Source organism: Salvelinus alpinus, chromosome 7, assembly GCF_045679555.1.
Source record: "Salvelinus alpinus chromosome 7, SLU_Salpinus.1, whole genome shotgun sequence".
Lineage (NCBI taxonomy): Eukaryota > Metazoa > Chordata > Actinopteri > Salmoniformes > Salmonidae > Salvelinus > Salvelinus alpinus.
In genome coordinates, this window is record NC_092092.1 from 27993518 (window position 1) to 28105982 (window position 112465).

Sequence of the window (112465 nt, forward strand, 5' to 3'; positions counted from 1 at the left end):
ATGGTGTCTGTGACAGCACAGGCAGCGCCATCGAGGCTATCTTCATTTTAAAGTTGCAAGCGCCTTGAACTACCAACTGATCTACAAGAGGACCACCATGTCAAATCAAATCCAATTGTATTGGTCACATACACGTGTTTAGAAGATGTTATTGCGAGTGTAGCGAAAGGCTTGTGCTTCTAGCTCTGACAGTGCAGTAATATCTAACAAGTAATATCTAACAAATTAAACAACATATAGCCAATACACACAAATCTAAGTATGAATGAATTAAGACTATATACATATATCGACAAGTGATGTCAGAGCAGAATGGACTAAGATACAGTAGAATAGTATAGAATACACTATATACAGTTGAAGTCGGAAGTTTACATACACCTTAGACAAATACATTAAAACTCAGTTTTTCACAATTCCTGACATTCAATCCTAGTAAAAATTCCCTGTCTTAGGTCAGTTAGGATCACCACTTTATTTTAAGAATGTGAAATGTCAGAATAATAGTATAGAGAATGATTTATTTCAGCTTTTATTTCTTTCATCACATTCCCAGTGGGTCAGAAGTTTACATACACTCAATTAGTATTTGGCAGCATTGCCTTTAAATTGTTTAACTTGGGTCAAATGTGTTGGGTAGCCTTCCACAAGCTTCCCACAATAAGTTGGGTGAATTTTGGCCCACTCCTCCTGACAGAGCTGGTGTAACTGAGTCAGGTTTGTAGGCCTCCTTGCTCGCACATGCTTTTTCAGTTCTGCCCATGTAACAGGGTTATATTGGTGATTCCCCTTGCCACTTTATTGTTAAGCAAATGGGTTTTTGGTTTTAGTTTTGTCTTGCCTTCACCTACTCAACATGGCATCTTATTGGCTGGTTTGCGTAGCTTGCTTACGAGGGGGGATGTTTCAGTTAGAATCGTCCCAGTGAACAAGCACCAAACCAGTGGTAAGTTGTTGGTTGCAAAGCACAGTATGTCAAAAGTGATTTTTATACTCCCAAGTGATGATTTAAATGTACAATTTATATCAATCGGTTTGTAAATGTTATTCGAACATCACACATAAGATGCAGTGTTTTTTGGAGAATATTGGTTGTGCATTTTGTTGTAAAGAATTCCCGCCAGTACTAGCTAGTAACTTACTGTGTCTGGTGGGGGGCATCATATATTTTGTACAGTGCGTGAGTGCAGAGTTTGGATGGTGAGCCGTGCATTGCATGACGTGCAATTTTGTGCTGTTCCTATCAGGTACATTGTTAAAGATATTATATTGTATATTGTAATTGTATTATTTTGGTAACTACATGCCCAGTGAACAAGCACCAAACCACCGTGCGTGAGTGCAGAGTTTGGATGGTGAGCCGTGCATTGCATGACGTGCAATTTTGTGCTGTTCCTATCAGGTACATTGTTAAAGATATTATATTGTATATTGTAATTGTATTATTTTGGTAACTACATGCCCAGTGAACAAGCACCAAACCACCGTGCGTGAGTGCAGAGTTTGGATGGTGAGCCGTGCATTGCATGACGTGCAATTTTGTGCTGTTCCTATCAGAATAAATCTCCATGACTGGTGCTACACGTTGGAGTTCGTGTCGACGATTGATTGTACACAACGCAAGCAGAGTACTGTTACACCCACAAATTTTCTATAGGATTGAGGTCAGGGCTTTGTGATGGCCACTCCAATACCTTGACTTTGTTGTCCTTAAGCCATTTTGCCACAACTTTGGAAGTATGCTTGGGGTCATTGTCCATTTGGAAGACCCATTTGCAACCAAGCTTTAACTTCCTGACTGATGTCTTGAGATGTTGCTTCAATATATCCACATAATTTTACTGCCTCATGATGCCATCTATTTTGTGAAGCGAACCAGTCCCTCCTGCAGCAAAGCACCCCAACAACATGATGCTGCCACCCCCGTGCTTCACGGTTGGGATGGTGTTCTTCGGCTTGCAAGCCTCCCCCTTTTTCCTCCAAACATAACGATGGTCATTATGGCCAAACAGTTCTATTTTTGTTTCATCAGACCAGAGGACATTTCTCCAAAAAGTACGACCTTTGTCCCCATGTGCAGTTGCAAACCGTAGTCTGGCTTTTATATTGCGGATTTGGAGCAGTGGCTTCTTCCTTGCTGAGTGGCCTTTCAGGTTATGTCTATAATAGTACTCGTTTTACTGTGGCTATAGATAATTTTGTACCTGTTTCCTCCAGCATCTTCACAAGGTCCTTTGCTGTTATTCTGGGATTGATTTGCACTTTTCGCACCAAAGTACGTTCATCTCTAGGAGATAGAAAGCGTCTCCTTCCTGAGCGGTATGACGGCTGCGTGGTCCCATGGTGTTTATACTTGCGTTCTATTGTTTGTACAGATGAACGTGGTACCTTCAGGCGTTTGGAAATTGCTCCCAAGGATGAACCAGACTTATGGAGGTCAACTATTTTTTTTCTGAGGTCTTGGCTGATTTCTTTTGATTTTCCCATGATGTCAAGCAAAGAGGCACTGCGTTTGAAGGTAGGCCTTGAAATACATCCACAGGTACACCTCCAATTGACCCAAAATGATGTCAATTAGCCTATCAGAAGCTTCTAAAGCCATGACATAATTTTCTGGAATTTTCCAAGCTGTTTAAAGGCACAGTCAATTTAGTGTATGTAAACTTCTGACCCACTGGAATTGTCATACAGTGAATTAAAGTGAAATAATCTGTCTGTAAACAATTTTTGGAAAATGACTTGTGTCATACACGAAGTAGATGTCCTAACCGACTTGCCAAAACTATAGTTTGTTAACAATATAATTTTGGAGCTGTTGAAAAACGAGTTTTAAGGACTCCAACCTAAGTGTATGTAAACTTCCGACTTCAACTGTACATATGAGATGAATAATGCAAGACATGTAAAAAAATGTAAGTGACTAAAATACCGTAGAAGTATAGAAAACAGTATATACATATGAGATGAGTAACGCCAGATATGTAAACATTATTAAGTGACTAAGATACCATAGAATAGTATAGAGTACAGTATATCCATATGAGATGAGTAATGCCAGACATTATTAAATTGACTAGTGTTCCATACCTTAAAGTGGCCAGTGATTTCTACTCTATGCCTATAGGCAGCAGTCTCTAATGTGCTGGTGATGGCTGTTTAACAGTCTGATGGCCTTGAGATAGAAGCTGTTTTTCAGTCTCTCGGTCCCAGCTTTGATGAACCTGTACTGACCTCACCTTCTGGATGATAGCGGGGTGAACAGGCAGTGGCTTGGGTGGGATGTCCTTGATGATCTTTTTGTTTCTATCTCAAGGCCATCAGACTGTTAAACAGCCATCATTAACATTGAGTGTCTGCTGCCAACATACTGACCCAAATCTCTAGCCACTTTAATAATTAAATATTAGATGTAATAAATGTATCACTATTCACTTTAAACAATGCCACTTTATATAATGTTTACATACCCTACATTACTCATATGTATATACTGTACTCTATACCATCTACTGCATCTTGCTAATGCCGTTTGGCCATCACTCATCCATATATTTATACGTACATATTCTTATTGAAGGTAGTTGTTGTGAAATTGTTAGATTACTTGTTAGATATTTGTCACGCGGGACTAGGTGGGTGAAGGAATCAGACGCAGAGAGTTCCACTGGGGAAAAGTGCTTTTTACTTCGGCACACAAAATGATAAGCCCAACAATACAGGGCGCAGACAACAACGTGACAACCCAAAAACACAGGGTGCCAAGTAAATAGAAAATAAATCCACCTCTACCTAAAACGCACACACGTAACATAAAGACAATCCCGCACAAAACAAGGGCGGGTCCACCTACTAAAAATAGGGAAGCTCATTAAACCAAACAACAGAAACACAGGTGAAACTAATTAGACAAAACAAACAGACAAACGAAAAAGGGATCGGTGGCGGCTAGTAGGACGGTGACGACGACCGCCGAGCCCCGCCCGAACAGGCAGGGGAGCCAACTTCGGCGGAAGTCGTGACAATATTACTGCATGGTCGGAACTAGAAGCACAAGCATTTCGCCACACTCGCATTAACATCGGCTAACCATGTGTATGTGACCAATACAATTTGATTTGATTTGAGCAAGATGGAGTCGTGGTCAGATTTGCTGAAAGGAGGGCGGGGGAGGGCCTTGTAAGCGTTCCGGTAGTTTGAATAGTAATGGTTGAGAGTCTTAGTAGCGCGAGTAGTACAGTCGATATGTTGATAGAACTTTGGCAGCCTAATCCTCAGATTTGCTTCATTAAAATCCCAAATTACAATAAATGCAGCCACAGGATATGTGGTTTGCAATTTGCATAAAGTCCAGTGAAGTTCTTTGAGGCCCGTTGTGGTATTGGCTTGAGAGGGGATGTAAACGGCCGTGGCAATGACGGAGGAGAATTCTCTTGGGAGATAATATGGTCGGCATTTGATTGTGAGGTATTCAAGATCGGGTGAACAAAAGGACTTGAGTTCCTGTATGTTCCTAGAATTACACCATGAGTCGTTAATCATGAAACACACCCCTCCGCCCTTCTGCTTCCCGGAGAGATATTTATTCCTGTCTGCGTGATGTACTGAGAATCCTGCTGGCTTTACCAACAGAGTATCCTGAGACAGCCATGTTTCTGTGAAACAAAGTGTGTCACAGGCCCCGATGTCTCTCTGGAAATTAATCCTTACGCTAAACTCATCAACTTTGTTATCCAAAGACTGAACATTAGCGAGTAATATACTCAGAAGCGGTGGGTGGTGTGTGCTCCTTATAAATCGAGCCAGCAGGCTGCCTCGAGTGCCTGTCCTCAGCCGGCGATGTTTTGGGTCGGCCTCTGGAATAAGTTCAATTGCTCTGGGGAGAGGGAACAAAGGATCTGCTCCAGGGAAGTCATATTCCTGGTCGTAATGCTGGAATTTATGGTGAGTTACTGCCACTCTAATATCCAATAGTTCCCCCCGGCTGTATGTAATGACACAAAACATTTCCTGAGCTAATAATGTAAAAAATTGTACATAAAAAAAAATTATACTGCAAAGTTTCCTAAGAGCTAGTCGCGATGCTGCCATCTCCTTCGGCGCCGTCGTTGTGGGTAGTTGACATATTGAGATGTATAGCCAGCAGGGGGCTTCAACCCTCCAAGAGCACAAACGTTGACGTCTATTTGGTCCAAACATAGACACATATAATGTACTGTACTGTGCTCTACAGTACTGTGCTCTACTGTACTGTCCTCTACTGTACTGTACTTACTGAACTAAACTCAACTTGACTGTACTGTACTGTACTAACTATAATCATTAACCCATAGGAATCCCCACCCAGATGACTCCTTTAAAATAGTGGAAGGCCTCAATTGCAATGTCTATACTAAAAGGGGTTATATCCATTAAGAGTCCTCTATCTATCTCTATGATTGACACTTGACTGTTAGTCCACTGTATTTTTTTTTACATTTATTGAAAAAAACATCTGAAGGGTAAATCTACATTAAACACTTAGATCATTATAGAGTTGTTGAAGGAAAGGGACATCCATAAGGTGCCAACATGCTGAAAAATACAGCAGATAGTCAGAGAAAAATACAATAAAATGTGCATTTTGGGAGTAGAACAGGGTACACATTTGTTTTCAGAGATAGCCCAGACTTTTTTTCATTATCCACAACTCACCAACCAGAACCAGGTTTCCATGACAACATCCTACCAGTGAAAAGGCAGAAAGACACAGGCAGAAAGAATTGTGTATTTTATTGATCGTCATGAATATGTCAATCACATGCCTCATTCGATATGGTATTAATTAAGTAAGCAATTAAGTTCAGAATGTATATGTCAGGTCACTACCAAAACAATGTCACTACTAAAATACCTGATATTTTGCTACAATGAAGATAGGAAAAGTGGCAATTAAACATCTAACAACATAATTAATTAGATGCATAAGTAATTAAATCAATCAATATGTTTCAGACTAATAAAATCAACACATAAATGTTGCATGCTAATAAAATGTCTAAGATCAATCTGTAATAGAAGGTTAATCAAAATGATCACTACTGTGCATGGTTCTCCCTTTATTGCAACTTTTACACTATGTTTCAGTAGTGACACATTTAGTGGGGTGGTAAGGAATTCAGTACAAAATGTCATATGTGCAATACAAACAAACTGTGTGAGTAGTAAATATGTCTATCTGATTTGGGAGAAATAGGATACAAATTAGCAATTTTTTTCAACCCTGTATTGTTACCACTTCTGTAGAATAACCCATATATGAGCCTTACTACATGTCTCTATATAGGTCTTCAACCCGAGCCAGGTTGTAGTAAAGGTTTGCTTATCTTCTGGATCAACAATGCGCCATCTAGTGGTTAAGATATTTGCCCTGCCCATGTTTCAAGGGACCACAACATGTTTAACATCTGCATAAGTCCAATTCAAGGGTCCCAACAAAACATATTACAATAAAACCAACATCCAAGAGAGCTTGCAACATCTTGTAGGATCATAGTCTTTATTCTACAGTAGTGTACAGTAGGCTATACATAGGCTTTACATACTGTACTCATACGATGGGTACAACAGCAGCCCAGGGTTAGATCTTATACTGACATAAATGGAGAAAACAACAAATAAGCTTCTCTTAGATACATTTATGTGTGTATTTATTGCTTTATTTACTTTAGAACCACACACTTTTTGTGAAAACCAGATGTACCTATTTTCTATTAGTCTGTATATCTATTGTTGGAACTCCAGTGGGCATGGCCCAGGTATGGGAGAGGTCAGCCCAGGTTTCTCAGAAAGGGAGGGAGGGGGCTGATAAAGGCCTACAGCTGCCCCTATCAGCAGCACCAGACTGGGGCTTTGTTCAGGGCGGGGCAGGGGGCCAGGGCGCTGTGACGCACTGTGTAGAAGTAGGTTGAAGTCCCAAAACACAGATCTAGGATCAGATTACCCCTACCGCCAATTCTAACCCTGACCCCTAGGGAGTTTAAACCTTATCTGATCCTAGATCAGTGGCTAGGGCAACTTCTACATATTCTGTGTTTACAGGCAGAAGCGTGAGTTAGCAGAAAGAGGGATCTCTCTGCTACCCTAACTACAGAGCATGGGATGAGCCAGATGAAACAATAACATACTGTTATGTTTCTATTTACTCAATATTGACTTCTAAATGGAATTGAAAGGTTATTACGAAATAATTACATAATCGTGACTAAATAGCAACTTAAAAACAACAAAATAATGACTAAATATCCAATGCTGTCAGACAGAATATGTAGATGTTTCTGGTTTGTCATCTGTTTAAATGTTTCCTCAGTCTGAAAGCACAGTATCCATATCTATGAAAATAGAGACCAAATCACGTGACAAAAATCCATATTTTTCTGTAACATTGAGATAAGAAATCCCTTACAAGTTGGATGAGCTGCTGTTCCTGGTCAAGATGAGAATTCCATTATAAGCTAGTTTTGTCTTTAGCATTGTATCTAGCCCCTCCACATTGGCTGTTTGTCATCATTTCATGCCAACCAATGCCCAGCTGAGCCTGGCCCTGTCTGCGTTTAATCAGACCCCACCCACCAACACTCCACTCTCCAGAGTACTTTCCATGCACTGAAAGCCAACCCCAGAGTTAACGTCAAACCTACATTCACAGTGTATTTTGTGTTTCATAGGTAGTGGAAGATAATTCAGACAGATCCCTGATGAAATAAATAAATGAAATACAGCGATGAGTTATACAGATGGTGCAGATGTCCTTCACACAGACTCTCACTTCACTGTTTTCTCATCACATCTCAAGCTACTGAACAGAGACTGTCAAAATTAACTCTTAGGAACACATAAAGACAGATGCATACAGTAGCTTCTAGATGTTTTAAAATGCATGCTTCAATTGTTGTAATTCAACCATGGTTTTAGGCCTCATAAAAGTTAGCTAGTAATACAGTGAGGGAAAAAAGTATTTGATCCCCTGCTGATTTTGTACGTTTGCCCACTGACAAAGAAATGATCAGTCTATAATTTTAATGGTAGGTTTATTTGAACAGTGAGAGACAGAATATCAACAAAAAAATCCAGAAAAACGCATGTCAAAAATGTTATGAATTGATTTGCATTTTAATGAGGGAAATAAGTATTTGACCCCTCTGCAAAACATGACTTAGTACTTGGTGGCAAAACCCTTGTTGGCAATCACAGAGGTCAGACGTTTCTTGTAGTTGGCCACCAGGTTTGCACACATCTCAGGAGGGATTTTGTCCCACTCCTCTTTGCAGATCTTCTTCAAGTCATTAAGGTTTTGAGGCTGACGTTTGGCAACTCGAACCTTCAGCTCCCTCCACAGATTTTCTATGGGATTAAGGTCTGGATACTGGCTAGGCCACTCCAGGACCTTAATGTGCTTCTTCTTGAGCCACTCCTTTGTTGCCTTGGCCGTGTGTTTTGGGTCATTGTCATGCTGGAATACCCATCCACGACCCATTTTCAATACCCTGGCTGAGGGAAGGAGGTTTTCACCCAAGATTTGACGGTACATGGCCCCGTCCATCGTCCCTTTGATGCGGTGAAGCTGTCCTGTCCCTTTAGCAGAAAAACACCCCCAAAGCATAATGTTTCCACCTCCATGTTTGACGGTGGGGATGGTTTCTTGGGGTCATAGGCAGCATTCCTCCTCCTCCAAACACGGCAAGTTGGGTTGATGCCAAAGAACTCAATTTTGGTCTCATCTGACCACAACACGTTCACCCAGTTGTCCTCTGAATCATTCAGATGTTCATTGGCAAACTTCAGACGGGCATGTATATGTGCTTTCTTGAGCAGGGGGACCTTGCGGGCGCTGCAGGATTTCAGTCCTTCACGGCATAGTGTGTTACCAATTGTTTTCTTGATGACTATGGTCCCAGCTGCCTTGAGATCATTGACAAGATCCTCCTGTGTAGTTCTGGGCTGATTCCTCACCGTTCTCATGATCATTGCAACTTCACGAGGTGAGATCTTGCATGGAGCCCCAGGCTGAGGGAGATTGACAGGTCTTTTGTGTTTCTTCCATTTGCGAATAATCACAGAAACTGTTGTCACCTTCTCACCAAGCTGCTTGGCGATGGTCTTGTAGCCCATTCCAGCCTTGTGTAGGTCTACAATCTTGTCCCTGACATCCTTGGAGAGCTCTTTGGTCTTGGCCATGGTGGAGAGTTTGGAATCTGATTGATTGATTGCTTCTGTGGACAGGTATCTTTTATACAGGTAAGAAACTGAGATTAGGAGCACTCCCTTTAAGAGTGTGCTCCTAATCTCCGTTCGTTACCTGTATGAAAGACACCTGGGAGCCAGAAATCTTTTTGATTGAGAAGGGGTCAAATACTTATTTCCCTCATTAAAATGCAAATCAATTTATAACATTTTTGACATGCATTTTTCTGGATATTTTTGTTGTTATTCTGTCTCTCACTGTTCAAATAAACCTACCATTAAAATTATAGACTGATAATATCTTTGTCAGTGGGCAAACGTACAAAATCAGCAGGGGATCAAATACTTTTTTCCCTCACTGTAGCTAGTGATCTAACTCATGTCCGGCTGATGTTTGGCGGGTTCTGTATTGTTTGGCACTCAAGCTTTTAGTTTGATTTTAGCCTAATGTTATTTTAGCCCAATCTACAACCTTTTTATTTCATTGTATAATTTGATTATCTAATCCTAATGTTTAGTACTGTGTTTTCATCTAACACTCTGTCATAGCATTTTTATCCACACTGTTTTAGTTGCAGTGTTAGCCATCACCTACAGCGGAGTCTGCCTGCTCCTGCCTGTAGCTCGTAAACCCGCCAGGATGGATACAGTCATGAGCCCACTTGACCCATCAACCTGCACGGAGAAAGAGGACAGCCATGAGATGAGTCCTGCAACATGATATTGTTGTTAAAAAACTGCACTTTCATGAGAAAAAAGTCTCACTGTATTTCCCTGCTGATGGAGGTTTCTGTTGTACCTTTCAGGTCAAGGTCTAGCTTTGCTGCCTTATTAAAGGCATTAAAATTAGCACACTTTTTAGTGAATAGGGTGCGATTTGGGATACAAATACAAAGTGCAGTTACAATGAGTGTCCAACAGGTGACACCATTGTGTTAAGACTTCCAAGTCCTTGACAGACCTCTGCTCGGCATATCGCTGGTGTATGAGAATTGTCCTCTCTTCTCCGTCTACATAATTCTATCTGTCTAATTTAATTATTAGAGTTGCAGGTAAATAAGTCTTATTACAGGAATGGAGATGGCTCTCTGTTGTAAAAACAAACTAACTCTCCCAAGGGGCTATAGCAAACACAAAACAGCAAGTGGAATATCAGAGAAAAGAAAGAGGGCATGATGGGACATCTGTGAAGATTTTCAGAATGAGAAGCAGACAGGAAGGATGTTGGTGACTGATCCATAGGAGATTAACCCTGACCTCTGTCATGCAGCCGGACACAGAACAATCATTGTGCACAGAAAATTGGTGATATTTCAGTGTAACATTTCTAGTTTTGATTCAGGAGTGAAATTCCCTCTGTAAGAGTGAAATTAACACTCAGTGGTGTAAAATAACCATCCGAATTGGTGTTAGCAACCAGAGTTATTGTTTTACACTGTGGAGAGAAAAACAGTTCCATCAACAGAGTTATATAGAGTTATATAACAGAGTTATATATTTAACACTTTCAAATGTGTTATTTTAACACCAGTACAGTGGGACTCAAAAGTTCATTGAAAATAAGGTACATTTTACTTTTTCAGAGTTAAATGTACACCATTGATTTTGCTATATGTGAGATCACACACACAGACACACAGACACACACACACAGACACACAGACACACACACACACACACACACACACACACACACACACACACACACACACACACACACACACACACACACACACACACACACACACACACACACACACACACACACACACACACACACACACACACACACACACACACACACAATCAGTGGTGAGAGCGTGCTATGCATTCTCTTAGCTCTTCTTGCATCATAGAGGGAGTGTGAAGGAGGAGGAGAAGGAGGAGGACTGAGCAACAGCCAGCCGTTCCCCTAATCAAGATGACTATCTCACTATTATGTTGCTGTTGGATGGGTTGGGTCTGTTCATACTGTAGCCAGGGGCTAGAGCCGTGTGTTGAAATGAAAGAAACAGGTGGAATGCATTCTCTCTCTCTCTCTCTCTCTCTCTCTCTCTCTCTCTCTCTCTCTCTCTCTCTCTCTCTCTCTCTCTCTCTCTCTCTCTCTCTCTCTCTCTCTCTCTCTCTCTCTCTCTCTCTCTCTCTCTCTCTCTCTCTCTCTCTCTCTCTCTCTCCCCTTCTCTCTCTCTCCTGTCTCTCTCCTTCTCTCTCTCTTTATCTTGTTTTCTCTCCTCTCCCCCTTCTCTCCTCTCTCCCACTCTCTAATTATCTCTCTCTGTAACTGCGTTCCCTGCCTGGTCTCTCCTTTAGTGAGAGGTGAGGTGATACCTAGTTTTCTGTGTCACCTGGCAACCTCAGTATCTGTCAGGTGATGACTCATCTCATGGTCCACCCATGTGCGACTAAATGTGCTAGTCATGCATCGAAAACACAAACCCACACAACCCACTTTAAAAGCTAAAAATAGACTTTAAACGTTAAGATAGGTGGGACCTAGCCCATTCATAGACGCTAAGTACCTTCAGCGTCTATTCATGAAGGTATCGTATTGCCGGGGGAGTTTTGTTAAGAGCCCCAACGCTTAACATGCACCACTTGCGGTAAGTTTTTGGAAACGCATCTTTCATATCAACGAAAAATACCCTCAAATTAACTCAAGGTTAAATTACAGGGTTAGGGTTAGTGTTCCCACATTGTCAAATCTCCATGTTACAGCGCTTGTTTACAAAAGACAGACGGAAGACAGAGATGACCACCTGTGCTAATTAACTATCTATTAACTACTAACACCTGTGTGTGAGTGTAACTTGGGAGGAAGTGTAGCGTAAGTGTAGTTCATCGGCTGGAGGCACACAGCCGTATGGATCTGACCTGCTACAGTAAGTGTGTAGTTTTATTTGAAAGATTATTTCTCACTGATATGAAACATAGCTTCATATGTTTTGAAAACCGTATCACAAGCGATGATGATTAAAGTTTCTAAACGTTAAAACAGAGCGTCGGGATTGTAGTTCACATCGTCCCACTGGTAAGCAGTGCTTATAGCTGAGAACCCTTGGGATAAGGCAGAATGCCTTGTTAACGTCTTGGGATCTCGAGAGCAAGGTGGGACCCACAAACAAATAACAGGTATTTAGTTGAAACAAATAACAGGATTTTAGTTTAAACAAATAACTGGGATACTTGGTGGTTCGGTACACCCCTTTCTTATTGGATTAACACGTTAGTTTTTAGCTGTTAAACTGAGGAGGAGCGCTGAGGAGAAGTGTCTAGAAAGCAAACGTATCTCTGTACCTTTTAGAATGGAAGAATTATACTCTCATTTACAAAGAAGAAATATCTCTGTTTTCCTCCACTATATCCTGTAAGCCTTCACTCCATCCTGACCGACATAGATTGGACTGAAAGCTAATTTGTTCTGGTTGTGTATTGTATCCAGCTTATTCAAAAGGGAAGTGGCTTTCTGAATTTCCTGCACGTAGTTTAGGGCTCACACATGCTACAAAACAATTAAAGGGGAGGGGAAAGGCCTGCATGCCTTATAAAAGCTATTACACGGTTAAATTGGCTCTCTCTCTCTCGTTCTCTCTCTCTCTGTCTGGCGTTCTATCTCACTGTCCCTCTCTTTCCTCAGTTAATGTGTCTATACAGAGAGAGAGAGAAAGAGAGTGAGTGAGAGAGTGAGAAAGAGAGAGAAAAAGAAAGAAAGAGTGAGTGAGTGAGTCAGAGAGTGAAAGAGAGCGAAAAAAAAGAAAGAAAGAAAGAAAGAAAGAGAAGTTGAGGGAGAGAGAAATGGAGAGATGAAAAGAGAAAGAGAAGAGAGGGAAAAAAGCTTTAAAAATAACTAAACGAGGTGGTGTCCCTTGAGGATTATTGACTCTGGGTAATACATTTACATTTTAGTCATTTAGCAGACACTCTTATCCAGAGCGACTTACAGTTAGGGCATTCATCTTAAGATACCTCGGTAAGACAACCACATATCACAGTTGTAGCAAGTACATTTTCCCTTAATTAAAAAGTCAGGGCGGGATTCTGCTGAGAAGGTAGTTGCTCTGTTAGGTTTTAATGTAGTCTGGTAAGTCTCTCAGACCCTAGCTACTATCTACCCTGCAGCCATAATATCTCTTACATAGGCTTTTCCTTAACATCTGAAGCTGCACTTTATAATAAGGAAATATTGTAGGCTAGCATTAGGCCACAACATATTTGAAATGATCTAATAATAAATGGATGTGACTGTGTAAAAGCTGACTTGCAGAATACATTATGGTAGTCCCTTGCATGGACTTCTGGTTGGTTTCATCTCGTCCCTTCTGTCACCACTGGCCCCAGTATTTTATGGGTCTGACAGTAGACAGTTAGGCCATGAATGTGGCTGCTTGTGATGACATGACCATACACTATTCAAAAGATCAGACCAGACACCCCCTGGCATGTATGTGTGTGGGTCACACACAATGACCACGGCTGAGGAACAGGTACCATAAAGCATGAGAATGCTCCCCTCTGCTCCCTCTCTGACCTCTGTGGGTCTTTGTTATTCCAGTTCAGCTGCGCTCCACTGGGACTGACTGGCCTGTCCAAGTGGCTCTGTCTCGTACTTCACAGACGTGGTCCTCCAACCACCATAGAGCCATAAACCATCAGAAACTAGAGTTCTCTCTCTGTTCTGGCCAATTATCTGAGTAGCAGAGGTTCCCACTAAATCTACTGTATGATAACAGGACATACTCCACAGACATCGGAGGGCTCTGGTTAATTATGGTATGTCTGTGTTTGTGTATACAGTATCTGTGTGTGCATTTGTATGTATACTGAACAACAATACAAACGCAACATGCAATAATTACATTGATTTGACTGAGTTACAGTTAATATGAGGAAATCAGTCAATTGAAATAAATTCATTAGGCCATAATATATGGATTTCACATGACTGGAATACAAATGTGTATCTGTTGGTCACAGACACCTTTAAAAAATGGGCCTCACAATGGGCCTCAGGATCTGGTCACGGTATTTTTGTGCATTCAAATTGCCATTGAAAAAATGCAATTGTGTTCGTTGTCCGCAGCTTATGCCTGCCCATACCATAACCCCACCCCCACCATGGGGCACTCGCTCACCCACATCACGCCATACACGTACGTGGTCTCCGGTTGTGAAACCGGTTGGACGTACTGCCAAATTCTCGAAAATTATGTTGGAGGCGGCTTATGGTAGAGAAATGAACATTCAATTCTCTGGCAATAGCTCTGGTGGACATTCCTGCAGTCAACATGCCAATTGCACACTCCCTCAAAACTTGAGAAATCTGTGGCATTGTGTTACGTGACAAAACTGCACATTTTAGAGTGGCCTTTTATTGTCCCCAGCACAAGGTGCACCTGTCAGGTGGATGGATTATCTTGGCAAAGGATAAATGCTCACTAACAGGGATGTAAACAAATTTGTGCACAAAAGTTGAGAGAAATACGTTTTTTGTGCATATGTAAAATGTCTGTGATCTTTTATTTCAGCTCATGAAACATGGGACCAACACTTTACATGTTGCGTTTATATTTTTTGTTCAGTGTATATTTGTAGTGGTTGGTGGTGGTGTATGTGTGTAGCCACACTGCAGCAGCCCCAGTTCCCCAGCTCTCTGACTCTGTATTCTGTGAAGTGCTGCCAGAGCTGTTTCCTGCTCAGAGCCTCAGAGCTCCGGCAGGAGGAAGGGAGCTTTGAAGCGGTCGCACAGCGGTGTGTTACCGAACATCAGGCATCCCAAAACAGGTCTGCAGGGAGGAAGTAGAATGCACACACACACGCGCGCACGCACGCACGCACGCACGCACGCACGCACGCACGCACACACGCACACACACACACACACACACACACACACACACACACACACACACACACACACACACACACACACACACACACACACACACACACACACACACACACACACACACACACACACTCAGCAGTCCTGGGGGTATAGATGCTAGGATGTAAAGAGGTTTAAATCATTTGTTGTAAGTCTCCCTGGTTCTTTATATTTAGGTTCCGACAGAGTTGGCAAGGTCAACCTGATGATTGGTTGGGCCTGTCTTCATAGGGTAATAGTATAACAACCTGTTATGAGATGTATTTTACTTTATAACTATTATTTTCTTTGACTGTCCCACGGTCTCAGTAGATGTCAGAGCAAATTGCTTGAGAGGCTCAATTGTGATTTACATTTCTCTAGAAATGAGTCTGCGCTGTATTCACTATGACTGTATCACCCTGTCAGTGGATGTTAAAGGAAATGGTTGGAGAGGCTCTTGAAGTATTTATACAGTGAAGAATTAAAATATTTATACTGGACACGGCCACTCTTTAAGATACAATATTTGTGTTACCATGCAGCCAGGATGGTATCACGCTACAGAGCATTTGGAGACGGTCTCTGACTGATGTTTATAATTTTCCCTCTCTCCATGCCATATCCATGTTTTCTCTCTCAGAAACATTCTCTGACACCTGCTCCAAAAGCAGTCATGCACCCAATGTACCTGACAGGCCTGTAGAGACATTAAAACAGATGTTATTCTTAACAAGCAGATGTTTGTTTTCCCGAGACACAGATTTAAAAAAATGGGATCAAGTCCCTGCTTTGCCTCCTTTCTTTCTTTCTTTCTTTCTTTCTTTCTTTCTTTCTTTCTTTCTTTCTTTCTTTCTTTCTTTCTTTCTTTCTTTCTTTCGCAAGCTTGTCTAACTATCTTAGCTGACATGCTTGCTAGCCAGTGGCGGCCCGTCATTTAGGGCAGGAGGGGGCAGGGCCCCACCTGTTTTGAGCCCCACATTCTTCGCAAAAAAATTATATATAAAATAAGTTTGTACATCTCAATTGTCATTAGAAACCACATTTGTTTAAGCAAGTCAGCTATGTTTTTTTTAAAGGCATTAAATGAGGCTGAATGAACTGTTTCGCTGCCAGACATGGCTCGCTGATAGCTAGGTGTAGCAGTGGTTAGATGTTGGGACTGCTAGCATGCATCACACTTAAAAAAAAAAAAATTCCCCACCAAGATTTACATGCTAAAATCGCCACTGCTGCTGGCAAGGTTGGTAGACTGCAGAAAAGCAACCAATTACTAAATGTACTGAATAAGACATTCCTTTCAATCTTTTACCCAGATTTGATCAGCGATGCAGAGAAACATAGTTACTTAAAAAAATCACCAATCAGGAGGATTCAGACAGCTTAAGAGGTATGCTTATATATTACATAGAATTAGGCATAATGATTATGGCTCTAGATTGCAGAAAAAACATGTTTCAGTGTTTAGGAAAAATGCAAAAAATTATACTTCTGGACCATTACGTACTTACATTTAACATTTACATTTAAGTCATTTAGCAGACGCTCTTATCCAGAGCGACTTACAAATTGGAAAGTTCATACATATTCATCCTGGTCCCCCCGTGGGGAATGAACCCACAACCCTGGCGTTGCAAGCGCCATGCTCTACCAACTGAGCCACACGGGACCGACTTTGTACCACCTCAGATTTTGGGGTTGCATGATGCCCTTGAGTGACACACAGTGATTGGTCATGATGACGAGTAACAGTGATCAGGTGAATAGATAAAATGGGGTAATCTGCTCTCTGGTGTTATCCACATCGATGGGACCGCAGTGGAGAAGGTGGAAAGCTTCAAGTTCCTCGACGTACACATCACTGACAAACTGAAATGGTCCACCCATACAGACAGTGTGGTGGAGAAGGCGCCTCTTCAACCTCAGGAGGCTAAAGAAATTTGGCTTAACACCTAAAATCCTCACAAACTTTTACAGATGCACGATTGAGAGCATCTTGTCGGGCTGTATCACCGCCTGGTATGGCAACTGCACCGCCCACAACCGCAAAGCTCTCCAGAGGGTGGTGCAGTCTGCCCAACGGATCACCGGGGGCAAACTTCCCGCCCTCCTGGACACCTAAAGGACCCGATGCCATAGGAAGGCCAAAAAGATCATCAAGGACATCAACCACCCGAGCCACTGACTGTTCACCCCGCTATCATCCAGAAGGCGAGGTCAGTACAGGTGCATCAAAGCTGGGACAGAGAGACTGAAAAACAGCTTCTATCTCAAGGCCATCAGACTGTTAAACAGCCATCACTAGCACATCAGAGGCGGCTGCCTATAGACATAGATTAGGAATCACTGGCCACTTTTAGAAATGGATCACTAACATGATCACTAGGATCACTATTGTGTTTACATATTGCATCACCCATCTCATATGTATACACTGTATTCACCACTGACTGTGAAACAGCCATCTCCAGCACATCAGAGGCTGCTGCCTATAGAAATACAGTTGAAGTCGGAGGTTTACATACACCTCAGCCAAATACATTTAAACTCAGTTTTTGATTATTCCTGACATTTAATCCTAGTAAAAAGGTCAGTTAGGTCAGTTAGGATCACCACTTTATTTTAAGAATACGAAATGTCAGAACAATAGTAGAGAGAATGATTTGTTACAGCTTTTATTTCTTTCATCACATTCCCAGTGGGTCAGAAGTTTACATACACTCAATTAGTATTTGGTAGCATTGCCCTTAAATTGCTTAACTTGGGTCAAACGTTTCCCACAATAAGCTTCCCACAATAATTTGGGGGAATTTTGGCCCATTCCTCCTGACAGAGCTGGTGTAACTGAGTCAGGTTTGTAGGCCTCCTTGCTCGCACACGCTTTTTTAGTTCTTTCCACAAATGTTCTATAGTATTGAGGTCAGGGTTTTGTGATGGTCACTCCAATACCTTGACTTTGTTGTCCTTAAGCAATTTTGCCACAACTTTGGAAATATGCTTGGTGTCATTGTCCAGTTGGAAGACCCATTTGCAACCAAGCTTTAACTTCCTGACTGATGTCTTGAGATGTTGCTTCAATATATAAACATAATTTTACTGCCTCATGATGCCATCTATTTTGTGAAGTGCACCAGTCCCTCCTGCCGCAAAGCACCCCCACAACATGATGCTGCCACCCCGTGCTTCACGGTTGGGATGGTGTTCTTCGGCTTGCAAGCCTCCCCCTTTTTCCTCCAAACATAACAATGGTCATTATGGCCAAACAGTTCTATTTTTGTTTCATCAGACCAGAGGACGTTTTTCCAAAAAGTACAACCTTTTGTCCCCATGTGGAGTTTCAAACCGTAGTCTAACTTTTTTATGGCGGATTTTGGAGCAGAAGCTTCTTCCTTGCTGAGCGGCCTTTCAGGTTATGTATAGGACTTGTTTTATATAGATACTTTTGTTCCTGTTTCCTCCAGCATCTTCACAAGGTCCTTTGCTGTTGTTCTGGGATTGATTTGCACTTTTTGTACCAAAGTACATTCATCTCTAGGAGACAGAAAGCGTCTCCTTCCTGAGCGGTACGTCGGCTGCGTGGTCCCATTGTGTTTATGCTTGCGTACTATTGTTTGTACAGATGAACGTAGTACCTTCAGGCGTTTGGAAATTGCTCCCAAGGATGAACCAGACTTATGGAGGTCTACAATTATTTTTCTGAGGTCTTGGCTGATTTCTTTTGATTTTCCCATGATGTCAAGCAAAGAGGCACTGCGTTTGAAGGTAGGCCTTGAAATACATCCACAGGTACACCTCCAATTGACTCAAATGATGTCAATTAGCCTATTAGAAGCTTCTAAAGCCATGATGTCATTTTCTGGAATTTTCCAAGCTGTTTAAAGGCACAGTCAATTTAGTGTATGTAAACTTCTGACCCACTGGAATTGTCATACAGTGAATTATAAGTGAAATAATCTGTATGTAAACAATTGTTGGAAAAATGACTTGTGTCATGCACAAAGTAGATGTCCTAACCGACTTGCCAAAACTATAGTTTGTTAACAAGAAATTTGTGGAGTGGTTTTACAACAAATTTTAATGACTCCAACCTAAGTGTGTGGAAATGTACGACTTCAACTGTAGATGAGGAATCATTGGCCACTTTAAGGAAATTAATCACTAGCCACTTTAATAATGTCTCCGTATCTAGCATTACTCATCTCATATGTATAAACTGTACTCTACACTATTCTACGGTATCTTAGTCACTTTAATTGTGTGTAAATATTGCGTCCAATGCCGCTCTGACATATATGTATTCATTCTTAATCCATTCCTTACTTGGATTTACGTGTATTTTGGGTATATGTTGTGAAACTGTTCGATATTACTTGTTAGATATTACTGCACTGTCGGAGCTAGAAACACAAGCATTTCGCTACACCTGCAATAACATCTACTAAACACGTGTATGTGACGAATACATTTGATTTTAGATTTTTTGATTAGACAGGAATAGTAACCCAGATATAAAGGAAGACCGTTAGACAGAACAGAACACCAATGGACACCCAGCCCGCAGGCTCTGTAGGAAGGAGAAAAGAGCCCACCTGGATAGGGTTTTGCCAGGAGGGGTTCTGTGGTGTTATTCTTGGCTTCACTGGTTAGGGTATCTAGTATCAGGAGGTATCCATGGCCCATCAGAAGTGAGGGGTTGCAATGAGTTTTAAAGGATAAGGAAAAATATAACATGCTCTCACAACTACATGAACCATATATGGCTGGCTCTCTATGGTAGAACGGTGTATCTATTTCATACTCACGCATAAAGAAGACGCACGCGCGCCTGCTATAGCGCGGGCACACCGGTTGGCGGTGACGTTTGACAACTCTCGGTTTCTCTCCAGCACAGCACAGTCAACCTCGCGTGTCCGTTCCCGGTACCCGGGAGCGAAACTGTACAGTCGGACTGAAATTCCCCGCGGAATTAGCCGAGCCGACTCGGGGACAGCCAGCGGTGGGAGAGTGTCTCTGTTAAGGCAACGAAGAGGACACGGTTTGTGAGAGTGACAGAATCCGCCCCTTTCGGATGCAGTTTTAAAATAGGTTATATTGTATATGTAATCTGGCAGTTGCATGATTGAGTCATGAAGTGACTTGATTTACACGGTATATTTTTCATCGGAGTGCGACCAACAAGGTGGAGCAAGCTGTTGAGGACCGGAGCATTTTCAGTAAGGTAGGTGCTCTGGCAATTATGAGACTATGCATGCTTTGGTAGGCTACTCTAAAAAAATTAAAATAAAAAGTGCAAAGAATTACAAACTTAACATTTAGAGTTTTCTACTGGAGATGCCAAATCTATGTTATGATGCACATTGTGTAGGCTATTCGAGGGAAAATAGGATTTGAATAATGAGAGAGGATTGCATTTGGCCCCAATCCAACACACTTCAATTTTTCAAAACATGATTTCGACTGTACAGCCTACTGTGACAAGCGGATAGTATTGCATCCGTGATGCTGTAGCATACACGCTTAGAAGTAAAGGAGCCAGGGCTGGAAGACCCCTTTGGGGTTCCCAAAATGGCCATACAGGGGGATCCTTTATATTTCAAAAACCCTCTGAAACGGGTCTTTGAGGAACTCCTGTGTAAAGATTTATTTAATTTCACTTGTCAGTGCAGTTTTTCAAAATACATTATAAGTAAAAATGTCAAATCAATTTGGTTAAAATTCAAAACAATAAACAATTCAAACAATAAGTAATCAAACCAACTTAAGCTAAACAGATCAAAATAAAAAACAAGAAAAAAAACAAATATATTCAGTGAATAATCAGGTATCAATAATCAGTCCATCAATTAGTTAGTCAGTCAGTCATGGTTGGTCTGGTGGAGTGGTTGCCGGTGTGTTAGTGTCTTTGTGTTGGGGGGGGAGAAGCTGTGGGGTCTGGGCTGGCAGTTGTTGGATGGAGGTGGTAGTTGTGGTTGGTCGGTGCTGTGTCCAGGGTTGGTGCTGCTGTTGGGGCTGGGACCAGGAAAACCTGGGTTGGTGTTGGGGCCGGGTTGGAAATCGTGCTGGTACCAGGGCTGGAAACCAGGGGTTGGTGCTGGTTTTGGTGCTGGTACTGGGGACCTGGGAAGAAACAGGAGAAACAGTAATTGGGAACCAAGAACCGGGAACGGGGGCTGGGTTGGCATCTATAGAGGGCAGGAAGGACAACCTGAGGAGCAAGCAGACACACAAAGGAGCCCTAGACCTGCAGGTCAATGGTGGAAATTCCCTGTGGGCTGCTCGCTTCGAGTGAAGGTCGGGTGTTTGGTCCCTTCTCCACGCCTCTTCTGGTGGTCTGGTGCTGATGGTACTCCCCTGTTGCCTGCTTTCGGCGTAGGTTTAGAGTTTTGGTCCCTCCTCCGCGCCTCTTCTTGTGTGGTGATGAATGGTTCCTGGTTCTGGTCTGGTTCTGTGAGAGGGAACCAGACCAGGGGAGTACCAGCCAAAACCGTTCGGAAGAGTTTGTGCATATATTACAACAACATTTTGTTAGTTTTGGACTTCGGTAAGGTTTGTTTTCGGTTGTTCGTGCATACATTCTTTTCTTTAGGCCACACCCCTTCATCTGTGATAGGTCAACAGTAGGGATTTTTCAGTAAAGTCTTTGTTGTCTTTCAACAAGAGACGACTCGTTTTCATGCACATTTCTTCATTGCGAAACACTGCACCAAACATATTAGTTAGCTTTAAAATTGAGTGACTAAGATCTCCTCTGCAAAAACATCAAAGTTAATGACACATTTCTTGAGTTATCGTAGATTAATTTGGACTATTTTGAGGAAGTGTAAACTGGCTACGGCGTCTCAAAATGGACAAACAGTACAGGTCTTCTGGCCTGGTCTGTTGTTGGTCTGTTGTTTGTCTGGTCTTTTCCGTTTTGACATTTTTGACCAGTTTGGGTCATCGTCTAAGAACCGGAGTTGTGAGGTGAGGGGGTAAAAACAAGGAATGCTTCACAAATTTGCATGTCATACACCTCTATAAGCCTCATTGAAGCTACAAAACTGTTAGTGTTCAACCTTAACATGTGATGACAATACAACAAAACAGATGAACAGGAATGACATTTACTCCCACAGGTGGCCTAAAAAGATCTATCTGAAAGCCATGACCCTACTAAGCCACACCTCCAGTTCAGGGTTCCTCCAGAAACCCTTTGCTAAATTGAAACATTAAAGGTTCCTCCAAGAACTCCTCAACTAGTCAAAGGTGCAAATATGAACCATTGACTAGCAATGGTTCCTTGAGGAACTTGAGGTTCTCCAGGGTCCTTCGAGTCACCACTAATTCTAAGAGTGTACAATGTGTAGGCCTATTTGCTTTCTGTTTTAAAGTACATGCATGCCATTTCCTCAGGCACGTCAACACGCATGACATTAAGACAGGTTTCTGTCTGTCTACTGCCCCATCACTGTCAAACACACGCACACGCACACACGCACGCACACGCGCACGCACACGCACACACACACACACACACACACACACACACACACACACACACACACACACACACACACACACACACACACACACACACACACACAGGTCATTGGTGTGGGATCCCCAGACTTGCCTGAGGGAAGGGCATATTTTGAGTCTTGTGAGGCAGGAAAGGGCAACATGATTTCCATATCCTCCACCTTTACTTTTACTGTCATTCTCTATTCCTTCTCACTGAATGTCTGATAGGGAGTTTTGGATGTAGGGACCATTGGATTATGATTTGGGAAAGAGCACCAATACTATTACCGATAATCCTCTTTTCTGCAATCTACCATTTCGTAATCTCAATTTTATTACATCATCAATTGAGATTAGATCACACTGTGGCTGACTGAGTTATGAGATAAACAACACAAGACCAAACTAAATCTGCTCATTACACTTCAGACTGTATCATGCCAACTCTACATTCTTAGAAAAAAGGGTTCCAAAAGTGTTCTTCGGCTGTCCCCATAGGATAACCCTTTTTGGTTCCAGGTAGAACCCTTTTTTGTTCCATGTAGAACCCTTTACACAGAGGGTTTAACATGGAACCCAAAATGGTTCTACCTGGTACCAAAAAAAGTTATCCGATGGGGACAGCCGAAGAACCCTTTTAGGTTCTAGATAGCAGCCACTGTGGGAGCCAGTCGCCAGAGAAGTTCTGTTCATACTGAAGCCAGGGGCCAGAGCCGAGTGTTGAAATGAAAGAAACAGGTGAAATGCATTCTCTCTCTCTCTCTCTCTCTCTCTCTCTCTCTTTCTCTCTCTCTCTCTCTCTCTCTCTCTATCCTCCCCCTCCAATCCATTTTTGTGCTATCGATGTTTCCCTGGCTACAGCCGAGACATGTGACCAGCACAGGAGCATTACAGTTTTTTCCAACTGCTTACACACGTTTTCAAAACTGTCTCCTTTTTTCACAATTCCCAAAACTGCACAAACAAAATGCAAAATGCCTCACATCTCCTTCAAAATGTAACACTGCATTCAAAATGCCATAAACACATGTCAGAATGAAGCATTTGCATCAAATGGCAAACAATGCTTTCATAATAGTACATTTTTGGATATACCATGTAAACAATGTTGTTCTAAATCTAAAGCTCTTTGGTCTTTCATAGGCTTATATCTACATTTCAATACAATGTTCTACAGTGAAAGTAATCTGCTGAGAGGGGTAAGAAGTACACTGTAAACACCAATGCAATGTAGAAACAGAAAATATTTATTAGGCCAAACATTACTGTTGTATACAGTAGCATACAACAAAACCATAAACATATGTAAACCAAAAGTATATTCTTTAGAATACAGTAAAGAACACAATTGTGTGTGTGGGGTCCCGGGGGGGCAGTCCAGGAATTGGTAGGGGGGGGGCAGTCACCAGTGCTAAGCTACGCTTCATCTCTTCTCCGGGTCTGGCCACAATACTTCGTCCACATCACAAGATACGTTTTCTCTTGCCGAACATCAAGGGAAGTATCTCCTAGCATGGCGTATCCAACCTTGGACAGAGGCAACCTCTATGTCCCCACATGCGTCCTCCATTGCCTGGAGAAGCGGCATGCGGGCATAGGGTTGGCGATCATACACTTTCCAGCGCCAGGCTGAGAAGAATTCCTCTATGGGATTTAGAAAAGGTGAATATGGGGGTAGGTACAAAACTACAAATTGTGGATGGGTGGCAAACCAGTTTTGGACCAGAGCAGCCCGGTGAAAACTAACATTGTCCCATAAAACCACAAATCTAGCAGGCTCCTGATCTGGATCAGGGACAAGCATTGTGTAAATTGCATCCAGAAAAGTGAGCATATGGCCGGTGTTGTACGGACCCAGTGTGGCATTGTGATGGAGGACCCCGTTTTGAGTGATGGCAGCACACATAGTTATATTACCCCCACGCTGTCCAGGGACATTGGTAATTGCCCTCTGTCCTATTACATTACTTCCGCGGCACCTGGTTTTGGTGAGGTTGAAGCCAACTTCATCCACATAAATAAATTCATGGCGAATTACATGGGCATCCAGCTCCAATACCCTCTGTAACAGACAAAAGGATACACAGATGAGTAAATATTGTATGTCTGAAGTACTGGAAGTAGTGTTGCATACATACCTTTACAAAGTCATGTCGCATATTCTTGACTCTGTCAGAGTTTCTCTCAAATGGCACCTTGTAAAGTTGTTTCATCGTCACTCGGTGCCGTTGGAGGATGCGTTGTATGGTTGACAGGCTTACAGCATTGATGTTGTTAAATATGGTGTCATTATTCAAGATATGCTCTCTTATCTCTCGAATCCTAATTGCATTGTTGGCCAAAACCATATTTATAATTACAGTCTCTTGTACATCTGTAAACAAGCATTCTCGTCCTCCATGATGTTTTTGCCTTTCCACTCTGTACAGAATTCAAGCATAGGAACTGTAAACAATGTACAAAAAAATGTAGTACAGCATGATAACCAACCTCATTCATTCAATGCAGTGCAGTAAATGGATGGCTTAGAGTGACAAATGTTTATGCAATACTATGCAGTCATACGTATTTTATAGTACATTACTGTAATGCTAAAATAGTCATTAGATAGTTGCATACCTGTTCTCATTTCTGAAGGTTCGAATTATGGACGCCACTGTAAATCGACTCAAGTTGGGCTGGACTCTCAGTACAGCCTCTCTCATGGTCAAAGCGTGGTTGATCACATGATCAACAAGTGTTGCCCTAATCTCATCAGAGATGGCTCTCCTTCCTTCTCTTCTTTGCCCTCGTCCTCTTCTTCCTCTTCCTCTCCCTCCTACTCCTCTTGCTCTCTGTCCATTGTTGGCATCCATTGTTCAAAACAGGTAATCTGACCTTTGACCTATTTATAGGCCTATACTACAGTCAAGCAGTGATTGGTTAGTGATCAGTTAAGCTATTAGTGTTTGCACATGTGAGGAATGTGTGTGTGACCTGGTGAATAAGTGTAGCATTTTGATTGGTTGTGTTTGGAAAAGGAAAGCAAGTCACTTCCTGTTAGATTTGTTTTAGGTAGAGAATTGTGTGTAGTGTTTTGAAAAAAGTGTTTTATGCAATTGACAACTGAGTCAAAGGCTGAGAAATAGCTTATGGTTTTGGATATTTGGTGTGTAGTTTTGCACTTTGAGTGAGAGGTTTCAAAAATCGTGTGACATGAAAAGATTTTGTGTGTAAGCAGTTGGAAAAAAACTGTAATAACTTGGAACATTCTCATTTTCCCACCTGTATATGTGAGTATATGGCTGGTGATATATTTGAGGCAGGCATTAGGCAATCCCTTAGAATATTTGCAGATTTTTTATTTATTTAACCTTTATTTATGCAGAGAATCCCAAATGAGACCAGGGTCTCTTTTTCAACGGTGCCCTGTGTTTTAACAAACAACAATCCCAAAATTCTATACAGAATTTACCCCATTCTCCCAACATGTGTCAGAGAGTAAGCGTTTAAAGACAGGGTCAATTTCCTCTTATTTATCTTGCAGAAGGATGATAGGATCCCATGGAGAGAAAAACTGACCCATAACCTCAAGTGTTTGTTTTGGTTTCCTGTCTGATAGGAAGTGACTTCTGATGACTCAAGGCTTCTATGTAAAAGTAGTTATTAGTGGACGTCGTTATGGTCCTTCCATAGACTGACTCATCGAACCATCTGAATAATTTGGTCACACTCATTAAGCGTGCATACATGGTGTATTACATATGGTGTTACATGGTGTATTACATATTGTGTTACATGGTGCATTACATATGGTGTTACATGGTGTATTACGTATGGTTACATTGCTTATTACATATGGTGTTACATTGCTTATTACATATGGTGTTACATGGTGTATTACATATGGTGTTACATGGTGTATTACGTATGGTTACATTGCTTATTACATATGGTGTTACATTGCTTATTACATATGGTGTTACATGGTGTATTACATATGGTGTTACATGGTGTATTACATATGGTGTTACATAGTGTATTACGTATGGTGTTACATGGTGTATTACATATGGTGTTACATGGTGTATTACGTATGGTGTTACATGGTGTATTACATATGGTGTTACATGGTGTATTACATATGGTGTTACATGGTGTATTACGTATGGTGTTACATGGTGTATTACATATTGTGTTACATGGTGTATTACGTATGGTGTTACATGGTGTATTACATATGGTGTTACATGGTGTATTACATATTGTGTTACATGGTGTATTACATATGGTGTTACATGGTGTATTACGTATGGTGTTACATGGTGTATTACATATGGTGTTACATGGTGTATTACATATGGTGTTACATGGTGTATTACGTATGGTGTTACATGGTGTATTACATATTGTGTTACATGGTGTATTACGTATGGTGTTACATGGTGTATTACATATGGTGTTACATGGTGTATTACATATTGTGTTACATGGTGTATTACATATGGTGTTACATAGTGTATTACGTATGGTGTTACATGGTGTATTACGTATGGTTACATTGCTTATTACATATGGTGTTACATGGTGTATTACATATGGTGTTACATGGTGTATTACGTATGGTTACATTGCTTATTACATATGGTGTTACATGGTGTATTACATATGGTGTTACATGGTGTATTACATATGGTGTTACATAGTGTATTACATATGGTGTTACATGGTGTATTACATATGGTGTTACATAGTGTATTACATATGGTGTTACATGGTGTATTACATATTGTGTTACATGGTGTATTACATATGGTGTTACATGGTGTATTACATATGGTGTTACATGGTGTATTACATATGGTGTTACATGGTGCATTACATATTGTGTTACATGGTGTATTACGTATGGTTACATTGCTTATTACATATGGTGTTACATGGTGCATTACATATGGTGTTACATAGTGTATTACATATGGTGTTACATAGTGTATTACATATTGTGTTACATGGTGTATTACGTATGGTGTTACATAGTGTATTACATATTGTGTTACATGGTGTATTACATATGGTGTTACATAGTGTATTACATATTGTGTTACATGGTGTATTACGTATGGTTACATTGCTTATTACATATGGTGTTACATGGTGTATTACGTATGGTGTTACATGGTGTATTACGTATGGTGTTACATGGTGTATTACATATTGTGTTACATGGTGTATTACGTATGGTTACATTGCTTATTACATATGGTGTTACATGGTGTATTATGTATGGTGTTACATGGTGTATTACATATTGTGTTACATGGTGTATTACGTATGGTTACATTGCTTATTACATATGGTGTTACATGGTGCATTACATATGGTGTTACATGGTGTATTACATATGGTGTTACATGGTGCATTACATATTGTGTTACATGGTGTATTACGTATGGTTACATTGCTTATTACATATGGTGTTACATGGTGTATTATGTATGGTGTTACATGGTGTATTACATATGGTGTTACATGGTGTATTACATATTGTGTTACATGGTGTATTACGTATGGTTACATTGCTTATTACATATGGTGTTACATGGTGTATTATGTATGGTGTTACATGGTGTATTACATATTGTGTTACATGGTGTATTACGTATGGTGTTACATGGTGTATTACATATTGTGTTACATGGGGTATTACGTATGGTTACATTGCTTATTACATATGGTGTTACATGGTGTATTATGTATGGTGTTACATGGTGTATTACATATTGTGTTACATGGTGTATTACGTATGGTGTTACATGGTGTATTACATATTGTGTTACATGGTGTATTACGTATGGTGTTACATGGTGTATTACATATTGTGTTACATGGTGTATTACGTATGGTTACATTGTTTATTACATATGGTGTTACATGGTGTATTATGTATGGTGTTACATGGTGTATTACATATTGTGTTACATGGTGTATTACATATGGTGTTACATGGTGTATTACATATGGTGTTACATGGTGCATTACATATGGTGTTACATGGTGTATTACGTATGGTTACATTGCTTATTACATATGGTGTTACATGGTGTATTACATATGGTGTTACATAGTGTATTACGTATGGTGTTACATGGTGTATTACATATGGTGTTACATGGTGTATTACGTATGGTGTTACATGGTGTATTACATATTGTGTTACATGGTGTATTACATATTGTGTTACATGGTGTATTACATATGGTGTTACATAGTGTATTACGTATGGTGTTACATGGTGTATTACATATTGTGTTACATGGTGTATTACATATGGTGTTACATGGTGTATTACGTATGGTTACATTGCTTATTACATATGGTGTTACATGGTGTATTACGTATGGTGTTACATGGTGTATTACATATTGTGTTACATAGTGTATTACATATGGTGTTACATGGTGTATTACGTATGGTGTTACATGGTGTATTACATATGGTGTTACATAGTGTATTACATATGGTGTTACATGGTGTATTACGTATGGTGTTACATGGTGTATTACATATTGTGTTACATGGTGTATTACATATTGTGTTACATGGTGTATTACATATTGTGTTACATGGTGTATTACATATGGTGTTACATGGTGTATTACGTATGGTTACATTGCTTATTACATATGGTGTTACATGGTGTATTACATATGGTGTTACATGGTGTATTACGTATGGTTACATTGCTTATTACATATGGTGTTACATGGTGTATTACATATGGTGTTACATGGTGTATTACATATGGTGTTACATAGTGTATTACATATGGTGTTACATGGTGTATTACATATGGTGTTACATAGTGTATTACATATGGTGTTACATGGTGTATTACATATTGTGTTACATGGTGTATTACGTATGGTTACATTGCTTATTACATATGGTGTTACATGGTGTATTACGTATGGTTACATTGCTTATTACATATGGTGTTACATGGTGCATTACATATGGTGTTACATGGTGTATTACATATGGTGTTACATAGTGTATTACATATTGTGTTACATGGTGTATTACATATGGTGTTACATAGTGTATTACATATTGTGTTACATGGTGTATTACGTATGGTTACATTGCTTATTACATATGGTGTTACATGGTGTATTACGTATGGTGTTACATGGTGTATTACGTATGGTTACATTGCTTATTACATATGGTGTTACATGGTGCATTACATATGGTGTTACATGGTGTATTACATATGGCGTTACATGGTGCATTACATATTGTGTTACATGGTGTATTACGTATGGTTACATTGCTTATTACATATGGTGTTACATGGTGTATTATGTATGGTGTTACATGGTGTATTACATATGGTGTTACATGGTGTATTACATATGGTGTTACATGGTGCATTACATATTGTGTTACATGGTGTATTACGTATGGTTACATTGCTTATTACATATGGTGTTACATGGTGTATTATGTATGGTGTTACATGGTGTATTACATATGGTGTTACATGGTGTATTACATATTGTGTTACATGGTGTATTACGTATGGTTACATTGCTTATTACATATGGTGTTACATGGTGTATTATGTATGGTGTTACATGGTGTATTACATATTGTGTTACATGGTGTATTACGTATGGTGTTACATGGTGTATTACATATTGTGTTACATGGGGTATTACGTATGGTTACATTGCTTATTACATATGGTGTTACATGGTGTATTATGTATGGTGTTACATGGTGTATTACATATTGTGTTACATGGTGTATTACGTATGGTGTTACATGGTGTATTACATATTGTGTTACATGGTGTATTACGTATGGTGTTACATGGTGTATTACATATTGTGTTACATGGTGTATTACGTATGGTTACATTGTTTATTACATATGGTGTTACATGGTGTATTATGTATGGTGTTACATGGTGTATTACGTATGGTGTTACATGGTGTATTACATATTGTGTTACATGGTGTATTACATATGGTGTTACATGGTGTATTACATATTGTGTTACATGGTGTATTATGTATGGTGTTACATGGTGTATTACATATTGTGTTACATGGTGTATTACGTATGGTGTTACATGGTGTATTACGTATGGTTACATTGCTTATTACATATGGTGTTACATGGTGTATTATGTATGGTGTTACATGGTGTATTACATATTGTGTTACATGGTGTATTACGTATGGTGTTACATGGTGTATTACATATTGTGTTACATGGTGTATTACGTATGGTGTTACATGGTGTATTACATATTGTGTTACATGGTGTATTACGTATGGTTACATTGCTTATTACATATGGTGTTACATGGTGTATTATGTATGGTGTTACATGGTGTATTACATATTGTGTTACATGGTGTATTACGTATGGTGTTACATGGTGTATTACATATTGTGTTACATGGTGTATTACGTATGGTGTTACATGGTGTATTACATATTGTGTTACATGGTGTATTACGTATGGTTACATTGTTTATTACATATGGTGTTACATGGTGTATTATGTATGGTGTTACATGGTGTATTACGTATGGTGTTACATGGTGTATTACATATTGTGTTACATGGTGTATTACGTATGGTGTTACATGGTGTATTACGTATGGTTACATTGCTTATTACAATGATGTTCCTCTATAAAAGCTGGTCGATAGAATGCTGAGGGTTTGAGACATCCCACACCCATGCTGTTTCTGTTGTCAACATGATTAGTTGACAACAGATGGGATATGCCTTTTTTCCCAACACGATACTTAGCTAGAAACATAACACACTGGTCTTACACTGGACTAGGGCCTATCCTGCATGCACCAACAGATTGAAGGGCATGAAATCCAATGGTTCCCTCGAGGGAAATTCCAGTGAATGACACAACAGCTTCCGAATTCCTCTTTACAGCAGTAAGGTGTTGGTCCGGTGTTTAGCAACAGTCTGTGGATGATATGGTGTTACTCTGAGGTAAGTACTGTATGTGGGAGTACTTTGGAATCAGTTATGCAAAGTGTTAACGCATTATGAAGGGTGTGGCTTGGAAGTGAAACATGCTCACATGTTGTTTATTATCCTACAGAGAGAGAGAGAGATAGCATGATGGAGAAAGAAAGTCGTGGGGTGAGACAGGGATGCAGCTTAAGCCCCACCCTCTTCAACATATATATCAACGAATTGGCGCGGGCACTAGAACAGTCTGCAGCACCCGGTCTCACCCTACTAGAATCCGAAGTCAAATGTCTACTGTTTGCTGATGATCTGGTGCTTCTGTCACCAACCAAGGAGGGCCTACAGCAGCACCTAGATCTTCTGCACAGATTCTGTCAGACCTGGGCCCTGACAGTAAATCTCAGTAAGACCAAAATAATGGTGTTCCAAAAAAGGTCCAGTCACCAGGACCACAAATTCCATCTAGACACCGTTGCCCTAGAGCACACAAAAAACTATACATACCTCGGCCTAAACATCAGCACCACAGGTAACTTCCACAAAGCTGTGAACGATCTGAGAGACAAGGCAAGAAGGGCCTTCTATGCCATCAAAAGGAACATAAATTTCAACATACCAATTAGGATCTGGCTAAAAATACTTGAATCAGTCATAGAGCCCATTGCCCTTTATGGTTGTGAGGTCTGGGGTCCGCTCACCAACCAAGATTTCACAAAATGGGACAAACACCAAATTGAGACTCTGCATGCAGAATTCTGCAAAAATATCCTCCGTGTACAACGTAGAACACCAAATAATGCATGCAGAGCAGAATTAGGCCGATACCCACTAATTATCAAAATCCAGAAAAGAGCCGTTAAATTCTACAACCACCTAAAAGGAAGCGATTCCCAAACCTTCCATAACAAAGCCATCACCTACAGAGAGATGAACCTGGAGAAGAGTCCCCTAAGCAAGCTGGTCCTAGGGCTCTGTTCACAAACACAAACACACCCCACAGAGCCCCAGGACAACAGCACAATTAGACCCAACCAAATCATGAGAAAACAAAAAGATAATTACTTGACACATTGGAAAGAATTAACAAAAAAACAGAGCAAACTAGAATGCTATTTGGCCCTAAACAGAGAGTACACAGTGGCAGAATACCTGACCACTGTGACTGACCCAAACTTAAGGAAAGCTTTGACTATGTACAGACTCAGTGAGCATAGCCTTGCTATTGAGAAAGGCCGCCGTAGGCAGACATGGCTCTCAAGAGAAGACAGGCTATGTGCACACTGCCCACAAAATGAGGTGGAAACTGAGCTGCACTTCCTAACCTCCTGCCCAATGTATGACCATATTAGAGAGACATATTTCCCTCAGATTACACAGATCCACAAAGAATTCGAAAACAAATCCAATTTTGATAAACTCCCATATCTACTGGGTGAAATTCCACAGTGTGCCATCACAGCAGCAATATTTGTGACCTGTTGCCACAAGAAAAGGGCAACCAGTGAAGAACAAACACCACTGTAAATACAACCCATATTTATGTTTATTTATTTTAACTTGTGTGCTTTAACCATTTGTACATTGTTACAACACTGCATATATATAATATGACATTTGTAATGTCTTTATTGTTTTGAAACTTCTGTATGTGTAATGTTTACTGTTCATTTTTATTGTTTATTTGACTTTTGTGTATTACCTACCTCACTTGCTTTGGCAATGTTAACACAGTTTCCCATGCCAATAAAGCCCCTTGAATTGAATTGAATTGAATTGAAAGAAAGAGATGGGGGGGAGAGAGAGAGTAGATATCCATCTAACCTTTTCCTTGTTCTGCTTGTTTCCTGTTTGTTACATATTGGTGTGTCCCCTTTTCTAATTCCAGCGTCAACTTCAATCCCCCTACACACACACAGCAGCCATGGGAAGCGTGTCTGGGCATGTTTTCTGCTAGGCACAGTAGGCAGTAAATCAAATCAGTGATGGTATTTATCATGTTTATATCAAGGCTGATGCTGTTGTGCTATCCTGACCTGTCACCAGCGAAGCTGCTGCTGTAGTAGCACCATTAGTAGGAGCCAGTAGTAATTTGGGCGGTGCTTATATTTGTCCATAGAAATGTGTTTTTTTGCATATTCCAACTTCCCCTAAGACACGGACAGGGAGCAATTAGGGTTAAGTGCTTTGCTCAAGGGCACAGCAATAGATTTTTCACCTTGTCTGCCCTGGGATTCGGACCAGTGACCTTTCAGTAGTAGTAGTAGTAAGTCAATATCAGTCTACTGTTTCCTCACCTGTATTATCATCTCACCTGGCTCCATGTGACAATACTGGTTAGGGTCAGTCCCATTTTAATCCTGTCAATTCAGGAGATTGAAAAGGTACACATTTTAAAAATCATTTTTCCTATTCAGATTTTGGGGGGGGATTGATTTGAAATGGAGTCGACCCCATCCCTGCTGGTAAGACTTTATGTTGACATTATCATAACACCATTATGTAGTAGACTTTATATTAGAAGGTTCAAGGAAAGTGTTGCTAGGATATTTCAGTGAATTGGTAACCCGGACGGGACTTTGCAACTCTCCGCAACTGTCAGTCCAACACCTTAGTCATTACACCCAGAGGTACGAACTTCTTACACTCTTCCCTCTGTGAAGGGAGATTGGCTTTTCCATCAGATGATAGGGATATGACAGCACTGGCATTTACTGGGATTGTTGCTGTAAAACCATTTGTGGTGGTTGCTGTTTGTTTGGGCTTCCCACAGAATGACATGAACAAGATGTGATCTGCCATGTGATCTGAGATGATCCTCTGTGATGATGATCTGGGATGTGATCTGAGATGATCTGGGATCTACTGCTATGTAGGCTGGGGGCAACAGCCTACATAGCGGGATGGGCAGAGTAGATAGATAGATAGATAGATAGATAGATAGATAGATAGATAGATAGATAGATAGATAGATAGATAGATAGATAGATAGATAGATAGATAGATGGATAGATGGATGAGTTTCATTTAGGGAGATTGCTGTAGGTTGGGGATAGGGTTATATTTTGGCTAAGATTTAGATTTTGCAGAGAGAAAATACATGTAAATGTAGGTGTGTAATGGAGGCTAGAATCCCCCATAAAAGTCTCACCAAACTTGAGCGGTTGAATGGAAAATGCTTCACCAAAGTCTAGTCACATCTTTCATTGATGTCAATTAACATGGATGATGTCAGTGCTGTCACAAAGGCCAAAGTTATTCATGGTGACTCCAGACTGAGTGCTCCGTTTCAAAGCAGCCACAATTATGACATTCTTCATTCTCCCCTCTAAATATTCTTTTCAGTGTCATTTTTCTCCCTCTCCACCCTTTTCTCCAATGCAGCATCTGTGCGCAATTACCATTAGATGTTTTTATCCAGTGCGAGCCAACAGAGGAAGCTGTTATGTCTAAGTCACAGCATGTGGATGGTCCATAAGGAGCTCTATTCATCAGAGCAGACTAAAGGCCACACATTGACTGTGACAATGGTCTTCACTTCCACCAGCTAGCTGAGACAAAGGAGTCTTCCACAAAGAGATTGACTCTCTCTCTCTCTCTCTCTCTCTCTCTCTCTCTCTCTCTCTCTCTCTCTCTCTCTCGGTCTTTGTTATTAATTATGGGACTGTGTCATCTAAAGATCTGTCATCTATCACATTCCCAGGAGACATCAGAAAGCCGTTGGTGCCTTTGACACAATGACAGTGTACAGGCTAAATATCCATAGCACATGGGGCACATTTTTCAGCGAAAAATAAAGTGACATTGGAATGGCCTGGTGAATGTCTGTGTTGGGCTTTTATGAGTTTATTAATAGATGTATTAGTTAGTGATAGATTCATTGAACTCATAAAACTGCAACTGCATGTAATCTGAAATGTGTGTTGGGCCGCCAAGTCTCCTCCAGTCTCACTGCATATTAGTCAAGCACTAGCCGATGGGTATCAGTATCAAAAACAACATTGTGAACTGGAGGATGGGAGCAGATTTACCGCCGTTATAACTGTCATTTACAGTGTAACGTGAGTGTAGAAGGTAGACCAGGCAGCAGCCGGAGTCCATTTGAACCATGTCATATTACAAATATTACACCATGTCATAAAGTGGTAAAAGGTCTGTGGAGTTGTGTCTCCTTCAGGTGAGTTACAGGTGGATCCTTCCTACTGCATTATAGCGAACCAACCTAATGTAGGATTAGAATTGATTCACACCGTCATTAGTCAGTGGGCTCCATGAAGCTTATAGCAGCTTAGAGACAGTGCTCTCAGTGGATGTGTACCCCTATGAAACTGTAGCTAATGCTTCATAATTCCTCTTTGCTAATGGACACTATGGGCCGTTACCTCTGGTGTGTTTCTGATACGCAAACGGCTCTCAGAGTTCCATTCCGGAATGGAATGAAACAGAATTGGAATACCGACTCCCATTCCACTCTGAGCTTGTTCCACACAGTCTTTATGGAATTGGATGACATTTTGTTGTCAGGTGATAGGACTGTTGGCTTGAGACCGTGATATGTGAAGCCACATCACGGTAGTGCACTATATGGAAAAGTGTGCCATGCATTTGAGCCCTTAGTCTGCCGACTGACTGGAGTGGGTAGTGGGTAGTGGGTAGTCGGTAGTGGGTAGTGTGGGTAGTGGGTAGTGTGGGTAGTGTGGGTAGTGGGTAGTGGGTAGTGTGGGTAGTGGGTAGTGTGGGTAGTGTGGGTAGTGGGTAGTGGGTAGTGTGGGTAGTGGGTAGTGTGGGTAGTGGGTAGTGGTGACAGCGTAATAGTGTTTATTTTCCCAGGCAGTTTGTTCAGTGCCAGTTGGAGAAGAGACCAACCCTCAGACTCCTAACTGTGTCTGTATTCTCTCCTCTCCCCTGAGGGACCGCTTTGTGGTAGGTCTGGCCATTTCCGCCCTGCCTCTCACTCTTTCCCTCTCATTCTGGGTCTCTGTCGTCAACTCACTGTTTAAAAATGACAAACTGACAGATGGGAACCAGGCTATGCCTTCTGCTGTGCCTTCTGCCCAGGCTTTTGAAGTAACTTCGTATGATATTGGGAAGAATTGTAACTTTTTATTTCAAGGTTTCCTGGCAGTCAAATATGCTGTGATAATATATTGGAAATGTTGGAACTGCAGTGAGTTTTCACTATAGGATTTTTCCATTCCATTTGGAATATAATATTTTGTTTACATCATTTCCGAGATATCTTCATTAACTTAGAACAGTCATTTATATTTCAAAGGTATGCAAATTGAGTGAATGTTATGTCAATACGTTTTATTTAGAAGCAGACCTGACATAATTATGTTAGTGCAGGAATAAAGCAGTGCCTTGTGTGGGCTTTTCTTTCTTTAGTGTCATTAGCATCATTATTAACACCAGACCTTTAACTCAGAAACTAACTGAGTTAAGGGGATACTGCGATATTCTGGCAATGACTGGAAGTCTACAGCTACGATAGCGTATGCAATGGAAATGATGTATACGGATAGATAGACCCAGTCAGGTCTGTGAGTTATCCAGGGGAAGAGACACATGGCCAGGGAGTCCGAGCGGTCTGGAGGGAAGGATGATGGGTCCCAGTAGAATTACCACAGCGCTTCTCTCTTTCCTCTCTCTTTTCTTCTTCTTCAATGTGTCAAGTGTTTTTCTCCAACCCACCCCCTTTGTATGTCTTCTCCTCCTGTTCATGTTCTCTCCTCTCCTCCTTCCTCTCCTTCTTTTTTCACGGCTTGGTAATCTCCTGAGGGACTGAGAGCTTGGCTGATAACCAGCCTCTTACACATGCTTTCAGAGTGCCATTCAGAGCTCCAGCTGGGCTGGAATCCTCCTGCAATCCTGAATACAAATAGAGTGTTTAATACTGTATATAAATGCCTGGTGTGCACTTTTTTAGGATCGAAGGAAAACCCGCATTCACTGTAAATGGTCTTGAAAGATTCAACCTTGTAACTAGTGAGACCGTTTCGGTTTGTAGAATTCTGGGGTTCAGCATAGCAAGCTTTTACACTTCTGTGATTTTTACATACAGTATTAAACCAGCCCAGGACAATGAATGACTGAAACTGTTGATGTTTGAGGGCTTAATTTATGCGTGTGAATATTCTCTATTGGACTACTGAGAACTCTTATTGTGAAAACAGCTGGTCTTTTGCTACGCCTGCATTTTCATGGCTATGGCTCAATAACAGAGGCCTAGGGGGTGAGTTTCCCGAAAGCCTCGTAGCTGAATCAGGCTGGCAGAGTGGTTTTGGTTCTGTAGCTGTACAGCCATTCCACACCATCACGGTTCACGCCACCAGAAACAGAACTGAGTGGGATGAAATGGGATGGAACGGCCTGGTCTCTCAGGAGGAATGTGAGGTATTTCCGAGCATGTGCACCACAGAGTGTCGAGCCAACCAGGCGGTGCGCCATGACTATCAAGGGCAGCACTACCACAGGACTTCTGGTATGGTTAACCTACCCTGGTCAAATAAAGGTTGAGAATGGTCTGTGCTAGCTTGGTGGTGGTTTGTGAAATAGAGAACTTTGATTCTCCCTCTACTTCCCTAGCGATACATAATGCATTATAGACCGGATCTTATCTTGAGGAACGCACACAACAGCCGTTCTCATAAATCTTGTGTTGATGTGCATGGGATTTGTTTTAAATTCAAGTTATGCATATACATTTACGTCAGGATTGGGCTTTATGAAAAAAGAGAGGAAGTCTTTAGTCAAAAGCTTATACTTCCCCCTGTATCCTGGTTGACCACTGGGTCTGAGGATTGAGGTAAATAGAATGGACCCGTAATACCAGATTAAACTTGGTGACATATGTCAATAGTAGAATGAGTTGGAAAACAAAAAAGATGACTGTATTTTCTCTTTATCAGATCATATTTTGGCTTGGTTTTGCTGCTGGGGATGATGACGGTGTGGGTGGTTTATGGAACAGTTAGTCCAAAATGTGGCTAAACCTTAGTGGAGTCAAACTAAAATGTGACCTCTTGTTTGAACTTCTTAAAAAATCCATACGTTCTCTTTCCAATATGATACGGAGATGAACTGCAAATACAATCGACTTTCTGTGCCAATGAGTGCACCGTCTTCTTTACTGCAGGTCAGGGATGGGCAACTGGTCGCATGCGGCCCGCGGCAACCCTTTTGTAGGCCCGCGGCAACCCTTTTGTAGGCCCGCGGCAACCCTTTTGTAGGCCCGCGGCAACCCTTTTGTAGGCCCGCGGCAACCCTTTTGTAGGCCTTTTGTAAGTTAGTCTAGCGGCCAGCTATCTAAACTTGTAGTTAGAATGGTCGAATGACCAAACTGTACGGGGTCCATTGATCATCGGTTATCATATTAAAAACAACGAACATTTGCCTCCACCCTATGACAAAATGTATAGAATTGCAGGAAATGTGTTAGAAAATTGCAAACTCTTCTCTCCGCCCCATGGCAAAATGTGTAGAATTGCAGCAAACTTGCTTTAAAATGGCAACATTTTCTCTACGCCGCATGGCAAAATGTGCAGAATTGCAGGAGATGAACTTTAAAATGATTTTCGCTGTCACGTGGGGGGCGCTAAAATGTTTTGCTCGCAAGGTAGTGGTGTTTTTTTGGAGGGGGGGGGGGGGGTATGGTTGTGGGTACGCAGACCCGTTTCTTTGTGGCCCCCACCCCCATCAAAGCAGCCCATCCCTGCTGTAGGTCATACTTTTATTGTGCGGTATTCTGTGGCTGTTTTCTCTGTTATACTCACTGTTGTTAGGTAGATGTTTTTTGCAGCTGGTCTGAGCGTGTGTTGTAGTCAAACAAAGCGAGGGTAAGGCACCGGAAGAGGGACACAACACAACAAACACAACACACACACGGCACCACTCGCAGAAAGGAAGCAACAAAATGAGGTCATCCATCGCTGGAGAACACACACACAAAGAGATATGACTGTAACATCTGGCACAGATCAAAACCCACTACACAGACCTCTGATGATGTCACGGGGGGAGGGGGGGACACATAACTAGGACTTATCTAAGAGCAGATGGCGGGTTCGCTGGGGTTCGATTTTTCCAACACATCAAATATTGATTTCAGCCAAAGTTCATAACACACGAGTCCATTTACATGACACAAGAGAATAAATATCATCACTGTTTGAACTGAGATGATATCAGGCCCATTGCTTTGTCCATGGTGCATAAAGCATAAAATGCAGAGCTCCTCTACAATACTCTGTCAAGCTGAAATGAGAAGAGGTGGTATTTGTCTCTGTAAGGTTACACTGACATTATCCTGAGTTCTAAATCGAGTGATTGTTTCGCTTTTTTTTTTTTTAAAGAAGCTATTTTGAGACACAGGGAAACACAGTCGGTGAAGGAAGTGTTATGCTGGTGAATGAGGACCCAAAACCGACGTAATAGAAACAGAGTCTTTATTCCAGTATCAAACAAACAATGATTCTCCTGGATATATCAAAGGTAAATCCAAGACAGGAAACTGAAATCCTCTCGTCAGAAGAGAGGAACGACAGGAGACGCGACCACAGACTGCAGGTCGCTTCAGGAAGGCACAGGCCGTAGCTGACCTAGACACCTGCTCACACGCAGCATCTGAAGAAGGCAAAAACACGACAGGGCGGAACAAGGACACAGGAACAGCAAACATCAAATAAGAATCCGACAAGGACAGAAGCGGAAAACAGAGGGAGAAATAGGGACTCTAATCAGAGGGCAAAATAGGGGACAGGTGTGAAAGAGTAAATGAGGTCGTTAGGAGAATGAGAAACAGCTGGGAGCAGGAACGGAACGATAGAGAGAGAGAGCGGGAGAAGGAGAGAGGGAGGAGGAGAGAGAGAGAGAGAAAGAGGAAAATAACCTAATAAGACCAGCAGAGGGAAGCACAGGGACAAGACATGATAATCAATGACAAAACATGACAGTACCCCCCCACTCACCGAGCGCCTCCTGGCGCACTCGAGGAGGAACCCTGGCGGCAACGAAGGAAATCATCAATCAACGCACGGTCCAGCACGTCCCGAGATGGAACCCAACTCCTCTCCTCAGGACCGTAACCCTCCCAATCCACTAAGTACTGGTGACCACGTCCCCGAGAACGCATGTCCAAGATCTTCCGTACCTTGAAAATAGGTGCGCCCTCGACAAGGACGGGGGGGGGGGAGGGAAGACGAATGGGGGCGTGAAGAAAAGGCTTGACACAGGAGACATGGAAGACAGGGTGGACGCGACGAAGATGTCGCGGAAGAAGCAGTCGCACAGCGACAGGATTGACGACCTGAGAGACACGGAACGGACCAATGAACCGCGGAGTCAACTTGCGAGAAGCTGTCGTAAGGGGAAGGTTACGAGTGGAAAGCCACACTCTCTGACCGCGACAATACCTAGGACTCTTAATCCTACGTTTCTTGGCGGCTCTCACAGTCTTCCCCGCAGACGAAGGCAGACCGGTAATAAAGTCTAAGGCGATGTGAGAACATGGTCGAGAAGGAATGGGAAGCGGTCTGAGACGACCGGCAGGAGGAGAGTTACCTGACTTAGTCTGCGCGCAGTCCGAACAAGCAGCCACGAAACGGCGCGTGTCACGCTCCTGAGTAGGCCACCAAAACCGCTGGCGAATAGAAGCAAGCGTACCCCGAACGCCGGGGTGGCCAGCTAACTTGGCAGAGTGAGCCCACTGAAGAACAGCCAGACGAGTAGAGACAGGAACGAACAGAAGGTTACTAGGACAAGCGCGCGGCGACGCAGTGTGAGTGAGTGCTTGCTTTACCTGTCTCTCAATTCCCCAGACAGTCAACCCGACAACACGCCCTTCAGGGAGAATCCCCTCGGGGTCGGTAGAAGCCACAGAAGAACTAAAGAGACGGGATAAGGCATCAGGCTTGGTGTTCTTATTTCCCGGGCGATAGGAAATCACGAACTCGAAACGAGCGAAAAACAACGCCCAACGAGCTTGACGTGCATTAAGTCGTTTGGCAGAACGGATGTACTCAAGGTTCTTATGGTCAGTCCAAACGACAAAAGGGACGGTCGCCCCCTCCAACCACTGTCGCCATTCGCCTATGGCTAAGCGGATGGCGAGCAGTTCGCGGTTACCCACATCATAGTTGCGTTCCGATGGCGACAGGCGATGAGAAAAGTAAGCGCAAGGATGGACCTTATCGTCAGACTGGAAGCGCTGGGACAGAATGGCTCCCACGCCCACCTCTGAAGCGTCAACCTCGACAATGAATTGTTTAGTGACGTCAGGAGTAACAAGGATAGGGGCGGATGTAAAACGCTTCTTGAGGAGATCAAAAGCTCCCTGGGCGGAACCGGACCACTTAAAGCAAGTCTTGACAGAAGTCAGAGCTGTGAGAGGGGCAGCCACTTGACCGAAATTACGAATGAAACGCCGATAGAAATTAGCGAAACCGAGAAAGCGCTGTAACTCGACACGTGACTTAGGAACGGGCCAATCGCTGACAGCCTGGACCTTAGCGGGATCCATCTGAATGCCTTCAGCGGAAATAACAGAACCGAGAAATGTGACAGAGGAGACATGAAAGGCGCACTTCTCAGCCTTCACGTAGAGACAATTCTCTAAAAGGCGCTGGAGTACACGTCGAACGTGCTGAACATGAATCTCGAGTGACGGTGAAAAAATCAGGATATCGTCAAGGTAAACGAAAACAAAGATGTTCAGCATGTCTCTCAGTACATCATTAACTAATGCCTGAAAGACAGCTGGAGCATTAGCGAGACCGAACGGCAGAACCCGGTATTCAAAATGCCCTAACGGAGTGTTAAACGCCGTTTTCCACTCGTCCCCCTCTCTGATGCGTACGAGATGGTAAGCGTTACGAAGGTCCAACTTAGTAAAGAACCTGGCTCCCTGCAGAATCTCGAAGGCTGACGACATAAGGGGAAGCGGATAACGATTCTTAACCGTTATGTCATTCAGCCCTCGATAATCCACGCAGGGGCGCAGAGTACCGTCCTTCTTCTTAACAAAGAAAAACCCCGCTCCGGCGGGAGAGGAAGAAGGCACCACGGTACCGGCGTCGAGAGAAACAGACAGATAATCCTCGAGAGCCTTACGTTCGGGAGCCAACAGAGAGTATAGTCTACCCCGAGGGGGAGTGGTCCCCGGAAGGAGATCAATACAACAATCATACGACCGGTGAGGAGGAAGAGAGTTGGCTCTGGACCGACTGAAGACCGTGCGTAGATCATGATATTCCTCCGGCACTCCTGTCAAATCACCAGGTTCCTCCTGAGTAGAGGGGACAGAAGAAACAGGAGGGATAGCAGACATTAAACACTTCACATGACAAGAAACGTTCCAGGATAGGATAGAATTACTAGACCAATTAATAGAAGGATTATGACATACTAGCCAGGGATGACCCAAAACAACAGGTGTAAAAGGTGAACGAAAAATCAAAAAGGAAATGGTCTCACTGTGGTTACCAGATACTGTGAGGGTTAAAGGTAGTGTCTCACATCTGATACTGGGGAGAGGACTACCATCTAAGGCGAACATGGGCGTGGGCTTCCCTAACTGTCTGAGAGGAATGTCATGTTTCCGAGCCCATGCTTCGTCCATAAAACAACCCTCAGCCCCAGAGTCTATCAAGGCACTGCAGGAAGCAGCCGAACCGGTCCAGCGTAGATGGACCGACAAGGTAGTACAGGATCTTGATGGAGAGACTTGAGTAGTAGCGCTCACCAGTAGCCCTCCGCTTACTGATGAGCTCTGGCTTTTACTGGACATGACATGACAAAATGTCCAGCAGAACCGCAATAGAGGCAAAGGCGGTTGGTGATTCTCCGTTCCCTCTCCTTAGTCGAGATGCGAATACCTCCCAGCTGCATGGGCTCAGTCTCTGAGCCGGTGGGAGGAGATGGTTGAGAAGCGGAGAGGGGAAACACCGTTAACGCGAGCTCTCCTCCACGAGCTCGGTGACGAAGATCTACCCGTCGTTCTATGCGGATGGCGAGTGCAATCAAAGAGTCCACGCTGGAAGGAACCTCCCGGGAGAGAATCTCATCCTTAACCTCAGCGTGGAGTCCCTCCAGAAAACGAGCGAGCAACGCCGGCTCGTTCCAGTCACTGGAGGCAGCAAGAGTGCGAAACTCTATAGAGTAATCCGTTATGGATCGATCACCTTGACATAGGGAAGCCAGGGCCCTGGAAGCCTCCTTCCCAAAAACTGAACGATCAAAAACCCGTATCATCTCCTCTTTAAAGTTCTGATAATCGTTAGAACACTCAGCCCTTGCCTCCCAGATAGCTGTGCCCCACTCCCGAGCCCGACCAGTAAGGAGTGATATGACGTAAGCGATCCGAGCTCTCTCTCTTGAGTACGTGTTGGGCTGGAGAGAGAACACAATATCACACTGGGTGAGAAAGGAGCGACACTCAGTGGGCTGCCCAGAGTAACATGGTGGGTTATTAACCCTAGGTTCCGGAGACTCGGAAGACCAGGAAGTAGCAGGTGGCACGAGACGAAGACTCTGAAACTGTCCAGAGAGATCGGAGACCTGAGCGGCCAGGGTCTCAACGGCATGACGAGCAGCAAACAATTCCTGCTCGTGTCTGCCGAGCATTGCTCCCTGGAACTCGACGGCAGTGTTGAGAGAATCCATAGTCGCTGGGTCCATCTTGGTCGGATTCTTCTGTTATGCTGGTGAATGAGGACCCAAAAGCGACGTAATAGAAACAGAGTCTTTATTCCAGTATCAAACAAACAATGATTCTCCTGGATATATCAAAGGTAAATCCAAGACAGGAAACTGAAATCCTCTCGTCAGAAGAGAGGAACGACAGGAGACGCGACCACAGACTGCAGGTCGCTTCAGGAAGGCACAGGCCGTAGCTGACCTAGACACCTGCTCACACGCAGCATCTGAAGAAGGCAAAAACACGACAGGGCGGAACAAGGACACAGGAACAGCAAACATCAAATAAGAATCCGACAAGGACAGAAGCGGAAAACAGAGGGAGAAATAGGGACTCTAATCAGAGGGCAAAATAGGGGACAGGTGTGAAAGAGTAAATGAGGTCGTTAGGAGAATGAGAAACAGCTGGGAGCAGGAACGGAACGATAGAGAGAGAGAGCGGGAGAAGGAGAGAGGGAGGAGGAGAGAGAGAGAGAGAAAGAGGAAAAGAACCTAATAAGACCAGCAGAGGGAAGCACAGGGACAAGACATGATAATCAATGACAAAACATGACAGGAAGTGTCAATTATAATGTCAAAAAATACAGCCTGGCATTTCTGTACTCGAGCAAGGAAGGTTGAAATGAGAGAGGTAGAAAAAGAGAAGAAGAGAAAAGGAAGGAAAGATGAGGAGAGAGAGAGAGAGAGAGAGAGAGAGAGAGAGAGAGAGAGAGAGAGAGAGAGAGAGAGAGATTGGTTTGGAAAGTGCAAGGCTATTGAAACAGACACAATGAAGAGTAACTTGAGCTCAGTTCAACCCCAGTACTGTCCGGCGCAAAGCTCTTTCCATGAGCACAGCAAACAGGGTAGGAGAGGACAATGTTTGGACAACTCTTTTATGCAATGTGACATTCTGTTTAATTTCAGCAAGATGTGTCTGGAAGAAATGTCCCTGAATGCAAAACAAGCCTAAGTACTTGATATTGGGAAGCGTAACTGTAAGAGAAGATCCAGCTGTTTCTCCAAATCCATCCATATACTGTAGTTTACACTATTTTGTAGGCCGTCATTGTAAATGAGAATTTGTTCTTAACTGACTTGCCTAGTTAAATAAAGGTTAAATATTATTATTTTTTAAGTAGTGAAATCAACACCAATTGCATAACACAAGAGCAAGTCCATTCAAACACATTCATTCAGTTTCATTCAGTGAAAACGCATTTCCATTCCGTTCCCTTTGACTCCTGGTGCAGGGTGACTTCCTGGAGATTCTTTATGTTTATGACATCACCCGTCCAATCCATGTCCTGATCTCCTTCTAGGCTGACAGACAGGAGGAGGCGTATTATCATGTGGTCTACTGCAGGATTAAAGCCTGTCCATGGACCTTAATCTGTTTGTCAAACACACACACACACACACACACACACACACACACACACACACACACACACACACACACACACACACACACACACACACACACACACACACACACACACACACACACACACACACACACACACACACACACACACACACACACAGATGGAAAGAACTGACCGGGTGAAAGAGGGATAGAGGGATCATGGAATAGTAAACTACGTGTGTTGAATGCTGTTTTGTGTCAAAAGGGGATGAGAGAAAAAGGGAGTGCTATTGTTCTTATTATTTTACCTCTCATACTGCTAACTTCTGACTTAGGCCTTAACCGCAGTTTGTGTGTGTACGTGCAACTGTGTGTGCGTGCGTGTGTGCGTGTGCGTGTGTATGTGTGGCCATAGGATATGGTCATATTGTTCTGGTGAGATGCTATTTGTAGGAGTGTGTTTACTCTCTCTGGCTCTGAAAGACTCTGAAGGAGTACACAGGGTTCTAGAACCAACCACAGAATGACCTTCAGAACACAGCCAGCCAGAACCAGCCACAGAATGACCTTCAGAACACAGCCAACTGAGGGATAACTGCTGCTTTTTTTCTGAATTCTTACCGTAAACTCCATTCCCTTGGGTTTGGAAACACACCCACTCTGACTGCCTGGCTGGCTAGTGTGTCGCTGCTGGTATTGAATAGCACACAGCTTGTTGGACTTGGCTTCAGTGAGTCTCAAGCCTCAAGAATCAATGATGATATAATAGACGATTGTTCTGTTAATGATTTCATGGCAAGACCAACGACTGTAATTTCCCTTCTGAGAAATATTTCAAAAGGAACCTCAAAACCATCCACATCTGATATCTCCTTAAATGGTGGTTGTCTGTTCAGTCTTACAAATGCTGCATTCAGATGTCCTTCTCATGATCATCTGATGTTTAACTCTTATTTAACATTGGCTGGCTCTAGGACTTCTTTTCCAGATCATAGTTAGATCCCACATTGTCACCACACAGACATAGGACAGCCTCAATGCCTTACGGCCTCCTGTTGATCAGCCAAGACCACCCTGCTGAATGGATGAAGGATTATGTGGATACAAGTTTGCTTACATCAAAGATCATATCTTCGCTCTTGACACATGGCAAACAGTCTATTAGTCAACTGCTTCAGTGAGGAAGCCCTGCTTGTCTGGAGACAGTGTGGGTTTAGGTTTGACTCAGTGGGTGTGCTACTGTATGTGTACAGTATACCAATCACGACTCTCTGTGGTTCTTCTATCCACAGGATTACTTAGTAGTGTATGTTTGTATGTGTGGAGTGGAGCCCCTAAGTATACTTGGATTGAGTCAGGCTATTCCTTTGATGCAGTGGTTCCGGTGCTGACGGTGGTGTGTGTGTGTGTGTGTGTGTGTGTGTGTGTGTGTGTGTGTGTGTGTGTGTGTGTGTGTGTGTGTGTGTGTGTGTGTGTGTGTGTGTGTGTGTGTGTGTGTGTGTGTGAACATCCTCAGGGGTGGCTGAGTTCAAAAACATAGTGTAAATACTCGGGGCTCCTGAGTGGCGCAGCGGTCTAAGTCACTGCATCTCAGTGCTAGAGGTGTCACTACAGACCCTGGTTTGATTCCAGGCTGTATCACAACCGGCCATGATTGGGAGTCCCATAGGGTGGCGTACAGCGTCGTCCGGGTTAGGGTTGGGTCGGGGTAGGCTGCCATGGTAAATAATAATTTGTTCTTAACTGACTTGCCTTATTTTGAAAATAAAAATAAATACAGTACAACATTGAGTGGGGTTGGATGAGGAGAAGTTTGAGGCAATCAACGCCCCCTTGTGGGAGAATATACTAGTACAAAGTCTTAAAAGATACACAGTCCATGGAAATCATAGGTCTGCTTTGATATAAGCATTTCGCTACACCCGCAATAACATCAGCTAAATATGTGTATGCGACCAATAAAGTTTGATTTGATTTTGATGCAGTGGTACAGCGACAGCATACCCGACACAAAGATATATGACTACGAAGAATGGAAGAGAGACAGTGAATATACATAGAGAGAGCCCCGATAGAGCAGACTAAATCTGAGGCTGTGTCCAGATGGGCAGACAGACAGTGGACACAGGGCAGGCTGTGTCCAGATGGGCAGACAGACAGTGGACACAGGGCAGGCTGTGTCCAGATGGGCAGACAGACAGTGGACACAGGGCAGGCTGTGTCCAGATGGGCAGACAGACAGTGGACACAGGGCAGGCTGTGTCCAGTTTGGAGGGCACGTTGTCTGTTTGTGTTAGACTGGCTGGCAGCATCACCAGCATTAGGATCAGCCAACTTCCCAATAATGAAAGGTACTCAATAAAGCTGCTTCATGCGCTCTGCTCTGAGTCAGATCACTGGGTTTATCTGTAATACGGCTGCAATGTGTCTGTGTGTTCTGAACTTCTGTCTCACATCTCTCCTCTCCCTGTCTCCAGCTGGCAGGCGTAGCGCGGTAGGGGGCGGTAGAGAGCATGGCTGAGCCAGGCCAGCCCCAGGAGAGCAGCAGTCTGCAGAGGAAGAAACCTCCATGGCTCAGAGTGGACATCCCCCCACAGACGTCCCTGGATGAGCCCTCAACATTCATACAGGTATGATGACACATCTCTCTCTCTCTCTCTCTCTCTCTCTCTCTCTCTCTCTCTCTCTCTCTCTCTCTCTCTCTCTCTCTCTCTCTCTCTCTCTCTCTCTCGCTCGCTCGCTCGCTCGCTCGCTCGCTCGCTCACACACACACACACACACACACACACACGTTTGTTTTTACTATACTTGTGGGGACCAAACAATTGATTCCCATTCAAAATCCTATTTTTCCTAACCCCTATTTTACCCTTAACCAAACCCTAACCGTAACCCCAAAACCCTAAAACTAAACCTAACCCTAACTCCTAACCCTAACCCCTAACTCCTAACCCTAACCCCTAACCCTAACTCCTAACCCCTAACTCTAACTCCTAACCCCTAACTCTAACCCCTAACCCTAACTCCTAACCCTAACCCTTAACCCTAATTGTAAGCCTAAACCTAAGCCTAAAAAACCCATTTTCCTTGTGGGGACCAGCAAAATGCTTTCCTTGTTTCACTATCCTCAGGTCCACACAAGGAAAGTATAACCAAACCACACACACGCACACACACACGCACACACACGCACACGCACACACACGCACATACACACACACATATACACACACATACACACACACACATACACACACACACACACGCACACACACACACACACACACACACACACACACACACACACACACACACACACACACACACACACACACACACACACACACACACACACACACACACACACACACACACACACACACACACACACCCCTTACTTTCCAGATACAATGCAACTGGATAAACACAACACAACACACTTATACAGGTAGAGCACACACCCCACACACATTCATACATACATGTACAGTTGCTGTAATCTGGTCTACACACAGGTTCAATACAGATTCAATACAAGCGTACAATAGAGACCAGCTACAGTTAATCCACTCAGCTATTGAGGTGCAATGTCTTCTTGTTGTCTGGTGTGTGTCGCAGCCGGTGAAGAGGCAGGGGTTCCTGCGCAGTGTGAGCATGCCTGGCGAGAACATACAATCAGGCATCGCAACCTTTGACCCCAGCAACCATCTCCAACCCCCCTTGCAGCGCCAGCCCTCCATCACACAGACCATCAAGAGGTGAGACCACACACACGTACACGTGTATCACACACCACACCTTCCACTCTCCTTGCTTCTGCATTACCTGAATATCTTTTCTAAATAACACTAACTTTTACGAACTGACTCTTACTCTTTTCCAGCTGATCTGAACTTATACTCTTTTCATTTCCCTTTTTACTCCTCTCCTTTATTTCCCACTCTCTCTCCTTTCTCTTGGTGTCTCTTCCTTCTCCTTCCCCATCTGCCTACCTGCCTCCCCGGCTTTCCTCGGTCTGGTGTGTGTGTGTGTGTAGTGAGAAGAGGGTGCATTTCAAGCGGGTCAACACGGTCCCTCCTAAGGGCCAGAGGGGCCCCCGACGGGTGTCTGTGCTCCGCAGGCGCTCCTGTGTCCCCAAACTGGTCACCCGCCGCCGCTCGTCCATCCCCAAACAAATCATCAAGTAAGAGTGAGAGAGGGGGGGAGGGGATGAGGAGGAATATGAAGAGAGAGAAGGATGAAAGAAGGAACAAGGGAAGAGAGAGAAGGAAAATATTAAGATAATGTGTCAATACAACAATGTAAGAATCCTCAATACGACAATGTAAGAATCCTCAATACGACAATGTAAGAATCCTCAATACGACAATGTAAGAATCCTCAATACGACAATGTAAGAATCCTCAATACGACAATGTAAGAATCCTCAATACGACAATGTAAGAATCCTCAATACGACAATGTAAGAATCCTCAATACGACAATGTAAGAATCCTCAATACGACAATGTAAGAATCCTCAATACGACAATGTAAGAATCCTCAATACGACAATGTAAGAATCCCCAATACGACAATGTAAGAATCCTCAATACGACAATGTAAGAATCCTCAATACGACAATGTAAGAATCCTCAATACGACAATGTAAGAATCCTCAATACGACAATGTAAGAATCCCCAATACGACAATGTAAGAATCCTCAATACGACAATGTAAGAATCCTCAATACGACAATGTAAGAATCCTCAATACGACAATGTAAGAATCCCCAATACGACAATGTAAGAATCCTCAATACGACAAAGTAAGAATCCTCAATACGACAATGTAAGAATCCTCAATACGACAATGTAAGAATCCTCAATACGACAATGTAAGAATCCTCAATACGACAATGTAAGAATCCCCAATACGACAATGTAAGAATCCTCAATACGACAATGTAAGAATCCTCAATACGACAATGTAAGAATCCTCAATACGACAATGTAAGAATCCTCAATACGACAATGTAAGAATCCCCAATACGACAATGTAAGAATCCTCAATACGACAAAGTAAGAATCCCCTGAAGAAATAACGCAAACTTCCAGCAATTCGCTCACCAAATCATGTGTCAGAACAACACACAGGGACCACATCTGCTGTGTGTCATGTTTTCATGTTTTTGACTATGTTCCATGACGCATAGAGGATACATTCACACGTTCCACCCACCACCCCTTATACACACACACACACACACACACACACACACACACACACACACACACACACACACACACACACACACACACACACACACACACACACACACACACACACACACACACACACACACACACAATGACTCATAAAGAGTAGCTACCTGGCCTCCCACATCAAGGCCGCTGTGAATCCATCGGAGCTCCATGTAGCTGGTTTGTGTGTTCAGCTCATTGTGTGACAGTGGACCAACACCAAAGACAGCTACCTCTTCAAAGGCCTGCCTGAACCTTCGCATGCGAAAGGTGGAACCACGGTGTGTGTGTGTGTGGTCCAGTTGGCTCCTGTAGGACTCTATCAATAGCATGACAGTAGCACAGTGAGGGGGCACTTGTACTGGCAGGCTAAGGCCTGTGAGAGGGACAGGAATGTCAGCAATGCTAACTTTCTATTGACAGCTATTGTCACACCTATGGAGTTATATTCATAGACATGATGATACAGTATGTGACTGACTGAGTTTGAACCCCCCCGTGTTAGCAGTGTGTTACAAGACTGTGTTAGCCTGCTGAGCGAAAGGCATTAGTTAACCTTTTTCATGCCTCACCCTAAGGTAGTTTCCTCATGATCATGCAAGGGGTTCATGACTTTGCAGCGTCAATTTTGTGTGCATTCTTTCTCTCTCTCCACCCCTCCCTCTCTCTCTCTCTCTCTCTCTCTCTCTCTCCTCTCTCTCTCTCCCTTTCTCCCTCCCTCTCTCTCTCTCTCTCTCTCTCTCTCTCTCTCTCTCTCTCTCTCTCTCTCTCTCTCTCTCTCTCTCTCTCTCTCTCTCTCTCTCTGCCTCTCTCTCTCCCTCTGTCTCTCTCGTCCTGTCTCTCTCTCTCTTGTTGAGACAGGTCCCACACACTCCCTCCACCGCCTGATATGTACAACCTACCTTGTTTTTTCTCTCCTTGTAATCTCTCTCTTCCTGGGAAGTGCTGGTATGTTAGTGGGAGCGTTGCCCAATTTACACAAACTCCCCAAACAGGGGGGGGGGGCAGAGAAAAAGGGAGAGAGGAGGGGTTAATAGAAAGAGAGGGCTGAAAGAGAGAGAGAGAGAGAGAGGCATGTAGAACTAAGTGTGTTAGGGAGGTGGGAACAGAGATTCACAGAGAGCAGATATGTAGATCCGTTGTCCATTCCCACTGAGGATCAGGCAGCTAGAGAGGGAGGATTCATGGAGATACAGGCGGAAAGATTTCACAGCCTCAAGTTCAGAGAGACAATCTTCTGTTGAATTAAAAGGAATCCTGGAGAGAGAAGACAGATACTGGAGAGAGAAGACCGTTTTGAGGAAAACTGGATACTCAACACTTCCAGGCACAGTAGACGGATCACAGATCATAGCCTGGAGGTTATGGAACTGAAGACAGCAAATCCCTGTAATAGATACAGACTAGAATATCACACTGCGTCAAGTTTGTCTCAAGTTCAGAGAGCAAATCTTCTGTTGAATTAAAAGTCTGTTGGATTCTATTTCCAAGCACAGTAGACGGATCACAGTGCTGCAGGAGAAAGACAATTATTTTGGAGTCACACTGGAGGTCAGCCAGCTTCTAGACGACACGTTCTCCTAGTGTGATCATCTGGTCTGAGGATCATCAATTTTGCCATGCCGTTTGATTGACCCCCTCTCTGGGAAGAACATACTACTGAATGGAAGTACATTTCACATCAGCACCCAGTGGATGTATAGCAGCTCTCAGCCTCAACTGACCTTCAATTATTCTCACCAGCTGTGAACCAGAGGGTGACGTGGGGTCAGATGTTGGACAGGGGTTAAGGGTGAGACCAGGACATTATGTGGTTGTGGCTCCAGGCTGCTGTAGCTCTGTGTGAGCCAGAGGCATGACCCTACCTGCTTCCTGGGACTGGGATGGACTGGACAGGTAAGAGGACTTTGGGGGGGGGGGGGCAACATGGGAATGCCTGGACAGGAGGACTAGAGGGAAGAATGGGGAGAGGTGCGTTAGTGTGTTGGAAAGGTATACAGAGGGGAGACAGGAGGAGGGCAGGGGGAGACAGGGATGTGCTGGACAGGTAAGACAGTGTGGGACTGGGTAGAGGAACATGTGGGAAACAGGAGGGAGGGAAGGAGTCGGGGAACAGGAAAGAAGAGAGGGAGCGAGAGGGGAGATTAGAGGAGAGGATTTCCAGCTGTGCAGGGATCCCTGACAGTATTTTACAAAGGAACCGTTGATCTTTAGATTTTTCATAGTTGATGGATGCTTGTTTCTACAATGTTAGGTGCTCCAATGTGACCCAAATGTAATAGAACAAGGGAAATAGAACATGCACGGATCAGTGTGACATAAATAAGGATGTTCAACCCTCACTAAATGTCTCCCCAAGCTACACATGACCTTTGTCTGTATGTCCCTGGTAGTGGAATAATACCAGGAGCTTCTGGCTCTACTGGCAATAGCTGTTGCTTGTTATGATCTCTGCCGGTCTCAGAATGATTGGAGAAAGTGGTAGCATTGGCTATCCTTATAGGGCACTACTTTCTCTTGGCATCTTTGTCTTTCTTTGAGTGGCAGATTTATTGCTTTGTGTGTGACTAGTCAGCTAAGCTTCCCAATCAGAGGTAGATAATGATTGTGAATGAAATAGTACACTGTGTGCACCAACCAACCCTACCTTTAGGATATCAAAAAGCCTATTGATGTAGGGTGATGTAGTTTCAATCGTTGTCGCTTGGCAGACTGGTGTACTCATGAACCAGTTGTTGTTGTGTTATTTAGTTTGGGTGTGACTGTGACATGCACACACATCCACACACAATCACGCACATTCAAATGCAGACACGCAAGCGTGCACACCAGGGTTTCCGTTAGCCGGTAATAGCCAGCTTTTGGCCTATAAAAAATAGAAAAGCCGTTAAGTAAAATTGCCGCCGGCCAATTGTCAGGGGGAAGAAGAAAAAATCCCATTGCGAAATAATTCCTTTTAGCCTATTCATTTATGGAATTACCAGTTGATGTAAATACATTTGACTGGTCTATTGGTAGATTTGCATAATTTTGTGGAATTAAATTTGCGCATGTGTAGGCTACAGTATATTCGTTATGTATCTTATTTTCACTACATGACAAAAAGTATGTGGACACCTGAACATCTCATTCCAAAACCATGGGCATTAATATGGAGTTGGTCCCCACTATACTGCTATAACAGCCTCCTCTCTTCTAGGAAGGCTTTCTACTAGATGTTGGTACATTGCTGCAGGGACTTGCTTCCATTTAGCCATAAGCATTAGTGAGGTCGGGTACTGGTGTTTGGCGATAAGGCCTGGCTCACAGTTGGCGTTCCGATTCATCCCAAAGGTGTTTGATGGGGTTGAGGTCAGGGCTCTGTACAGGCCAGTCAAGTTCTTCCATGCCGATCTCGACAAACCATTTCCTTATGTACCTCGCTTTGTGCACGGGGGCATTGTCATGCTGAAACAAAAGGGCCTTCCCCAAGCTGTTGCCACAATGTTGGAAGCACAGAATTGTTTAGAATGTATGCTGTATCATTAAGATTTCCCTTCACTGGAACTAAGGGGCCTAGCCCGAACCATGAAAAACAGTCCCAGACCATTATTCGTTGTACACCAAACTTTACAGTTGACTATGCATTCGGGCAGGTAGCGTTCTCCTGGCATCCGCCAAACCCAGATTCCTCCGTCGGATTGCCAGATGGTGAAGCGTGATTCATCACTCCAGAAAATGCGTTTCCGCTGCTCCAGAGACCATTGGCAGCAAGCTTTACACCACTCCAGACGACGCTTGGCATTGCCGCATCAGTGGAGACTGCTGAGGGGAGGACGGCTCATAATAATGTCCGTAACGGAGCAAATGGAGTGGCATCACACATGGAAACATGGAAACCATGTGTTTGATGTAATTGATACCATTCCACCTATTCCGCTCCAGCCATTACCACGAGCCTGTCCTCCCCAATTAAGGTGCCACCAACCTCCTGTGTTGTGCATGGTGATCTCAGGCTGGTGTGCGGCTGCTCGGCCATGGATGCCCATTTTATGAAGCTCCCGACGAACAGTTCTTGTGCTGACGTTGCTTCCAGAGGCAGTTTGGAACTTGGTAGTGAGTGCTCGAGGACAGGCGATTTTTACGTGCTACGTGCTTCAGAACTCGGCGGTCCCGTTCTGTGAGCTTGTGTGGCCTACCACTTCGTGGTCGAGGCGTTGTTGCTCCTAGATGTATCCACTACACAATAACAGCACTTACAGTTGACCATGGAAGCTCTAGCTTTGACGGTGCCATGTTGAAAGTCACTGAGCTGTTCACTAAGGCCAGTCTACTGCCAATGTTTGTCTATGAAGATTGCATGGCTGTGTGCTCGATTTTATACACCTGTCAGCAACGGGTGTGGCTGAAATAGCCTAATCCACTCATTTGAAGGGGTGTCCACATACTTTTGTATATCTAGTGTATCACACCATACAGCATACAGTTACAAAGCATTTGAACAGTAAATCAGTGAAAAGTGAAAAGTGAAAAGTGAAAAGTTGCTGCTGCAGGACCTCAAACGGCAACTGAAGGTAGGCTTCATCAGCGCGTCACACACCAATGAGCTGGAGGCAGTAGGCTATGCATTTTGAAAACGTAATTATTTGAAACCTGAATGTTTTAATACGTATTATGAGGCATGTCTTACCTCGCTTCAAAGTAGCCTATTATATCTCCTCTCTTTCTAAATTTCTAACAGATATTTTCATCTCTGTCACATGAAACCACTTGCATGTGCAGTGCCCTTTTGACAACCGTGTTCATTATGGAATGAACATTCACGCGTAGCCTACTGCCTTGTGCACATTGCTATGAAGAAATAATAGGTTATCAACATTTTAAGCTAAACATTCTGATCTGTTGCATCAGACTCATTGCCTAATTTTCTTATGTAGCCTAGGCTTACTGGTTGTATGAATTTGGGATCTTTCGTCCCACAACTCCCAGAGTGTTTGGAACAGGCTATTCCTTGACAAGTTGACCAATAGAATAGGTTAAAAAAAAAATTATATTGAGGATAGTAGATTGACATAGGCTTGTGATGTTGCTGTTCGTAACACATCTTGTTGACTGAGGAAAAGTAAATGTGGCCAGTTATTCTTACATCTTCAAAGTGCACATCAGAATTCGGTAAGAAGCACCTCACATTGTTTCATCCTGGACTTGCATGTTCTGTTAATATGAATGACCATCATCTAAATGTGATTTCTGTCATTCTGAGCACCTTCGGTGGACGCCCTAATCAGGTTACACACCCAATGCATTTGGGTCTGGCAGATTTCTCAAATGTCCGGTAAATTCAAATTAAATTCAAATTAAATTCAAATGACCGGCGCCCCATTTTCCTAACGGAAACCCTGGTGCATACACACATGCACACACTAGGTTTGTAGCCTAGTGAATCAAGGTGTTTATTTCCCTAGAAACAACCCTCTACAGAGTAAATGAGTCTTCCCAGAACCTCATCTCACAGAGTGTGTTTAACTGTAAAGATGGACTGCATGTTTTCTTCTTCTGTGGTGTTTACGTATCCTGATACCCTGAGAGCCTCTCTCTGTCAATCACCACCACTCAGTCTACCCCCCCCCCCACCCCCCCCCAACCCTGCTAAGCCCTCTCAACCACCATTCCCTCTAAGCTGCGCGTGTGCACGGGACTGCCGTGCAGCTTAGAGGGACTGCCACGCAGAAGAAATATCAGCCTGTGCAGAGAAGTAACAGATTGAACTTCACTCAACTTTGTAGAGTTTTCCCCGTTAGTTAACACGATCAACGTTTCCCTTTACTGTGGGAATTGTGATCGAATCAATGCAATATTGGCCACTTTCAATGCAACATACAGAAACAAAACTAACTATGCAAGACTTAGTATACAATACTAACTATGCAAGAGATTTTTTTTAGGCAGAATGCATCGGAGTAGGATTCTATTGCATTGACAGGCACGTCTCAGGCCTGTACTCTACGCAGACTGGTGCGTCATAACCAATCAAAGCTGCAGTAGGCCTACATGCAAATTGACCATTACCATATTTGGATCTGTGCCTTTCACTTTGAACTGGACTGTTTTTACAGCATGAGCAGTCATGAGTAGATTGTTTGAGATCAAAGCGAGAGCTGCATGTAGCCACGTGTGCACATTTGTTAATATCCTTAGCTAGTTACTGAGTTATTAGCCCAGTTATAGATAATTTGTAGTCAGCAATGGGGGTGGTTGCTTCCTACAAGAGCACAAAATGTGTGCATTTCTAGCCATCTTTGAATAGTAAAGAGCTTTTTTTGTCTTAAAGGGGCAGTGTTGTATTTTGAGACACTAATGAATAAGCTAAGTAGCCAATAGCTAGCCAATAATGATGCATTTTATTTTGTAAAGGGGTTTCTTGCATCAAACAACACAACAATATTTTCAGTCACCTCCTTGTCTGAAGACCAAGTGGGATAAACAGGTTAATGTCATGCTCTGCATGCAGGCCTACATTGAACACCACACATTGGCTGCTACTGTAGGCTGAATGATATAACAGCTATTTCCATGTTAAAATGTTATGGGATGTGTTTTCTCCATTGTGTTTTTGATGGTAGGCCACTCTGGCAGGCCTACATTATGATCAAACAGCCACAGTAGCCTACTTGAACACGGTTCAATTGTTCAATTTTCACAATGTTCAAGTTTGCGCTCAGCAGACGTGAAATTTGCTCAGTGCCTATAAGAATTTGAGGGAACATTGTTCCCAACCTAAACCTGTGACCCCCTCTTAAACATTACTCCCTCCTGGGAGGATTCTCCCTCCCTCTCTCCCCTGACGGTGCGCAGCCTTAAAAGGCTTCCCCAGCTGGCTGGTTTCTCTCTAATGATTGAGACTGTGTTATTACTGAATGTTCTCTACTGTAAACACTCCTCTACCCTCTGACCCACATCCTTCACAGAACACTTCTCCTCCTGATTTACACACTCTGAGACACTCCTACATATACAGAGGGTCACTAGGGGAAGACATACACATGCAGTGTAATGCACACACTAATACTAATGCATACACTCACACACACACACACTAATACTAATGCATACACTCACACACACACTAATACTAATGCATATAATCACACACACACACACACACACTAATACTAATGCATACACTCACACACACACACACACACACACACACACACACACACACACACACACACACACACACACACACACACACACACACACACACACACACACACACACACACACACACACACACACACACACACACACTAATACTAATGCATACATTCACACACACACACACACACACACACACACACACACCCACACACACACACACACACACACACACACACACACACACACACACACACACACACACACACACACACACACACACACACACACACACACACTAATACTAATGCATATACTCACACACACACACTAATACTAATGCATACACTCACACACACACACTAATACTAATGCATACACTCACACACGCACACAAACACTCACACACACACACACACTAATACTAATACACATGATCACACACGCACGCACGCACACACACACTCACACACACACACACACTAATACTAATCCACACGCTCACACACGCACACACACACACACACACTAATACTAATGCATACACGCACGCACACACTCACACACACACTAATACGAATACAGACACTCACACACGCACACACACACGCACACACACACTCACACTAATACACTACTAATACAGACACTCACACTAATACAGACACTCACGCTAATACAGACACTCACTCTAATACAGACACTACTAATACAGACACTACTAATACAGACACTACTTAGCTTTATGTGTATTGTATCCAAGCAATTGGAAAAAGTGTTAAGAGTTTTGAAAAATTAGCATTTTGATCATTGGTTGTGAGTTTTGTGTCTAGAGTTTTGAAAAATGACATCAAGGTTCTGAAATTAGTGCCAAAGTGATGGTAAAAAAAAAACGGTAATACTCCTAATACAGACACTACTAATACAGACACTACTAATACAGACACAACTAATACAAACACTACTACAGTTTTTAACAATCACTTTGGCACTAATTTCAGAACCTTGTGGTCATTTTTCAAAACTCTGGACACAAAACTCAAAACGGTCATCACTTGTAACACAGTCTGTACAATGTTCAAAACATTGCATTGTGCATTCATATCTTTAAAGAAACCTTGCACTTGCAGAATCATTGGTTAAAATAACTAATTTATCATGAAATACCATAGGAACATTCATTTAGATCACCCACACACAAGATACCGATAGTTTCACTTTGTAGTTGTTCGTCCAATCATTAAATATTGTAGTACAAAATATGTGATACATGTTTCATTATGCTACTACACGTAAATACATCACTGTAAAATGTAGAGTAGAGAGAATACTACAGACACAGTGGAATCATTGAACAAAATATGACATTTATTGATGAAATACAATAAAATCACAACATAGGTTTCTTTGAATCAAAGCAAAAATAATTAGCTACAAAAAAAGAAAAAACAGTTAAAGGTCAACTGCAGTGTTCCTCACCTGGCTTACTGTAAAAAGCAACACAAAAGATTGATTACTGTACTTCGATATTTCCATCAACACTGTCTTGTGGATTTGACCACAGGTTCTCATCCACATCACAATGGATGTTTTCATTAGCCAAACATCTTGGGAAGAATCTTTGGGCATGGCGAATCCAGGCCTGAAACTAGTCTGCCGTGATTTCATTGCATGCGTCATTCATGGCCTGGAGAAGGGTGGCTTGTTCGGGAGGGCGCCTATCATATACCTTCCACCTCCATGTGGAGAAAAATTCCTCAATCGGGTTAAGGAAAGGAGAGTATGGGGGTAAGTACAGGGTGGTAAATTGTGGTTGGGCCTGAAACCATGCTTGCACCATTTGAGCATGGTGGAACCTGACATTATCCCACACAATGACATAGGTCATGCCATCACCTCTACAGACCTGACTTAGCTCATCAAGGATGAGCTAATCTAAGCAACTTTGACCGTGGTATGATTGTTGATGCCACACATGGTGATTCCAGCATCTCAGAAACAGCTGCCCTCCTGGGATTTTTACGCACTACAGTCTCTAGAGTTTACAGAGAATGATGCGATAAACAAAACACATTCAGTGAGCGGCAGTTCTGTGGGCAAAAACACCTTGTTAATGAGAGAGGTCAGAGGAGAATGTCCAGACTCATTCAAGCTAACAGAAAGGCCACAAATGCTCAAATAACAGCTGTTTAAAACAGTGGTGTGCAGAATGGCATCTCTTAACGTACAACACCATGAATAATTCAGGCTGTTGTGGAGGCAAAAGGGGGTCCTACCCAGTACTAGATAGGTGTACCTAATACAGTGGCCGGTGAGTGTACAGTAATGTTTGTCAGTTTCCATAAAACTATGCATTAAGAGTAATGCAACAGTTACTTATCATTTTGAGCAGTTGTATCAATTGATAGTTAGATCATTGTAATGAAATGAATAGACAGTCATTTCAGATGTAATGTGTGAATTGCATTTTGAAATGGTAATACTTTGATGTTAAGTTGTGTCATTTTGAACAGGTGATTTTAGTTCAATGAACAAATGATCTTAGCTTTATGTGTATTGTATCCAAGCAATTGGAAAAAGTGTTAAGAGTTTTGAAAAATTAGCATTTTGATCATTGGTTGTGAGTTTTGTGTCTAGAGTTTTGAAAAATGACATCAAGGTTCTGAAATTAGTGCCAAAGTGATGGTAAAAAAACGGTAATACAGACACTCCTAATACAGACACTACTAATACAGACACTACTAATATAGACACTCCTAAAACAGCCACTACTAATACAGACACTCCTAATACAGACACTCCTAATACAGACACTCCTAATACAGACACTCCTAATACAGACACTACTAATACAGACACTACTAATATAGACACTCCTAAAACAGCCACTACTAATACAGACACTACTAATACAGATACTACTAATACAGACACTACTAATACAGACACTACTAATACAGACACTTATACAGACACTCCTAATACAGACACTCCTAATACAGACACTCCTAATACAGACACTACTAATACAGACACTCCTAATACATACACCACTAATACAGACACCACTAATACAGACACTCCTAATACAGACACTACTAATACAGACACTACTAATACAGACACTACTAATACAGACACTCCTAATACAGACACTACTAATACAGACACTCCTAATACAGACACCACTAATACAGACACCACTAATACAGACACTCCTAATACAGACACTACTAATACAGACACTACTAATACAGACACTACTAATACAGACACTACTAATACAGACACTCCTAATACAGACACTACTAATACAGACACTCCTAATACAGCCACTACTAATACAGACACTACTAATACAGACACTACTAATACAGACACTAATACAGACACTACTAATACAGACACTCCTAATACAGACACTCCTAATACAGACACTACTAATACAGACACTCCTAATACAGACACCACTAATACAGACACTCCTAATACAGACACTACTAATACAGACACTCCTAATACAGACACTACTAATACATACACTCCTAATACAGACACTAATACAGACACTACTAATACAGACACTACTAATACATACACTCCTAATACAGACACAAATACAGACACTCCTAATACAGACACTCCTAATACAGACACCACTAATACAGACACCACTACATAATACAGACACCACTAATACAGACACCACTAATACAGACACTCCTAATACAGACACTACTAATACAGACACTACTAATACAGACACCCCTAATACAGACACCCCTATTACAGACACTACTAATACAGACACTACTAATACAGACACTACTAATACAGACACTACTAATACAGACACTACTAATACATACACTCCTAATACAGACACAAATACAGACACTCCTAATACAGACACTCCTAATACAGACACTACTAATACAGACACTACTAATACATACACTCCTAATACAGACACAAATACAGACACTACTAATACAGACACTACTAATACATATATCCACTAAAAGAGGAAAGAGGAGACTTTATTCTCCCAGGTCGTTTTCGTCACTGGGTTTGATGTGAACGTGCATGTGCGTGTGTGTGTGCTTGCGTACATGCATGTGTGTGCATGCATTGGGTTTGTATTGTGTGTGTCTGAGCATGTTTTTGTGTGAGTGGCATGTCATTGGTACTGTAAGGCACCTATTTTGCAGCTGGAGTTGACTTCCACTCTGTGTGAGTGGAAGTGATGTAATCCTGCTGTGCTCTGTCATTGTTTGACTGAGTGGTGACGCACAACACTAATGCCCTAGCCCGGTCAGTCGCTCCAAATATCTCAGGCTTTACACTGGGGTAGGGTTTGAAATGGTGGAGCTGAGGAGAGGGGAGAAGGGGAACACACTCACATGGTGACATCAAATGGCCACACTCCATATACAAATAAACTACAAACCCACTGCATTGCCTGGGCTGTTTAATCTATGTTATTGTAATCTGTTTCTGTCTTTTCCGTGCACTCTCTGCAAAGAAAAGAGCCCACACTCAACCCGAATACTGCCTCGTAGACGGAGTGTTTGTTTCGTGCCATTTCTCTTTGAACTAAATTGGAACTTTTTCTACCAACTATTACTACCAAGTACATTAGTGAACTGAGATTCACCCTGACCTAATCTCCGTCTCTGTCCCCTCAGGGGCACGGCAGACTGGTTCGGGGTCAGTAAGGAAAACGACAGCACCCAGCGATGGAGGAGGAAGAGCCTGCAGCACTGCAACCTGCGTTACGGCCGCCTCAAGGCCCAGGTGATGAGGGAGATGGAGCTGTCCAGCCAAGACAATCTGTCTCTGACCAGCACTGAGACCCCACCACCCCTCTACCTCCCCCCACACCACCATCACCACCACCCCCACCACCCCTATGCCATGCAGCGGGTAGGGCAGAGCCGCCCACAGACATACTATACATTCATAGACTCTCTTAATATCTCTCTCTTTTCTCTTTCTCTGTCTCTTGCCATACATATGTCATGTGTTGTGTTTCTTTACCCAATATCAATCCTATGTCTCTCCCTTGGGAACAATGACGTTATTCAATACAATTCAAAATAGATATCAGAATTGATATGAGGCTTGTTTGGGGTGTTTGTTTCTGTGATGTAAGCTGATGAGTGTATTAATACATGGAGTAATGCAACTATTAGAGGTCCATCACTATGGTAACCTGTGTATTGATATGACCGTGAACTTGACCTGTCATGTAGCCTCTTAGCAGAGCCCCATTGTTGTAACTATTCAAGTGAGTTCACCACCAAATAACCTGAAAGGATATGCTTGGCTCCGTGGTGTTTACAATCCCATGGGACATTACAGTGTCTGCCTCTGTGTGTGTAGATTGTGGACCCCCTGGCGCGGGGCCGTGCGTTCCGCATGGTGGAGGAGGTGGATGGTTACAGCGTACCCCAGACCCCCATCACCCCTGGTGCTGCCTCTCTCTGCTCATTTTCCAGCTCGCGCTCCGCCCTCAACAGGTTACCGCGGCGACGCAAGCGAGAGTCGGTCGCCGTCATGAGCTTCAAGGCCGCCGCAGCGCTGGTTAAGGTGTGTGTCGCACAGACATTGTCAGACGTGAGGATCAGAGTGTGTGTGTGTGTGTGTGTGTGTGTGTGTGTGTGTGTGTGTGTGTGTGTGTGTGTGTGTGTGTGTGTGTGTGTCTGTGTCTGTGTCTGTGTCTGTGTCTGTGTCTGTGTGTCTGTGTGTGTGTGTGTGTGTGCGTGTGTGCGTGTGTGCGTGTGTGCGTGTGTGTGTGTGTGCAGGGAGCAGATGTGTTTCCCGCATGTTTACCACTGTACTGTTGATGAATCATCCCTGATACTCCAGCAGCTGAGATAAAACAGTTCTAGTAACAGACACTGCTTTGATCTAACTAAATGCATCATTGGGAGTCACCTTGACTCATATTTACTATCTCAAGCCAAGTATGCAAACACCTTAGTCTCTGTAGTTTCAGTATCGCTTAGATGCTGTCTGTCTGATATGACTCTGGTCACTGAACAGTTTCTGCTCTGTGGTCTTTGTTAATGGTGGCACAATAAAACACAGATAAACACAGCAGAACCCTACTGGATTGCATTGTTTGGTCTAAGCATTGATCTCTTTCCCCAAAATGGTTATTGAGATGGAAAAATGGCATGCATCGAGACTTAATCACACAACCCCAGTTTACTGTAGCCTGCTAATGGACACACGTGCGCACACATACACGGGTACACACACAAGCGCACGCACGCGCACACACACACAAGCACAAACACACAGAGTATGTGTCACGTTCCTGACCTGTTTTCTGTTAGTTTTTATGTGTTAGCTGGTCAGGACGTGAGTTTGGGTGGGCAGTCTATGTTTTCTGTTTCTATGTTGGTTAATGGGTACCTGATATGGTTCTCAATTAGAGGCAAGTGGTTTTCATCTCCTCTGATTGAGAATCATATTAAGGTAGGTGGTGTCACATTGTTTGTTTGTGGGTGGTTGTCTCCTGTGTTAGTGTCTGTCTATGTTGCACCATACGGGACTGTTTCGGTTTGTTTGTTCATTTTGTTCGTTCGGTTTTTATGTAGTCATTTCCCTGTTCGTGCGTTCTTCGTGTTACATGTAAGTTCTTACGTCCAGGTCTGTCTACATTCGTTTTGTTATTTTGTTAGTTAATTCAAGTATAGTTCGTTTTTTGTCTTCGTTGTTTTGTCGTGTCTAAATAAATATCATGTCAAATCGCAAAGCTGCATTTTGGTTCAATCCCTGCTCCTCCTCTTCGGATGAAGAGGAGGAGGAACACCGTTACAGTATGTGTATGTTTATATCCTATAGGACGATTACCAATGTCAGTGTTATGTAAAAGTTGAGCTCCAGCTTGTCTTGTAGGATTAGGCTTTGGTGTAACAGTACAGTACAGAGGCTGTTCCTCTCTCCTGTCCTGTGGTGTCAGGCAGGGTGGTGGGCTGGGGAGGGAGACAATGTTTGCATCCCAAATGGCACCCTATTCCCTATTTAGTGCACTACTTTTGACCAGGGTCCTGGTCAAAAGTAGTGCACTAAATAGGGAATAGGGTGCCATTTGGGACACATGAATGAATTAACAGATGGCATTAGGATAACTCTGCTGTCAGTCCTGTCCTCCAGTCAGAATGCTCAGCTGTGTGTCTGTGCTGTTAGCCAGTAGAATACTGTGTATTCTGGAACTGAAACATTGAACGCTGCAGGGCTAATCCCGCCTCAAGAGGTCAAAGCATCATAATCATCATGGCCACTGGCCACAGATGGTTGTCAGGAGTCAGAGAGGACACTGGTCTGGGGCTTTGGGGATGCTGTTTACCGGATGTGTTTTTGATCCCGGGGTGGGGTCAATTCCATTTCTATTTTAAATTTAATTCACTTCCTGAACTGACGGAATTTAAATGGAATTGACCCGTCATGGTCTCATTGTCACACAGTAATGTAATATCATGCAATAAATGTGCATCAGAGAGTATTTATTAGCGGTTACAACGACGTTGATGATGATGACGGTGATGATGACGACAATGTGATGATGATGACAGTGATGATGATGACAGTGATGACGATGATGATTATGATGATGATGGTGTGTGTCAGGGCCGTACGGTGAGGGAGAGGGAGGGCGCTGCCCGGCGGTGTCGCAGGCGGAGCTTCATGCCAGTGAGTTTCCTGGAGGACGACACAGTGGACTTCCCTGACGAGCTGGACACCTCCTTCTTTGCTAGAGTGAGTAACACACACACACACACACACACACATTCCATCACACATTCACGCACAGATAGCACACTCGCACAGTTCCTCCTGTCCCTCTTCATCTCTTTTCCTTCTCCTCCTCTTCCTCCTGCTCCTCCTCCTTCTCCTCTTTCTCCTCCTCCATGCAGGATGGTCTGAGGAGAGGAGATGAGGAGCTGTCTACCTATGCAGACGATGTGTTTGATTCTCCGTCTGAGGCCGCCATTAAAGAGGAGGAGTCTAACACAGCAGCGGATGAGAGTGACCTCACAGGTGGCGCCTTGGACAAGAACGAACTGGAGAGGAGTCACCTGATGCTGTGAGTGGAACACAGACATCACACACGCAAGTTGTTGCTGCTACTGTAGCCAGTTTCACTTAACACACACCCTCTTCTGACCCTCGCTCCCTCTATCTCCCCTTCCTCCGCTTCTCTCTCTCTCTCTCTCTCTCTCTCTCTCTCTCTCTCTCTCTTTCTCTCTCTACTCCACAGGCCCCTGGAGCGGGGCTGGCGTAAAGGTAAAGAACCTGGACTGTCTCAGGTCCAGCCCAAGATGCGTCTGCGCCAGGAGGTGGTGAGTGTGAGCGGGCAGCGGCGAGGCCAGCGGATCACAGTGCCCGTCAAGAAGCTCTTCGCCAGGGAGAAGAGGCCCTACGGCCTAGGGATGGTGGGCAGGCTCACTAACAGAACCTATCGCAAACGCATCGACAGCTTCGTCCAGCAACAGATAGAGGACATGGACGACCACAGGTACACTTTATTGTCAATGCGGATTTTCCGATTCTTTAATTTCAATGTGGAATTCGGAATTTGCTACATTGCTATGCATTTGACTTCAACTCTGGCATGGTCACATAGTCGCACTGTAACATAAAACATGTCTAAGATTTTATCACACTACAGGAGAAGAGCCCAGTCACATCTGTAGTGGAGGTCGGAGCTGTGTCTGAGTTTGCCCCAGATAAGATACAGTATGAGTCATCACGGATAATAGAAAGCACCTCATTTCTGTGACTGACCTGGCCTCTAGATTAATAAACAAACCAGGACTGTGTGACTCAGTAACAGATGGTCAAGTCCCAGCACACCATGTGGGAAACAATGGTTTACACAGTTGTTGTCATACATTACTAACTCTTATCCTAGTGGATGCAGCTGTTGTCAGTGTGAAGTCCACACAGACATACTGAGATAGTTTTTCTAACAGAAGAGGCAAGCTGCTGTACTATGTGATATACCGTATTGATATTGTGTGTGTGTCTGTGTCTCTCTCTGTGTGTGTGTGTGTGTGTGTGCAGGCCTTTCTTTACCTACTGGATCACATTTGTCCACCTGTTAATCACCATCCTGACTGTTTGTCTCTATGGCATCGCCCCTGTGGGCTTCTCCCAGCATGAGACCGTCGACTCGGTCAGTACAGTGACTGTTATATAATGTAGTTTGCGTTATGAATGTTACAGTGATGGTTGTATAGTGCTTTGCTATAATGTGATGAGTGATCCATTGCGTCAATGTGTTATGTCTTTGCATTTGACTTTGTAAACCCTTTGGCTTTTCCCCTGTCTCTCTTTAGGTATTGAGAAATAAAGGTGTTTATGAAAATGTCAAGTTTGTGCAACAAGAAAACTTCTGGGTGGGACCAGATTCTGTAAGTGTAACTTTTTTTAGGCTAACGTACTTCATTTGATCATTTAAACCTACAGTATATGTCAGCTATGAGACGCTGTGTTGTATTTGAACAAACCTTACACGATGGTAAGTTATAGCGCCGGTAGCATAACTCTCTGTTATGCTGCTCCCAAACTTTATATTTTAATAAAACTTTGGTGATTAAGATATTTATTAATACGAGGGTTACCGGCACAAAAAGCACATCTCCGTTCTTGTTCCGTGAGCATAAGGGAACTGTGTGTCACAGCTGGATAGGTTGCGCTTTCGCTCACAAAATCCATGCCATTACCAACCGCGTTACCACTAATACCTGCTTTTCGTTGGTCTTAAATCTCTCGATATGCGCTGCAGGGGTTGGAACCAAAATGCTTTTCAGAGGGTTCGTTCCACTGTTCCGACCAGATTTACTTCACCAATCAGTGCGGATAGGGCAGCTTGCTATGGAGCAGGCAGTCTATAGTTACATGTGTGATGGAAAGAAAAGTGTAGGGCACGAGATGCGACTAAAATTTTACAGGTGGGGAGAGAGCAAGAGAGGGTGGAGAAGGACGCTTGGCTTGAAGCGCTGGGGATCTTGTTTTGACATGCATTATCTGAATTAGGCCCACAGAATTATACCTACGGAGGTGCAGCTTCTATGGAGGAACTTTGAATGTCTTTGATCTTCAGAGAAATGGCTTAATGTTGGACCTAACAAGCTTGTGTGTGCAGACCGGCACCAGAATTCTGAATCATGCTTGTAATGTCAGTAGGCTACACTAGCCTATGCTTCAGAGGGGAGGGGCAGGTAGCCTAAACACGCCCGCACTCTGACAAAGATCTTCTGCCAGACACTGGAAGAAGTTTCTGAGAGACAGAGGGAGGGCTTTGCATAGCTGCTTTGTTGCGCTTTTTGTGGGACAAAAAAAAAATGCCTGCAATGTTAAATAATGTTATTAACCGGTTCCCATGCTTTTAAAATAATGGTTCTGTTTCCCGGAAAAGTATATATCACTTTTGTTCCCAGTTCTGATTCTGTTCCTTGAAAAATGTTGTTATTTTCCGGTTTCCAGTTCTGTTCCCTGAACTGATTCCAACCCCTGCTTTTGCACTTGTTTTCAAGGACACACCACAAATATTCCTACCTCAGCGCATCTAGCTGATATTAGACAGGTAAATTGATATTAGACAGGTAAATTGATATTAGACAGGTAAATTGATATTAGACAGGTAAATTGATATTAGACAGGTAAATTGATATTAGACAGGTAAATTGATATTAGACAGATACATTGATATTAGACAGGTAAATTGATATTAGACAGGTAAATTGATATTAGACAGATAAATTGATATTAGACAGGTAAATTGATATGAGACAGGTAAATTGATATGAGACAGGTAAATTGATATGAGACAGGTAAATTGATATGAGACAGGTAAATTGCTGAACCTGGCGCATGTGGTGCAAAACGCCAGAGTACCTGTTTTTACATGCTGTAATGTCAAAACGAACGTGCGTTTGGCACTTGCGCTGCCATAGCGCCAGCCGAAAATAGAGCCCCTTGTCTGTTTTCTGATTGCACACCCTCCCCCTGACCTGTAGGAGGCGCTAATCCACCTGGGGGCTAAGTTCTCCCCCTGCATGCGTCAGGACCAGCAGGTCCATGACCTGATCCAGGAGAAGAGAGGAAGAGAGCGGGAGTCAGCCTGCTGTGTGAGGAACGACCGCTCCGGCTGTCTTCAGACCTCACAGGAGGAGTGCTCTGTGAGTTACCCTGGTGTTCCACTACTGTTACAGTCATATTATGTTTAATATCCTAAAATCTGTAGCAATTAACCACTGTCTCTCTCTCCCCCCTGTTCTCCCTCTCCAGTCTACTCTAGCAGTATGGGTGAAGTGGCCTCATCACCCCAGTGCTCCTCTCCTGGAGGGGAAGGTCCGTCAGCACGGCTCAGTCTGCCACCAGGACCCCAGGTAATAAACTGCTTCTCTCTCTCCTCTTCATACATCTCCCTCTCTTCTTCTTTATCTCCTCTTCCCTCTATACGTTATATGTTCTTTCCTCTGTTCCTCTCTTTTCAGAATATGCTTGGAGCCAGCCTCTGTGTCGCCTCATGAGTGGCCTGATGACATCACCAAGTGGCCAGTGTGTACCAGGTACAACCCAGGCAACCACACTAACCTCCCCCACGTAGACTGTGCCATCACCGGACGGCCATGCTGCATTGGGACCAAAGGGAGGTGAGGACAGACAGTACCCTCCACAAACTGCACGGTAGTGGTGAATACTATATGAGGTTCCTCAACTGGCCCCTCAATTTTTCTGATATTCTTTTCTTCTTTTTTTTACAATTATTGTTGGACATAAAATACTGGAAAAAGATTGGAAAATCAGCTCCAAGTGACAAAAACTTTGGAAATATATTCCAAAGTATTTTCACGCATAATATAAAGATAGAGCTCTGGAAAAAATTAAGAGACCACTGCAAAATTATCAGTTTCTCTGGTTTTACTATTTATACGTATGTGTTTGGTAAAATGAAAAAATTTGTTTTATTCTATAAACTACTGACAATATTTCTCCAAAATTCCAAATAAAAACATTGTCCTTTAGAGCATTTATTTGCAGGAAATGACAACTGGTCAAAATAAAAATAAAAATGCAGTGTTGTCAGACCTCGAATAATGCAAATAAAATAAGTTCATATTCATTTTTAAACAACACAATACTAATGTTTTAACTTAGGAAGAGTTCAGAAATCAATATTTGGTGGAATAACCCTGATTTTCAATCACAGCTTTCATACGTCTTGGCATGCTCTCCACCAGTCTTTCACATTGATGTTGGGTGACTTTATGTCACTCCTGGCGCAAAAATTCAAGCAGATCGGCTTTGTTTGATGGCTTGTGACGATCCATCTTCCTCTTGATCACATTCCAGAGGTTTTCAATGGGGTTCAGGTCTGGAGATTGGGCTGGCCATGACAAGGTCTTGATCTGGTGGTCCTCCATCCACACCTTGATTGACCTGACTGTATGGCATGGAGCATTGTCCTGCTGGAAAAACCAATCCTCAGAGTGGGGGAACATTGTCAGAGCAGAAGGAAGCAAGTTTTCTTCCAGGACAACCTTGTACGTGGCTTGATTCATGTGTCCTTCACAAAGACAAATCTGTCCGATTCCAGCCTTGCTGAAGCACCCCCAGATCATCACCGATCCTCCACCAAATTTCACAGTGGGTGTGTGACACTGTGGCTTGTAGGCCTCCAGGTCCCGCACCTACTGTGATGATAATTTTTCCCAGAGCTGTATATGTGATTGTATAGTGATTATGTTTTAGTCGGCTATAAATGATTTGTAATTATGTTCTGGCCTCCTGAGCATCCGCTCAAGAAGACATCTAGTTCATGATCCCTGCTATATGACTTATCGAAACAATTAACTATGTTTTGAAAGTGTGTTGCTGAGGAGCCTGTACTTTATGCTGTTCAGTTCCCTCAGTCTTCACAGATATAGGTAGTTGATGTTGTAATGGCTTGTCTTGTGTGTTCACTATTCAGGTGCGAGATCACGTCCAGAGAGTACTGTGACTTTATGAAGGGCTACTTCCACGAGGACGCTACTCTCTGCTCCCAGGTGGCCTGTATGGATGATGTGTGTGGCTTGCTTCCTTTCCTTAACCCTGAGATCCCAGACCAGTTCTACAGACTCTGGCTCTCTCTATTCCTCCATGCTGGGTGAGTAGTGTTTCTCTGTAAAGAATATTCATTCGAATATTTTTATGTGTCTATTTTGAAAGGATTAAGCTAAGAACATGAACAACTTCATAGTTAAGAATACTAGAACAATATGGAAGAAAATGAAACGTATTCTACAAGAACAAATATCACTCCCTAAAAACACAACCCTATGGAACAATCCTTGGATAGCTTTTCAAAAATCACCGATAAATTGGTCCACATGGAAAACTAAAGGCATAGAAACCATAAATGACTTGGTAACAGGAAATACATTTATTTCCATGACAGAATTAAAAAGTCATTTTGGACTGACCAGTGTAGATAGTTTCAAATACATCCAACTTAAAAGTTACATTTCAGTTTTAAATCTTTAAGACATCAGAGCAACCTTGTGGGAATCTTATTTGAGTCAGAAAGGTATGTTCATTTGATAGGGAAGATATACAAAACCTTGCGTAGAGCATATCCAAATGACAATCTCTTTGAAAAAAAACTTCAAAAGAACTGATGTTGGCACAAGATGGAGGGAAAGTTGGAGCATAATTAAAGAAATGACAGAAAACGTACGTTTAATCCAGTATAAACTAATGTATAGCATTTATTATACAAGAGATACAATTCACAAATTTCAGAGTCGATGTCTCAAGTGTAAAACTAATAATGACTCAATAATCAATGCTTTCTGGGAATGCTATCAAGTCTGGAAGTTGTGGGCGGAGCTAGAAAGTTGGCTGTATTACAGGAAGTACTACAATGTAAACTTACTTTTGATCCGTCTGTCTGCATATTTCAAGACATGGAATATGGGAGTGTAGTGAGATACCTGATGAGCTGGACGATTCTCTTCTCATCACTCATCTTGATTATACGTATACTAAATACTTGGAAGTCAAGTCAATCATCATTGACACAGTGGAAAAATCAAATTATTTATTATTGAAATAGCATGAGCGACCGTGAAAAAATAATTGGTAAAATTTAAGGCCAAGTGGCAAACAATAATGCAGGCACTAGGGATGGGGGTGTGAGCATGCGGGTCTGGGCAGATGAGATGTAGTCATTGTTTGTGTGTGTCTGTAAGTTGTTGTTCAAATGTATGAGTTTGTTTTTAAAGTTTAAAAAAGTGGGGAAAAACTAAGATATATATAATACCAGTAAAAAGTTTGGACACAACTACTCATTCCAGGATTTTTCTTTGTTTTTACTATTTTCTACATTGTAAAATAAAAGTGAAGACATCAAAACTATGAAATAACCCATATGGAATCATGTAGTGACCAAAAAATGATTAAACATATAAAAATAGATGTTATATTTGAGATTCTTCAAAGAAGCCATCCTTTGCCTTAATGACAGATTTGCACACTCTTGGCATTCGCTCAACCAGCTTCATGAGGTAGTCACCTGGAATGCATTTCAATTAACAGGTGTGCTTGTTAAAAGTTAATTTGTGGAATTTCTTTCATTCTTAATGCGTCTGAGCCAATCAGTTGTGTTGTGACAAGGTAAGGGTGGTATACAGAAGATAGCCCTATTTGGTAAAAGACCAAGTCCATATTATGGCAAGAACAGCTCAAATAAACAAAGAGAAATTACAGTCCATCATTACTTTAAGACATGAAGGTCAGTCAATACGGAACATTTCAAGAACTTTGAAAGTTTCTTCAAGTGCATCATCAAGTGCTATGATGAAACTGGCTCTCATGAGGACCACCACAGGAAAGGAAGACCCAGAGTTACCTCTGCTGCAGAGGATAAGTTCAATAGTTACCAGCCTCAGAAATTGCAGCCCAAATAAATGATTCACAGACACATCTCAACATCAACTGTTCAGAGGAGACTGTGTGAATCAGGCCTTCATGGTCGAATTGCTGCAAAGAAACCACTACTAAAGGACACCAATAATAAGAAGAGACTTGCTTGGGGCAAGAAAAATTAGCAATGGACATTAGACCGGTGGAACTCTGTCCTTTGGTCTGATGAATCCAAATTGGAGATTTTTGGTTCCAACCGCTGTGTCTTTGTGAGACGCAGAGTAGGTGAACGGATGATCTCCGTATGTGTGGTTCCCACCGTGAAGCATGGAGGAGGAGGTGTGATGGTGTGGGGGTGCTTTGCTGGTGACAATGTTAGTGATTTATTTAAAATTCAAGGCACACTTAACTAGCATGGCTACCACAGCATTCTGCAGCGATATGCCATCCCATCTGGTTTGTGCTTAGTGGGACTTGTTTTTCAACAGAACAATAACCCAACACACCTCCAGGCTGTGTAAGGGCTATTTGACCAAGAAGGATAGTGATGGAGTGCTGCATCAGATGGCCTGGCCTCAACAATCACCTGACCTCAACCCAATTGAGATGGTTTGGGATGAGTTGGACCGCTGAGTGAAGGAAAAGCAGCCAACAAGTGCTCAGCATATGTGGGAACTCCTTCAAGACTGTTGGAAAAGCATGTGAAACTGGTTGAGAGAATTGCAAGAGTGTGCAAAGCTGTCATCAAGGCAAAGGGTGGCTACTTTGAAGAATATAAAATATAAAATATATTTTGATTTGTTTAACACTTGTTTGGTTACTTCATGATTGCGTATGTGTTATTTCATAGTTTTGATGTCTTCACTATTATTCTACAATGTAGAAAATAGTACAAATAAAGAAAAACCCTTGAATGAGTAGGTGTGTCCAAACTTTTGACTGGTACTGCATATATGTAAAATATTAATTGGTATTAGACAAGTTGTGTTCAATATGTTTAAACTTTGTCCTGCACAATGTCCTGCATGATGTGTCAAACATCATGAATGAATTAGGAAGCTACTGTATTTGGGCAGAAAATCGTATTTTTGCGTCTCAAATGTTATGTGAATGTGCAACCTGTAGACGTTTGTTTTGTCTTGTGTATCGCAAGTCAGCTTTGTTCCAGGGCGTTAGTGTGCTTCACACATACCAGTCGACGCACTAGCTCTGTTAATCACTCTTGGTTGTGCAGCTAGTTAGTACAGACTAGCTAGGCTAGGTAGCTAGTACACGCTAGCTAGGTTAGGTAGCTTCTAATTATACATGTAATTTCACCACCCGTGCTGTTGGTGGCGGTAACGCACCATCCTCTCTGGCACCAACATCCTGTCTCATGTTGTATGTCTCACAGTGTCTGTGGCGGGAAAATGTATCTGCTGGAGCCAGACCCTATTGGACAATAATGTAGTTTGTAACCTGCTGAGACTCTCCATATCTTTCTTTATTTGCTAATATGTATCCCTGTAGGATCCTGCACTGCCTGGTGTCGGTGCTCTTCCAGATGACCATCCTGAGGGACTTAGAGAAGCTGGCCGGCTGGCTGAGGATCTCTATCATCTACATCGTCTCTGGCATCACTGGCAACCTGGCCAGCGCCATCTTCCTGCCCTACAGAGCAGAGGTACAGTACTGTAGATACACTGATCATATAGGTCTAGTGATATCACTGGTATAATCTCAAATATAATAAGAATCTCAAATGTAATTGATTTTGTGTTGTTGTCATCACACTGGCTGTCCCTTAGGTGGCAGGAGGACAAGTATTTAACTGCCAATATGACACAATGTGTGTGTCTCTCTTTCTGTCCTCCTGCTCCCTCTCCCCCTTCATCCCCAGGTTGGTCCAGCTGGCTCTCAGTTTGGTATCCTGGCCTGTCTGTTTGTTGAGCTGTTCCAGAGCTGGCAGATCCTGGAGCGTCCGTGGAGGGCTTTCACCAAGCTGTTGTGTGTCGTCATCTTTCTCTTCTCCTTTGGCCTGCTGCCCTGGATAGACAACTTCGCCCACATCTCCGGATTCATCTCTGGACTCTTCCTCTCCTTCGCCTTTCTGCCATACATCAGGTGAGAGCTGGTTTGATTTAGTAATATTTTGGGGATTTTTTGTGTATGTAATGTAAAGCGCTTTGAACTACTTAAAAAATAATGTGGCTCAGATCTAAATGGCTCAGTTGGTTCTGGGTTTGAGGCCTCATATACCTGAATATATTATGTTTTACTGTAACTTTAAGTTACTTTGGGTAATATTTTTATATAATTTATTATTACATTGAAATGAAATATGGCCTCAAGGTTATGCTATACCCTTTAATACGTCAAACACTAATTTTGATTTTATGATCTTATTCTCCTTATTATTTCCAGTTTTGGCCGTTCGGACATGTACCGTAAGCGTGTCCAGATCTGTGTGTTCCTGTTGGTGTTCCTGGGTCTCTTCTCAGGGCTGGCTGTACTGTTCTACATCCACCCGGTCAAGTGTGAGTGGTGTGAGTACCTCACCTGTATTCCCCTCACTGACAAGTTCTGTGACAAGTACGACCTCAACGCCCACCTCCACTGACCCGGCCTTTGACTGTACAATTGCAATGACTAGAATGGACAATCTCAAAGAACTATAGCCTCACGCGCCAGGATAGCAGGACAAAAGGGTCGGCTGGTGAACAAGACTCTAAGCAACGTCACGGCATGGACCAGACCGGCGGCCATATTTGGTGTAGCGTTCAGGACATTGGACGTGAAGATTGCCAATCTTGGAAAAATAACTGTTGATCTGTCTCCATTCGATTTTGTTTATATGGACATTGCTAGCGAGTGACCTGTCACTTTCAAAGCATAAAGACTTAAAGAGAGAAAGGGGGGGGGGGAGGGGGTAAAATGTGACTATTGCCTTGCCGCTGCTCTTATTAAAAACAGACACAACAGCACCACTTTGTGGCCGTCAGACCACATACAGCTGTGGAGGGATTTTGTTTTGTATTTTTCTACCCACGTCATAAAGCTGACTAAAAGTTTAATTGGTTTATTGGATGACCTCAGACAGGGAACTATCTGACAGGAAAGAAAAGGGATTACTGTAGTACTGTAGGATGACTGCCTCTGGTGCCTTGGTTATTACTGCCATATCTAGGTCCAAGTCTCAGATGGCACACTATTCTCTATACCAGAGGTTCCCAAACCTTTTCACTCAGGCCCCCTTCCAGCGTTGGAGAACATCTCACCATGGCACAAGCATTGTTCACGACACAAACTGTTCACACCCCTCTTGTTGACAGAGAGAAAATGTTGCAGGTTTAAACCTTATTTCCTGCAATTCATTTTGCCAAGCCTAATGTGTTTTCATGTGATATTTGAGTGACTCAAAAATTACAACAAAATCTATGGGCTAAAAAACATTAGCTGACATGGGTTAGTTGATCTGGACATTTCTGACAAGTTATAAAGAGCTCTCTAAGGTCTACAATGACGTGACAAGAGGAACTGATGATGCACTACCCAATATTGAAATTGCACCTTTTGCATTCAACTATGACAAATATACAAGTGTTTTTTCTGTGTGGGGGGTGCTGCCGACCCCTCACCCCCCCTTGGGGAACCACTGCTCTATACAGTGAACTATATAGGGAATAGTGTGTCATGTGTGCCCTATATTACACTAGACAAAACACTTGTAGGTTAACATGTATACTGCTGTCTAAGTGGTGGTGAGTGTTTGGAGGGTAGCGTTTTAGCTACCTGCTTATCTGTACCTGCCAATACAGCAACACAAACTGACGCTTTCTGTCTGTGTGTCCAATTTATTTCTGTTGTGTGAATGTGTGTGTGTGTTGCTTGGGTGTGTGTGTGTGTGTGTGTGAGGGATCTGAAACTGTTGTGCCTTGTTGCACATGCATGTTTCCCCCAGTAGATGGTAGAGTTGCTTTGAGTAAATGGCTGTCATCAGGAACATGTAACGTACACAAGATGCATGTCTGATGTCATCATATACCCTTAAACAAACTTAGTCTGAATGGCTCTTAAAGTAAGATATATAATGCACACATTGTGTGCATAGAAACATTTCTAGTACTCTGTGTTATCCACATTGTCTCTGCTAGGGGATTTGTAGGCTAATGTCGACTACAGACCTATGTTGTTCCATGGCTCTGGCCTCATGATTTAAATGTGATATGTTTATACCACACAACTCTTAATGGTGCACTTCAAGACATTTCTTTTGTCGTTGACTAATTCTCTCTGCCTCTCCTTGAGTCGCCAGCCTCTTCCCACGCATACACACACACACACACACACGCACACGCACACGCACACGCACACGCACACACACACACACAGTCTGTAATTTATGGTGCACTTCAAGTCCTCTCTCTTTTGTCGTTTACTAATTCTCTCTTCCACCCCCCTCTCCTTGAGTCACCAGCCCTTACACACACACACACACACACACACACACACACACACACACTGAGTCTGTAATTCAAAGTTAATCAGTGCGTCGACTCCACTCAAGCCTACTGTCGATGAAAAGCTGAATATGACAAACCCTTATTTGCAGCCAAGGTATAATAGCTATGAAGTATGTTTAGGAGCTATTCCATGAATCTCACCCTACAGATCCTTCTCTGCCTGTAGATTGAATGCCATATTACTTTCACCCATCCAGCCCTTTTAGATGGGACTAGTTTTGGCTCACTTTCTCCTCTCAACTGTATGTAATTTCTATCGTATACCTCTCCCCCTCAAAACGTCTCTCTCGCTCTCTTTGTTTTTCTCCCGTTCTCTCTCTAAGACAGCTGAACAGCTGAGGCGGGCACACAGTGCTGTTAAACTCACCCAGCCTCTCTTCCCATCCTCCCCTCCCTCCTCCATCCATGGCCCTATGGAGATGCTAATTTGATTTTAAGTGGGCAATACCCCTTCCTTTCCCTCTCCACATCAGCCGACTAGATGACCTCTGTCTGATTAGCAAACTGCACTGGGTCATATGGATCAAAGAGAAGGACATGCTGTCTGGCCTTTTTACCTCTTTCTCTCACTCTATCCAAGTAAATGTTTTATTAATTTTCTCTGTCTGTCTTATTTGGACATTAGTCACCCTTCACAATACATACCCACTTTAATTTTTTATTTAACTAGGCAAGTCATTTAAGAACAAATTATTATTTTCAATGATGGCCTAGGAACAGTGCGTTAACTGCCTTGTTCAGAATGACAGATGTGTACCTTGTCAGCTCGGGGATTTGATCTTGCAACCTTTCGGTTACTAGTCCAACACTCTAACCACTAGGCTACCTGCTGCCTACGTTATTAATCACGCCATCCATAGAATAACCATTGTGGAAATGTTATGGCTGTCTTTCCAATCCTAAGCCATTGTCTTACATCAGATAGCGCAACGCAGTGTTGTAGTACTTGAGTCCAGAACTCAGACTTGACCAGTAGTGATGTTGTCAGAAAATCTTTCTCCCTTGCTGAATTCACTGCAGTAGCTACTGTATTAGCTAGCTAGCCCTACTAATGTGCAACACCGTAAGTCAGCTAGCTTTCTACATTATTAAATGGAACTTAAAAGATTGCTGGACCGCAGCTTTTAGCCTATCAAGGGACTCACGACTCGACTTGGGATTCTATAGGACTCTAACTCAAACACTAGGGACTTGGGACTCTATAGGACTCTGACTCAAACACTAGGGACTTGGGACTCTATAGGACTCTGACTCAAACACTAGGGACTTGGGACTCTATAGGTCTCTGACTCAAACACTAGGGACTTGGGACTCTATAGGACTCTGACTCAAACACTAGGGACTTGGGACTCTATAGGACTCTGACTCAAACACTAGGGACTTGGGACTCTATAGGACTGACTCAAACACTAGGGACTTGGGACTCTATAGGACTCTGACTCAAACACTAGAGACTTGGGACTCTATAGGTCTCTGACTCAAACACTAGGGACTTGGGACTCTAGGACTCTGACTCAAACACTAGGGACTTGGGACTCTATAGGACTCTGACTCAAACACTAGGGACTTGGGACTCTATAGGACTCTGACTCAAACACTAGGGACTTGGGACTCTATAGGACTGACTCAAATGTTAGGGACTTTGAACTCAATTTGGACTCAAGTTGTTGGGACTTAGCGAACCATTGTATGGGTAGTTCATTTAGTTAAATTGGTACAATTGAAACTGCTCCAGCCTCTCTAACTTATTGTTTGTGTGTAAGTGTGTGTGCATATCGGAGGGATTGAAAATACATTTCCGTCCCGTATAGACTAATAAAGTAAATATTTGACCTCTTATAAAAGGGAATTTGAACTGCATCTCTTTTTAACCATGTCAATGTTCTAAATGGAACTTTACCTGCTTAATGAATAGAAACTGGAATCAATTAAATAACCTGCGGAAAACATTTACTGCAAACAGAAATGTTTTTCCCTGTTTGTCACACCGGCTAGTCTCTCCACCCACTGGTGCCCACTGCCCAGTAAACTCTTGTTATACTAGAAAGCACAACTTTGGCTATATCGATTAATTAAGGTTATTGGGAAATTGACGCGATCAGGACTACTTCACAATAATTCAACAATCAAGTCTGCATGATAATTTAGTCAAATTGCTCCAATTTAGGAGATAAAACTGAATTTCAACAGTATCCCCCTTTTAACCATGTCAACATTCCAAACACAACTTTGCCTGATTTGATCTTGTGGCATACTGTAAGAATGCAGGTGATTAACTGAGAATTAAACATGCAGTGACATTATTCTGGAAAGAACATTAGATTGATTCATGATGATATTTGCCCACCATTTAGTGGTGGAAGAAACAAATTGACCTGAACTGTTCAGCTTTTATTCAAGAAAAACATATATTTTCATTTTTGTTGCTTCATGGTATAAGAACCTTGTCGGTTTAGTTTAAGGTTAGGGTTTAACTAACCTACCGTAGCAGGCGTGAAAAGACATGGATGGATGAAGGGATGGATTGATAAATGAATAGATGGATATATGGGCAGGCAGGCAGGTAGGTGGGTGTGCTACTGCCTCCCTGGCTGGAAAGCCGACCCTGAAACTGGACCCTGACAGCTGCTCAGCAGGTGGTCACTGACAGGCTCTCTTTCTTCATTGTGCTTGGAGCAACACACACACACACACACACACACACACACACACACACACACACACACACACACACACACACACACACACACACACACACACACACACACACACACCAGGCCCCCAGGCTCTTAGCCCAGGTGAGGGGGATGGGAGAGGGTCCACAGTGCACCTGTCTGAGCCCAACTCCACCCCCTCCAATGACACAGTATTATTGTGAATAATAATAGCCTGAATCACACTTGGCCTATCTGCCACCTGGGCTGTGACTGACTGGCCCACTTCCCCCTGGAAGAGAGAGAGGAGGGAGTTTGAGCACTAAGACAACACTGAGCTAAGCGTATCCACACTGGTTCTCTTTTCTCAGTTTGTTGTTCTTGTGTGACTGACTGTCCCCCTTCCCTCTGGCAGAGAGGAGACACACGGAGAGGAGAGTGTGTGTACTAAGAATATGCATCTGCTCTTAAACGGGTGCACATTCAAAAAACACCCTCCTGTCCTGCTGTCCCCCTCCTTTCCTTCACCCCTCACCTGTCAGCTCCAGAACCCGCCCTGCCAAGTCCCTGTGTCCCCCAGCAGCCCTACAGACGTCCCTCCCGGCCCTGGCCCTGATCCCCTAAGCCCCTTCTCTCTGGTCCTCTGTTTCTAATCACACACACAGAGAGCGATTTGGGTGCCCTTTATAGGACAGATGCATTATGGGTAAGGTCAGAGAGTACAGCGGACCTTATGTCTCTAATAGTTTAGTTTCAAAAGATGAGCGCAGAGGCGAGGAGAAGAGAGGGAATCAGTGTACTAATATATTCGCATCCTTTCAAACACACAGGTGATTCAGCACATCTATGTTGAACCGTGTAGAGGAAGTAGAAATATTTCCATCCATCATGGTGTATGACGTCACTCCAGAATGGAATGTCCACTTGAGCTCCTGTTCTAAAGAACTAGAAAGTCTTGTCCACCTGGGCTGTGTTCCACTGACTGTACTGTGTGATGGGTCAATAGTTGTGAAGAAGCAGGCAGCCAATTGTTATATTATGTGTCCTGTGTAAAACCATCAGTGAACAGGGCAAGTAGAGACCTGCCTGGACTGAGGAGCGGTCCGTATCCCTGGTCAGGCTTAATATATTGTCCCTTTCTGACTCAGCACTGGGAACAGAACAAACACACAAACGCATGCATTCAAATTTATGCAGGCACGCAGACACACGCACGAATGGGTGCACACACGCACGAATGGGTGCACACACGCAGACACACGCACGAATGGGTGCACACACGCACGAATGGGTGCACACACGCAGACACACGCAGACACACGCACGAATGGGTGCACACACGCAGACACACACACACACACGCAGACACACGCACGAATGGGTGCACACATGCATACACACACACACACACACACGCAGACACACGCAGACACACGCAGGAAAGCTGCTGTAGATTTGGATGAATGCTCATATTATTATTATTTCTCTCAATCTTTTGACCTGTAGAAAATCACCCTACATCACTATATTGAATGTGTGAGAGCCAGGATCAGCCAGTCCCCATCACTGAAAGTGAGAAAAAAAAATGAAATCTCTCTCTCTATTTCTCTCTCGCTTCTGCTTCATTTAGGAAGAAATTCATTTGTTAGAAACTGTTCAACTATTTTCTTTCTCTCTCTTTGAGGCAACTATTCACCACATTTTATGCACTGCAGTGCTAGCTAGCTGTAGCTTATGCTTTCTGTAGTAGATTCATTCTCTGATCCTTTGATTGGGTGGACAGCATGTCAGTTCATGCTCCAAGAGCTCTGATAGGTTGGAGGACGTCCTCCGGAAGTTGTCATAATTACTGTGTAAATCTACGGAAGTGGGTGAGAACGATGGTGAGAACCCAGTGAGAACTAAGTTTTGTATTGAAGTCAATGTACTCAGAGGATGAAAGCTAACTGTCCTCCGGCTACCACATGGTGCTACCCTACAGAGTGCTGTTGAGGCTACTGTAGACCTTTGCAAAATAGTGTGTTATAATCAATTATTTGGTGACATGTGATTATATTTAGTATAGTTTTATCTAAAAAAGGATAACTTTTTAAATGTTTTAATTTGTATGAAATTCACTGAGGAGGATAGTCCTCCCCTTCCTCCTCAGAGAAGCCTCCACTGTCATAAAGATATATATTTTTAACCGCTAACCTGTCGATAAAAGCTTATGTCAGAAGCTGATCCATCAAGTCAATTGATTAAGGCATAATTCTAATGATGTCATGTATAATTTTCAAACATCCAGTCACTTGTTGATATTTTGCTAACATTATAAAGGCAAAATGAACTAGAGGAGACAATGGCCTTAGCTTAAACAATTTTAAATGTTATTCAGATCATCAGTTTACGTTGTATTACTTTCGTCCCACCCGTCTCTCCAGTAACTTCTCTCAGGCTAACATCCAAGACTAGCTAGCATGATACTTGAAACCTATGCTGTTATTTAGTCACTAAATGGGTTAAGAAAATGACATGTGTTTGGAACCTTAATGGTTGAGGATTATAGAGCAGGTTATAACCCTTTACTTCCTGATGCCTTGACAAGCTCTGTGTTTATTGTCTTTGTCTCGGTGTCTTTGTCCTTTCAGTACAGCTAAAAGAGCAGGTACACTCTTTCTGTCTCTTTTTTTACACAAACCGTCCAAAACATTGTAATAGGGACCACAATGGAAATAAGTCTTACTTTTTTTGTGATATACCTGTCATGTTTTTAAAACTGTACATACATTTTAAAAACATATTTTTTTAACTGGCAAATAAAATAAATCAATTAACCTGTATTTACCTCAAGATGTTTTTTAAATGTCACATACACCCGGATGGGGTGCAGTGAAATGTGTTGTTTTGCAGGGTCTTGCAGGGTCTTGCTCAAGGCCACATGGACAGATTGTTCACCTTGTTAGCTCTGGTATTTGAACCAGCAACCAACCGTTCAATGACTGGCCCAACTCTCTAACTGCTAGGCTACCTGCCACCCCACCAAGATCACTTCCCTAACCCCAAAAACCACGAGAACAGAACCCTTGTTATTAGGTCAGGGGAACTCTGTGTTCTATCCGTCCTATCCGATCTATCTCTGCGGTGGTTGTTTGTTGTCTCACCTCCCTCTCGCCCGCTCTTCTCTTACCCTTTATCTTTCCTCTGTTTTATATGTGTCCTGCTCGTCCCATTCCATTCAGGCCTCACTTATCATCACAATGGCCGCCTGGGGAGACCCTCTACCCAGCTATAGCCCAGGCCGCTGTGGGCTCCTGGCAGCTTCATTCACTGGGCCAACCCATTGTGAACTGTAAAGGGGTGGTGGATGTCTGGGTTGGATGTATAGGCCATAGTAAAGATTCAGACCACGCTTGTTGTGTCTGGTGGATGTAAAATGGAGGACCGGGACGGTTTGGGACAGGATGGTGCGGCTATTGGTTTTATGTGCTGACTGTGCACTCTTGAATGGACAGGAAAGCTGTTGGACTGCAATTGTGCAGTGTTAAATTTGAAATAGACAATGGATGAATAAATTGCTACGTAGGGTGCAATGTTCTTCTAATTCTTGTGCTTAGTTTCGGTATTATAGCCATTGGGAAAACAACTGGTTTTGGTACTGAGTAAATTAACTAGGACTGCTGTAGGAACAAATGCAGTTCCGCCATGCATCAGGCTTCAGACAACCTTTCCTATCTTTACAAATCTGCCAACAGATTTCTTTGTCTGAAGTGAATGCACATTCTAACGTAACCAAGGAAATGCATACTACTCTCTCTCTCTCTCTCTCTCTCTCTCTCTGTCTCACCACTAGTGTACTGACTCAGTGTGCTAATGGCATGAATGGGAAACGTGAATACAGTATAATGTTGAGTTGTGTGGGGGAGTTGAGACAAAGAGGTTAGAAGTGACTCCTTGGTGGGGTTTTGGAGGTCAGTCAGGCTGGTTGGAGAGTTTAGGCCTCTTTAGTAGCTGGTGGAGGCAATAAATGATTGCTTAGTCTGAAGAGCCACACTCCATCCAAATCAAGCAAGTTGTAATTTTGTCGCCGGGCACCGTCAGGGTCTGTCTGTGATTAGAGGACTCTGTGTGTGTGTGTGTGTGTGTGTGTGTGTGTGTGTCCTCATGCCTCAGACCTTGGGAGGGCTGGCTGAGCAAGCCTGAGCTTGCCTTGGTGATGTCACAAACCCTGTCACCCTGTTGAAGGATGGTGGCAGTGCTAGCTAGGATAATGTTTCCCTAGTCATGCATTATCAGACCAAATACACAAACACCACCTAATAGTCGTTATATATCTACCAAACCTGGGTCAAATGCATAATGTAAAAAATACTTTCAGATACTTGAGCTGTGCTTGGTTAGTTCTGCCCAGTGCAATGGAACCAATGGAATAGTTCAAAAATAACAAACTCCAATAGCACCTCAATTACCTTCATCATGCATATTTGAAAGTATCTGACATACACTACCGTTCAAATGTTTGGGGTCACTTAGAAATGTCCTTGTTGATGAAAGACAAGCACATTTTTTGTCCATTAAAATAATATCAAATTGATCAGAAATACAGTGTAGACATTGTTAATGTTGTAAATGACTATTGTAGCTGGAAACGGCAGATTTTTTAAATGGAATATCTACAGTACATAGGCGTACAGAGGCCCATTATCAGCAACCATCACTCCTGTGTTCCAATGGCACGTTGTATTAGCTAATCCACGTTTATCATTTTAAAAGGCTAATTTATCATTAGAAAACCCTTTTGCAATTATGTCAGCACAGCTGAAAACTGTTGTCCTGATTAAAGAAGCAATAAAACGGGCCTTCTTTAGACTAGTTGAGTATCTGGAGCATCAACATTTGTGGGTTCGATTACAGGCTCAAATGGCTAAAAACAAAGACCTATCTTCTGAAACTCGTCAGTCTATTCTTGTTCTGAGAAATGAAGGCTATTTCATGTGAGAAACTGCCAAGAAACTGAAGATCTCGTACCATGCTGTGTACTACTCCCTTCACAGAACAGCGCAAACTGTCTCTAACCAGAATAGAAAGAGGAGTGGGAGTCCCCGGTGCACAACTGAGCAAGAGGACAAGTACATTAGAGTGTCTAGTTTGAGAAACAGACGCCTCACAAGTCCTCAACAAGCAGCTTCATTAAATAGTACCCGCAAAACACCAGTCTCAACGTCAACAGTGAAGAAGCGACTCTGGGATGCTGTCCTTCTAGACAGAGTTGCAAAGAAAAATACATATCTCAGACTGGCCAATAAAAAGAAAAGATTAAGATGGGCAAAAGAACACAGACACTGAACTCTGCCAGAAGGACAGCATCCTGGAGTCGTCTCTTCACTGTTGACGTTGAGACCGGGCGCCTGCAGACTGACCTCGGTCGTCAGGTGAATGGTGTTTTCTCAGCGATTCACATTTCCTGCTAGGTAACCAAATGACACCTGCATCTCTAGCTGTAGCCACCGAAGCCAGGCGCTCCCGAGTGGCGCAGCGGTCTAAGGCACTGGATCCCAGTGCTAGAGGCATCACTACAGACCCTGGTTTGTTCCCCGGCTGTATCACAACTGGCCGTGATCTGGAGTCCTATAGGGCGGCGCACAATTGGCCCAGCGTCGTCCGGGTTAGTGGAGGGTTTGGCCAGAGGGGCTTTTCTTGGCTCATCTCGCTCTAGTATTCCTTGTGGAGGGCCGGGCGCCTACAGGCTGACCTCGGTCGTCAGGTGAATGGTGTTTCCTCAGACACATTGGTGCAGCTGGCTTCCAGGTTAAGCCGGCGGGAGATAAGAAGCGCGGTTTGACGGATCATGTTTCGGAGGACTTTTTTAAAGTCAAGACTTAACATTTTCTGAATCTACATCTCTGAATCTCTGAATCTGAATCTGAAACCTCTTATGAAGTTGGTTTTGAAGCATAAACTGGACATTTGAATTTTTTTATTGATATTAGGAATGTCTTTTTGTCTGCAAAGTAGTTAAAATGCTGTCAGTTCCACTTTAAACCACTCAGAGAAGCTTGACTTTTGTGAGGTAATCAGTAAAAGTTTGTGTATGTGGAGTTGAGGGTGGGGGAGGGGGCCTGTGTGTACCAATGATTGTCTGTATGAATGGACAAAGCCATCGATCACATGACACCATTCATTCCTATGCGAAGACTCAATATTGCATTGAAACCAAATGAAGTCAGTTAAGATGGCATCTCATGGAGACGTAACATGCGTAGTTTGAGCTAATCCAGAAAGTGACGTTACAGACTACCTGAGTGCTGCCCCCTCTCATTGAGCTGCTCAAGTTGAATACCAACTGGGTACTGCAAGCTGCCATTAGCAACTAAAATAACCTTATAACTTCTTCTGTGTGCAATTTTTTATACATTTTTTTATTGGTTGAAGGACATACATCTGGTGTATTAGAATAAATTATTGGTACCATGATTGTCTTCTAAAAAATGTTTTACTTACACGAAGACCGCCATTTTTCCATTCACTATAATGAGTGATCCTTTTTCTGCTAACAATGCCTGCAGTACCGTGGTCGGCCTTGAACTTCCGTGGCCTAAATGAGAGGGGGCAGTCGTTCTCCCCTGGTGTTTACTCACAGCACTGAGAGGGTGAGAGGGAGGGAAAAGGACAGTAAACAGAGGGAAGAGAGGAAACTGACTCTTCCTTTCCTCCTTTTCTCAACGCTTCTCCGTTTCTCTCTGTACTACTTCAACACAAAAAGAAATACATTATCACCAGTGTCCTGCTCTCCTCTGGCACACACTGTGGGGTCATCTGGTAACCCAAACCCTCAACACACACATACATGTGGACTCTGACATTGCTTGTTCTGATATTTCTTAATTTCTTAATTTACATTTGTGGGATTTATGTGTATTGTTTTGTATTGTATTGTTTGGTATTACTGTACTGTTGGAGCTAGAAATAAAAAGCATTTCGCTGCACCTGCGACAACATCTGAAAAATATGTGAATGCGACCAATAAAATTTGATTTGATTTGACATGTTTACTAGAAATCAGATTCAAGGCTCACTGACATGACCTTTCTCTCTTTTCATCCCTGTAGCCTTTCTTTTCTCTCCTCTCTTGTATCCCTTTGTTTGTCTGTTCTTTGTCTCTCAGGGCTGTAAGGGTCTTTGGAAGACCACCTTGTGTGTTTGGCATCTCTTCTTGTTTTACTGGTAATCACACACACACACACACACACACACACACACACACACACACACACACACACACACACACACACACACACACACACACACACACACACACACACACACACACACAGTGATCACTCACACGCATGAAGGCACAGAAGCACACACACACTTTTATGTCCAACAATGTCAAGTATTGGCATGAATTCAATGTTCTGTACACTCAGTGTATATCATGGATGGATTTAAAAGGAGGTTGTGTCTTATCCGCTCGGTTTGCAAGACAAAGCAGTAGCTACTGGGAGATGTCCTTCAGTCTATGTCCTCTGAACATATACTCCATATTCTGAAAATGAATCCCTTTCTCTGTAGCCTTTTGAATATTCATCATTTGATGTTGGATTTTCAGTCACTGACATGATCCTATGTTTATTCACCCAAAATGAAATAAAGAGCACAGCGTCAAAAATAGAAATATGGATATAAACGCAAATCACAAGTGTGAACTTTTATGATCCACTAACATTTCCAGATGACACCAGTAGTCTCTTTGTATCCACTACCCTCTCGTAAATCATTTAAATGCTATGGGTCACATACTGTATGCATCTCATGGATCATAATGTGACCATTTTTGTCAAGTTTAATGTCTATTTCATTTCAGCTTTTCATCAAATAAAAGCTTGACATTTGTCATTGTGACATAACCCCGAATGAGAGATCAAATGTCTATTCAAACACAGCCCTGACTTTGGGGTATTTTAGTTGGGACACACACACACCAGTGATGGTCGGTACAGTTTAAGATGAGGGATGAAGATGATTATTATTACAGCATATTGGATGATATTCCATTCACCCAACTCAAAGTATCATCGATAGGTTTAGGCTTCTCTAATTTTCCCTATACCCATCATGAGGTTGCAACAACCTAGCCTATGAATGAATGTTTACAACGTAGGTGCACAGGTCCAGAGACATTTGAGTAATCAAGGTGACAGACATTGACACATTCAATACCGCCTTGCACAATCTTGCCTGCATCTAGCTGATCTAGGGTGTAATCATTAGTCCACTCTTACCTGCATCTAGCTGATCTAGGGTGTAATCATTAGTCCACTCTTACCTGCATCGAGCTGATCTAGGGTGTAATCATTAGTCCACTCTTGCCTGCATCTAGCTGATCTAGGGTGTAATCATTAGTCCACTCTTGCCTGCATCTAGTTGATCTAGGGTGTAATCATTAGTCCAATCTTGCCTGCATCTAGCTGATCTAGGGTGTAATCATTAGTACACTCTTGCCTGCATCTAGCTGATCTAGGGTGTAATCATTAGTCCACTCTTGCCTGCATCTAGCTGATCTAGAGTGTAATCATTAGTACACTCTTGCCTGCATCTAGCTGATCTAGGGTGTAATCATTAGTCCACTCTTGCCTGCATCTAGCTGATCTAGGGTGTAATCATTAGTCCACTCTTGCCTGCATCTAGCTGATCTAGGGTGTAATCATTAGTCCACTCTTGCCTGCATCTAGCTGATCTAGGGTGTAATCATTAGTCCAACAGTTGCAAATGAACATTTCTATTGCACAAATTCAGGTATGTTTATCCCCGTTTCGTTCCGTTTGCTTCCGTTTAAGAAAAGTTTTTCAACAGAATGAATACGCCCCTGATCACACGCAAACACAGTTCACTTTCATAGCAGCCACATATAAAAAGCATGATCCCTTTGATTGTTGTATTCCTTCTCGCATCTTTGCGCTCTCCTCTCACCTTTTCCTTTGCATGTGGACTTCAGTGCAAAACACATCAGCTTTTTGTGACCAGGTGAACAAAAACTTTCCAAGCCAAACCTTCATATCATAACCGCTAGCCACTACACACAGCCTACATTGTTGTCACCATATTAACGTCAATCATCATAGCTACTAGAACTAATGTGTTAGTAAACCCGCTACAATCATGCAGTACAGTATACAGTCAGCAGCAAGCACTTTAGCAGTTACTCCGGTGGGACCCGGAGGAAATAAATGAATTAAACTAAAAGCTTACCTTGACTTGGAAGAGTTCCAGTGTTGGATAGCCATAGTCAGCTAGCTAACATAGCACCCCTCTCTGTTTGAGCCCGGTGTTTGACTAGGCTAAACTAGCTGGGCTGCATTTGCTAAACTGGCTAGCTGCATTCACTAGTGAAATAAAAATGCAACAATATATATCTCTCTCTCTTGCTTCTCCTTCATTTCGGAATAAATTAATTTGTTAAAAACTGTTCAACTATTGTCTTTCCCTCTCTTTGAGTCAACTACTCACCATATTTTATGCACTGCAGTGCTGGCTAGTTGTAGAAGATGCTTTCAGTACTGGATTCATTCTCTGATTGGGTGGACAACATGTCAGTTCATGCTGCAAGAGCTCTGATAGGTTGGATGACGTCCTCTGGATGTTGTGTAAGTCTAGGACATCAACCACCCAAGCCACTGCCTGTTCACACCGCTACCATCCAGAAGGCGAGGTCAGTACAGGTGCATCAAAGCTGGGACCGAGAGACTGAAAAACAGCTTCTATCTCAAGGCCATCAGACTGCTAAACAGCAATCACTAACTCAGAGAGGCTGCTGCCTACATTGAGACCCAATCACTGGCCACTTTAATAAATGGATCACTAGTCACTTTATACAATGCACTCTAAATAATGCCACTTTAATAATGTTTACACATCTTACATTACTCATATCACATGTATATACTGTATTTTATACCATCTATTGCACCTTGGCTATATCGCTCGACCATCTCTCATCCATATACCTACATGTGTATATTCTCATTCACCCCTTTAGATTTGTGTGTATTAGGTCGTTGTTGGGGAACTGTTAGATTACTTGTTAGATATTACTGCACTGTCGGAACTAGAAGCACAAGCATTTCGCTACACTCGCATTAATATCTGCTAACCATGTGTATGTGACAAATAACATTTGATTGGATTTGATTTGATTTCTATGGAAGGGGGTGAGAACCACGATCCTCCTAGGTTTTGTGTTGAAGTGAATGTACTCAGAAACTAGCTGTCCTCCAGCTACACCATGGTGCTACCCTACAGAGTAAGGTTGAGGCTACTGTAGACCGTCGCAAAACAGTTTGTTTTAGTCAGTTATTTGGTGACATGTGAATATACTTAGTATAGTCTTATGATAACTTTTTTAATGTTTCACTATTTAAATAAAAAATGAAATTCCCTGAGGAGGATTGTCCTCCCCTTCCTCTGAGGAGTCTTCAATGACACAAACACACACACACACATACACACACCACACGCACGCACATGCAGGCACACGCACACACCACACACACCACACACATGCACGAATACACACACACAGTTTGTAGGTTGTGGGTTGGTATTTAACCTCTCCCCCTCTGATCTTAATTGGCAATGTGGGAGGCTGAGGGAGTTTAATGACACATTACTACTGTAGAGAGGGATCCTGTAATTACCACCGCTAATGAATTCACACTCCTCACCCCGATGTGCACTGGAACAAATCACTGATACCCAGAAAGGGACCAAATCAATGGTACATGTCTGCACTGAAACCCTATGTATCTCGTTGTCTCTACTGGGCAAACTGGACACACACACAAACGCAGTAACGCCCGCTCAGCAGGATCCTCTCACATACTCCAGTAAGGTAGCATTGATTCCCCACACAGCCACAGACTACATGCACTTAACAAACACATGCCCTCCCTCCTCCACTCTCATCTCTCGTCCCTCCCACTCTCCTCTCCTCTGTTTGCCTGGGTTGATTGGCAGTGTCAGGGTGTCTGTGGTCTAGCATAATAAGCTCACTATGACAGCAGAGTTGGCCAGGGTCTGGACCAGGTCTGGCATTAGGGAGAAAACACTTGTCTCTCCTCTCTTTTGATCTCATTTTCTCTTTCTTCTCTTCTCTTCTCTTCGCCTGAATGGGAGAATGTGTGGATCCAAATGGCAGAGAGATACAAGAGTGGGACTAGGAAGAAAGAGCGAGAGACACACACCACACCACACCTCACCACACACACACACACACACACACACACACACACACACACACACACACACACACACACACACACACACACACACACACACACACACACACACACACACACACACACACACACACACACACACACACACACACACACACACACACACACACACACACACACACACACACACACACACACACACACACTGCTTTTTCTTTTTGTCAGGGTTTGTCAGGGACATTCACTGTGAGATTGACAAAAAGACTGGACTAGCACAGGAGTCTTATAAAAATAATAAAGTCCTTTTGGCCCCCCTTCCAGGCCCCCCTTCCAGTATTGGGAAAAATCCTGCGCTCGCACACGCGCCAATGTCTGTTCACACCCTTCTTGTTGGTGGAGAAAATTTTGCAGGTTTATAGCTTATGTCTTGCAATTCTACACATTTTGTCATGGGGTGCAAAGAACATTTTGCTGTTTTAAAGCACATTTTCTTGCAGTATACATTTTGCCATGTCTAATGTGTATTCATGTAATATTTCAGTGACTAAAAAATTACAACAATATCTTTGGGCTAAAAAACTAAATAAATAAACAAATTAGCTGACATGGGTTAGTTGATCTGAACATTTCTGACAAGTTATAAATAGCTCTCTAAGGTCTACAATGACTGACGTGACAAGAGGAACTGATGATGCACTACCCAATATCGAAAATGCACCTTTTGCATTCTACTATTACAACTTTCAAAAGTAAATCAAGCCAGACTGGGTTCCTTTAAGAAAAATACAATTAAATGTTATTTTATTTTTCTGGGGGGGGGGGTAGTCTCCTAATTTGCTACAGTGGGGTGCCGTACAATTAGTTGACCCTGCAAAACAACACATTTCAATGCACCTGTGTATGTGCATCTGGTGTATGTGACAACAAAACATATATTTTTCTCTTTTCCAATTCTCTCTTCTCTCCCTCTATCTCTTCTCTCCCTCTATCTCTTCTCCCGTATCTCATTATCTCTCTCCTCTCCGCTCTCTCTCTCCTTCTATCCCTCTCCCCCTGCTCCTCGAACAAGCTCTCATGGCTCCTCACGCCCTCTTTCTCCCCCCCCCTGTTTCTCTCGCTCTCCTCTCTCTTGCGTTCCCATCCAGCCTCAGTGGAGCTCTCTACCATGGCTCTGTCTGTTCTTTAGGGGCCAATTTGACTATTCTAGCCTGCTGGCAGAGCACAGGGAGGTGTGTACTGTTAGTGGCTGTCCCCTGGCCCTGCCATGCTGCTGCTATAGAACATTGCTTTGCTTAGCTGACATGAGCAAACAGCACGTTGCTCTAACCAGCCTGTGACAGACCAGAACATAACATGCTAATATGAACACACCATTATCTTGGCACAGACAGTAAAAGACAATGCTCTTAATTTGGTTGTCTGTATGGATTTCGCTCGTTGTGTATGTGTGGGTACGCGTGTGTGTGCATCTCATGTCTGTGTCTGTGTCTGTGTGTGTGTGTATGTTTCTGTACGTCTTTCTGTCTGCGTTTATGCAGAGTGATAGGCCTAATGTAGTGCTCGTGGGCTCTAGACTCTGTGTCTTTACCCCCAGCAGTCCCAGAAGGATCCAGAGAGGTGCACCATGCTCTTCAGAGTCACTTCAGAATGCTAATGCACGACTGCTGATTAGGCCTACACTCTGGAACACTGGAACACTCTGGAACCAATTCCTGCCTCCCTGCAGCTTCATGCCTGTCTCACTGAGAAGCACTGCACTTGGGGAGGGGGAGGCACTGCTTAGCTTACACATATGTGCACACACACACAGACACACACACACACACAATAGTACATGTGAGACTGATACCTTACCTGTCAGGGGTAGGTTTGGTCCCACAAGACCCAATCAGTTTTAATTAACCCCTCGTGTGTGTGTGTGTGTGTGTGTGTGTGTGTGTGTGTGTGTGTGTGTGTGTGTGTGTGTGTGTGTGTGTGTGTGTGTGTGTGTGTGTGTGTGTGTGCGTGTGCGTGTGCGTGTGCGTGTGCGTGTGTGTGTGTGTGTGTACGTGCCTGCATGTGCATGCGTGTGTTTGTACATAAAGTGTGTGTGTGTGCATGAGTGTCTGTGTGTGCTCTCTCAGGCAGGCTCTACCTGTCATAGCTTACTCATCTAATTCAGCTCAGCCAGGTTTGTCATCATGCAACCATAGTCCTGCAAACAAGCTCTTCAAAAACATCTTCTACCATGACCATGTTGATCTGGTCACTATAAGGCAAGTTGAGGGAAGACACCTGATGTTTGGCATAATGGCCTATTCACACCCCACACAGGTGACCAGTCAGTTCATGCATATTTAACCAGCAGGGGATTAGTTTAACTAAGGCCTGACAGATAGAGTTACACACTACACAGTCACCCTTATGTAATCAGAGGTGCTTTCCCAACAATGGAGTGAGATCATAGAGGTCATGATCAGGGTCAGAGAGATGTAAATGATTTAGACTGGCCTGTTTTTTGTTAGGAGCGCTTCTTATGCTACTGATGATGATGGTGGGGATGGATTGTGTATGTATATGTGTTACGTGCCTGCGATGTGTGCGTGTGTGCGTAGGCAGAGCCCAGTATAAGGTGTACCGTAGCTCTCCTGGTGTGCCAGATGCCAGGCTTGACAAAGCAAAGCCCAGCCAATCAAATAAGAGCCCTGAGCAGTGTATGTGTAATCTGAGAGAGAGAATGGAGTGTGTGTGGATGGCGGGGAGAGAGAGGCTCAGTGTAGGGCCTTCAAGAGGATAACACAGTTGGTATATAGAAATACAGGCACACACATTGAATCTTTATTGAACTAGGCAAGTCATTTAAGAACAAATTCTTATTTACAATGACGGCCGACCCCAGACAACGCTGGGCCAATTGTACACCGCCCTATGGGACTCCCAATCACAGCCAGATGTGATGCAGCCTGGATACAAACCAGGGACTGCAGCGACGCCTCTTACACTGAGATGCAGTGCCTTAGACCGCTGCGCCACTAGGGAGCCCCACACATACACACATTCTACTGAATTTGTATTTTGCAAGAGACTTAAGAAGTATTATACAAGCATTCATTTCATTGTCTTGATAATATCCACCATGACAGTCTCCACTATGACAATCTCCACCATGACCATCTCCATCATGACAATCTAACCATGATTGACAATGTATCTCTGTGAAAAGCCAAAAGAAGTGTCTCAAGAAAGGCGATTTGACCAGTCTGCTACTGCTACACTCTCCAGTCAAAGCCCATCTACATCAGTTCTCATGGTCTACCTGTTTAGTTTTACATTATTCCTTCATTTAGAATGTTGGTTGCTTTGGTAGTTTTGTAGTGCAGAGTTCATTCCGTGAATAGATTGAGAATCTGAATTCCAGAGGGACAGAGAGTGAGAGAAAACCTCCCAGGAGATGTATGTCTGAGGAGTGGAGAACGAAGAAACTATACAGCAGACACAATGCGGGATTTGGACAGTCTGGGCACAGACTTGTTCTCTGCTCTGCTGCTTGGCATGGGGCAGTGTGTGTGTTTGGCATGGGGCAGTGTGTGTGGCAGAGGTCCAGGAGGACTGTGTCCCTCTGGTCCCTCTTGTCCCCCACGCCTGTGCCCAGTTTACCCACCCCAGACATGCTGGCCTCTGGCTGGCCTCCTCTCTAAAGCCAGCAGCCTGTAGTCTCACAGGCCCCCCGCCCTTCTCTCCCCTGAGCAGCCAGTTTAGTCCCATAGTACCCAAAGATCATAGTGACCACAGGGAACAGAAAGGAATGCCTTTCACTGACATAGGCAGTAGCAACACACACCAATACCCTCTGGAAAACAGTCCGGGGGACTCCCTGGAAAATAGTGGCAATTTTTCCTGAGTGAACACCAGTTCACACACTCAAAAAACACCAACCACCAATACACACATCACTAAGGCACATACCAACTCCATCCTACACCACAGTCCATTGCACTGCCTCATCAGACTATAGGCCAGTTATGAGACATGACTGGACTGATACTTTGCACAATTTGATAGACAGAGAGGATCTTCTACAATGAGCGAGCACTATAAGCTATTCATGAGATTCATGAAAATAAATGTCATGTCTCTCATTTCAAGCTCTCGGTTCTGCAGCATATAGATAACCCCATAACTACTACTATACAGTGGTTCAACGGTGGTACCCAATTCCAAATCGACCCCCAGTCCCTAACTGCTAGGCACTTGAGTAGACCTGAAAGTATTTCATAGGTATATTCATAATATGTTAATAGTTTCACCTTGACCCCTATTATACTAGTTGGTGTTTTTTTCACCATTTTGCTTCCATTGTCTATATCCTATAGTTCAGGTGCCTAGAGTAGCTAGGGGTTGATTTAGAATGGGTGGTTGTCCTCTTTGATCGAAGAAGAAGTTATAAGACACAGCCCTTGTTAATCATGGTCACATAGACAGAATGGTTAAATGCTTCAGGAAAGCTTTTGGGTTTAGCTTAACAATAACATCCCTAAACCCCATTCAAAACAGGCTGCTGAGAGTTTTACATGTAATGTGTTCTGGACAGACAGACACATGGACACACGTAGACATGTAGGCACGCACACACACACACACACACACACACACAAACACAAACATACACTCTGACTACAATTTTGGACACAACGACCTTGTAAGTGCACGGTCTTTCATAATGTAAATCATTGTATCACAGGAACACAGCAAAGCACATGGATGAAAAGAGCAAATATTGTCAAATGGAACAAATGGAACCTAATTTACATGTCATACATAAACATCAACCTATTAGAAAGATCATTGAGGTGTATTTCCTATCTTAGCCACTCCCCTCCACTTCTCAAATTCCCTCCTCCTGTCCTGTATGTGTTAGGGGGGGGTCTGTATGCAGCCCGCTAATCAGGGTTTGTCCATGGAGTGCCAGGGGGGCTATAAAAACACACACACACACACACAGTGCCAGAGAAGCTATAAAGTAGCGTAGCATTAGCCCACTGTGACAGGCGAGTCTTGTTCCTGGTCTTGCAGTCACAGCGTCCGCGTGCTGGGCAGCGCTGGTCTCAGAGCAAGGGTGAATAGAGCTGCAGAATCCTGCCTCCATAGAGATAAGGTTATCTATTCAAACATGGGAGCCAATATTTAAACCTCACACACACACACATTTACAAACCCCCCCACACACACACACACATACATACACATAGACACACACACACATCAAGGCACACACACAGCCTCACCACCATCATCATTATCATTAGAATAAGCAGGACTCCTGGGAGACTGGAACATAATAACTGGTACAGGCTGGTATGTAACTGATATAGCATAGTTATCATCAGCTCTCAGGAAATTGTGAAATCACGTAACCTCACGATTCTGTCTCTTTGCACAGTCCCTGCTGTTTCTAGGAATCTGAGATATTTGGCTGATCCCAAAAGATCTTTACTCCTGACCTCCAACTGCAGGGAGGGAGAACCAATGGGATTGGATAATCCACATTTTTCTCCCCTTTTTTGGCTTTTTCAATTAAAAAGAGATTTGAAGGGAGAAACCATGTGTGTATGGCACAGACGTAATATCCTTGAAAACTGTTGCTCTTAGTTCAAACTAACCTGGTTTGAGAGAATGTTCTCTGGATATAGACTTGATCGACATAACTGCTGAGAGACATTCATCTTTCAAATGAAAGAATACAGCAAAATTAGACAGCTGGAAATAGAAAATAACCTATATGCCGTTCTTCATGCTCCAACTGCAAGAGACTTCTTTGTTTAGCATCTGAACTGAGAGAGCAAGGTTTCCTTTCACATTATATTCTATAAACTTTCCACCTGTACATAATGCTCCTGTACAACCTCTATTCACCAGCTCATAACCTAACCTAGCACTGATCCTGGCCAGATCACATCGACCTACCATACTGGCAGAGACCCAACAGAGTTATAGGTATTTGTTCAATGTGATGTTGCAATTCTGAGAGACCAGGCTAGTCTGGGCCTGAGCAAGAATTAGATATTATGTATCGTCTCATCTATGAACAAGCTGTTCTTGACCCTTATTGACCAATGGATTGCATCTTTGACTTTCACATGCAATATGGCAAACGAATGAGATAAAACATCTAAATTGACAACATTTATTGCATTGAGGCATGATTGCATTTTTAACAACTTATAAGAGTACAAATAAAAACAACAGAATGACATTGAAGACATTGTATAAAGGTTGATCTGATCTTCACAATTGACTCAAGAAAAGCAACCCTTTCTAGAGCACAAGCCTTTTCATTGTTTCATCTGTGTTCCCAAACAACATACCATTTTAAATGAATCATCTTTCAAAAAACAAAAACAGTCCATTGTTGTTCATTTGTATATTTATCGTAGTTTGACGTAATAAATCAAAAATCTGTAATCATTATCACAAAATGGAAGCCAATCACCCAGTGAGAGAATTCAGATTTCCTCAGTATATCCTGAACAGACTCATTAACAGAGTTCAATCAAATGTAAGATTGGCAGAAAACTTGAAAACTTGAACAAAACCGCAAGTGCCTACGAAGGCTGTGGTGTTGCTGTCAAATGATGGTGTGTGCACGCTGAATCTGTGACATTGCATGTTTTATGGAACAAGGGCAAATAAGCATTCTGATGCACAGCAGAAATATTTTCTATCCTCAAACATACCTGTTGTCACTCAAAGTGCATATGCTTGGGTATTCTGATTGAGGCATTTCAGTTCATTTCTGTCCCTCTTTCTGCTTTGCCATAGCCTATGACTCAAGACACATGGCCATCTAGGCTCTTATCGTAGACTCTAATCGATATATATATATATTAAATTGATTAGTTGAAAAACACATTGAAATTGGATCAATAGGTTTGACTATGACCCAACACTAAGTACTGCATTTGACTTCATTGCCTTCTCTAGTCAGCGATCAAACCAGAAACATAGATATTCATAAAGTCATAAACATACAGCATAGATCTCTCAAAAACATAATGCAAAAACAAACAAGAAAAAAATACATTTTATGTATATAATATTTCATGATGCTAATGTAGAAAAATAGTAGTCTGTATGTAGGTCTGCCCCACAAGCCAATAGAGTGCATATCTGTTTGGAGTGTGGAGCACATAGCAGAAGGTAAGACCAATAGTGTTTCATTGTCTTGTGAAACGAATACAACATGCTCCTTCAAACCACAACAGTCTGAAGGAACTGCATGGACAGGACATGAATGACCAGCAGTCTCCTGAATCCACTGTCCCAGCATTTACTATAAGGAAGTCGTGGCTAGGGCCTGAATCGCTTGGTTAAGGGCTGGCGTAAGCATTGGTTCAACAGTGGTTGGTCTGTCACAGGTAGGCCTCAGCCCTCTCCCAGGGTTGTATCTCTGAGAAGAATCCTTCACACAGACCAAAGCCCTGATCCAGAGTCTGAGGGATGGCCTGCACTTCCTCCTTCATCTCCTCCCAGGGGTGCACCTCCTGCTGCTCTGGGAACAGAGTCACCTCCTCAAACTGGTGCAGGTGGGTCTGTAACAACTGATCCTGGTTCAGCTGCTGCTGTTGAATGTAAATGTTCCCTATGTTACTACTATTACATCCCACTGAGCCACTCAGCTCCATGTAGCCATAAGAGTCATGGGTCTGGGTCTGGTTGTCCCCCTCTCCACACCACCTCCCCAGCCCGACAGAGTGCCTCTCCTGCAGGGTCAGATCCAGCTCGCAGCCCAGGGAGCTCAGAGCAGTGTTGATGTCCAGGTCTTCGAATGTACTGCAGTTTCCACTGAGGACATCGTCAAACACAGATACAAGGTCAAAGTCTCCCCTCAGAACTACATCTGCGCTGTGTGCCTCCGTGGATAACAGTGGGGATTTGGGTGTCCGCGCCATCTTGCTGTTTTGCTTTGGAGAAGGTTGTTTACGCTTGTTGCCGGCTCCAGCTCCTTGGTAGTGGTAGCCATCTTGGCCCCGCTGAGTGGCTCTGTGGTAGCCAGTTTCCTGGTTGTGTAGGAGCTTGCTCTGCCTGTCGGTGTTGTAGTGGCTGGAGGACATTCTCCTTCTCTTGAAGACTCCGTTGACGAACATGTCAGCGTACTGAGGGTCGATCTGCCAGAAGCCTCCTTTCCCTGGTTCATCCTTCTGCCGCGGAACTTTCATGAAGCACTTGTTGAGCGAGAGGTTATGGCGGATAGAGTTCTGAGAGGGCGAGGGGAAAAGAAACAAATGTGTTAAATCCATGTTAAATGTGTATCTAATTTAATATAATGTATGAATGGTGTGTGTCAAATAGAGAGAGGGAGAAAGAGATAGAGAAAGGCATTTAAGGGAGAGGCGGAGGAGGTATTGTTGTTGTTTGTGTAGGAAAGCAAATGCACCTAATGAGGCTTTCTAGTGTAGAGTTCTGTGCATTTCAAACATGATCAGCCGTGCTTGGCTGCCAAGGGAGCTCTCACAGGGATCCTCATTAACACACACACACACACACACACACACACACACACACACACACACACACACACACACACACACACACACACACACACACACACACACACACACACACACACACACACACACACACACACACACACACACACACACACACACCTCCCTGGAGCAGTATAGCACTTGTGCTTGGCCCCCTGAGAAAGAAGCCTGACAGAGATTTCTTGGAGGGTAGAAATTGCAGAGATGTTCTGTGATTTGAAATGTAAATCAAAATGAATATGACTAGGCTAGTCAAGCTGTGTCATACATAATAGAATACAGTGCAAGTTACTGTTAGACTGGATGATTATGAGAAATAATAGGATAAATGTGTTTTAAATGTATGTTGTATAAGTGCATTAATACTCTTACAACAAAACAACAGGTTTAATATGCATGTGGCAAACCTTCTTCTCCCCCTTCTCCCTCTCTCTTCTCTCCCTGTCACCATTTAGCTAATCAATAATAGAGAGACAGAGGAGAGCCGGGTCATTTACCTGCCAGCTGGGCTCAGCATGTCTGTAGTAGCAGAAGTTGTCTGTGATCCAGTTATAGATGGTGGAAAGAGTCACCTTGGGCTTCTTGCTGGCCTGCATGGCCATACAGATGAGAGAGGCATAGGAATAAGGCGGTTTGACTTTGGGGTTCGTTTTAAAGTCAATCTCCTCTGGTGGGATGATCTGCGTGATGTGGTGGTTGAGGTGAGGGTATGTTGTGGTTTGGTGGTGTGGATAATTCACCAAACGCGCATCGGTGGAGTTACTGCCAGAGGTAACAGGGCTCCCGAGGCAGAGAGGCATCCCGGTAGCGGCCGTGTCTCCGGCTGGAGGGCTAGACGGGGAGTCGGTGCCCGGAGGGTACAGGCGCTGGTGGTAGGAGACCAGGTGCTGTGAGGGGCAACCGGCGCCGGTGCCGGTGGATCTTTCTGAGTTAGTGCTGAGGATGGAGAAGTTCTGAAGCCAGTGGAGGCTGGTCAGGCTGTCGTCCAGGTGCACTGACCCGGCTGCGGTGTCCTGGTTCTCTGGCTGTAATTTCAGCCATTTCTCCTTAAACTTGGAGGCGATCTCCGGACTCATCAGGACAGGCATTCTGAGCGTGACGCACGAGACGGTCACCCGCAAAAATGTGAAAATTTTGTAGGACTGTTCAATGAGATGTCCTGCACAAAACAAATACAAATTCGAATTTGATCCACTACCCCCATTACAGTATTAAAAACACACCATAAAAAATTGACTATTTGGCTCAACATGCCAAACGTGTCAAAACGTGATTCGAAAATGTAATAAAAAGGATCATAGTACAGCAGATAGCCTGTATCCTTACCTCAATGACAGGTCAGCGATGATGCTCGGGAACAGTTTGCACCTGTTGCAACCGTCTGTCGATCGGTCCCTGTGCTCTATTCTCAAAGGACTCCAGCAAAGCACTATCCTCTGAGCAACAAGAGTAGAGGGGGAAGGCTCACCAAAGTAGGATCCAGCTGTTCATTTAAAAATCCATCAGATTATTTCATCCATTTCAGTCGTTTTTGCATAATCCTAATGATTTAATTCCCGGCCAGTTGCTTTACGGAATGATACATGAAAAAGTCTGGGTGCTGTTAGGTTTTTGGACGCTCATAATAAAGGTGGAGAGACTGCCCACAAGCCCTTTAAACGTCTTGGAAGTCTCTGATTGGCTGTTTCCTTTCTCTCCAGGTTTCACTTGGCTTGTCAGACACGGCTGACGTTCATGGGGATATGAGGAGCGCGCTGAACTGCATATTCAACCTCGGGAATTAATGTAGCATACGCATAATTATATCCACAGTAGGCTAGCCTATGTTAAAGGGGGAATCTGAAGTTGCTATATCAATTTGTGGACGTATAAATGATATGTAGGCCTACCCATGGATTCTAAAAGTATATACATACATGCCTCATGAGCTTAGTTCAACTGTAGTAGCCCCTCAGAACCAAAAATATAAGCTTGTTTTACTCCAATGTTGGTAAACAAAGTAAATGTTAACAAACGCTATATAGCCTCAAAACATGGTTAAAACTATAATTGTGATATCATGGATGGCCAGTCCTTGCATCCATAGCTCTGTCTATGAATTTGAGAGTGGTTTCATTTTTCTGCCCAAGCTTTTTACCCGAAACAGGGGCGGGGGAAAATCTTTCTTGTAGTTCTTGTAGTTAAAATTGATTATTGCCCCTTTAAGGTTAAATCTCGGAATACAAAAATAACCACAAAATCCACAACACTTGGCCATCTCGTTCTTCTTTCCTAAAGGCTATTGTCCCGACCCCAAACGCAATCCATAACCTGTTGAGAGCGATTTGGCGCGACAGTCCTCCCATGGAGCGCTGAAACGTCGCGCCACAAGTCCCGCGCTTGTGCTGCACTTTACCCTCAGCATTCCATACATTTTGTCCACATTTAACTAACCCCTTGTTTACTGTAAGCTATCAAATAGCTCCATTCAACTGCAGAGGGAAATATGAGAAGAAATTCCTACACAAGTGCATCAAACTATAATAAAGTATAGGAATCTGTTTGTTTTTGTTTAGTTTAATTTACATACCATGTATATTAGTCTTCAAACAACATAGTGGTTTTGAAATCAAATCCAAAATGACTCAAGTTGTACAATTCAAATTGTATTTGTTACCTGCTTTGTAAACAACAGGTAAACTAAAGGGAAGTGCTTAGCCTACTTACGGCCCTTCCCAACAATGCAGAGAGAGATTAAGATAAATAATAGAAGAACAAGGCAACAGTAAACCTGTCATCCCCAACGAATGGGCAAATTGAGATACCTGAAATGTGTCAGTGTGTGACTAGAGATTATCCTTGACATTGACCAGATACTCAAGTGGCCTCTCTAACAATGAAAATAAATGTCTTCAAAAATGGAAGGCAGTTACCCTGGGTACCAGTTTCTTTAGCTAATCCACCCCCTGTACTCCATGTCATGTGCCAAAGAGACTGGCCTTTTTGCCATCTTCAAATATGAACATTTTCATTAATGAGCTCGATGAGAACAGAGGATTTGATTAAGCAATAAAGCTTGAGGGGTTGTGGTATATGGCCAGTATACCACGGCTAAGGGCTGTTCTTATGCACAGCGTAACGCAGAGTGCCTGAATACAGCCCTTAGATGTGATATGTCGGCTATATACCACAAACCATAAGGTGCCTTATTGCTATTGTAGACTGGTTACCAACATAATTAGAGCAGTAAAAATAAATGTTTTGTCACACCCACGGTATATGGTCCGATATACCACGGCTGTCAGCCAATCAGCATTCAGGGTTCGAACTACCCAGTTTATAATCAATTGAGTGAAATCTGTGGTATATCAGACCGTATATGGGTATACATCAAGGACCATTTCCATTTGATTTGGTCTTGTAAAGGTTCGGGTTTGAAGGTAGATATACACATAATATCTGTCTTGGAACAATTGACTTTGTAATAAGATAGTTTACCAAACTCTTCAAGCAATGACAGGAGAACTGGAATTTAGTATGAGGGGTCTTGGAGATAGAGCAAGACATCATTTGCATATAATGATGCAATATGGTATTCTTTTCCAATTGTAATTAATTTAATTTGGCCATGTGCTCTAAACATGGCGGAAAGGGGTTCTATGACCATAGCAAAAAGTCCTGCACTGGCCAGACAGCCTTGCCTTGTCCCTCGAGACAACAGGAAGGGGGGTGAATATTGGCTGTTGTTTTTTACTACAGTACTGCCATTGGTGAATTATAAAGATTTTGAATCCATGAGATAAATAAGTGTATTAAAATTAAACCTTGACAATACAGACATAAGGTAATTCCATTCCACTCTCAAATGCTTTTTCAGCCTCAAGGGACACTACAACATTTGGGGTCTTAAGATCATTAGCATGAAAAATAACTTAAATTTAAACTTAAATTATCAGAGGAGAGACGACCCTGCAGAAAACCAGTTTGGTCTGTGTGGATGTGACGGTAGGCGCAGAGTTAATATTTTAGCAATCAATTTATAATCAACATAAAAGTGACTGGTCTATGGGAGAAGCACAATGTATGATCTTAATCTTTATTTTTTCAGTAAAGTAATAGCTGCAAAATGTAAAGTATGAGGAAGCTGTTTTTTACTCTAGACAGACCTTGATCATAGGGAGAAAAAGAGGCATCAACCACTCAGAGAAGTGTCTATAGAATTCTATAGGTAACCAATCTAATCCCAATGCTTTTCCATTTTGGAGGGAACCCATAACATCTGATAGCTCCTCAGTAGTAATGTCTTGATCTAAATTTAGCCTTGCTTCTTCAGGGCTAGGCCCCTTTTTTCTCCACTTCCTGTCTGAATGACATGCCCAAAGTAAACTGCCTGTAGCTCAGGCCCTGAAGCCAAGATATGCATGTAATTGGTACCATTGGAAAGAAAACACTTTGAAGTTTGTAGAAATGTTAAAATAATGTAGGAGAATGTAACACAATAGATATGGTAGGAGAAAATCCAAAGAAAAACCAACTAGAATTATTATTTTTTTGAGACCAACCTCTTATAAATTCAAGAGAAAGGTCATATTGAAAATTAGCTCCCTGGATGGAATTCATATGGCTTCCACAGGGTGTCAGCAGTCTATGTTCAAGGTTTCAGGCTTGTAACTTAAAAAATGAATAAGAAATATCAGTTTTAGCAGAAGGACACAGTCTTGGAAATTCGTGTTTGCGTGCGCTATGAAGACATTACTCACCTGCTAAAATCGATTTCCTATTGAACATACTTCTTTCCGTAAGAAATATTATAGTTTCATTACATTTTAGGGTATCTGAGGAGTAACTGGAAATGTATTTTGACTTGTTGAAACAAAGTTTAGGGGTAGAGTTTCGGATTCCTTTCTCTGCGTGTTGAACGAGTGGATTACTCAATCGATGGCGCCAACTAAACTGACTTTTTGGGATATAAAGAAGGATTTTATCTAACAAAACGACACTACATGTTATAGCTGGGACCCTTTGGATGAAAAATCAGAGGAAGATTTTCAAAAAGTAAGTGAATATTTAATCGTTATTTGTGAATGTATGAAACCTGTGCCAGTGGAAAAATATTTTGATTTGGGGCGCCATCCTCAAACAATCGCATGGCATGTTTTCGCTGTAATAGCTACTGTTAATCGGTCAGTGCAGTTAGATTAACAAGAATGTAAGCTGTCAGCCAATATAAGACACATATGTACATAAATGTTTAAAAACCATATTATTTATATGAAATGCGCACCCTCCAGTTTCACCGGAAGTTGTCCCGGGACCCCTAGCCCTAAGTTATAAAGTTGGTATATTGATATCTTTCAGGAAGGTATTAAAGAGTCTAAGTTACATTGCAAACTAGATGAGTACAAGTCTTCATAGAATAGTCTAAACGTTTCATTAATTTGAAGTGGATCTACTGTTGAATCTAACACTGCCATTTTTTTTTAACACTGCCATTGTAATGAACACGATGGGAGACAGAGAGTTGGTTTCAAGCGCAGGGCTCAGCAGGTGTTTATTGCAAAGGACCACAGGAGGAGGCAGGTAGCTGGGTCCAGGGGCAGACAGAAGGTCATACACAGGGGATCCAAAAAGGCAACAGTACAGGCAGGGAAAAGGCTAGTAACGTCATCCGGGAGGTCCCACTGTAGGTTGATAACAGGAAATCCGATAGACTAAAGTACAGGCAGGGAATAGGCAAAAGGCATCGTTAGTGAGGCAGGCCTAAACTACAATACACAAGAGGATTAAATTACAGTTAAAAAAAATTTAATATATAAAAAATATTTTAAAAAACAGATCTCCGAATAGAAGTGTGTCACAAAACAAACAATACCTCACAATGATGGGATGCAAAGAACTGAACTAAATAGTGTGTGATAATGACATACAGGTGTGTGAACAGGTGATCAGAATTCAGGTGATTGGGATCTGGAGAGTGAGCTGCGTTCAGGGGATCTACATGATTGAGAGTGTGAGTTGGAAGCAGACGTTACAGCCACCGTTTCTTTCTTTATTTGCCAAGCCAGTAACTTGCCAGCCATTTCACCTTGTTCTACATATCTTTGTTTTGTTATTAAAATAGATAGTTCTATAGAGTGAGTATTTCAAGGTGTTGTATCTCATATTTTAATTCTCTAGTTGGCGAAGTGTGATAGATTCTTTAGTAACCGAATGGAGATTCTCCAAGTGTTTTATCTCCTTTTCAATGTATTTGAATTCATCTTTTGTTTTCCTTTTTAGAGAAGAAGCAAATGCTATGTTGTTCCCTCTAAAGTACGCTTTCAGGGTATCCCAGACCTTTCAAGGCATACTGCTGTGTTCCTGTGCACTTCAAATGAACATAATCAATTAATTCATGATTTGCTAGTAGTGATATGTTGAATCTCCAAGACTTTGGTGTCACAGGAGGTTCGGCAAATTCAATTGCAAAAAACAGGACAGAGTGGCCAGATAGGATTCTAGGATAATAAACACAATTTGAAATCTTGGAGAAAAATGTTTTATGGAACAAAGAACAAATGTATTGTTGAATAGGATTTGTGTACACTAGAATAAAAAAGACCCTTTCATTAGGATGTTGTGCTCCATACTTCTTGAAGTCCCAAATCTTGAGACATATTGGACAATGATTGGACATTAGTTGATGATTTATCAAAATTGGCATCCAAAATACAAATAAAATCCCCCCCACACACTTGGGGTCATCCTGATTAGGGAAGTAGCAGTTTAGTAAGATGACCTCAGACTTAATTTATTCTGGGGAAAAATACATATTTTGTCTAATCAGGATGGCAACACCTCTAGTGTCGGATGTAAAAGAGGAATAGAAAACTTTCAACCCATCCAGGTCAAAGTTGCTCATGAGCAGGTGGTAAGAGATGAGTCTCTTGTAGAAAAGCTGTCTACTCTCTTTTTATTCAAATAACACCACATTTTTGTATTTTTCAAAGTGCTATCCAAACCATTGACATTATGGCTCACAAAGTTGTATTTGAGCATTTCATTTTCAACTTCATAATCATCTTAGGAGTGACATAATAAACACAGGAAAGACAAACAAAATAACAACACAAGACAACATAACACAATAAGCACATATAACAAGCAAGACATGAGGGGTAAAAGTGTCCCCCCCCCCACTCACAATTGCAGCTCTCTAAGAATGTCCCCCCTGTACAGATGCAGGGTTGTGGCATAACAAGGTGCTTAGCATCCGTCTCCTAATGTAAAACATGAATTAGTAGAGAAATTAGCAGTCTAAATAAAAACATTTGTATTTTATTTAAGTGCTATATTATTAGCGAATACAAAAAAACATTATGCACAAATGCTGATCTTAGGCTGGCTGCTTGAGATGTTCCTTCATGTCAGTGTTCTTACGAAGCATCCCAATGAGCAGCGCCTGCATGGCTTAATTCAATATTTTTTTTAACTCGGCAAGGGAAAATTGTCAATTTACTTTCCCAGTTCACTCCCACCCCATTTGTATAACGGCCAATTAGCAAAAGGGAAACTCTACTAGATATTGTATAGGCCTAGATTATTTTGATTGTTATAACCATACACTTAACAGGGCTCCAAACAAAACAAAATGATTTCATTCTTGGCAGATCATCCGTTCAAACACAACACGTCTCAATGATCAGACCAAATCTCAGTCCATTAGAACAAGTCGGAGTGGTCTGCTCTGCTTGATTCCACAGAGCGGCGCAATGTTCATAACCAGAGAATTGATTGTCCATTATGGCCCCCCCAAATTATAATAATAGCAACCAAAAATAGAAATAGCTTGTTGATCATTTGGCCCTATCAACAGACAGTCGGCTCAGATTGAATCTACAGAATAATTAGATCTATCGTCTGATAGGTCATTAGCCTAATTAGCTAATACAACAAAAGAAAAAGCATTTCGGCCGAACACAGCCAGTGGCGATTTTAGCATGTAAATCTTGGTTGGGCAAACTCAATTTTTTTTTGTTGCTGTATGACAGCAAAGTCACTACACAACACAACGCAACACAACACAACACAACACTAAACAATACATGAATTGCACTATAATGTGAAAAATGGTGCCCACAAACTGTTAGGGCCTACATAAAGCTGTCCCAACAGCAGAGATTTCTTTTCAGCACCATGGAGTGAATCCTTACCACCGCTACACCTGCCTAACAGCGCAGCTAAGACTAACATAGTCAGCATAACTATTTGTTCAGCACTTTTGAAATGTACAGCGACAGAATTCAGAACATGGACTGTTCTTACAGTATTCTCCCTGTACACCAAGTCAGAACTGTAGGATATATAAAGGAGGCATATAAACAGACAATGAAAGCTCTTACAATATTCGATGATTACATTTCTCTAAACAGGCTATATGCTACATGTGCACCACCAAATTAGAACAGTAGGCTAAGTTATGAGGGGGAAAGGGACCAAATTATTAGGGTGAGGCACATGGGCTACTAACAGCTTACTACACAACATACACTTAGTATTACTTTCTTAGCTACAGTATACATATCTTCCTGGCATATTACATAATTTATGCAGCAGCATACAATACATTTTTGGACTCACCATTGTGCTGTACTCACTTGTACAGTACTCACTTGTACAGGAAGGTGGTGCGGCGGTCCTTCTTGTGGCCAGATTTTGTGATGCTACTTGATCATCAAAGTCTGGCATTCTCTGGATTTATGGGGCTTTCAAGACAACTGGGAACTCTGAAAAAAACAAGATTGAATCACGACATCAGTGATCTTCAGGTCGGAGCTCTAGAAAGACGCCCGAGTTCCCGACTTGGAATTCCGAGTTGGATGATCGTTCAAAATGTATATTCCCAGTCGGAGCACATCTCTTCCCGAGTTCCCAGCTGTCTTGAACTCCCTGAAGTTTGAGATTTCCCTGTTCCGAGTTTCCAGTTGTTGTGAACGCGCAAAAAGGCATGCTGGATTGACAGCATGGCCAATGTATTCAACCTTTTCTGGCCCATGGGGTTGCGTGTGAATATTTATCCTTTTAACATGGAAAATAGACCAATTAAACCCAGACTTGGACCACACAGCCTCTCCACTGAATAGCAGGGGAAGCAAAACAGTGATTGCTTTGCAATGTTTGCAGTTAGCCACTGATTCCTTCCAAACCAGTCATTGTTGAATTTGCGATTTCGTACTTGTTGTGTAATGTTTATGTCCAATGGCCGATGAGCACCGATACGTTAGTTTTATCTGTGGCCAATGACCTTGAGCCTTCTTGGATGGACACTTCTAAATGTAAATCTATGGCAGCACCCAAGGGGGCTTAAACTTTCTAGCTCTCCCTGTAGATTTTGTGGTGAGGTAATGTCCCCATGAGTGATAGAACACTGAGCCAATCACGGCACAACTAGAGATGTACCAACCCCTATGCTCTGTATTTTCCGCTGACTGCCCCTCCACCACAGAAAGCACAGAGCTAGGCTGTTTGTATGCAGCTATATTAACTCAATATATATTTTTTAACATTATTTGCAAACTGATATGTGACACGTATTAATTCCAAAATAACATGCAATAACAGGCTCAGCCCATTCTGCCCTGAATGGCGGGTCGCCACTGGCTGTAGCCGATGCCTAATTGAATCTTAAGAAGCTGCATAACCCACAAAGGAGAGCACCCAAAAATAAAACACATATTTTCATCAGACTGGAAGTGGAGCTAGGCTAATGTCCAAATTATCAGACGGGAGATGGACGGAGCTGTTGCTCATTGGGCCAAGAATTGGTTTGAATACAATAGTGATTCTTGGTGTCTTTGGAGTCTCTGAAAGATATTGTGATGTCCCGGAAAGTGACAATCAGCCTGCAGGGAAATAGCAGCCCATATCTGACTTTTGTATCCCGCAGGTGGGTACGCACTTTGTTGAACGATGCCCGGTTTTTCATCAGTTCAGCAGAGACATCCGCGTAGATGTGCACTCTCTTTAGCATGTTTAGAGTAAATGGAATGTCATCACGTGACCAAAAAGTGGTCCACACACACACCAACACAGTCGTGAAGAAGGCACGACAACGCCTCTTCGCCCTCAGGAGGCAAAAAAGATTTGGCATTGGCCCTCAGATCCTCAAAAAGCTATACAGCTGCACCAGTGACAGCATCTTGACTGGCTGCATCACCGCTTGGTATGGCAACTGCTTGGCATTCGAGCACAAGGTGCTACAGAGGGTAGTGCGTACGGCCCAGTACATCACTGGGGCTGAGCTCCGTGCCATCCAGGACCTCTCTACCGGGTGGTGTCAAAGGAAGACTATAAAAATTGTCAAAGACTCCAGCCACCCAACTCATAGAATGTTCTTTCTGCTGTCGCACGGCAAAAGGTACCATGCACCAAGTCTGGAAGCAACAGGACCTTGAACAGCTTCTACCCCTAAGCCATAAGACTGCTAAATAGATAACCAAATAGCTACCCTGACGATCTGCATTGACCCTTTTTTAACTAACTCTATTGACTCACCACATACGCTGCTGCTACTGTTTATTATCTATTATGTTGCCTAGTCACACATACAGTTGAAGTCGGAAGTTTACATACACTTAGGCTGGAGTCATTAACACTTATTTTTCAACCACTCCAAAAATTTCTTGTTAATAAACTATAGTTTTGGCAAGTCGGTTAGGACATCTACTTTGTGCATGACACAAGTCATTTTTCCAACAATTGTTTACAGACAGATTATTTCACTTATAATTCACTGTATCACAATTCCAGTGGGTCAGAAGGTTACATACACTAAATTGACTGTGCCTTTAAATAGCTTGGAAAATTCCAGAAAATTATGTCATGGCTTTAGAAGCTTCTGATAGGCTAATTGACATAATTTGAGTCAATTGGATGTGTACCTGTGGATGTATTTCAAGGCCTACCTTCAAACTCAGTGCCTCTTTGCTTGACATCATGGGGAAAACAAAAGTAATCAGCCAAGACCTCAGAAAAACAATTGTAGACCTCCACAAATCTGGTTCATCATTGGGAGCAATTTCCAAACACCTGAAGGTAGCACGTTCATCTATACAAACAATAGTATGCAAGTATAAACACCATGGGACCACGCAGCCGTCATACCTCTCAGGAAGGAGACATGTTCTGTCTCCTAGAGATGAATGTACTTTGGTGCAAAGAGTGCAAATCAATCCCAGAACAACAGCAAAGGACCCTGTGAAGATGCTGGAGGAAACAGGTACAAAAGTATCTATATCCACAGTAAAATTTGTCCTATATCGACATAACCTGAAAGGCCGCTCAGCAAGAAAGAAGCCACTGCTCCAAAACCGCCATAAAAAAGCCAGACTACCGTTTGCAACTGCACATGGGGACAAATTTCGTACTTTTTGGAGAAATGTCCTCTGGTCTGATGAAATAAAAATAGAACTGTTTAACCATAATGACCATTGTTATGTTTGGAGGAAAAAGGGGGAGGCTTGCAAGCCGAAGAACACCATCCCAACCGTGAAGCACGAGGGTGGCAGCATCATGTTGTGGAGGCGCTTGGCTGCAGGAGGGACTGGTGCACTTCACAAAATAGATGGCATCATGAGGGAGGAAAATTATGTGGATATATTGAAGCAACATCACAAGACATCAGTCAGGAAGTTAAAGCTTGGTCGCAAATGGGTCTTCCAAATGAACATTGACACCAAGCATACTTCCAAAGTTGTGGCAAAATGGCTTAAGGACAACAAAGTCAAAGTATTGGAGTGGCCATCACAAAGCCCTGACCTCAACCCTATAGAACATTTGTGGGCAGAACTCAAAAAGCGAGTGCGAGCAAGGAGGCCTACAAACCTGACTCAGTTACACCAGCTCTGTCAGGAGGAATGGGCCAAAATTCAACCAACTTATTGTGGGAAGCTTGTGGAAGGCTACCCGAAACGTTTGACCTAAGTTAAACAATTTAAAGACAATGCTACCAAATACTAATGTAAACTTCTGACCCACTGGGAATATGATGAAAGAAAGAAAAGCTGAAATAAATAATTCTCTCTACTATTATTCTGACACTTCACATTCCTAGAATAAAGTGGCGATACTAACTGACCTAAGACAGGGAATTTTTATTGGGATTAAATGTCAGGAATTGTGAAAACTGAATGTAAATGTATTTGGCTAAGGTGTATGTAAACGTCCGACTTCAACTGTATCTACCTCAATTACCTAGTACCCCTGCACATGGACTCGGTACTGGTACCTAATGTATATAGCCAAGTTATCGTTACTCATTGTGTATTTATTCCTCTTGTTATTATTGTCCCCCACGATGAAATCGGTGAGGGAACTGTGGATCAGTCTCTGTCTGTCAGTTCGTACATTAGTCACACACGATATCTCAGACAGCACTGGCCCGATTTTGAACAAACTTGGGTAAATGATGCGTCTTGCCATAGAGATCCGGCATTTACAAAATTACACAGATTGGCCCAAGGTGAGAGCTATAGTAAATAATTTATTTGTCACACCAGACAGGAAGACACGAAGCAAGAGGGATAACTGGGCCCAACATCTCTCTTCCACAGCATGTGGCGTTGTTTCGTTTTTTCGCTTACCAAGCAAGGTCAATGAGAGTGCCCGAATATGGTAAACAAACATTTGTGGCT

At 42.8% G+C, this 112465-nt stretch overlaps 2 protein-coding genes across 5 annotated transcripts; one reads left to right on the forward strand and one right to left on the reverse strand.

The window, feature by feature from the left end:
- The first annotated feature begins 19953 nt into the window (after positions 1-19953).
- Positions 19954-76729, forward strand: rhbdf1b (rhomboid 5 homolog 1b (Drosophila)). 4 transcript variants are annotated; one of them, XM_071409725.1, is made up of 18 exons: positions 19954-20297; positions 48088-48240; positions 49229-49368; positions 49647-49793; positions 62679-62916; positions 63376-63582; positions 65632-65760; positions 65919-66088; positions 66263-66520; positions 67069-67180; positions 67344-67418; positions 69027-69188; positions 69298-69398; positions 69507-69665; positions 70985-71161; positions 74428-74581; positions 74798-75021; positions 75322-76729. In XM_071409725.1, exons 2-18 carry the CDS (start codon positions 48124-48126, stop codon positions 75515-75517), a joined length of 2766 nt encoding a protein of 921 aa, XP_071265826.1. In that variant the 5' UTR covers positions 19954-20297; positions 48088-48123; the 3' UTR covers positions 75518-76729. The 4 variants fall into 4 exon arrangements, with proteins under 4 accessions (XP_071265826.1, XP_071265827.1, XP_071265828.1 ...); XM_071409726.1 differs by having other exon boundaries at positions 62679-62787; XM_071409727.1 differs by lacking the exon at positions 49647-49793.
- A 20710-nt stretch (positions 76730-97439) lies between these two features.
- foxj1b (forkhead box J1b) lies at positions 97440-101423 on the reverse strand. The gene is made up of 3 exons (XM_071409731.1): positions 101142-101423; positions 100313-100974; positions 97440-99524 (listed from the first exon to the last, which is right to left on the reverse strand). Exons 2-3 carry the CDS (start codon positions 100901-100903, stop codon positions 98679-98681), a joined length of 1437 nt encoding a protein of 478 aa, XP_071265832.1. The 5' UTR covers positions 100904-100974; positions 101142-101423; the 3' UTR covers positions 97440-98678.
- Positions 101424-112465: the final 11042 nt, after the last annotated feature.

What these genes read in the sequence shown, in the direction of transcription:
- rhbdf1b (XM_071409725.1), top strand. Translation starts at nt 48,124, where the DNA reads ATGGCTGAGCCAGGCCAGCCCCAGGAGAGCAGCAGTCTGCAGAGGAAG. An exon ending in GAGGACATGGACGACCACAG is followed by an intron (nt 66,521 to 67,068) that starts GTACACTTTATT and finishes GTGTGTGTGCAG; the next exon opens with GCCTTTCTTTACCTACTGGA. An exon ending in AGCATGAGACCGTCGACTCG is followed by an intron (nt 67,181 to 67,343) that starts GTCAGTACAGTG and finishes GTCTCTCTTTAG; the next exon opens with GTATTGAGAAATAAAGGTGT.
- foxj1b (XM_071409731.1), bottom strand. Translation starts at nt 100,903, where the DNA reads ATGCCTGTCCTGATGAGTCCGGAGATCGCCTCCAAGTTTAAGGAGAAA. An exon ending in ATGCTGAGCCCAGCTGGCAG is followed by an intron (nt 99,525 to 100,312) that starts GTAAATGACCCG and finishes TCGCCCTCTCAG; the next exon opens with AACTCTATCCGCCATAACCT.